Genomic DNA, 135,547 nt, shown 5'->3' with positions numbered 1-135,547 from the left:
AAAAATATGTAATCAATAAAAATCATTTTAATTCTTATATATAAAATATCTAAATTATTATGTTATTATGAAAAGTTTTATGAAATATTAAATTATTTATTTAATTCAAGAAATTCGAGATAGTATACGTTCGCGGAATATAATAAATTTCAAGTTTCAATTTTTTTATTGAATTATGCGAATAGAATGACAATTATTATTGGTCATCAATCCACCTTTCCAGCATTAATTACTTCATTACATTAATATGGATGTTAAAGATCCTTGCCTGCTCCTTGGATCTTTATTTTTATTCCAAATGATAATATTTAATATTCATACAATATATATATAATAAAGAATCCCTCACAGCAGAAAAATATTTCTATTAAATATATATGTATATAATATTAAAAATATATATTTTGCATATATATTAATATATATACAAAATTATATTAATTATAATAATTTATATTTTTACATCTGCAACATATAAAAAATTAAAAGAGATTTGCAAATTTGTATATAAATATAAACATGCAAATCTCTCTTAATTTTTATTACTATTATTTTCTAATTGTCAAAGTGTGGCGCGAAATGTCTGTATGTAAAGCCAGTGCCGTTTCCAATCGCGCTGCGCCTTCCTCAACATCCTTAACGACTCGAACTGGATGTTGAACCTGAGATCAAACGGCCGCGACGTAAAAGACGAAATTCGTCACGAGCGGAGTGTCGGCTTAGCGGCAGCGATAGACCGGAAAGGTACTTCGCAGGCAGTGTCTCGCAATGCGTGTTTGTGGTGACACGACCCACCCGCCCCCTCGCGCCTACCTGTCCGTGGCCAGTGTATATGTGTATGCGTGCGTGTGTGCATGTGTGTGTGCGCGGTAGCTTTGCCAGGAGTCAGTGACACCTCTCGCATCGTCGGCGGCGGCGGCGGCGACTGCGGTTTCTGGTAGCCATGGCAACCACCCCCCTTTTCCCCCTTTCTCGTCCTCCTCTTCCTCTTCTTCCTGCTTCTCCTCCGCCTCCTGAGGGGACTCGCTACCTCTGTTCCTCATCAAACTCCCCTCCCCCGCCCCGTTCTCCACCTGTGCGTCGGTTTCTCTCCTGCGCGATCCTCTCCCTTTCTCTTTTCTCCCTTCTTCGTCTTCTCGTCCAATTATCATACCATCTTGCTCGGTCGCACCCTTCGTGGATGTCACTGCACACTTCCTCCCCCGCCCCGTGGTCTCTGGTCCATTCTCTCAGTCGCTTTGAGTTCTTTCGTAAAGAAAGACTGGGACGAGCAAGGAAGAGAGAGAGAGAAGGAGGGAAGATGCAGAACGAGATAAAGTGATGAGGAACAGGAGAGAGAAGAAGAAGAACATCGAGAAGTGGCCACTGTTGCCAAGCCCGTCTCTCATTCTCTTTCCCTCTCTCTCTCTCTCTCTCTCTCTCTCTCTCTCTCTCTCTTTCTCCTCTCTCTCGTCACGTTGGATACGCGCAAGCTGCGCTGCCAATGCCGTTGACGTCGGTGAAGCCGACGGTGTGTATGAATAGATGCAGCAGCACCGTCAGTGTTACTGCCGCTGCAACGAGCGTTCACAGTCGTTGTGGATGCAGTCTCCGTTTCTCTCCTTCAATCCTCTTTCTCACCACGCCACACATCTCCGCGTAATATCGCTCTCCCTCTTGTTCCCGATGTCTCTCTACCTCCACACTCTCCCGCTTCTCTTCTAGCGTGTCTACCATAATGGCGTTAGAACCGTCACGGCGCCCGGTTATAGCGCGATGTACGACAGGATGTATGACTAACAGTTTCTGCTATTCTGGGAGACGAGCTCTCTCTCTCTCTCTCTCTCTCTCTTTCAATGCCAACGACGTTAAAGGAGAATGTTCATTTTCGTTGAGCGGGTAACAGCGAGTTTTGACACTTTGTCGCGCGGAAACGCCATTATTATTGCTTCCCGTTTGCAAGATCATCGCGACACCGGTCTTGGTCCCTCTGCTTCCCATACGTCCCATTTAAAATCTATTTAACGAAGTATAATAATCAATCGCATCAGTGTAATCAATTCACAGTAGAGTTTTTCTTTCCGTAAATTATTACGTTTATTTTGCAGAACGTGAATAGAGCGTGGAAGAAGTCTCCCCCGAGACAAAGGAGCCTCCATTTTGAGCGGTATCTCCATTGATAGACGGAAAGCCGAGAGTATCATCGTGGCAGCGCGCGCAACTGAACGGAGATGAGCAGAGATGCTCCCGCGGTCGAACCAATCAGAAGTGGAGGATGCTCTCTCGGCCCAATCCTGGCTCTACGCACGCACACCACTATCATGAGCGATTCGGGAGCCCGCGCAGGAAGATGGCACTGATGAGCGAGGGAAGCATCGCCACGAGTGGGAAGATCATCCAACCAATGAGAAGCCCCCCCTCTCTTTCAGGCAGAGATAACAATGGATCGAGTTGTGCGCGAGTGAGGGAGAGGAGGGAGGATGAAAAGTAACGGATGGCAGTGGGAGAAGATAGCGACTGACATCGCGCCAATGGCAGCCGCGTGATCCCTACGCGGGAAACGCAACGACCTGTCAACGAATCGTCCAATCAGCAATGATAATTCAAAACGTGTGTATGATAGTAATTATCTTTTAAACGTGACTTTTTGGCAGAAAACAATTTTTTTTTTTCTATTTAGTCACTGGGTATATGAAGAGAGGAATGTCATTAGAATGACACATATTTTTTTAATAAGTTTCCATTCCTTTCATTGTTTTTATAAAATAAAAATAGAAGGATATTCTGTATAAGAACAAAAAATTTACTTCAACTATATTTATTCCTCTCTTCTTTAATATCACCCCTTAAAACGTGATGTCACAAGTAAGGGAGATCTACTCGATCTGCGGTTTCGCTGGCAGAAACTTTTGAAAACCGTGCACCTCTCTCTCTCTCTCGGAGAGAAAGGGTGGACGCGTGAATTAAAGTTGACGGTACTCTCGCTTTAGACCCTTCTAGGAGTGCGAAAAAGAGAGAACCGGAAAAATCTAGACGCAATTTCGTCGTATTTAATTAGGCCTCTCTACAATATGAAAATTGAAAAGAAATATGAGAGAATGCGCGCATTCCAGATTTATTAAACAAACAAACCTGACTAACGCGAGTTCGATACAAAGAACTGACGAGTTACGTTTTATCGTCGCACTTTCCGGAATAGCATCAGCCAACCGGTGTATGACGGTTCTCTTTCTGTCTATCTCTCATTCCCATTCTCCCCCTTTTCTCCACCCTTTCGTTCTCCCTGTCTCTGTTTCTCGCGGTGGAGGAGAGAGATTGCTGCCGAGGAGGGGTGGAAGACGAGGTGCGCGCGGCTCCTCCTCGGAGGATCAATAGAGACAGGGAGACGAGACCTCTTTCCCACCCTCCGCGCTCCTCCTCGCTGCTCTCTTCTCCCTCATCCGTTGGTAGGAGCACCCTTCAGAGGGAACCCTACCTCCGACTCCTCTGCCGCGCTTCTACTTCTCCGCGTTCTCCGCCTCTCGCGTCGCCCCGACACTCTCGGCTGATAAAATGGAAAAATAGAAATAGCGAAATATACCAGCAATGGGAGAATATAAAATATAACTTTATCTCAAATATAATTTATTGCATCATCGATTTTAAGTTTTGATTAATATATGTTTCACCTAATGCCATTGTTTATAGACAAGAGGATAGTTAAAAAATTGTAACGCGATAAAAAAAAAAAAAAATTCAAGACGAATGCAGCGTGGAATATTGATTATTTCTCTTTAGTAAATATAAAATGCACACACACAAGTCAGACTATAAACTGCGGAGCAGTATTGAGAGCTCGATTAATTTTTGCGAGATGCCTCGTAAAATTTCGATAAGATCTCATTGTAATCGAATAATCTTCGGATCAGACTCCAGCTTACATACTTGAAATAAAACCTTACTTGTACAATAAAAATATTTCATACGTCAGGAATAATTAATATTCATCTTTGTTGGCTATTGGAATCAGATTTATGCAAAGCCGAGTATTTTATAGATTGTCGTGATCTCGTCGCGAGTTCAATATACGGACGACATTTTTCACATACGAGAAATAAAAAAAAATAAAATAAATAAAAAACAGTTGCCCCCCTTCTGTCCCCCCCTCCCCCAATGGAAACTCCATAGAATCCGAGGAAAAATACGGAGGAGTGGGCTTAATGTTGCGTGGCCGGGATGCAAGTGCTGCCGACGGAGGCCGCAGGATGGCTTGTGGGTAGGCGGAGGGCGCATAGGGGGGCAAACGGGGGGAGGGGGTCCGTATAGTGCAGAGGGATGACGGCGAGGGGGAAGAGGGGGAAGAGTGAAAGGGAAGCTGTGAGTCGCGCGGAGCCCGGTGGGTAATGTTGCGTGATGAGACGCCTCGCGGATTCATCGAGCGGAGGAGAAGAGAAAAGGACGGAAGAGGAGAGGAGGTCTCGGCAAAATAGAAAGAGAGAGAAAGAGAGAGAGAGAGAGGAGCGGAGGCTTGCTCTGCTCTAATTCTAAAGAGCACTCTCGTCGGACTCGCACCTCTCTTCTCCCCGCCGACCATCTAGCTTCTCTTTTTTGTCTCTCTCTCTCTCTCTCTCTCTCTCTCTCTCTTTTTTCTTCCATCTTTATTTTACAACCCTATGAAATGGGCGATGCAGCGGGACGAAAATCTAGCAAGCCACCGCTAGTCGTGTCATGGGGATGAAAAACGCTCTCTTTTCTCTCTTCTTGCGCTCTTCATCTGTCCCTATTTCACTCCGATTTTTTTTTCACTTGAACGTCAGCGGAGTCTGTAAGAAAAAAAAATGTTTTAGATCCCGACGCGTCGTCAACTAATTCTTAATTGTAACTGACGACATGCTAGTTCTGCGATTGTAAATTTAAAATATGAAAGTATAATTAATTCTGAATTACTCCTTTACTCTTGCAATTTTACATGAAATTTATTGTAATTTATTTGGAACCCTTTCCAAATTTTGGGCAAATATTTTGCAGAAGAAAGAGAAATTTAAGATAAAGTATATAAGTTGACAATATATAATAAGTAGGAGAATTGAAGTATTTATATTAAATTTATATATTACAAAATTAATATATTATGTTATTTATTATATTTATTATAATGATTCTTATAGAATAATAGAGCGTACAAGAGACGAGTGATTAAAGATGCTTGCTCCTATTTGCTCGGGCCCGTCGATGCTCACGAGCTCACGACGCGGAGACGTGGCGTAAAGGGGTGGTTTAGGCTACCTCGCTTGTGATTAATTTGAATCAGCAAATGCCTTCGAGGGTTTACATTGACTGAGCTGAAGGCACCACCGTACCGGTAATATGCCACGGTTCACGAGAGAAAGAGGCAGACGGCGTCGAGAAGGGGAGGGGGATGAGGAAGGAGGGGACGGATATGCTCACAAGGGAAGGAAACATCCCCCGCACGAACCGCAACGAAAAGCCGACGGCGGCCGCGAAGCAACCCCCCGCTGCCACTTTTTGGGAACGATGCACGCACCGGGATGGATGAGATAGAGGGACGCGAAGGGACGAGGATGGTAGCCTGGGGTGCGAGGGAAAGGGGGAGGGAAAGATGGGGGAGGAGCGGGAGACCGTCTTAAATCACTTCCATCCCGCTCCATCTCGCTCACGCTTTCGCGCTCGAATGTAGAACTCCGCGAATAACAACCCCCGATGCTGCGTCGAGGGGGCGCAGTTGATTTCGGTTTACAAATACTATTATAAGTCGGGATTGTGTCCTGCCCTACTGCGCTCCAGGATTCTCGTAGAAAGGATAATTGTAGGCTGCAAATTCCAGCGAATTTTTTGAACTTTTCAACGAGTTTGTGAGAGCGAAATGGCTCTTTATTACTTTTCCAATAATTGATTAAGTCGTGTAAAATTTTAACGTATGTAAAAATTATACGCTCGCATATATAATAATTTTTCCTTATTTATAAAAAAATATATAGAAATATATAAAATTATAAAATATTAATTGTCATATATTATATATACACATTATATACTATATATATATATATATATATATATATATATATATATATATCGATATAAATATTTAACTAAACAAAACATAAAGTAATACTCGAAATATTAGAAAATATTTTTTCAAATATTGCCTAAAAAATAGTGAAAAGGGATCAATGGGCGAAGACTTTTTATGACCGTCCGTCGTAGCGTAACGAAAGGTTCGTGATACTTATGATAATGACAACTGTTCGAAAGATTGAATTCTGTTTTGAAAACAGCCGCAATGTAATTCGAAACGTTCTGTTTTATTATCCTACGTGGACGCTCTTCGAAGAACAAGGGTGCTCTTTGTGTTGGATTTATTGCTCCGAATATAACTGCCGGACAGCATCACGAGAGAGAGAGAGAGAGAAACACGAGATCTGCAATTTAAAAAAATTTAATTTTTTACTCGAATATTTAATATACATATTAAATCATATCACCGTATTTAGATACGACTTGGCGCGCTGTCGCTTTTATATAATTCATCGCGTACCATCTTTAATTACTGGGGCAGAAATCTCGAAAATGGACGTATATAAAATAACTTTTTTTGCTGGTGAAAAAAATAATTAAAAACGTTAACGACGACCGCCACTTCTCGCGTTAAATTGAAACATGTTTGTGTGTGTGTGTGTGTGCGTGCGAGAAAGTTTGACATGAAACCCTTTTCTTGTTTTTCTCGAGTTTCGAACGCTTTTCCAGGGCAGCGCGCATCGTAAGGAAAAATTGCTCGCGGATATTAATTAAATAACAACAGATTTTACGATATACATCAATGTTCATATTAATTTTTTAATATACATGCATTAAAACAATCATCACATACAACATTATATTGTTGGTAAATTAATTTAATAATTTAATTTGATAAGAGAAAAGAACTCTCCTTCTCTCTGTTGATGCTTTTCACTTATTTTAATTTTTCTAATTTTATTAATTTATTATTTAATATAAAAATATCTATTAATATCGTATATATATTATGGAATATAATATTAATATATATTTATGTACAATAATAATAAAAAATAAATTTCGTTAATATATTTTATTGTAAAATAACATATAGTCATCTATTTTATTTTTTGCATGTTGTTTCACAAATAAAAAAATTAATACATGTTGTACATGTATGTGTAACACGCGATGACGTGAAAAATACAGATATTTAAACAAAACAATAAATATAAATTCGCGTGATGAAGGTGTCGGCCTAATCAGATCGAAACCTACCTTCCTTAAACCTTCCAATTACTCGCGTTTAGTTGTGTTTTTCCACTCGAATGCCCTCTCTATGATACACACTCGTGCACTCGACCCACGCTTTTAATTACTTAAACCCACTTACGCGCGAAAACACGCACACCGCATATACGTGCGTGTGTGAATTCGCATCCAGTTGCGCACGACACGCATACTGCACGCTTTCTCTCTCAAAAGCCTGTTTATTATATGTCAAAAGGTAACGATTGATTGGATACGTTTTATCAATCGAATCGTCGGTACAAATTTCACTTCCTGTCCTGTCATCGAGATACATATACAGATAGAGCAAATTTAGTTTGTCAATTTTGTCGAAATAATGTAAAAAAGAATAAATAATTAATTAATTTAATAAATTTAAATATTTATACATATATAATTATTATATTGTAGTTTGAGAAATATTTTATAATATATTCGATATTAATAATAATAAAAATTTGGATATAAATATTTAAGATTTAATATAACAGTTATTATTATTATTAGCGTCATGGTTTTGTTTTTATTTTATTTTTATTTTATATAATTATTTATATAGTATTATTATTTTTATTATTAGATAATATACAGAATTTTTGATAGATTTAAATTTTAAAGAAAAACGAAGAACTTGATGTAGAAATTTTTCCGCGAGTTATCTAGTATTTGAAGATTGATAAAAAATTTGCATAATATTTGAGACAAAGTTTAAGTATTAATATGCAATATATGTGACATATTATTTCATTATTCTGACATATCAAGCATGGTTGTAATCCAATCAGTTTTCGCTTACTTCTTTCGATCTTATTCTTTGACAGATGCTGGCTGGAATATCTGTAAAATCGATGTGACACGGTAACATATGCCATGGATGCACCATCGATCGAAGAGATTTAAAGCTTGCAATCTCTACGATAAATTAAATCCTTAACTAGAAGATACGTGTATCTCGCTCACGTTGGAATTAATATTCTGGCGATAAATACACGATGCCTTTTACCCAGTCGCGTAATAATATAATGACGAAATATATCGTCCTGGCCTGAAACACGGAAGTCACGCTATAGTTCTTTGTCCACCCTATTGAACGCGCATAATAATTTAATGCCTCGGAATGAGCGGAGGATATATTGGTCTTCTTCGGATTTAATTCAAATCGCTAATTAGTTCGAAGAATATATGAGCTATTTATTCGCGTTATTTATTAACTCGTAATTAATAGATCCAATGTCGATTTTAAGGATGCTTAATTCTTTGAGAGCGGAAGGGAAATAAATCTAGAACGGAGAGAGCGATTATCTTTGATATATCGTTCGTGTAAAAAGATAAGCTATCGAGTTTATCGCCCTTGTTTATTCAGTCTAGTTATAAATGCATGACGACTAAGGTCACATGAGAGTACCCCTTCAACCATTAACCTCATGCTTTGCTTTTAATTAATAACCACGGCATTCGGCCTCCTCACTTTATACACTCCGAGATATATCTTTATTTTAATATTTCATGTCGCCATCATTATATTTACAATATATTCCCGCTAACAGAGTTATTATTTGTCGCACGATATTTTCAAGAAGAAATTTTTGTGTAAGCATCGTGCACGTCATGAAGATACGTCCGTCACGCTCGTTCGCGGCTTGTCAGATGAGAGGTGCTCTCGTTACAAGACGACAGCGTGTACGAATGCATAACGAGACCCTTAATCGGCCTTGTAAATGCTCGATTTTATAGCAACGCTCAAGGATCCAGGATAACGAGTTCATTTAAATACGAAACATCAGAAGCTTTTAATCTTCGCGCTCAACCTACTTTCTTTTCCTTCAACGCTTGATACACGCCACCTCATTCATATACATCGCAGCGAATATCCACGATGTATATCTTCGTGCTTATTGGACAATCAGATACGAGGGAATGAACGAGATTTCGAAGAAATCGTACAAGGATCGCCATCGATTTTTTTCTCCATGTGTATTTACTGTCTGATTTTTCTTCTTCAAGCGCGCGCTTAGAGGAAGATTGATTATTTTCTGATTTATTTTTAATTGTGCTTAATGTCTTCTTTTTTTCAATAGAGTTAATAATAATATTTTTATACACTTTACATTACGTTTTTTATTATCCTAATTTTATTTTAATATTTAATATAATACAGCAATTTATTATAATTTATTATGAGGATAATCTGCGAGAAAATGCAGGGAGAATATTTTTAACACAAACTGGATTTGTCAATAATATTTATGAATTTTGCAAATATAAGCAGTTACTTCACACACACACGAGCTTGATTCTAAAAATAAAAAAAGAAAAATATCAAATAAGAATCAGAAATAATTTCCGAGAAATTCCTTAGGAATATAAGACTTGCAACGCAGAATTGCTTTTATAAAGTAACTCGCTTGCATGCCACTGTGGTGGTCGAATCTCGGTCACCGCGGTTTTATCAGGAATTAGATATAAATTAAGTATATGCATACAAAGAAAGAGAGAGAGAGAGAGAGAGAGAAATATCCAATCCCAATTTCTTTCCGCGCGTTTGGAGACAGAAACGAGACGCGAGTCGATCCGGAGACGATCGGCCAGCCACATTCTCAGCCGTATCGCGAATTAATTGATAAAGAGGCGATTCAGAAACGCGATCAGGAACATCTATGATATTTCTCTTTTCTTTACTTTTTTTTTCGCCCACGGATCTCGAAAGGCGACAAGGGTTGCGCGTACAAGGCGGCTCGCATGTCTCAACGAGGCGGTCTCTCCGCGGTCACATCAGTCTCCGAGCATGCGAGGGTCCTCGTGAGAGGAGAGAGACGCGGGAGGGAGAGGGGAGGAGTGGGGCGGGGGGAGGGGGGCTAAATCCCCGTAATATACACACGGGGGCACCGGCGAGGTACTATCGCGGCATTATACAGACATACCTATATCCCGGTGCGATGACTGCTGATATGACATGCGACCGTCTTAGATATAGGCTGGCACGACATGTTTCGCTCTCCCTCTCCTCTCCTCTCTTTCTCGCTCCTTCCCACTCCGCCGTCACAATTCTCCACCGCCCTCTCTCTATCCGCACTCTCCCTTGCACTCCCCTCTTCTTGTCTTGCCATCGTCGATGGAAAATATGCAGCTTGTGCGACTCGCTCGCATTTATATGTTCCTCATAACAGGAACGCTCGCGTCTAATAAAACCAACAACGTTGAACTTATTAGTCCACGAGATCATTAATCCTACGATATGCGGAGTATAATAAGCGCAAGTATTCTTTTTTTAATTTCAAATCGATAGATTTTTATACGATCATTATGATTTTTTATTTTATTTTATTTTAAAAGTTTCTTTATTTTTAATAATTTATTATTTATATAAATTTATTATTTATATAAATTTATATAAAATTCCAAGATGAGCGTTTAATATTTCTCGTTTAAGAATAGAATTTGAAATTATCGGTTAAAAGCGATAATCATGATTCATAAAGTAAAATTAAAATTGCATGCAAATGATATAATCTTCTTCTCATTACACACACACACACACACACACACACATCATATACGTATACGTACGATGACTATAGAATGAGATTAAACGCAAAAGTCGTTTCTCGCTTCCTGAGCGATTATTGCAGGTAAATGTGATCTAATTCATCTTCCTCTGGTTATTATCCCGACGACAATCAGCATAGCCGTACCACACGCACTCGAGTAAAAAAATGAAAAAGAAAAAAAGGAAAGAAAAAAAAGATTACTGGCTTCCACATCGGGCTCTCTTATGTTAATACACGTTAAGAGGAGAGTAAAAGCTCATTCTTCTTATTCATAGATGCTTTGCAGATAATCGCATTTACATGTATGCGCGCACTACGAACGGTATTATTCTCCCGTTAATACTGTACTAACGGCGCATTAAGCATTGTTAAGGGAGCGCAAATTTTCGGTAACGCGATTATATATGGCGGCGGCCATATACATACACCGGCTACGTTTGTCGATAAATATCTCTGTTTCGATAAATATTTGTACGTTTTCGACGATATAGTTACATTTGGCGCTTATTAGCGCGAGTGGACTTTAAAAACTTTCGGGCACGGTCAACCGCTCGGGAATTTCATGTAAAGTCGCGCGGAAAACAGGATATTTCAAAAAGCAAGATGGAGTTTTGGCTGTAAAAAGTTTTCTAAAAATTCAGACACACTTTTATCTGATTTTGTCTGAATTTATTTGATTTTATTTAAATTTTGTCTAAATTTATTCGAATTTTTTACCTGAACTCTTATCTGAATTTATCTAAATTTTATCTGAATTTTAACTAGATTTATCTGAATTTTATCTTCCAGAAATTTTTAGAATTTCAGGTGTCTGAAAAGAATTTCAGACAATCTGTTGCGTGTCTGAAAATTCAGACAGTGAGTCTGCAAAAAAGCTGTAAACACTTTGCCTGAAGTTTCAATTTTCTTTACAGTGTGATACCTCACGCGGTATCGATTAGCAAGAAAAGAACTCGTGGAGGAAAAAAATATATAATATTTAGCGAGTAAATAGAATCTACAGATTCCCAGAATGTACAGATTCAAGAGAATCAAACGTATTATTACGTGTTGCGTACAAATTATTACGTTGAAATATTGAAGCAACGTTTACATTGGTCGGAGAGATAAGTTGCGGGATGGGAGATGGATTGATGAGAGGTCTGGTAAAAAGGAGAAAATAAAAAAAAAAGAAAAAGAACAAGAAAGGAGTCCGCAAGTCTCTCAAAGAGAGTAACCGAACGCGCGGATCGATAAGGGCGGTAGGGCGGATTGGCCTTTTAGGTAAGGGTCGAGAAGGAAGGCGAGTGGTTTTTATAGCCAGCTAAAGGACAGGGAGGGTCCTGGATCCTTGGGTACCCTACTCGACCAGAGTATCCCTAATATACGTCATCCGTTAACGGCACTTTCCCTCCGTCCCACCGTCATCGGCGATCTCGCTCCTTCGCGTGGATAAGAATCTCTCGGCTCTCTCTCTCTCTCTCTCTCTCTCTCTCTCTCCTTTTCTTCTCCTTTCTCTCACGGTAATATTGGTGATTGCGAGGCGGTTGTGTACGGGATACTTGCTCCGGAAAACTGGCCCTCCCATGCGTCATTTCGGTGGTCCTTGACCAAAATCGAATCATACGCTTCTTCCGTATACGAAGGAGACGCACGTGAACGGGATACACGTCGACGATATACTTGGATTGATTTATTGAGACGGCCATATATATCGCGATGGACTCCTCACACTGAAATTTAATTGATACGTAGATGAATCATCTGTGCCCTCTCGCTACACATCGTATATTTTACCTTGCGATATCTTGATAATTAAAATGTGTTATAGCTAACTTCGTCGTAAAATATACTTTACGTAAATTAACTGAGAAATAAGATTTTGTTATCGGGGGAGCTCCAATTACATGCATGATCTACATGTGTTTTTACGATTAATGCACGCATGGCGCGGCTATCTTTTGTGCGTCAAACGTGACACGGAGCCGCGCTCGGATCGCAGTGCGCTCTTCGAGTCCTTTCTTCGGCATGAAGGTCGTAAAGTCCACGCCTGGGAGGGCTCGTCAGGAGGGAGATTAATTGAATATACTGAGTACACACAGCGCGGCAGGGCCGCATGTCGCCTTCCGAGAAATCTTCCATCTCAAGAAACTATCTTTCTCCAACAATATAAATGTTGCAAATTAAAATGTCTCGCGTGCAAAAAAAAAAAAAATTCCGATAATTAAAAATAAAGACTCAGATTTCTCAAATTTTGACGATTTTTATTCTATATTTTAATTTTAAAATGCTTTATTTCTAGATAAAAATTTACAACAATCTACTTTAGTATTGATATTTAATTCTGGTTGAAAATTTGTAATTAATAGAGCCAAGAAATCAGCTAACTATTTTGAATCTTTTATAAAATCAAAGTTTAAAAAAGATAAAAACAGATATTAATTTTTTATCTTATGATTAATAGTAGCGTTTTATGTTCAATCTCTGGCAGAAATTTAAATGCGAGAAAATCAATAAGCGGTGAACAAAAAGAAACTAATATCCTTTTATTCTTTATTTTTTTAAAAGAATTTAACAGCTGATATAAAAATTCTTATCCAACTCCATAAAAATATATCAATTTTATTCAACGTAATTTATAAAAAAAAGATGCAAATTTGAATTTTAATTCTAGATCGAAGATTCATATTTAGAATAAAACAAATGGGATTATTAATCGTAGTAAGTAATACGATATAGATACTTATTTGGGACAAATTTTGAGATTTTTCGGAAATATCTTTATCTGGAAATATCTTTAAAAATTTTTGTGCGAAATATTAGATGTCAAATGGGAAAACGCTTTTCCAAAATTCACCTTTATTATACATCCGATATCAAAAGCATTCACATATTCGACGAAATCTGCTTTTCCAAGCAATTTATTTATCTTTGACGTGTAAATTGCACGTGGAATATTTATTACATTATCGTATTATTATTAACTTATTATATTACATTTGAGAAAATTCATATCAAGTTATAAACTAAAAAAATCATTACTTCTCAGCTGTTTGACAGTTCGTATTATTTATAAATATAGAGATATTTCACTATTGCGTCGCTCTACATGTCTATCGGCGAACGAGGCTCATTCCTACGCCACTGACAGGCACTGTATTCAATTCGCGCGTAGAACGTGCGCGCTCTCTCGTCGCACGAAGATACGCACACTCGGGCGCGACGCGCGCGTGTGAGCTGACCCTCACCAACACCAACGAACGACACCTGCCTCTCGTCGTTGCGAATGCATAACGCAACCAGCACGCACACGTAATACTATATCCATTTGAATATGGATGCCTTATGAAGTCACACATATCCTCCTCCCACCTGGTCCACCCTCTCTCATTCCTCCCCCTTGTTTTTTACACTTTTTTTACAGTCCTCTCTCTCTCTCTCTCTCTCTCTCTCTTTCGGTCGTGTTTTTAATCCGCGCGCGAGCGCGGGTGGAGCACGTGCAACGGGAAACAAAGAGCGCTTCGCGGAGGAAAGAGGTGAGTCGAGAGAGACGAGGGAAAGAGAAGGTGAAGCGGGTTATGGGGTGGAGAGAAAAATGATGTTGCAAGAGGAAGAGGCGCGCAGGCTGAATGAGAGAGTATGCGAAATGGTCTCCGACGGCTGTGCGACGCGAGAGAATGGACGACGAACTGGAGCGAAAATGCACGCTGCGGATCTCATCGTCGGTGACGATGAGATCCGATCGATTCGATTTAATTTAATTATGAAATTACGAATTTTTTCCGAATTTCTTAAATAAGTATAAATGTGTCCGAGTGCTTTTTTCTTTTTTTTTGAGTACATAATTTAAGAATAAATCCTATATGGTTTCAGAGATTTAAGAGGAAATTTATGACTCGTTAAATGAATCGCAATGTAACGTCGGCGATTCGAGCGGGTGGCCTCGTTCAACCCGTCGCGAATCACCGATCAAGGATCTAAGAAGCGAGTCCGGCCACACGTAATAAATATCATTTGTCTCGCTTCTGATTCTACGCTGGATGGCATTTCTTCTCGTACGAGCCACCTCGGCTTTCGCTCTTGTCCTCGCGTAAGCTTCACTGGACCATCACACATTCCTCAATGAAAGCTCTATCGAAGTATATTTTTGCCGAGCGCAAAATTCAAACTCGCCATTTCGCTTACGATATATATATATATATATATATATATATAAATTGTTCCAGTGGAATCCCGCGGGCGCGGAAATAGAATCGCGAACGAGCCTCGCTCGATTGGATCCTTTGATCTGGTGACAACCGTAGCCCCCTGAAAGTGAAGCTGATTCACGCTCGTATTCGTCGTTTCTCCGACGACGAGGTGCCGGCCGGTGTTTTACGATTTTCCAGGATGAAAATAAACCGGCGCGGACGCGCGTCGAGATATTTCTGCGCCGAGCCGCGCGCGAAACTTTTCGCGGTGCCGACAACGACTTGGTGGCGACTTGGTCGACAATAAGTGGCCGCGGCCAGTTCTCGTTAAAATAACGAGTCCTTACGATTCGAGAGGCTCGTACGGCGGTTCATACGCGCGTGTAATTATAACGGAATACGATGGCAGCCGGCACATTTCGGTTATTCTCGGTGCCTCTCGATGAAATTCACCGCCATTCTCGTGCCGCGAATTAAAGCGTTCGTAAAGGGCGAGAGATGATAATTTACTGAATTTTATATGCCGATTTATTAATTGGATAAAGTTTCAATTATGACAAATCATCGTAGGCGCAATATTATTTGTTGAATGATTTTTCATTAATTAATTGTAGACAATATTGAATTATTTGAGAAAAAATTGTTGTACGTTGTTTCGAAACAAGAATTTTGTATATTGAAAAATATGATATGAATATGATATCGACACGTATATTTTTGCAAAATTTGTAAATTTATACAATACAAAATCTTACGTGACTCATCGCATAATAAAGGACTTTTTAATAAATTATATATAATATTAAATTATTTTAAAAAACTATCATATATAATTTTAAAAAAATGAGAATTTTGTATATTGAAAAATATGATATAAAAATGATATTGATGTATCTTACTCTTCCAATTTTAATAATATTTACAAAAATTTGATATAAAAATATATATATTTCTCTCAAAGTTAACAAAATTTATATAATACCTGCAATTGAGCTTCGTGATTATTTAAGACGAACAAAGATAATTTTCTTATAAATGATGAGACTTCTCTCTTTATGATCGAAGTTGTCTTCTCAGGTTACGCGAATTTCCAAACGCGCCGGTCGCGACGGGCTTAACCGAAAGGAAGTGGAAAAGAAAAAAATGGGATGAGGGAAGCAGCCGAGATCCTGGATCCTCGTCCGAAAGGACGAAGGAGCAGGGCGGAGCTGCGCCCGGAAGGGTGCGCGGGCGCGTTTCGCGCCGAACGAGCGGTTCGTGGGGTCGGAGGTCGTCGTTCAGGTGCGACGAAGACGGAGAGGAGGGCTCGCTTAGTCGAGCAAACGCACCCAGAAATGCAAAGTCGAAGTGCCGGTGGCGCGAAGCGAGTTGCCCGTCGAGATTCGACGTCGTCGTCGTCGCGTGACAGTTTCCTCTACGGATCTCTCGGCTCTTCGAATGTCCTCGCGCGATCGAGGACAATGTCTTCTTCAACCGATCACTCCGAAATCGTTCGCACGGCGTGATACAATCAACCCGCGCCGTTAAATTATATATACGCGAGCAGTGACGGTAGGCCCGTGGTAGAAAGCAGCGTTTTCAGGCATCGACTGGAATTATCGATCGATATCGCTGCCACGTGTTCACAGACAGCGTGGCAGCCCTCATGTGCAACCACGTGTAAATTATGTAACAATCGCGAGAATGACTCGGAACATAAATAACGACGTAAGAAAATAACGTAATAAAATATTTCACATTTTCGATTTTCGCATACTTTAATTTTTTATTTTAAATAATGATAACAACTGATTTGTACGAATTAATAATTTTATTTGACTCTCACGCCTGTAGGAAAACGAACGATGATTATTAATTAAATTATACATTGTGAAGAAAAATCTCTATATAAAAAATAAAAGTATAATATAAAAAATGTAATATAAAATAGAAAAATATATAAAATAATATAAAAAAAGAATATAATACACAAAAAAAAATTGCTAGAGAAAGCAATTCTCAGTAAAATTCATAAAAGTACAATCGCGCAAATATTTAGTGTTTTTCTTAGACAAATAATTATGATAATACGAATTACCAAATTAATCGATAAGATTCGTCGGGCGTAGCAGTTGGAGGCAGGATCGTTGGCGAGAGCTGCGCGATAGCTTTTATCGAACAAGAATGTTTATAATCTGTGCACGTGGTGAATAACTTCGGGAGCTCGTACAGACTACACGTCAGCAATAACGGCGGCGATAGCGGCCTGGACACGAAGGCTGATCGGTAATCAGCATCGTCAGCAAATGGGAGAGGCGCGCGAACACCTGTTCTCAAACAGGATGCCGTCGCACAATTCGAGAGCAGACGTAAGGAGAGATGCAACGAAACTGGACGCTACACGGACATCGTGAAATCGAACGATGATACGTGATACTGCGGACAAATCGGGTACATTCGGAAAGCGTATAATGATTACTTCAAGATATCTGTATCAATCATATGTGCAATATTCATAATCAAATGATGAGATCGCGTATCTAGCATAAAGACAAATTCCTGGATCATTGAAGGGAGAGGACCCACAGGCTGCGAAGTGTCAGACAAAGCTCGAGGCTGTCAAATTCGATTTCTTCTAATCGAGCTCCCAATTCAAACGTCAAATAACATATTTGGGTTTTCATTCAAGCCGAAATCCGTGACCGAGAAGGAAAATGGAGACAATTATCACGCGGGAAGCATGAATGGAAGCCTACTTTAGGTGTACCTACTTTAAGGTGTATTTCTCGTGATATCGACGGGCGAGAGATACGTCAAGTCGATCGCGACCAGGCAGCGTCTTCCGCCTCCGAGGAATGCATAAGCGGCTAGAGACAGAGACAGGCAGGTAGGACAGAAGCCCCAGGAGTGGCGAGAGGTCGCGCCGTGAGAGAGCTGCCGTGTGCACCGCGGAGGAGAGACAGCCGCTGATCATTGGTGGACAGCGGAGCCGGGTCGCCTACGTGGTGGGGAAGCCACCAGGTCGACTCCGCAGGTGGGGAAGGCGAGCGGTGGAGGAAGAGGCGTCGTCGTCGTCGTCGTCGTCGTTGTCGTCGTCGTCGTCGTCGTCGGCGATGCCGCGGTGGTAGTGTCGGCGGATAGTGGTAGTGGTAGCGACATGAAGAGGAGGCAGAAAGAGGGCGGAAGAGCAGGAGGTGTAACGACAGAGGTGGCGTAAGCGAGGAGAGAATAAAGGGAGGAGGAGGAGGAGGAGGAGGAGGCAGAAGCGTCGACGGGGAGTTGGATCGCCGTGAAAGAGAGGGAGAGAAGGAGTGAGGGGATGGTGGAGAAGGAGGAGGAGACGCGAAGGACAGGAGAAGCCTCCTCCGCGCCGTGTCGGAGGACAGATCCGACGCGCGTCAGGATCCCAGCCGGACGGAGACCGATCAACCTCCTCGCTCTCTTCACCGCCGTCGGATAAGAGGAAGGAGAACACGCAGACTCCTCTCCCGTGTGTCTATCCGTCGTTGGTTGGTGTCCGGGTATATACGCGTATATCCGGCATGCGTTCCATCTTCTCCGAGGGCCACCTCCGCGAGCCTGCGATCTTCCCTCGAGGCGATCGGCAGTCGAGAGTGTGAGAGGCGACAGCTCGCGCGCCCGCGACCACGATCCAGGATCGACGTTCCGGGGGCGGGAGGGGTGGACAGTGCGAGGTCCGATCGACAGGATAATAAATCGGTGCATAAACTCGCATGGCTCGGAGCATCGTCAGCGACGTTCTTACAGTTAGTGTTTTGTTTTCGAGTTCGCCAGCCGTCGTGCAGCGATGAGATCCAAGCCGGTGGCGAGGAGACTGGCACAGGGTGAGTGACAGCTCTTCGTTCGTCATTATTAACGATTAATATTAAATAAGTATTTCAAAGTTGACTCGTAAAGAAAAAACCAAATACGTAATCTCATCTTTCACCTTTTAATTTTGTTTTCGAGAAACTGTGCGTCAAAAATTATACAGATATACATTTTTATACACATTTTAAAATATTCATTTGATAATAGATTTAAAAAATTTTAGAATCTTTATTCTTTAAAACATTTATTCATGTTTTTATTAAATAAGTATTTAAAAGTAGCCTAGAAAAAAAACATTATATACATAAATATATTAGAAAGAAAGTACATAATTATGCAATCCTCTTTTTCCATTTTTAATTTTATTTTCGAAAAATTGCATCAAAAATTAAACAAATATACATTTTCATACACATTTAAAAATATTTATTTAATAAAAGAATTTAAATATTTAAGAACTTTTTATTCCCAAAACATCATATTTATTCAGTTTTCATATAAATTACTAAATTATTGATATTTTAGAATATAAAATATACATAAGATAAATCACACACACAATCTGTGATTTTTTGAAACATAAAGATGAATGGGAAAAAAATGCAAAGAAAGAGAATGGAAACAAAAGCAATGTAATTTATTATTATATTTCGTCTCGAATATAATTTATCCATATATGTTTACCGCCTTGCGCGCGTATAGAGCTACTATAATTTTAATTACACGCTGAAAAATATGAATGGACAAGAATATACGAGCGAGGGGATTGTAATTATTGTTTAAATTGCTAAGAGCGTCATAGAACGATTTCGGGAAGGCCGTCGCAATTTTTAATTTCTCACACATGATGCGACGCAATCGAAGTATGACACATTGCCTTGTTATAGATAAAAAAAAAAAAAAATGATTGTGCATTATTAATATATATTTTTTAAATAATATTTTTTTACTTTTTAAGCAATTATAATTTTAGTTTTCCAATCAATTTTCTCTTTTCAATTTCTATCAATTCCTTCTCTTTTTTTCCTTTTTAATTAAATTTTCTCCCGCTATACGAAATATGTAAAATTTTTTTATTCAACGTAAGATAGATTTTCCTTAAGTAATCAGCTTTACTCCTTCGCTTTACACATTCCAATAAGTATGTAAATTATTATCTTATTTTTTATTAACATCACATTTTATTATTAATTTGTCGATGTGGTATTGCTGAAGGAATAATTAATTAAATTGATTTATGCGTTAGTTTTATAGAAATTATTCGCGATCATCAGTTATTGAGACGAAAATCATTATAAAAGTGAAACTAACTTAAAGATTTATCAATTTTTAATCAGCGATGCGATGCGAAGCGAATCCTCGCGATCGATAAAGGGAATCAGAAATGAAACTCGATTCCATCGCTCTCCTGGAAACTGCACTAGAACGGAAGACATTACGAGTCTTTCCGCGGAACTTATTTAACGAGGCAATAAAAGCATATATACCATGGCACACGAGGGGTGAAGGGGTGTAGGAGGGAGGGGTAGGAGGGGGGGGGTACTACTATATAAAACTCATTTTCAAGACTTGCAAAATGAGCCCGTGTCCTGGCCAAGTCGAGATTCCGTTTAACAGAGATTTGATTCTTGAGACAAACGCTCTGCATATACAGGGTGTCGCAGGTTGTCAGATCAATGAGGCTTCAGGGTCTTATAGGAAATTGAATTTGGAGCGAAAAAGTTTCGATAAAAACATAGTTCCGGAAACGCTTCGTTAAAAGAAAGTTATGGCTGATGAACTTAGAAAAATCACGTTTTTTTGATGATTTAGAGAAAAGAAACTTTAAAACTCTTTATTTATTCATTTATAAAATAAGTAACGAAATAAATTTGATGAGTAACAAACTAAATATACATAAATTTTTATTTAATGAAATATTTCATTTAATGAAATATTCTGATAATACATTCCAAAGAAAATAAGTTAAAAACACTGAATGAAGCAGAAACTTGAAAAAAACCACCTTTCCATGGTCTTTGCGTAAACATTACATTCTTATCGATCACCAAAATTACACTTAATATTGATATTGAAGTAATTTTGACAATTCGATCGGAAACTGCGTAGTATCTTCAAACCGCGCGGCAGAAGCCGCGTACGAACCGAGAATATAAAATTTCGTCGATAACAGCGTCCTTGTCGCCCATCGGTCTTACATCCCCCTTCTCCCCCTCCCCGCCCCTCAATCCCCCTCCCTCTCCCGAGGGGGATGAAATAATAACGGCATCGGCGACCGCCGATTGGCCGTTGACGAGATCGACCGCGACGCGAATTTCCGATAACGTCGTCGCGAACGTGTCATTGTCCGTGATGTGTCAAAGCAGCGGGACAGAGTGACGGGGTGAGGTGGAAGAGAGGAAGAGGAAGAGGAAGAAGAAGAGGAGTAGGCGGTCCTCGCGCTGGCGCACCAGGAACCGTCGATATTTCCATTCCTTCTCTTTTTCCCCGTTGTCTTGTCTAGTCACTCCGGGATGCTCGTTCTCCTCGTCCTCCATACCGCCACCTTGTTACGGTATGGAAAGTCCCGCCCATCACCGATCTTGTTGCACCGAGATTTTCACGCAATTTCTCCCCCCTCTTCCCCCGACGATTTTCCGTAAACATTCGTGGGTAGCTTCTTCGCTGATATTTCAAGATTATTTGTCGCGACTTTTATTCCGAATTTACATTAATCATCGAATGTCTATTGGAATTTTGAAATTGATCATTTCGCCCATCGAGGAGAAATAAAATTTTGACAGGAAGTAAATATTGGATACGTCGAGTGTGTCCGACAAAAGTGCAATCTCCCTTTGTCTGCCGGTTCAACAATCGCGGCATCGCGGCCATCGGCGTACAAAAGATTCGTCTCGTTAATTTATTATTGCATCATGAATACTGCGGTGGGAGTGAATATTCGAACGAATATCTCTGTGCGGTTTATACGTGTAATTATCTCTAATATTACTACTAATGTTTTCGAAACGCGGAAGGAAACAATGACAGCAGCGCGCCGCATGGAGAGACAGAGAGAGAGAGAGAGAGAGAGAGAGAGAGAGGGAGAGAGAGACGTCGAGAGTCCGCCTTTAGTAGTACATGAAACCATTGACTCGCACATTTATTTCTGGCATGTTGCGCGGAATTTATTATTAACCTCGCGCTTCTCCCGCTGTTAGGGCTCACGGTGGATTCGACAAGTAGAAATGCAGTACATCTTTTACAAAATTCGTATAAACAGAATTATATCTCGTGCAAATGTAGTACATATTTTCTAAGAAATAATTAAATAGAGTTTTATACATTTTTATTGCATCGTTATAAATTTTGAGGGAAGAAGAAAATGTGTCCTCACATACATTTCAGTATATATGTATTAATCTTAATCACTGATATTTGAGAAATTTATTTTATTAAAAATATAATTTATTTATTATTAAGAATGTTTTACGATTAATCATTCAAAAAATCAATAAAAAGAAATTGATTTTCAAAAATTTATTTTTGACAGTTTTGACATAATAATTAATAATATTTTTAATAAAAATAAATTTTTTAAAACAATATTAGTACTAAATTAATTTTGATAAAAAATTACATTTTAATTTAAATAAAAATTAAAAATAATTTGAAAATATTTTAATTTTAATTCAAATTTATTTTTATCAAAATTAAATTTTTATTAAAAATAAGTTTAGGATTTTTTTTTTTTTATATAATTATTTTTATAGTGTTTTATTAATAATTTTGTGCGCCATTGTTGACAAAATTTTTACATAATACGTAGATACTATAACGTACGTTATTATAATAAGCTCCCTTCCCACGGCTCGATGATTCGTTTATGAAGGTACGCGCTCTTAACGGATCTCATAATCTTTGAGATCTAAAAATCCGTTAACGCTTGACTCACGAATCGCCGAAACAATAGTTCGACCCGTTATATGATTTTACGAGATGATGCTTGAGAGGAGAAAGAAAGAAATTTAGGAACGTATATACGTACATAAAGATAATTCTTTTCATTTTATTTATGCCATTTAAATTTTATTGTATATCATGTTATTTAAATAAATTGAAATTAATCTTTGGTATTATAGTATCTAAAACTGCATCTTTTCCACGCGAAAGTAAATTCAATTGCGCTAAATTCGACAATTTAGCTTCATTCATTACATTTTAGTTTCCATACAAGATAAAAAAATATATATATATATATATATTTCTTTTTAAATAATTTCCATCTCCTTTATCCAGCGAATGTTCACAAAAATCACACTGTGTATTATAAATTCGAAATTCGTCTCGTTCGAAATCCACGAACATCCCCTTTAATGCGCACGACGCATTGTGCTCGCGAGACAAGCGGGGAAATTCGTGAAACTTATAGGAAGCGGAAAGAAAGAGAGAGATACCCTCTCTCTCTCTCTCTCTCATTCACCATGGGCATCCGCAGGAATAATCGCGGAATCCACGTACCGCGGGGAGGAGGAGGGAGGGGAGGGGGCAGGGAGGGGGAGAGAGATTTGAAAGACGCATCATCCCATTGAGTGTCGCATCTAACCGCGCGGCACCGGAAGTTCGTATCCGAGAGGAGACAAAGCTAAAGAAACACAACGCATACGGATTACGTGGGAGGAGGGGGTGAGAGTTCTGTTTCATCGCCGTCTTTTGTCTCGCATCCTGAGAGAGAGCGCGGCTTGAATGAAAAGTATGAATAGATCGGATGATCCTAAGGTAGGTCAGTCCATTCTCGTCCTGCGGGAGACTCCAGCTACCGCGAATCCCACCTCTTCTTCTTCTTCTTCTTCTTCTTCTTCTTCTTACTGTCCTTCCGCTGCTCCTTACACACAATTAGACGAACTCAATTGAGGATGTCTTCTCTTCAACGCGATCGCTCGCGTTTGTCTTAGAATATATATCAAATGTTATGTTAATATATATTTGAAGGATTTCCCTATCTCCTATATTATAATGACGTATAAAATGATAAGGGAGAATGGATCTAATTATGTTGATCGATTATGAAAAGAAAGATTAGCAATTAATCGGTGATTAATTCTTCAAAAGAGAACATTGGAAAATTTTGGCTGTAATTTAATATATATGTCCTAAACGATTCACACAAATTTTTGTGTTAATTTAATATAATGTGGATATATTAAAAATGATAGCACTAATATTATGTTAATATATTAACATAAAATAAATGCAGATAGCAATTTAATTTATAGCAATTTAAAATAAATTTTGTAAATGTACATATTTTTAAATTATATTTATTTAAATATTTATTTTAAATTATATATTTTTCATTTCGTAAAATGAATATATTTTTAATGATAAAATTAATTTGGAATAATGACGGTTTGTAGGCACTCTCTTTGCATAATGAAATCAATAATTTTTTTTTGTAAATTTTAAACCCTATCACTAATAATGCATGTGTAATTATGTAAAATTAAAGATACGTGCGCATTATTTTTACACTTTTTTTCAATTATTTTAATAATTTAACATTCGAGTTTAATTAACGCAACAGCGATATATTAAATTCTCTCATAAATGTGTTAAATATTTATCTCAAAAATTTTAATCCGCATATTTTTTAACAAGAAAACAAATTTTCCAACAATTTCGCAAATTTCAAAAATTTGCAAAACATTACTGATCTCCAGCATCTTCAAGAGCATTTGACAGTTTTGAGTTTAATATAGAACCTCCCTCTCCCTCCCCCATCCCTCTATATGAATGATGTGGAGCCGCAATATTCGCAGTATGCATTGTGACACAATATCTCGACTACTTGCTCACCGCTCGCATTTTTGCGCGTGGAAAAGCGTACGCAATAGCGATCACGCGAGCGAATCTATTTCGTCTCTCTCTCTCTCTCTCTCTCTCTCTCTCTCTCGATGCATCGAACATTGCAGGCCGTGAGCGATGAAACAATTGATCGGCCGATCAATCGGTCACGGACGTGCGATAACTTCCCCTTTTCTATTAACGACGGACAAACTTTTTTACGGCTTATTATATCGACGTATGCGACGAATGCATCGAAGACGAAGCGATGACGGGGAGAGGTAGGAAAATGAATCGGATCGGAGAGGCGGCCTCGACAGAGGCGTATCTGGGAAGCTAATGGAAAAAACTGAAGCTTCGAGCATCAATTCTTCGATCATCGACTGCGTGTCTCGCGAAATAATTTTATTCGAGAATATTGTTACGGCTGAAGAAAAAAGAATAAAACAGCGCCCCGGAGCACAAAGTCCCTAGAAAGAAATCGTCATAAGGACGTCTCGTTATCCTTTAGACATCTTCAAGATATTTCCTTTGTGCTGCCTGGGATAAATGCCTTTCTCTGACAGTTTGTTGTTTTTGGCTATATTTCATTGTCTCCAATTTTTCTCAACGCCTCGTGTCTTCGAGATTCACAGAATATTCGTGTATTTCTCGCTCGCTTTCGGACAACGTTGTTATCATCGAGCGAAAGGGGCGGGGGTGGGGGTCGGGGGAGGGGGTAGCGCATAATTAAGAATTACAGTGCGAAATGTCATTCAGGCCAGATCACAGATTGTCTCCCGTTTCGTTTCGCTGTTGCGGCTTTTAATTGGCAGCCGTGTGTGTATGTATTGTAGGCTTCTAAATAGTTTATCGCGGTTCGCGTTGTGTCGTGTGTGTGACAGGCACGTCAGGCAGCTCATGTAGTCACGATTTTACGACACGACCTGGTGTTAATAATACTTAAGCGAACCACTAGCGGGAATGGCCGATCGAGAGTCGATCGCCTCGTAAAATCGATATACAATGAGATAATGATGCATTTCTTCTTTTTCCTTTTTTTTTTATTCTCAAAACAGATTTTGCCATCGCGATATCTCGCCAAGTCCGATAACTTTCTTATTTATCAAGAAAATTCAAATGAAAAGTTTCTCGTACAAATTCATAGAGAATTGGCATGATAAAGTGATGATATCGAATATAATATTTCTGAGGAGAAAACTATGTCTCAAATTCTACATTTGAATCTCTCTGAATCTATTTTATAGAAAATAGATTATGCCTATAAATTGGGATTATAAATTTATTGGCATTTTTTTGCACTTAAAAATAATTTAAATAGTACTTATTATTCCAGATTTTTATTTACATGATACGCAATTTTTTGACAGAGAGAGAAAGCAAGAGAGAGAGAGAGAGAGAGAGGGAGGGAGAACCAATAATGAATATAAAGACATTTTCAAAAAAATTCAAGAGTAAATAAATAAAAAATATTTTCCTAATTAAATAATTTATAGATATTTCTTTTACATATTAATGTGTGGATGATACGATTTAATCGGAGATTCCTGTAGATGCCGAGTAAAAATTAAATGCTGACGCAGGCGAAGCTGATGCCGAACATAAACCGTCTGTTGAGGGTTCGTCAAATCGCGCATTAGTATCGATAGCAAGCTCTAATTCAATGTGACGTCACTTCTGAAAGAGTAGCTTAAATACTCATTGGGGCGAGCCGGACGTGATCGATTCCAGCGACGCGGGCTGAAATATCAACACGACGCTTCCTCGAAAAACCGAGTGTGGTTATGCAAAATCCGATAACAGAAACTTGGAACGATCATTCCACCACGTGGGCTGACTTGAATTTTCTCTCTCTCTCTCTCTCTCTCTCTCTCTTTTTTACGCTTTTCTTTAAAAGTCTTCTCCCCCGCCTCCCTACAAAGTTTGCCGATATTCTCTGTACCTCGGTTCTTTCGCGCATTTGCCGTCATCAATTAATCGTTCGTTTTGCCTCCGCTTATCATTTGTTTTACCATTTCCGGCGGGGAATGCAATCAGTCCGGTTGGAAACAAATGTAGCCAATCGGCCATGACGGACAAATACACGAGACGGCCAGATCTGTTACATGTATCATACATGCTTTCAGCACTGACGTTCATAAACAATCGTGTGGTAGTATTTCCGAAATAATATGCCTCGCACAGTGTCTTTGTATCCGTGTGTGTAATTTCGTGAATTTATTCAGCAATGACGCGGATGTGCAAAGTGTTTCGCATTTTTAGAATAAAAAGACAATTTTAAATTTAAGTTCTTCTCTTGTTGACAAAAAACTAATTTATCTTCCAAAAATGTCCTTCTTTTTCTTCTTTGTATAAAAATAAATTTTTATCTGCTACTTATCACTTTATCAATTTTGACATTTGACATTTGACAGCATGTATATAATTATACAAAATTATATTTATTTTTATTACATCCATTATGTACAAAAATAAACAAAAATGTATGCATTTCATATAATATTATTGATGAAATATTATAATATTATAATAATAATTTAATACAATAATTCAATATAATCCTTAAAAATTGTGTAATTTTGATTGATTTTTCTCCATAGCTAGTCTCACGAGCATGCAATCTTTTTCTTCTGTATAGTTTTATATGCTAAACGATCGTGTTTGCCTCGATAGATCCGAATCGCGATATCAACGAACGGTATTAATCTAGACAACGTAACGGGCGAGTGTTGCTATTGGGGATACGCGCTGTGGCGATAAGGCGCCATTGTTGCCCGCAACTCCGCAATTAAACGATTAATCATCTAATTAGACATCCGTCCCGCCTTTCCCGCATCGGAATCTTTCCCTTCCATAAAGGTCAATTGTTTGACAAATATACGCGCGCGTTAAAGCTCGGCGTCGCGATTTGCATCGCGAATTCTGCCAATCAGCGCTCGGCAATCCCACGTATTCGCGTTCAGATACGATTGTTTAAAAAAATCTGAAAAAAAAAAATGAGACGATTACGAATGCAAAATCGAAACGTCACTTGTAAAGTCATCGCATAACTGCGTAAAATCGTGCGCTCTTGTGTGAAATAAATCGATAAATTTAAGATATTTTAATTCGTATCTTAGAAAATACAAATTTATAAAATAGAAAGTATTTAGATTTTGATAAAAAAAAATTTCTACATGAAATATGAATCACGTTTTTTTTTAACAAAACTTTTTCTGAAAGAATATTTCAATAACAATTTTTCTTTCTAGATGCAATTAATATTTCATGTACAAGATGTTTTTTCTTTTCAAAATTTAGATATTTTGTTTTATTTTATAAATTCGTATTTTTTAAAATATGAATTAAAAAAACTTAGTATCACTAAAAATGTATATCTTTGTTCAGGAATTTTGTTAAGAAACTGATACGTTTACCTTATTTAAGGTAAGCGTATCAGTTTCTTTAGACAATGTTTAGTATGTAATAATTCTACAGTAAAGTATAAAACATTTGAATAAAATTAATAAAATTAATAAAAATAGAACTATATCTTGTCGCAAATTATAGATCATCTAAAGAAACCTTAAACAATAAATTTTTTACTGAATTGTTAAATATATTAAAAATACTATTATTAATTTAATATCATTAATTAAATTTATACAAAAGTTTTAACGTCGACAAAATTTATATAATATAATTTTGAATTCAAATAAATATTTGTCGAATAATTTTATTCTACTATGCCGAATAAAATAAATACACTGGCTTTAGATAAGTACATTAAATGTACGCGGCCCCTGAATAAGGGCTGTACTCTGCTCTATTGAGTCGTGAAATTGCCAGTGCGTGACAACACAGGCAGCTCTACATCATCTCATTGTCAGTAAATCTATAAGTAAATTTTCACAAACTTATTTATCTTTCTTTACAGATAAAGATCCAACTTAAATTTCTAAAGCACTTACATCTTAAAATGAAACATTTGATAGAGTCGATAGATAAAGATAATATAATTAAAAATAGAAAAATTAATAATCGCAAAAGGAGGATCGCAATTTTTTTTTTATCTAGAGAGATTAGAGTCTGCAATTTTCTTTTACATAATTCCTTCGGAGGAGGGGAAAATAAAATGTGCAAAGGAGAGACAAAAGAGAGAGAAGACGGAGTGAGGCTGAAATTTCTTGGCCGAGCCAAGTGCGTTATTTCGTGTCGCGTCGCGACTCATAAAGAGATGTCACACTCCGGGATTCGAGTCCGTAGAGAAGATTTAGCCGCGCGTTAGCTTCTGCAGCGATAATGGCGTCGATAATGGCCGGAGAATTAGCATCGGCGACGATGGCACGCTTCGGCCACGTCGCCGTCGTCGCGCTAATGGATGCGCGTAATGCGTCGTGTCAGCGTGCATTATTGTTGACGAGGTTATTAAATCTCCAAGTCCTCCTTTATCTCGCGATTCCCGGTACGAGCCCGAGGGCCACGAAGAAACGAGTCTCGGAGGACGACAACGGGCAGGAGGAGAGAAAGAAAAGAGCCGAGGAGAGAGGACCGTGGCGGATGAGCACGCGTGTCCGCGCATGAGGTCGCAGGGATCGTTAAACGACGATCCTCGTCGTTTTGTCCTGGGCTCGAACGAGTATCTCTCGCGTCTTGGCTGTCGTCCCGGCAATATTAATAGACGGAGCGCAATTATTCGTGCAAGCGTCGATAGTTTTCACGGTACGAGCCGATCCCAGGAAAGGATCTCTCTCGAGATTGAGAGATGGCGTAAGTTTGAATGGGTGGTGGATTTTTTTTGCGATAATGAAATTTTATTGCATTGTGGTTTCTCTAAGTATTTTTAAATCGTGACGTACACAATATATTATAAATATCATGTAATGTTATCTCCTTTATATGTCAAATCTTGACATAATAGAATATTAATTAAAAATCTGCTTTATGAAAAATGATTTATAAATGCGTTATGAATTTATGATTTTTTTAGAATTTTATTTGAAGAATATTAAAAATTGATTTTTTGGCGTTTTAATTGATTTTTTGGTGTTTAAACAGGACGTCAATATTTTTTAATTATGAATATTTTAGCTTTTTTATTAAACACGAGCTACGCGTGTTCGAAAATGCATAATTTGTGACAGTGTGACATGCTGTTTTTTTATATAATTGTTTAAAATGAATAGATTCGATCTAGTTTTATTCTATAAAATATTTGTGAGATACTGAATCTAATTTCATTAGAGAAAATTGAAAAATTACAAAGTAATGTCATTTTAAAATTAGATATTTCAATTCTGCTGAAATTTATTTACTTCTTAAAGGTTAGAAGAATATTTAATTTTTATTAATTAATTATAATTAATATTATTAATCAATTTAGTTGATTCGATGATTTTTAAGTCTGTCACATCAATTTTGAAAGCAGAGTTTTGAGTTAATTTTCTGAATTTTTCTATAAAATTTGAAAGACATATTCTTTAAACATCATACTTTCAGAAAATTTAAAATAGATTTATTTTTTATTTATTTTATTTTATTTTATTTTATTTTTTTTTCACTCTGTAAAGTAGACTGGACTTCTAATTGTAAGACGTATACTAATCATTGTTAGTAATCATTTAGCAATCACTGTTAGTATAATTGTTGTAAAATATTTAATCAAAAGGTTATATTTTTATCCACATAAATTTATGCATTCGTTACCAGAAATTTTTATACGCGTTTATCAACGGATTGGTATCCGATAAAAGCGTTTGAAAAGACGGTAGGCAAGGTGTTGTAAATGCTTGAATGTCTTCAAGTTAGAAGGGAGACCCGACCCTTTGTAGCTCGCGTGTTGCTTTACTTGTCGTTGCTTTATCAGTCTCATTTCCCGCAATGTCATTTCGCCAGGAACCAACATCGACTATTTAAACCCGTCAATGTTCTCCTCGCCTGTGCTGGCGAGAGAGATCTGAGGATCTTTAAAGAACTGGGCCAAAAGTTTCTGGATCAGGTCGACGTCTGAATAAAAAAAAGAAAAAAATGTTTACGTTCCATGTCTGTCGAATCAGTTGCGCGATCGATCTTTTCGCGTCGCGATGCTTTAAGCTTAAGCGAAATCATGCTCACGCAATTTCGAGAACAGAAAAAAGCGAGCATATCGACTGACTAAGAGCGAGATCGAGCCCCGGCTCCCGTGTGTCGCGTAATTTAATAAGACTCCCGGTTTTCGTGCCTCCATCGATCGACGACGTATTACCCGAGACGCGCGCTAAGATTTCGTCGATGACAATCGGGGCCTCGTGCACTCGGGGCTCTCGTGCTCAACATAAAAGTGTCCCTACGTCCTGGTGGACGCTCGTGGTCGGACCACGAGAAGTCGATGTAGGAATGACATGAACGGTTATCTCAGCGGCCACGCGATATTGTCATCAGGGGTGAGAGGGCGTAAGGGTAGTTACCGTGAGAGAGAAAAAGAGAAGACGAGAGGGTCGGTGGCGAAAGGGGTGGACTAACAGAAGGAGGTAGAGAGAGAGAGAGAGAGTGAGGAAGGAAGGAGAGAGGGCACGATAAGATCATCTTACCACCCTCTGGCATAAGTCGACAGTGGCCTTTCCCTGCCCTGACCGACTCCCTCCGTGACTCGACGGAGACCATTTCGACGATAGCGCACACCACCTCGCTCGCGGTTGTGTTATCTCGCACGCGAATTAGCTCTACAGATTTCCTCCTTTTTTTTCCTTTCATTCTCTCCCTCTCTCTCTCTCTCTCTCTCTCTCTCTCTCTTTCTTCGCCTTCGGCGAAGCCAACCTCAGTCAACCCCCTCGCTGCCACTTCTAGTTCCGACGACGTTGCGACATCGGGTCGCGCAGGGAGGAAAAGTTCTCGCGCGCGCTTCATGCAACCACAATCCATCCCCGCGTACACCATCAACATGACGAGGGGGAGAGAGGGGTCTCACTCGGACTTCCTCCATCCTCGTCCGGCACGTCTATCGCATTAGCGAACTGCCACGTTGTCGGCTGCACCGCGTTGTGCACCTGCATTGCATGGCTTGTGATTTACGCGCCGCCTCGGGAGGATCGCGCATGTGATGCCGTTTATTGGAAAGTGGCGGATCACGGGGGCTTTTCTTTCAACCGCCCTTTCAGACCCGTTAGGCTTTTGCTAAATCACGTAACTCGCGATTAAGGCGAGAATGAACATCGGCTTGAAAAAGGGTCGCGTTCATTTTAATATTCCATTTTCAGTCCTATCAGTATTCTCTTATATCATCAAACGCTTTTTATTATTTTATTAAATTTTCTGTTGATACTTGTAATGCAATGATTAGATTGGATATTTTAATCAATTATATATAATATAGCGGAAAAGATTATTGTGCAGAGTAAGTTATACAGGGTATTTTAGGTCAGGTCAATGAAACTTCAGGCTCTTATAGGAAATTGAATTTGTAAAAAAAAAAGTTTCTATAAACATAGCTTCGTTAAAAAGTTATGGCTAATAAACTCTCCGTAAATAATTAGTTATGATAAAAATTTAATAACAATGTTTTTATGTTTGCACTACGAATGTAGTCTTAGTGTTTACACTAAGACCATCGAAAGATGGTTTCTTTCAAGCTTCTTTTATTGTTTTTTTTTTTTTAATTTATTTTCTTTTGAATTCGTTACCAGAATTAAATAAAATTTATGTAATTTAATTTGTTATTTAATTATCCATCAGATTTGTTTCGATGTTATTTTTTGTAACTGATTGAAGGATCTTGAAGTTATTTTTAAAAACCATCAAAAAAACATAATTTTTCGAAGTTTATTAGCTATAACTTTTTAACGAAGTATTTCCGGAGCTATGTTTATAAAAACTTTTTTGTTCCAAATTCAATTTCTTATAAGACCTTAAAGTTTCATTGATCTGAGCTGACACACCCTGTATTTTGATTCCCGAAAAATGTTCATTCAGGTTAGAAGAAATTCGTTATCAAATATTGCAATCACAAGGTTTTACTTTGTTGATAATACATTTTTATCAACATCTATTCTCGAATTATAATGATGTGTCTAGGAAAATGATATTCATGTTGCGATGTTGTCGCGATGGAATCTCGAGTTTCAGTCGCTTTGGAAAAAAAAAAAAGTCGTTGGCGCAGGGTCATATGTAGATTGTGTTTAGACAGATCTGAAAGATTTATCGATAGCGACACGATTTTACGATCAGTCCGGCAGCGATATAACAATTGTTTAGGTATCGTGACGTCAGAGAGGTATCGCTTTTACACTTCTGGAAACATAAATACGAAGACGAAGAAAAGAACGTTCAATTCTCTCCTGCAATTAATTTGGAAAGATATAAAAAATGATTTTATAATCGAAAAATACGTAATATAATTATAACTGTTTTTTTTTTATGATGCATTACAAACGAGAAATAATATTTTTAATATATGCTGTGTTCAAATAGTTTCTTCCAACATTTTTCCCAAGGGACGCTTCAGTAGCCTATGAAAGATACGCCGGATTCCAAGAGCACTTTTCATCTACATAATTCGAAATGTGCTTATACTATCTCGAGTACATAACTTCATTAGCTTCCGAAATCTCATGCGAGTTAAGAAGTGGATGCTGAGAAGCTACACGCGAGGTCAAAGACTTCTTTTTTCATCATTTTTTAAATTCATTAATTATTTTCCTCTCTCAAAAAAGGAACTTTAATAGATAATTTTTTTTTAATACATTTAATATTAATTTAGAAATTATCGAGTAACGATCTGGAGCCTTATCTTTTAATAACGCGAGATATATTTTCTCCTCTTCGCGTTGCTAATAATGGAGCGACAGACTTGAGCCCGAATATTTTGTCTCCGATATCCTGATGGTTCGGGCGACTTCACGCATCACGTAATATTTAAAATGGTTTAGAGTGACAAAGGAACACAAACACATAGCCGCGGAGAGAAATGTGTTGCCGTTTCGAGGCACGTACACCACTGTTGCGTCTATTTTATCCTCGCGGTGCTCTCCGAGGGTAATGCTCTTCTAAGGCGTCAAAGATACTCGAACAGCGGTGAAGTTCGATTTCGAGTGTCCTGAGTCACGAATATTTAGCGATTTTATAAAATATTAATTATACGCGTGAGAAGATAAATTTTTTGTATCAAGAAAGATGAAACTGGGGGGAATAAAAAAAGAAGACAAATTGTAGGTTTCTAGTTTCCAAGGATTCGTAAAAAAATAGTGTAAAAAAAATTTTAGACATATTTTCACACATATTTTAATTGTCAAACAAACTGTTCTGAACTTTTAGAGAAAGGATGATTCTGATGATTAAGGCATCGTCGGAAATTTTTTTCGGATACTCGGATCTAAAAATTCAGTCAAAAACGTGTGTCTTCGAAAAAAAAACATGTCTCGGAAAAACGTGTCTCGAACGTGTCTTTTAGAATATTTGATAGTGCATTTATTATGTATTCTGTATTTTTTCCGTCGATTTTTAGTCTCCTTCGAGCATAACTGCTAGTTCTGTTCGTCGCGTTCGTTTCCGTCCCGATGACAATCGGCGGGAGAGACGCGTGTGAAATTACCTTTCCGGGAGTATATTACAATAATGTAGCAGTCACTCTGGATGACTCCATCCGAAACATTTCTGCGAAACGTTTCGTGCGCCCAACTATTATTGCGACCTGTCGTCGTGTCTCTGGATGACGACTGAACGAAAATCAATACACGCAGCAAATCGGAACAAGTTTGGAACAAAGTCCAGACGTTTCCCTCCCCCTCCCCCTCTCCCACCCGGGTTTCACGCACACGTGCAAATATCACTCGCGTTTGTTCGAAAGAGAATTTGCTTAATTCTTTTCTTTTTATTTGCATCATCGAAACACAAAGAATATTTTTGTCATGTCGCGATTTGTCTTATAATAAATTGTTATAGCTGTCAAAGAGAATGGAATGGAACGATTAAAATCAAGATTGTTATTTGCAAGAATAGAAGATACCTTTTTTAATTTATTTGAAAGAAACGACAAATATGAAAAAAGACAGATTTATATCGCTGTCTGCTTTTACATACGTAAAATTTATCATCGAGAATGATTATTAATTTTTTTCGATTTAGATTCTAGTTTATGGTTGCATCGCAGATGTGCATATTGTGGGAAGGGAAAAGAATCTTTATATAATGTACATGTACGCAATCGCAAGAGCGCGTATATACAAATACAGATAGACGAACACGGTTAGAAGTCGCGACGCGAGGCCGTAAAGATACACGTTTTATCGCCCGCTCGGCCACTAAATGCCGTTCAATTGTCTCGACTCATAAAACAAATGGCTCCTCGGAGTCATGGAGTCTCAAGCCCGTATCACACTACGCGTTGAAAATTAAAGATCGAGGATTGAAGATTGGAATTTGACTAATCAGGACCAAAGGAAACTAAAATCTCTTTGTCCTGATTGATTGAATTTTAATCATATTACTTTAATTTAAAAAATATAATAAACAGAAGAAGAGAGAGAAAGAGAGTCATATTTTAAATTAAATTAAAAATACAAATTAATTTTATTATATATATAAATTGAATTAAGATTTTATTTGATTTTAATTTATCCCTTCCATTACTTAATTCGGTTCACACGCTCGAAATCTGGTCGTTGTCGAAAGGAAAAAGAATGTGTGTCAGTGATCGTTTATTTTTCTCTGTCTCTTTTTCTCTCTCTCTCTCTCTCTTTAGACAAGAAAAAAAGTATCCCGTCGCTTATCGAGTAACTAATACAAGAAAAAAGGAGGGTTTCATTATCTTTTCGGGCGGATTCCGCCGGACGCGGTTCTCGAATGTCCTTTTCTAAGCACACTCCCTCTCTCTTTCCGTCTCTCTCTCTGTCTCCTATTCTCTTCTCAATAGCGGCCACCTTATCTTCACGGAGATTCGCGCGGTTTATTCGCGCTGAATTGAATCCGCTCTGGGAATCGTGATCGTCGGTCTCTCGCAGTTTCACGGACGTATACATGTATATGTGCGTGATGTGTACATGTGCATAAATGCACATGACAGCGCTTTACGTATTAGCGATGTTTTTTTTTTTTTTTAGAATTGATTCAAGTAATAAAATTATCAAGATATATACAGGAGCACTATGATCAGTATGACAATTGAATGTATTGAATTATCGATTTTTTATTTTCAAAAAAATTTATTAAATTTTACAAAAATAATCTTTCCTGAGAGAAAGAACGATTTTTGGAGGCTTTTACAAATTTTTCAATTAATAACGAGAGGCAATAAAATTCTCTTTCTCTTCGCGTACCTTCTTTATTTCTCGCGGAATAGACACGCGCTAAAACGCGTGCACGTACGTCGTAGACGCACGCCCACGCGTAGCCCCGAATATTTATGCGCTCCTTTACACGTGTACGTCCGTGGTGTATGTATATTTGTGTGCACGCTGCGCTTTCATGCCGTTCATTCTCCGCTTGGGAACGAGCGGTCTGACATGAGACAAAAACTCGCGGTTTGAAAAAGAATGAGCGAGAAAGAGAGGAAGAGGGAACGAGAGAAAGAAGGCGGAGATGATGGAAGAAAAAGTAGGAGAAGAGGAAGAGCAAAGGATCAGCTGGTGGCACGAATCGGGTTTAGGACTGTGTCAAATGACACCGGTCACAGGACACGAGACCGCCACGATGATGGTCCCGGGAATCCTTCCATCATCGGCATCCCATCTCTCTCTCTCTCTCTCTCTCTCTCTCTCTGTATCTTACGCCGAAGTCTCGGGATGCAACTCTTAGGAGGAGACTCGCGGAGGTCGCAGGTCACGCGAGGACCAAGCGAGTACCGTGAGCCGAGAGACCAGCGCCGAATTACACGCTTGTGTCCTGTGTATATATATATATATATATATATATATATATATGTGTGTGTGTCGATTTTATTTCGGCGAAATATTCTTCAGCGAGTACCACGTTCCGCTTGAGAGAGAATAGACTCTTGTCCTGGCGGGTGATAAAGTTTGTAGAGGAATCTCGTCAAGTGAGAAATTTCGACTTCAATGAAGCTTTGCTCGAGGAGATTAAGCAAAATTTTTTAATCATAAAAATCGCTTCATTAAATAATTATAGGATTATTGAATTCTATTCTTATCTTTTTATAATTTTATTGATTTTTTTTATCAGTGAAATTGATTTTTTTTTAATTGATAAAATTAATTCTTTTATCAATAAAATTATAAAAAGAATTATGAATCAATATAAAATTACTCAATAAAATAAAAATATAATCAATAAATAAAAATATAATTATTATAATAAAAATTATAAGTCAATAATTATAATGTTAAATTTTTATACATCAGATTTAATTTGTTTTTAATGCAAACTCTCACTCGTAAAATATTTCTTAAATTTAAAAAATAAAATTTAAAGTTAAACACTCAATCTGAGAAGGAACACAAAATTATTTAATAAAGAATTTGTTCGTGAACATTAAAATTGCATCGAAATTTCAGTCTTGATTTATATTTTTTTATTAGACACACACACACACACACACACACATCTCCAATTATCGTCTGTTTAAATCGACATCCGCGCGTATCGGAAAGAGCTTGAAGAAGAAAGTAAGACATATGTGAATCTCCCCGGGACACATGCAGATCCTTACGTAATCGTAAACCTCCGAGGATGTGGGCGGGATGTTCTTGCGTGACCATACGATCATGTTTTGAAGGATCGCTTCGTCGGGTCCCAGGTCTAATCGACCGCTACATTCGAACAGATGTTAACATCTTCTGGGTATGCAACTGTCCGACCGCTCCTCCCTCCCTCCTTCTCTTTCTCTCTCACTGATTTTATTCGTGCATCGTTAGCAGTTTCCGGAGAGCACGACGTAAGCGACGTGTATATATCTGCAAGCAAGGCTAATTAAATATTTATACAATTTTTTTTTTATCGTTAATATCCATAAATGACGAATTGACAGTAGATTAGTTAATTTATCGAACGAATTTGACGCTGCGTCAATTTACGCGGAGAGCGAGAGAATGACAATGACCGTTATTCGAATGTCATCCTCCGAATCAATCTTTCGTCGCGCGGCGCGTAATAGTTTCACATTATGTCACATGACACTTTATGTGTCAAACCGTGCACGTACGTGTGAATGGCGTCGAGCGGGCGGACATGTGTGAAATTAGCTTAATCTTCGAGCTCGGATGACAATGGTGATACAAACGCGGTGCGTGTACGACACGTATCGTCCCGTGTACAGGGTGACAAATCTCACCCAGTCGACACCCCTGTCCCGCTCCTCGCTGTCTCTCCCCGTGTAAATACATTAGAGGATGATCCTCCCATTGGCGTAGATACCTTCACGGACGCGCAAAAATGTCTTAATATAGTGACAAATTATTCCTGCCTAGTTCAGAATTTAAATATTTTTTTTATATAAATTTTTTTATATATTAATATATATTTTTTATATATTAATTTAATATTGTATTCGGAAAAAACTCGATTATTTATCCATACTTGTACGCGAATGATAACGATTTCAAAACATCAAAGTTGAGTCTACCAATAAAAGAAATTATACAAGGTGTCCCATGACTCGAGATTCGTACATTAAGGGCGTGTTATTGAAGTCATTTAGAGTTGAAATTATTTAATAAACATATGTAAATAATTCTTAACAGAATAATCATAGTTATTGTGAATATTGGAAACATTTTCTGCTATTGTTTATATTTTCTGTCAGTCTGGTATTGTTTACATTTCCCGTCAATCTGATTATTGTTTACATTTTCTGTGAGTTCGCTATTGTTTGTGAAAGAAATTGCTGTCTCTCTCGCACCGATTCCGCGATAATACATATTCCGCGATCGGTTAGTGCGACGCCATTGACAGGCAGATATCGGCGGTGCAGTAATTTAACAATGAGCCAGCTGGCGCGTGCTGCAGGGAAGGTTGCGACCCCTAATGTAGTTATATAGTGTACTTTCCAACACGGGCGTGCGCGCACACCGACGCACCCGATGCACGCGCACGCACACACATAGGCATACACAGTAGAATTTCACGCGGCACGGCCGACAATGAACGGGGATGCCTCAGCCCTTTTGTCACGGCGGTTCCCGCGTCAATGCACACCGAGTCTCTCGCTTCTATTTCCCTCCGTTTCTCTCAGTCACATCACAATCTACCCCTATTTATCGGCCTAATTCAGTCATCGGTGCCTTCCGAGGATTTTCGTGGATCGCGGATTCGTTCCTTCATTTACGCGTAAGTATCTCTTTAAAATGTTTTATGAAATTTTCTTCCCTTTCTTTAAGTAGTGTAAAAAATTTTCTAGAAAATATTTTATATAGATACGATGTAGAGGGGACAGTTGATCAAATCATATCGATCCTATAAATTCTATTATCATATTTATTTCATTTATTATAATTTAAACTTTATCTAATAGATTAATTATAATCTAGAACATATTATTATGATGTCTTTCATTAATACGTTTTATCATATGATTGTAACTTTTTTTTTTTACAATAATTAAAAATAAAAGAAATAAATAAAATAAGAAAAAATGATTAAATAAGAAAATTGTCTCTTAAATTAAAAATTTTTAATTATATTTAATTTATACTTGTTTTAGAATATTTTTATACTATTGTTGAGGTATCAATGAGAAAAAATAATTCTGTAACTTATGTTAAAAATGCATACTAGAGGATAATGTAAAATGTGTGTTATAAAAACAATGGGCAGGTAAATCATGTATAGAAATTTCAAAAAATGAGTCTGTGTACGTGTGATTTATGTAAAGTGATTAAATAGAATTTTACATCATAGTTAATATATAATATTTCTAAAATTCGGATTATTTGTTATATAATAATCTATAAAAATAATTTTATTTTTCAAACTTAATACAATATTTTTTTCAATACACAATATATGTAAACGTGATATTGGCGCAAGATTTATATTTCTTTCTGTTTTTATTCCTCGAGATTAATAAAAATATCGAAAAAAGAGAAAACATCCATCTTTCATATATTCAGAAATATATTACCTCTGGTATTTCAAATATGTAATCTTTTTAAAAAATATGACAACTCTTCTCTTATAGACTCGAAAAAGACAAGAAGCGCTGAAAAAGAAATATTAATGGACGAAGGATAAAATCGTGTCCAGATTGCCTCTCGATGCAAATCTTACCTCGATCTTACGCGATCTTGCGATATAATATTACTAGCTAGATATGAATAATTGACGCGTCAAACACACACACACATATACACAGATTCCGCGTCGGCCGCGTGTCTGGCAACCCCCCTGGCTTATTTCGTCGTCTCCCTCCGCGTCCCACGAGCGAGCAGAGCTGCTTCCTACACCCGCTCCGAGCGTTATGATTAAGTAATAAAACATTTAGAGATTCCCCATCTCCCCTCCCCCCCCTCCCCCTCCTTGTTCCTCTCTCCTCCCTTCGTCGGGCTGAAAAACATCCCCCGATTCCGGCTCCCGTGTTACGTCTCCATTCGATCGGTCGTCGTGTAACTTCAAGCGGACGCGTGTGTGCACGCGGTAAAGGGCGTGACGACAGATGCAACGGAATATATCTAACCCTCCTCCCCCTCTCAATGTCGGGGGGTTTGCCGGGCGTTTCTCTCTCTCTCTCTCTCTTTCTCTATTTTTTCCCCTCCTTTTCCTTTGCTTGCGATCGCAGATAAGGTTCGGGTCCAGATCGCGATCGTAATTTGTGATCGCCGCCATTGTCTCTCTCTCTCTCTCTCTCTCTCTCTCTCTTTTTAATAAACAATGTGAGCATTGTTTATTAGAAAGCTAACTTCCGGTGCGCGCGGCTTTCGAGATGCGAGATAGACTTATTTCTAGTGGTTGGTTGTTAAATAAACGGTCGGCCAGAAATAGCAGATTATCGAATACCGCCAATCTTATGATATCGCGGAAAAGTTTTCGATGCACGTATATAAGAGAGATTGAATTTTGATTGTGCATTACAAATAATTTTACGTATCGTTTTATCGCCCTCAATTCTCAAAAGGCGAAAGAAGGGCCACGCGTGATAAGGATCTTCGAATACATTCGTGTATACTTGTATTAGTATTATGCAAGGATTTAAAGCTTATTATAGAATTTAATTTCGAGTTAAAAACAATCTATCTATAGATAATTTTTTTTTTAATATCTTTATAATTAAAGTGTGCGAAACACAAGTATATTATAAATAAAATAAATAAAATAATATTTGTAAAATTAATGATTAATAAAATTATTAATTAATAAATTAATAATTAATGAAATTATATCAATAATTTTTAATTAGGATAAAATTGTTTAATTGTACATTTAATAGATGCGTCAGGTTATGTGTAGAGGATAGCGTTTTTTTTCTAATTTAATTTTTCTTTTTTTTGCACACGCAGACAGGTAAAAATCTCACAAACGTTCTCGAAAGAAATTGCCGGCTCGTTCTCCTCCAATCGTTATTCTATCATTTCGTCGTCGGACGAGCATTATTGGCCCCTACACGAGCGGCTATATCGTTGCGTGTGTCGAGACAATGGCACGAGTTACCGGATGCTCGTGCTTCCAGCCTTGATTTATTGGTCCCTAGAAGCTCGCGGATTGCCCGTAATGCCAGTTATTTCGTTCTAATCCGAAAGTTTACTCTCCTATCCAGCCCATCTAGGCCTCCGTCCCCGTGCCTCCTAATTTTCTCATCTCGGATTACGGATTTTTCCGCTTTCGAACTCTCCTCTCCTCTTGAAAAAAATAGCAGCTTTAATATATTCTCGATAAAGGATAATAAAATAGAATAGCGGATTTTTTTTTCTGAAAGAAAGCATGAATGAAAATTATTTCATCAATAAATAATACTGTTTTCTTCAATGAGTTTGACTCATGAATCACGATATGTTTGTAGCAGCGTCTATAACAAATCTATTCGCAAAAAAATGACCGTTATTTCTGCCATTGAATTTCCTCCTCTCCCTCCCCCTTCTCACCCCTAACGTATCGTGTTCTTCCTCTTTTCTTCGTTAGGAAGACTCTCATTCTTCCCGTTATTGATCACAGCAAAGACGCTCGTAGGCGGATCCTTGCTTCTAACGTTACGCACGTCTAAGTACGTCGAAGATCGAACACACAATAGCGTATGGTTACCAACATCTGACCTCGCGTACAATGTCGTCATTAGAATATGAATGCGGCTACGGCTCGCGTGTCGTAAGGGCACGCGACATATTTCCATACAGTCAATTCAATTCCGCGTTATCTCGACGTTTGTTCTCCGTTAAATCCTACAGCGCGCGCGTACAAAGTCTCGGAATTCTAATTTTAATATTTTGATCGAATAACGTCAGTTTATCGATAAGAATGAAAAAATTATTTAATTTTTAATAATTATATAATTATTTCAAAAAATATCTCAGAATATATTATATATTTTAGTAATCTTCTATTAATATTTTTCTATAGATGATTTTACATTCTTAATTAATTATATTTTGTAAATTAATTATTTTATTTTTTTATTAATCTTTTATTTAAGTTAATTATATTTATAAGAACAATTCAATAAATTAAGTAACAAGAGACATGCTTATTAAAATATAATTATAAATAATTATATAATTAATAAGGGTCATATATATATACTAAGCTATTCAATAAATAAAATATAATAATATTTTATTTATTGAATAGCTTAGTATATATATATGACCCTTATTAATTATATAATTATTTATAATTATATTTAATTATTAATAACTATATTATAATTATATAATTATTTGGCAAATAAAATATAAGACTTTCTTGATGCAGTTTCGGAGTAGATTACATGTTGCGGAATTTCTTACGAGATACGTCATACGCGGAGATTGTCACCACGCGGAGCCACTCACACGGGTGGGAAAAACAAATACACGCTGCGAAAGCTCTCTTTTTCGGTACACGGAAAAGAACGCAATCAAGGAAACGAGAGATAGTGGCGTGATCGGTGTGGCGCCGCGCCGTTACTTCCGGCGCGGACGATAGGCTGACGCATAATTTCCGGTCCGAGGCTCGGAAGATCCATCGATCAAACACTTTGGAACTCGAAGAGACTCGTCCGAATATTTTAGGGATACTCGTTTTACTGTGCAGCGCTCCGAATTTTACCTTCCTCTTCCTCTCTATAAATTAAAGAAAATTATATTATTATTTATTAATTAAATTTTCATAATTTACATTTTTTAATTATTTTAATTTAATAAAAATATTTATAAGTATTTAATATATATTAAAATTTGATATTATTATTAATTAGATATTTAATAATTTTAAAATACATATATTATTTATTATTTATATGTAATTAAGTTTTTAAAAAAGAATTTTAAATTTATATAGACACACACATATGTATATATATTAATTACATTAATTATATTTATATATATATAAATTTATATATGTGTACGTAATCCTTTTTTTATAAATTATTAGCTGCAAATCAAAAGAACACAATATATATATGTATAATATAAAGGGAGGAAAGGAGAGAAAGAGAGAGAGAACAATTATTACCTGTATAGGTATTTATTTTTGTGAACGCTTTCCAAGTAAATGCATTTCTGATTATAATTTCCGCCAGGTACAAACTGAAAATGTAATCAGTAGCATGCCCATATATATCGCCCATGCTCGAGTACAATTGTTGAAATGCATTTGTAAAAAGAGGAAGGGGAATTGAGCTCCGAGATTGTTTCCATAGCGTATTTTTTTTTTTCTATAACAGAGAGAGAGAACCCCGATGCCTTTCTCTCCTAAAATTCAATAGCGCCGATCGTTACGTAGCGCTTCTACAAACGAGTATTTTATACGAGGACTTTATTGACTTAGGGATATGATATACGAGGCGCAAGAGCTTCGGCAAAGAAGAGCGCGCGCTTCTCTTTCTCTTTCGCTTTCCTTTCTCCCCATTTACAAAATATTTCACTAACTTATCACAACTGTCAAAGTGGCACACCTCCTTTGCCGGTGCATCTCCTCTCCGACAAGACTCTGTTTCAGGCGGTAATTATTTAGAACCCCTTTGATGAACGTCCGTGGACTCAAGCTGGCCCCTACGTTCTCAGGTTGCTCCATAAAGCACTCGGACATTCATTGGCCCCCGGTCTATTTCTGCGTCGCCGAAAAACGCGAGCTCGCCCCCTCGACATTCGAAACTTCATTTCACGCCTGCTTGACGAATAGCCGCCTCTTTAGACTCACCTCTCGCATTTTTATTTACTCGTGCATTTTTTCTGTAAATTCCTACGCTCTGAGCTGTGCATGAAGCACGAATATCTTTAATTTCAATTTATACAGATAATTAAATATGCAGAAAGTAACTCTTGCAATGAAAGAGAAAACTATACAGACTTAATCTGTAAAATATTATTTTTTAAATCAATTTTTAATATTATTTTTTTAAATCAAATTATTTATTAATTGTCTAATAAAATTAAAAGATATTAGAATTAGGATAATTACATATTATTTATTTTGAATAAAAAATATCACTAAAAAGAGAGGAGAAAAAGAGAGGAAAGAAGAGGAGAGAAGAGAGAAGTATTTTTACATATTAAAATATTCTAAATATTAATACATATAATGTTAAAATTGCAACAAAATTTATTGAAAAAAAAATTTATAATATCGAGTGAAAAGAGATTATATGAGATTGTGAAAAATGGGAAAATTATTAAATCAAATGCTTCATGAAATTATCACGAAATATTAATCGCAATAAATTGATTTATTTGCATCATTAATTTGAGCTATCGTCATAAGGGTTATCTTAATATCGATCGCGTATGGAGAAATAGCGACGTTCAAATATCGTTGATAGCGAAATACGACAGATAGCGTAAAATCGGTAATGAATAATATCGAGATAAACAATCGTTGTCTCTATCCTCCCACAATACTGGCGCCCCGAATTTTTCCTATCTACAGGAAGAAGGAAGTCTTTATCAGAGCATGTCGATATATCTTGCGAGGAGAAAAGGAGGGAAAAAAGGGAAAGGAGAAAAAAAGGAGAGAAAAATAATACGGCAAAAATATGGGACAAAAATTTCATCCGTTTCGTTACGTAATCTTGTTTCACTTTTCTTTCATTACGTCTTGTTCCACTCTTTGTATAAATAAAATAATATTATAAATAATATGCAAAAATTAGAGTGTCAGATATATTATACAATTGCAATTATTAATATTATTATTTATTAATTATTAATATTATTATATTTATTATTATTTAGTCAAAATATATAAGTCAAGATAAAATAATTATATTATATAATGTGAAAGAATTATATGATTTAATTAATAAATTTTTTCTAATTTTAAATGAGCAGAAAAATATTAAGTCTTGTTAACCCTAAAAAGTATTATAAATAAACATAAATAATTATTGGAATCAAAATATTTTTATACGTTATATTTATATTATAATCTGTTATGCATTTAATAATTTTATTGATTGATAATAAATATATGATAAAAATGTGATAATTAAAATATTAATATAATAGATGGCAATTATTAATCTTATATCAATTTTTCAAATCGATTGTAAAATAAAAGCTCCTAAGAATTTACCTTACTAAGTGATGCGTATTCGCAATATATTTCTGGAAAAATTTTCGCTTATCGCGTTATTATTTTATTACGATATTAAACGGCTCTCTGGGAAATCCGTCGTCGCTATCAATATTTTCGGATAAGAATATCGTTGAAAATATTTTTAAGCCGACACATATATGCGTGTGCTTGGATACTATATTTACGTCGCGTTTGCTCGATTTAGCTTCCTGCGCACGTTCTCGCGTCAGACGTGCATCGAGCTGCTTGCGCTGAAACAAATTTTCCGTATATACACCTGCCTTCTCAACACATACGACGACGACGATGGAGATGTCCGAATGGGATTGCGGACATTTATTAACCCGTGCACCTGCTCTCGCCATTCTTGCCATCCTCGTCTTCGGCGCCCATTTTATCGCTCTCCTTCGAAATCCATTGTTACCGTATCGCGCTCCCCCTTTGCCCTCCCCGACTCACAGTTCACAATCCTTCCTCTTGTGGCCGAAGCCTCGCGATATCGTCGGGACAATGCGGGTCATTAGCTAAATAATCGCCGTCGCACAGACGGCGGAGCCGCAAGAATCCGGATGTCATCGCGGCTTGTGTCCTCTTCCTCTTTATCTTGTGCTGTGTAAACAAGGGCCCCCGACAAGAAAGTCTCTCCGCAGGCTTCTCGGAGCGGCTCGCCTTTATCTCGCCCGGTTGTTTAGTCTGCCGAAGCCAAACGTGACACGTTTAAGCGCATCACGGTAGGGGCGATCTCACGCTGAACAGGTGGTCCGGAGATAAAAGGCGCCTGTGACACGAGGCCTCTATCTGTGCGGGATATATTTCATTGCCGTCAATGACAGCGAGTGAGAAGGTTTAACTCTCTTGGAGATTTATATACGTGATAATATTTATGATATAATTTGATAAGATAATCGAGTGAAATAATAAATGAATTGTAGGAGAGAAAATTTATGAATATTAGTGTGCTTTTTTATTTATTTATGGTACTTTAAATATTTAATTATATCCTTTATATATCTTAATTATATATATATATATATATATATATATATATATATATATATCCAAAGAAATTTTAGTATAATAATATAAAAAATTAGATGTACATATTTTATAAATATATTATATTATAAAAAATTACTTTTATATATGTAGATATATATTTTTTGCGTTTAATTAAAGAATAAATTTTTACAATGATTTCAATGACATATTTTAAAAGAAAATTGATGTAATGTCAAAGCTGCGATTGGAATAAACAAGAATTAATTGAGATGAAAAGTCACTTGATACGCGGGCCATATCTAAGAATCTGATAATCTCGATATATTTGATCGATTCTGCCTGACGTAATCCGTTATTTTTGTAGCGTACAATCAAATGCAATTCCGATCGTACAACCTCGTCTCATCCGGTTTGGCTTTAACAGATAACAGGAGGCTTGTCTGATTATAATCGCGAAAAAAATTAGACTCGCTTCGCTATCATATCACGCTCATTAACTGCCATTATCATTAGCATTTCTCTCTGCGTGTCACGGCATGTTGCGCTTAGCAGCTACGCGATACAATTTATCTTTAGAACCTAGATTCTTCCGCGAGGAGGATTTTATAGAGCGACCGTCATTCTATAATATTCGAATTCGTAATATTTATTTTCCTAACGCAGCCTTTGTTTATATACACGAGGCAAATTAATCGCGCACCAAACGTTACATTGTTTATAAAATATGTATTATAGGCGTAAATTTTTTCTTGCTATAGAGTTATATGATGTTGCTATGCTTGAAAACTTTTACTTTTTCACTTCTATAGAGTTGGAAAATTTGTATCAAATTTAACATATATCGCAAATGGTCCACATAAAAATTTTTCTCTTAATTTTAACATAATTTGTTAAATGATGACACATTAATACTACGTTAATATTATGTTAATATTTCAACACAAAATAATAAATACAAATTTTATAGTAAAATAAATTTTTGAAATAAATTTCGTGTAAAATTAACATATTTTTAATGATAAAATTAACTTGGAAAAATATTATTGACGGTAGTCTCTCACTCCTATTGTAGAATAAAATCAATATTTTTTTTCTCTGTAAATTTTAACAGATAAATCATCTCACTAATAAAACATATCTATTGTGTAAAATTAGAAATATGTGCACGTGTATTATTTTTATATATTTTTTTTCAATTGTTTTAATAATTTAATATTTGAGTTCAATTAATACAACAGCAATATGTTTAATTGACACATAAATGTGTTAAATATTTAACCAGCATTTTTTTAACAAGAAAAAGTAATTTTTTCAATTGTGTATTAAATTAGATATTATGTTATCATTGTCAATATTTAGCAAAAATACAAGGAGACACTTTTCTGACGTCATTTTGAAATTGGACAGATTTTTGTTTCGTCTTAAAAAATGCGTATGTGCGTCTTTAATATGTATGTACCGTCATAATCGCGTTTTGAATGTACACAAGAGCGAAGCTTCTCGAGGATTAAATTCGATATGTATAATGGCCGTATTACAGATTATTTTTTAACACTTTGACGATGCATGTGTCGTGCAGCGTGTAATACTTTATCGGTTATACTTATATAAGTATATACAGAAGTTTTGGAGCTTCGTGAATCAGACCCCGGAGTGATAAAGAAGAGTAGTTAAATAAATAGATAAATACAGATATCGCGCGTGAAAGAGTATTGTTGGCAGATTTGATTACCATCGGAAACAGTTTCGATCGTTTCAGTAAACATTCGGACATCATGCTATCATTATACTAGTTTCTGAGTCAGATCTTTGCGGTATCAATAAATAAATGTAATCTTAACGCTAAATAAAGATTTACAAGTGCGGCGTTTCATTTCGGGTACTGCTCCGTATTTTCGTGAGTATTATAAATTATTGAAGCAATAAGAGAACATAAAATCAGGAGTAGAATTTAATTTGTAATCAAAAGTATCGATTTATGAGATTATATTAATTTTTAAAGTAGATGTATGTATCTATATCGTTCTATGTTGAAGAGCAAGAAAGTGTAATTGGCAGATCTTATGGTAAAATTATTTATCTTGAAGCTTCTTTCCCTGATATTTGTTCAACACATCCAAATATATTTTTTTTAATTTTTTTTATACTATATATATATATATATATATATATATATAATTTAATAAGTAAATAAATAAATAATATTTTGATTGAATGCTTTTTGTCGAATAGACTTTTCCTGAATTTTTATTGTAATTTGAATAAAGTCAATTTTTTTGACAACTTTAATCATAACTTTTGATAAAATTATAATTTCTTTAAACCGAACGATCAAGTCATTTGTTCATTTACGAGCAGATTATAAAATTGGTAATAATCTGACTGAAATAAATGATAATAATCTAGATTTCCAAGAAACACCGAAAAATGATAATTTTACAAAATAGTGTTTTAATTTTTAATATTTTTATTTGACGCTATTCTTATATATTCAACACTTTTTTCTAAGACACTTGACATAATTAAAAATCACTTTATGCATCTTAAAATATTCAGAAAAGCATCCAATTTGTTTTTGCTATCGCGTTTATTTATATTTCAATCTTTAAAAATTAAATAAATAATTTCCTGTCACACTTTATTAAAAAGTATTTTTTTTTTATAAACGTAAATATATAATGTCGTTTCTCACAGCATATACTTTGATAACAAGTTATACTTAAATAGGGGTGGTTCATAAAAACAGTTTTAAGATTCACTGTGATTTGCAAACTTACGTAACGACTGAAGTCGCATCGGTACTTCCTCTTGTGGTATCAGCCTGTAGCACCGCAGAATAATACCGGGGAGCGAAATCGGCGGGGAACACGGACCGTAATTCGTGTCGTTTCTTGTTCGGCGAACTTTATACGAAGTGCCCATTTGCCTTATCGACTCTCGGGCGCTTTCCCTCCTCGTCGCCCCCATTTCTCCGACTTTTTTTTTTCTCACTCCCCTTCTATTGACGCTACGCTACGTAGGAGTCGCGCGTCCTTGTCAGAGAGAACAACTATACTGGCACGCAATCTTGAGCAACGTATACATAATTTGCGCGCTCCTGTTTTTTTTTTTTTCCTTTTTCGACGAAGAAAAGAATCCCTCGGGCAGATAATTCCTTTGCAGAAAGCGATTCAATAAACACTGATTACGACGATTTAAGACACGTTGTTTATATTTTTATATGTCAATATTTTTACGTATATCAGATTTTTTTGATGAGGGTTGAAAAATTATAGAATTACAAAAGTAAAGTTTAATTTATATAAGAATGATTTTATATAAAATAATTTTGTTATGCACGCTTTCTTTCTCTCTTTCTTACACAAACTAAAATGTTAATAATAGTTATCCGAGTCATCTGGTGTCTCCAATGACTTCATTCGTCTCAATCTCGACAAGACAGTTCTCGATCCCAATGATAGGATCACATGTCCGTCATGATTGATAAGATACGCGAAAGGAAGGTCCGAATCAGGAAGTGGACGATTCAGATCTACTAACTAAGAGGGGCGCTTCTGCGTAATTAAATATGGGCCATGAAATTCGGCGAATGAAGAGATTAAGAGTTCCCGATGCTATTTGATTTCACGAAAAATAACTGCCACTTAAATTATCATGTTTATTTATAATTACAATGTAATTGGGCATCCTATAAATGGAATTGGAAAGAGATAGTGAAGAAATAAATATACACATATAACATATAAAGTGATTAAAAACACAAAAATTTTTGTTTGAAAATATTCATTTATGTAAAAATTATATCTATTTAAAATCACATTTATTTTTTACACTTTTTAAAATTATATTTATTTTAATATCAGATATTTTAATATTCCAATTGAAACAATCTATATTTCTTTTCTTGGAATAAAATAAAGAATTTTTTTTTTATTCATAATTAATATTTACAAAAATATTGCCTCTTTCAAAATTAAGTATAACATTTTTTTCCGAGATACCATACAGAAAAAAATTCAATATATATATATATATATATATATATATATATATATATATATATATATATAATCGATATTTAAATATATTTGGCATAGATCTATTTTTTCTCTTTCTCTCTTTCTATCTATCTTTTTAATAAAAATTCTGTAATTTAAAGTTGCTATGAAAATATTTATGGATGAAATTATAATTTACGATAAAAGGGATTAATCGAGGCGAATCAAATGAGGATCGAACGATGTGCACTCTTTGCATTTTTTTCGATGTCGAAAAGAAGGAGTGAATAAACGAGTTCCTTCTCACACGCGCGCGAAGCTGCCCTTAAGGATCCCCGAGATGCTTTAGGGATTGACGTGAGGAAGCGAGGGAGGGAAGGGGAGAAAAATGAGTGAAATCCATTAGAGGGGAGATATTCCTGTGGCTCTCTGTGACCTGTGCCGATCACACACGCATTCGTATACACGCACGCGCGCGGGTGCGTCGCGCGAAATTCACGCGTGTGTCGGTGAATTCGAAGAGCGACAAAGTAGAAATCCCCGGCTTCTCGTCGCGTGGGCTGGAACAGCCTTCGCGTCACGTGCATCGTTAATGCACTTTTCAGCTTATCTTGGCCGTAGACGCGCGACGTGTTAATTAGCGAAACGTTCGTCTCTGCAAGAATGTCTAATTGGCATAATGATGCAATTCTTGTCAGGTGCAGATTTTACTGCTGCATTCGAGCCTTTCTCATTTTCCAAAGAGGAATTATTATTATCGTTTTGCAGTATTGAATTTTTTTCTCTACGGTATCTCGGAAGAAGATGCCATACTTCATTTTGAAAGAGGCAATATTTTTGTAAATATTAATTATAAATAAAAAAAGATAAATAAAAAATATCATTATATTCCAATTTGGTTATAATTAAAAAAAGTTGAATATTTTTTATTATTTTAACGGTAATATCAAAAAAAAAAAATTTTTACAAGTGTGGATAAGATCGTAATTTTTAAATTTTACAATAAAGAGTACCATTAATCTGCTCAGCTGATCGCATTTAATGCAGATGAAACGAGTCGTTTCTTTAAACGTTTCTATATTTTGAATTGATCAAAGTAAGTTGAACAAAGATGCCTTATGCCTTATGTAATAATCAACATAATTACAATCATATTAAATTGTGTAACATTAAATTTTTATACATTTTAAGATTAAAATTTCCCTAAAGTAACTTGATGTCGATATTTGAATACCGCGATAAGATGCTAGAACTGTCATCTTTACCTGATAAAAATGCAGTATCTTACCTCATAGTAAATATTAAATGTAAAAATTAAAAAAAGATACAAAACCGGACATATATATTTATAACAAATAGATTAAATAATTCACTAAAAATAATAATTTAAATAAATCCATTCACATTTACATATGAGGACATAAGTATATTATGTAGTCAGAATTTTATATTTTACAATACTATCAGATAAGATTTTAAAGGTATATTTAAAGGTATATTTAAAGGTATATTTAAAGTATATTTTTTAACTTGATTAATTAAAAAGTATAACATAAAGAAACTACTGCGCGTTTGACGTTTTGTCACCTACACTAAATGCGATTAGCTGATTAGTGATCCTTTTCATCCAAAAATTATGGAAAAGCATCATGTTCACTCTACGTATTTACTTTCCTTGCATTTTAATAAAACTCTTTGAACGCTTTTTTTGTATCCCAAATGAAGGATCAGGGGAGATGAGGAGATTGAAAAATGATATTGTTTACGGATCACTTGTAAGTGGCGGCAGATGCCCCCGTTTCGCAACAATTCACAGCGATTACACACCCGCCCCCTCAAGGGGAGCAAACTTTATACATCCGATCGTAAACCTGCGACAAGGATCGCCGACATACGCACAGTCGTACTTACGGTCGCAATGCGACTATACGAATATAATTATTATTCATGTCGCGTGCTGCGTGCCAATCGTATCATTCTCTCGATAGCGATTCTCTTTCTCTCTCTCTCTCTCTCTCTCTCTCTCCTTCTCTATGTTTGGACATGTGGTACGTGTTGCCGATACGAGACAGAGGTGCTGTGGCCGATCGTAGAACTCGCTGGACCAGATCCCCGTTCTTGTAATCCTACCTTCCCTTCCTCCGTACCTCTATATTTATAACCACTCTCTATCTCTCTCTCTCTCTCTCTCTCTCTCTTCATCTTTTTTTTTCTTTCAAAGAATTGATCGTCGAGCCGTTTTGTCTCGGTAATGCGACGATTGTTGGCGCGAGCCTTGAAACAAAAACGCGGCCATACCATCTGTCGGATCGAGAGAGAGAGAGAGAGAAAGAGAGAGAGAGAGAGAGAGAGAAAGAGAAACGGACGCGCACGTGAGAGAGATGGGGAGAGGCTGCGGGAATGAAAGAAAAGAGCATCCGTAAATGTGCGCGACCGGGGGATTGTTTTCTAGTGGCTCGTCGTTTAACCCTCCCTCTTCCCTCCCCTCTCGTCGCTGCCGATTCCACCCTTCGGCGACGAGAGCCATCTCCCTCCCCTTCCTTTCGCAGGGTCGTCGATAATGCCGTTTAAACTCTCGATTTTTGATCCTTTGTTGCCTTCTACGTGTCCATCGAGAATTTTGTTTCTCGACAGCGGATTCTTTTTTTTTTCAATTGGCGATATTTTGACAAAACAGTAGCGTGAAAAGCGCGTATCCTTATTTAAAGACGGAGAGAGTCGTAAAAGTAATTTTAATTTACTTTGTTTTATTATTATATATGTAAACGTTTCATGATTAATTAAATTTCCTCTAAAATTTATTTCGTCTTATTATTGTATATTTAAAGATTTTATTACCTTTTTAAATTACCTTTATTTACAAAGCATTGGATTTTAATAGAAATCAGAGATCGAGGGAAAGAAAACGAGGCTTTGCGTCGGATCAGAATCCACGGTGACGTGAAATTTTCGATCCTCGATCGAACGAGCCGCCAATTTCGCGATACCCAAGTAATTTAGAATCGCAGGCACGACTTGATGAAGTTCGCGGCGAGCTGCGGTTTCAGATATAGCGGGACACCCAGTAGGTGGTCGATCCGCGCCTAACACGCACCCCGCATAACACGTAAATGCGGTGTAGTAGCAGGGTCGTGGATTCTAGCAATTACACGCCCTCAAGTGCCCTCAAAGACGGAGCCCCCATTAGGACTCTCGTCCTAATGGGGGCTGTGTTTTACCACGGCCTGGGCTCGATTTTCGAATTCGCGCCGAGTATTTAAGTTCCTGCGCGCCATTTTGATTCTAATGTTTGTCAATATTCTCCGACATTGCGACATTTTCGATCGATTTCGATTTTTATTATTATTATTAGCGATAATCATTATTTCCTATTTTTTTTATTATTATTATTTTTATTATTATTTCCTATTTTATTATTATTATTATTATTGCTATTTGCAAGACAGATAAAAGAATATATTTTTTAAAAATTTTCTATTTATTTCCAATTTTAACAAATCTCCGATAATTTTCAAAAAAAAATTATTTCTTGACAGAATTGAGGAAAAGAGAAGGGGGGATAAATTAAACATTTTTTTTACATACAAAGTAGAAAAGATTCTTTAGTTTTTTTTTATATCCGATCTTTAATTATTGACATTTAATTGTAAATTTATTTTTTCGCTGACTCTTTCGGTCACGATGTGACGAGAATTCGTTGCGGAAAAACATCCATTACGAGCACGACCGGTCATGTACGGCGATAGATTGCCGTAACGGCGATACAAGCGGCACAAGAAGCTGCCATCCAGGCTTCTTTATATCGTCTTGTCTTACCTTGTTGCTAGCGAGCAAAACCGGGAAACCCTCTCTGAGTGCTTCGCTATGTAAGCCATTTCGTCGAGCGGCGGGTATCGGACATCGTTATATCCAGGTACATGTTCACCTACACACACAAGTATATACACACACACACACATATATATATATATATATATATAATATTGTGCCATGGTCATGGCTGAAAACGATTAATCCTCCACGTCGAGATGTCATTGCCATCTTCGGTCCCTTAATCGGAAGTCTCCAAATATGTGTCGATGACATGACCTGACGTCACAGTACGCGAACCTGGTTCCTACATCAAATTGAATTGATCATCTACCTTATCTCCATCGTCTAAATATTATATATATTTTGTATTAAAAAGAGAAGCATTCCTTTTTATCAATCAGAAAGAGAGAGAAGGAAAAAGTGTCTGTATAAACACTCTTCTCGTGTTTAAAAAATATTTTTTTTTTTTTTTTTATTAATCAGAAAGAGAGAGAAGGGAAAAGTGTTGCGTGCATAAACATTCTCTTCGCTCTCGCGTTATCTCCGGCCGAATTTTTGCGCGAAGCGCGTTTTCGCCAAAACGTTCGTCAGCGCTCGATGTCCGCGCCGCAGAGGAACGGAAAGTACGGTGAGACGAATTTTCGCGCATTTCCCCCTTCAAATGTTTAACGATCGCTCTCGTCGTGGCTGCAAATTCATTTCGGGCATTACAAAACGACGAGGACGGAGTAAAATGTGTCAGTTGCGAGGCGCGCGAAAACAACGAAAATAAGTACGTTCCACGAGCATTGCTCGCGTCGCGGCGGCGGCTACGTCTGTTACGTCGAGATTGATTTTGCAAAGAATGAAAATGTTTTTCAAAGAAAAACGTCCAAATATATATATAGATTAATGCGGGAGAAGATGCCATGTCGGATAAAATGCCACTATTCTTTAATTCTCAAGTTTTTCGATAAATCAGCTGATCGCTGACAGATGACAAAACGTACGTAGTCGTTTCTTTAGGCTAAATTTTTGAATTAGATGAGTTAAAAAAATATGGCTTTTAAATCTTATCTGATAATATTGTAAAATATAAAATTCTTGCTACATAATACTTATGTTCTCAAATGTGAATGGATTTATTCAAATTATTATTCTTAGTGAATTATTATGTGATTCGTTATAAACATATATGCACATGTTTTATATCTTTTTTTAATTTTTACATTAAATGTTTACTATGGGAATACCGCATTTTTATCAGGGAAAGATGACAGCTCTAGCATCTTATTTCGGCATGCAAATATCGACATCAAGTTGCTTTTTGTAAAATTTAATCGCAAAATGTATAAAAAGTTAATGTTATGCAATTTAATATGATTGTAACTATGTTGATTATTACGTAAGACATCTTTGTTTAACTTACTTTGATTAATTCAAAAATACAGCATAAAGAAACGAGTACACACTGTCATTTCGACCAGACGCGATCAGCTGAGCAGATTAGTGGTACTCTTTATCGTAAAAATTACAATGACATCTTACCCATATTTGTAAGAATTTTTTTTATGTGAAACATTCATTTGAAATAATGTTTTACTGTTGAAATAATAAAAAAATTCGACTTTCTTAATTATAATCAAATTCGCATATAATGATAATATTTTCAATTTATTTTTTTTTTATTCATAATTAATAATTACAAAAATATTGCTTTTCAAAGTTAAGTGTGAAATCTTCCTCCGAGTTTCTCTCTCTCTCCATATATATATATATACGTGTGTATGTATATATATGTATGTATGTGTATGCGCGTGTGTTTTAGACTCGGAACGCAAATTGATATCACGCCATTGTCGATGGCACGATAATCAGTTTTTTATCGGCGCTGCCATTTAACGTCGATCTCGCGCGAGTGTCGCTCGTAACGTGACAGGAGTCGCGTCGGAATGACAGAGCTCTTGATCAAAGGACCAAGCTGGGGCCGTTTGATGTCTGATGCACGCGCTCCCGTTTCAAGCGCGGCGCGGCGCGGCGGCTGAATTCGAATTCGCGATCGAACTTGAATTTCGATAGGACACCGAGTCGAATCGCACCGCAGGCTTTAACGGATATTTCGAGATCCTTTGATATTTCAATATTTTTCCCTAGATCGACGGACGTGACGCCCGGCAGTAATGAAATTTTCGAAAAACGATTGCGCGATTGAAGTAACGCGCTCGAAACGTCATCGGGAAATAAATATCCGTTTGTTCATTTTCGAGAAATGTTGCGTATTTTCTCTCTCTCTCTCTCTTTCTTTCTCTCTGTTATTTTAACGCGCGTACGTTTTTTTTTTTTTTTCTTCAATTCATAAATAACTACAGTATATCAAATTTTTCGAAGAGGAGGGTCGCGGCAACGCTCTTCGCAAGTTTCGCGATTCGAGTTTGATGATCGTTCGTTCTCGAAATTGAATCTTGCCCCGCGTCCTCTCTCATCGCTCGGTTCCCTAATTTTTTTTATCCCCCGACACTCGGATCCTCATCGGTTATTTACGACACCTCGCGTTGCTCCTCGTGTCGCGACTATCGAAAGCGAATTAGAGCCAAGGGGAAGGGAAGACTCCGATTCCGCCACCCTCTTCTTCCTTCCTCGCACCTCCCTGACAATCTCGAGTGAAATATGGGATTCTCCGGCTTATTGGCTGCGCGCCGGGAAGAGGAATCTCGGGGAATGTCGCGACGCGATTTCTCACGCCTCTCGGAATTGATTCATCTCGCTTGCGACTTTCGGGAAGCGAAAACGACGGGTTAACCGCAAACAATGTCCTCGGAAATGACTCGAGAGCGTGAGCCCTCGAGCGGAGAAGATGAGAGGAAACATGCATTCCTTTTGGAAACCGTCGAGGTTTTCTTTCACGGCTCTTCACAAACATTTTTTGCACGCATTTCTTTATTTTTGGGAGAAAAGGGTGCTTCGACTTTTCAATTCCGAGTGTTTTTTTTTTTTTTTCTTTCGAACGTGGCACGATTCTACTCTCGCTCGCAGGTAGTCGACTGCTGCTCGATTAGTCTTCAACTTGTTACTTGTGACACTTCGCGTATAAATCTTACATAACGATTTCCGACAGTGTTTATAATCCTTAAAATTTTATATACTCACTTTTATCATATATTTAAATTTATTTATTTATTTATTTATTTATTTACTTATTTATTTATTTATTTATTTATTTATTTATTTTTGCAGAATAATTTATGTACGTCCTTATTAATAAATAGAAATATATTTAACACACATGTTTTGATTGATCAGATAATTGACAAATTAATTGATTATTTTATTTACTATTTTATTATAAAATAAATAAAATAAATAATTATAAAATAAATCTATATAATATATTATTATAAAATACATTTTTTCCATATTTATTTTATCTATTTTATAATAAAATAGATATTTTAAATAAAATAATCAATTAATTTATCAACTGTTTGATCAATCAAAATATGTATTAAATATCTTTTTATTTATTAATAGGAATGTTAATTATTCTGGTTATAAATTATTCTGCAAAAAATAAATATATATAAAAATAAATATGTATAAAAATAATTATATATAAAAAAATATATATATATATATATATATATATATATAATATTTATTTTATTTATAATTTTATATAATATATATATATATTTTTTCATAATTTTATATTTATTTTTTAGATAACTCATCGAGATATAACTTACGATAACTCATTTCTCGTAAGTTTTCCACGTTATTGTCGAAAAATAATTCGACATTACGGCGAGATTGTTCTTGAGGCATGCGATTAAATCTCTTGGCAATCCGGCGGGACGATCTTTATGAAATTTCAATTACAGTACCACCGATGTCGCACCGCAGGGTGCCCCGTAACCCTCCACTCTCTTCAACATCACGCCTTTCAATCCCCCTCTCAGGCACATCGAAAATCGTAGGATGCAACTGTAGGCTACGTTGACGAGCACGATGATCCCCGGGATGAGAAACGTCTTACTCTCTCTATCGCCGCCTTTTCAATCGCGCCCTCGGAAGGTCCCAAAGGGTGACGAGTCACTTCCCCTCACACCCATCCTCGCGACTGTGTCCATCGATTACTCTTCCACAATTGCGGATATTTCGACGCAAAGGTGCCGTTAGATCGGAGATATTCCATTCCCAGATGGCTGTCGTACCTCCATCCCCCTCCTCCCCTTTCGCCTGCGTCCCCCTTTTTTTTTCGTTTCGAGACCGTAGTGTTCGCCAGTCGGATGCCAGTAGCTTCCTTCTTTTCTCCTCTCTCTCTCTCTCTCTCTCTTTCTCTTCCCTCTCTTTAGAATAGAATAGAATCACGGAGCTATTCTTCCAAGCATTGTGAACGAAGGCGGTCTATTCGCATGTGATGGAGCGACGATTGCCGGAGATATCTGGCCTCTTATCTCTGCCATTGCGAATCCGTTTGTCAGCGAGCGATGATCCCCGAGCAACGTGAGGGATTTTCGTTCGAATACGTCCGTTAATCGACGAAATAGACACGCGATTGGAAATTGGGTGATGAAAAAAAAAAGAAGAAAGAACTTTGTTCAGTAGTTTCTTTGTTTCTTCGTCACCACCGTCAAAGAATTGATTCACTATTTCTGATTACTATTATATTGATATATTATTATCAATTTTTTTTTATAAACCATCATATCTCACGTCAATTACAGAGATATTTCATTATTCGCGAAAAATTATAAATTTAAATATGCGCGTTTTTTTTTTCTCGCTTCAACAAATACTCTCTCTCTCTCTCTCTCTCTCTCTCTCTCTCATTTAATCGAAAGCTATCAAATCTCGATCAACAGATAAATAATGGTCGCGCGAGACGTTAAAGGTCGATCGATCGCAATCTCTTCACGCCGATTCGGAGAAACGGACGCACAATCGTCGAATGTGGGGGAGGGGCGAGCGGGGGAGGGAGGGAGGGGAACGAACGAGCGCGATGATCGAGTCTCTCCGCGGATTTCTCTCTCCCTCGCGCCGGCATTTCCATTCCGTGTGGGTGTTTTGCGGGGGAGGAAGGGGGGTGTAAACGGTCAGATGGTATCTACCCGGACGAGGAGTAAAGTGGCCGCCTGGCCGCCCTTTCGCCGTAACTCTCCTCGCTCGTCCCCCTCCATCCCCCTTCGCCCCCTTCTATTCCACAGGTCGCGAGTACCAAGAGAGGGAGAGAGAGAGTCCTTAGGAGAGGATTTAAACTTTTGAATTCGCTTTATCTCGAGCTGCGCGCACAGGGAGAATCGCAAAAACGATGCGGGGGATGCGAAAAGAGATTGCGGAGGGAGAGACGGTCAGCGCGAGCGCGCGATCGAGCGCGCTCTCTATTGTCGGACCCTTGTTTACGAGCCGGGCGTGAGAGATTCCTTCGCGTAGATTCGATTCTTTTCGCGACGATTTATTCGGCCAAGGACCGCCGTCGCGCGTATATACGCGGCGGCGAGGATTAACTACCGGCCCCGATATCCGGAGGCCGCGAGATTGGATTACTCGGCCGCTGCTCGAAGCGGTGATGTATTCCCGGAGTGGAAGTAAGAGAGCAAGAGAGAGAGAGAGAGAGAGAGAGAGAGAGACCTATCGCGGTGCAAACACACACACGTACACAGGAAGGACGATGAATTCCGGGACGGATAAATTTCCCGCTACTTTCGATTGTTAATTGAAGATTCGTTCGTTGCGTTATTTCTGTAATTAATGCACGATCGATTTACGACAAGAAATAATGATAATTTGGCAGGATATATCGAAATTATTTTTCTTTAGTTGCGAGTCACTCGAATGATCTAAAATTAATTCATTTAAAAAAGAATTTTTATTTTATACATTTCTTTATACACTGTGCTTGGTTTAAATGTATGTACTCAGTTATTTTTTATATAGCTTGAAAATAATAGCTTTATAAAAAATATTTTAAATAAAAGTTATTTTTTTTTGTTTGAGAAAATTTATATAAAAATTTTAATAAAATTGTACTAAAATAAATACTTTATTCCATTTATTAAAATTTATTTATTTATTTATTTATTAAATAATATTTATTTAGGAAAAATCCCTTTGGTATACAAAAGTATAATTACAAGATTAGATGCAAGGAAAAAAAAGAAAGAAGAAAACCAAGAAAAAAGAAAATGAAACTATTACAAAGCATAAAAAAAAATTTAATTTTTATTATATAAATTTTTTTAAACAAAAAAAAATTAATTTTGTTTGTCATTATATAAATCTTCTCAAACAAAATAACTTTTATTTTTAAAATATTTTGTTATAACTCTATTAAAAAAAAAAAATAAGAAATAAATAAATACACTTAAATAAACACACTGCATATTTTCCTCATATTATTTACATATACAATTCTATAATTTATATATCTTATTTCTTAATCGCGATGCATTATTATAACAATGAGGAGCTTTGTTTACCGTATCAAGCGATGGAATGTGTTTCGTTGAGGATCGATAAAAGTATGAGTGAAGGCGCGAAAAGAAGGAAGAAGAGTAAAACTGCCATTTTCCTTTAATTACGATGTTGCGGAACATAGATTATGACGTTTGCTCGCGCGCTCAAAAACATCTGTTCCCTTTCCTTCCTTCGAACGAGTTCCACCCTTGCGCGGTTTGCCCCCGCTAAGGACCGATATCCGTAGGGGTCGTCTCACCCTTCCCTCCGATTCCTGTACCTCCGCGGCGCGCGAGAAAACGTCGATCGGGTCGGAGATTTCGCGGAGAGAGCGTGCGCCTCGTTTAAACAGCCCGAAGGATCGCCTAATTAGAATTTAATCGTCCTCGCGTGTGCGCGTCGCACTTTCTCGCACAGATAAATCTTATATATATATATATATATATATTCTCGGCCACGCGCGATACCGCCGATTACGTTCTTATTTAAACGTTACGGCGGGCAGCTTTTGTTAGATAAACCGAACGAATCAATTAAATCTCAGCCGATTGGAATTTATATAATACAAGATTGAATTCTCTCTCTCTCCCCCTCGTTTAATTTATCATTTATGATAATTGAACGATGTAACTTTCTTATTCGATAATTGTGAAACACTTTCGAAGAATACACAATACTTTTTACCGCGATACTTCGGCGAAAAAAAAATCACAAAGTAACCAAGTAACGTTCTATTAATCGAGAGAAAAGTCTCTCTCTCGCTGGTGGAAGAAAAAAATCTTCACCTCCCGGCGCGACCTTAATTACGGCGAGCCACCCTCCCGAGAGGGGGGGAGGGGGAGGGTTGATTAACAAGCTTTGGCAACTTTTTCGCCAAGTTACAAGAATCTGCGTCATCCTTTCGACCTCTTTCTCTCGCTAAGAACCAGACGAACGGGAGAGCCGTCGGTGTGGGCAAACGGGATAGGGGACGAGGGGAGGGAAGAGGAGGGGGAAAGGGAGATTGAAATTTAATGACGGACACGAGATAAAATTAATTTAACGGCGAGTTGCGCCTGTGAATTACCCGGGGGCTGTGTGCCGAAGCCCGGATCACAATGGCGCAATGGCCTGGCCGGTGGGCACGGCAAACTCCGCGCATACGGACACGCACGCACACACACACACACATATACACAGTGCACACAGTCGTTAGTTTAGTCGTCGTCACCGGCGTGTATGCCAGTAGCATTACTATCCCCCGTCCGGTCGCACACTACCACCCACACCATCACCACCACCACCACCATACGCAATACACACGCCATCAACACATCGGCGGCGGGGATGTTGGAGCGGGCAAGCCACGCTCGAACCAAAACATAATTAGCCTGCATTGTTAATGCATCAATATTTGCACGCTGTCCTGCCTTCCAGCCGCGGCGCGCACGAGCTGCACGCTTTCCAATATAAGCTCGCACTTTGTTGCATCCGCGATATTACGTGGCGGTTAGGTATACATATACATATATGTACATCGTCGTTGATTACCTGTCGATTTTTCCTTCTCTTCCCTCCCATCTCTCTCTCTCTCTCTCTCTCTCTCTCTCTCTCTCTCTCTCTCTTCTACCCCTTTCGTGGTGGACGCGCTTACCTGGACACGCCGCCGCGGTGTAAACTCGATGCACACAAACCCGGTGTACCCTGAATTAATCGCGGGCGAGCTGACGAATCGCGCGGCGCGCCACTCACGATTAATTCATATTATCGAATTTTCGCTCGCCATAGAAAGATGTATGCTAAGCGGCCTCTGTGTGCGCGTAATTTCCAGGTACGTTAACTGCGGCTGTGTTTCCATTGTGATGTTAAGAATCGAACGACTACCGCGCGCGACAACCTTGTTACAGCGATATTCGAGGGACAATCAATCTTTGTTATTTAGGGGATTTGATGAAAATTTGAAATAAATATGCTTTCTCTCTCTCTCTCTCTTTTATCAGGGGAATCAAACAGGTATATGTTTGGCGACTGAATTTAGGATCGGAAAATTGAGAGACTCGAGAGGAGGGCCAGTAAAGTTTAAAACACATAAGACGTGCTGCGAAGTTAAGAGGAACGATGGAACGGGGGCGTTGCACGAGGGTGTAAGAGAGGGCCTACAACGGATTTTCCCTACTTCGCCGACTTCCGGTTGCTCGCGTGCCGCAATTCTATCGCCCGCATCTGGATCTTTCCCTTCTTGCCGATCTTGGCCGCGTAACCCAATTTCCACGAGTCTCTTCCTCCGATATTTAATTGTCAATCATCATTAAATGATCGGGGCGTCCTAATCAATATTTGATTCATTGGTCGATTTTCACCGTTCATTTTATTTTAATATTCATTTTGACAAAATATTTATTAATATTAATTAGGGTATCTACATTTCGTAGAGATGTAGAATTTTTAATAAAATATTATATAAAATTCTATTGATATAAAAGTTGTATTAAATAAAATATAAAGACAAATTATTTTTCTCCGACATTTAATTGTGTCAATCATTAAATTGATTGGAGTATTGTAATCAATATTCGATTCATTGATGAATTTATCATTTTATTTTTATACTTATTTTGATAAAAAATTCATTATTAGTTAAGGTATCTCATAGAGATGTAGAATTTTTAATCTAAAAATGTATCGATTTATTTTGACAAAATATTCTTTAATATTAATTAGAGTATCTCTTTCATGGAAAGATATAAAATTTTAAATAACATATTATATAAAATGTCTATTGATATATAAAATAAAATATAAAAATAAAATATAAAGACAAATTAATGGATATAGAATGGGATGAAAATCAATCTCGTATATTTGCGAATTTATAATAATTTATAATAAACATAATTCAAGAACGATTAAGTAAAATTTGAAAAATCATCTACAATCTCTGTTTCAAGATAGAAAAATAATTCCTAAGAAAAAAATCATCGCGCTCTATCTCGAAGCGATCTCGACTCGACTCTAAAAATCGTTAAGTCGTGCGTGATTCTCTCAAAGAGAAAGAGAGAAAGGGAGTGAGTGAGATGGATAGAGGGGGATTGCGACGACAAGCTGCGGAGTCTCTTTATCGAGACGGGGGGCGTTTCGCGAGAGCAAGAGGAGCCTCGCGTCGGCACGGGGTCTTCCGTTAGTTCATCGTCTTCCGGTGACTTCCGGTGGCCTTCTAACGAGGGACAATGCTCCTGGTGCACGCTGCGTGCACGCGGCGCACAACAATCGCGTCTCAAGTTCCTCCAGGCGGGAGGGCGGGTCTCGGCTTCTTCCTCGTCTCTCTCTTTCCCCCCTTCCCCTCCCCCCTCCCCTCACCCCCTTATTCATTCTTCCTCTCGACTACTTACTGCCGCGTAACGCCGATCCTCAATGACACATTAGAAGCCAGAGCGCTTGGAAAGACGAGGAGAAAGTCTCGTGTGCGTGCACATCAAGATGAGAGAGAGAGAGAGAGAGAGAGAGAGAGAGACACCGATATGATTCTCGACTCGACACAAATTATAGACTCCCGGGTCGACCGTTGACGCGACTCCGTACATCCATTCGCTATTTCGGCCACTCGTGGGATATACACTCATACTTATGTACTCGTGTTCTCGTTGTCGCGAGTAAATGGCATTCACGGACACGCACGTCTCTCTCTCTCTCTCTCTCTCTCTGTCTTTCTGACGGATCTCGATCCTTTTCAGCGGATCGCACGCCCGGGCCTCGGCCTCTCATTCTCTCTTCTCTCTGCTCTCTTTCTCTCTTGGTGTCTTTGTGGGGATACGTGCCAATCGCCTTCAGGGCATACATCGAGGAGTCGACCACGCGAACTTTTTACAGGAGGCCACTCGAGCGCGAGACGATTGTTTAGTCGCCTCGAGGACTGACTTCTTTCTCTCCTTCCGCTTCTTCTCAATGAGTTAGTCATTCCCCTTCACTCTCTTTCTTTTCCATTTCCCGGCTCGCTTCTTCTTCTTCCTCTTCGTCTTCCTCGCGCGACCGTTAACGGTCGACGGAGATGCCGCCGAGCAATCTGCTCTCTCTCTCGGCGTCGACGGATTTCCAATCGAACTGCGGGGGATCGCATAATGAGACATTGTACACTTTGAGTACTGTGTAAAAAAAATAAAAAAGTCCCACAAATATCGGAATATTTCTTCCAGTTTATACGTATTTAATTACCAAGAGCAATGTCTCTCTCTCTTTTCTCTCTAAGTAAAAAAAAATTATTAGGAAATAATAATTTATAAAAATTTGTGGCAAAAATCAAATAATCGTAAATGATATTGCGATATATATAGATAAGTATTTGTCAAAAATCAATCTTCGATCGACTTTGTTTTTCCGTAAATTTTTTAATTTTAATATCAGAGCATATGATTAACGATCTGACACTAATATTGATAAATTTTGCAAAAGTTCCATTAATTTAAATAGCGTAGCGATTAAAAAGAAATAGATTTTTATTTATTTATTTTTTTTTTCCTTTCATTTAAATACACAATCCATGTCGCTTGTAGATCGCGAGGGGGGAGGAGGAGATGAAAGAGGGGAGAGAAACTCTGTCTCTATCTGTCGCTCCATCTTTTGACAGTCGACACGCCCGCAAAATTGCTTCTCCGTCATGGAAGCTCGGCGCCGCGCGGGAGAGACAATTTTTTTAGGGGGAGAGGCTGCGATGAAAAATATTAATAACTCCGGTGTTGCGGAGCAGCAAAGGACGTAGGGCTCCCCGTAGTAAGGGACGATGGCATGGGCCGGGGGGGGACTCGGGAGTGAGCGGCGAGGCGGAGGAGGGGGAGGGAAGGTGATGGCAGTAGATCGGGGGTAGAGCGACGAGGAGGGGGAGGGGTGGGGTGGCAAGTGTTTCTGTCAGTTTAATAGCTTCGCGCCTACCTACCTACCTACCTCCTCATCCCATCTCCCTTCCCCCGCCTCCCCCCTCGCTCCCACAAACTCACCCTACTGCGCGTACACTTTGCCGCCGACATTACAGCATCGTCACTCCACGTGTCAGAAGTTGCGCCAGACGTAGGAGGTCTGCTTAGATCTGATAACCCTTTGATATTCCCGTTATTTATTGCCCCTCTCCCCCTCTTGGTAGATTCGTTGGTCTTCGTCGTCGTCGACGTCGTTGTTGTTGACGTCGTCATACGCGTGAGAATCGATCGGATCCTCGATCCTCGGGTAATTTCTGCGTCGTGTTTCACGAAGCCATAATGATTGCGTTAAAATTCTCAAACTGGAGGAAAAAAATTAATTAGTAAAAAATAATAGACGATAAAAATTCGAGAAATAAAAATATATAATATCTCGATGGCGTGCGAGAGAGAATAAAAAAATCGCGACGGTTTGGCACTTTTCATAGAATAATCGCGCAAAGTAAATTGAGTATTATGCTTGACGCGCAGATATACGCGTTACACATATACACAAGTAACGATAAATATCTAATTATCACTAAAGCTAGTGTGTAATAACATTTAATTTTGCGTAATAGCATATAAATGTTTTAATTATAAATATTTGAGCAAAATTCCTAAATAGCATAACATGGAAATAATGCATTACAAACAAGCGTTAACGTAAACATATTTAATTGCCAAATTTTATTATTTAATTACATTTATTCTCTATTATCTAATTATACATTGTTATCACACATAATTAAATTGTTCAACTTCAATTTTCTCACGAACTTTATTCCCTTCTCCGTGTATCATAAAAATTGTTAATGATATGAATCCTATAAATTTCATTTTATACCATAATTTATGCAGATTTTTAATTTTAATTTAATAATTTTCTCTTTGAAATTAAAAAAGTCTGTGAGACGAAATTTTAGAAATTCGCAAAAGGACGCTTTATCTCGATTTTGTCAAAGGACACGCGCGTATGGAGCCAAAGGTGATATCAACATCCCGCGATGCGGGGACATTTTTATGCCCCGTGTAAATCAAGGCCCCCTCCAAATATTGCGCGAAGGACGAAAGTCGACGGCGAATGAACAGAAGGGTACACTACCCGGGCCCATAAAGAATGATATAACTGCACGCGACACATGTCTTCCCGGTTGCGAAACACAGTCATATCCGTCGTTACTCTTGCCTTGCCTTTTTCCTCCACGCTACGCGCCCGAAATGAAGATTTGTTTCGGCGTCTTTTTCTTACGCCTACGTCATATATTCCCGCGCGACTTTATTCGCGGTCGTCCTGATTTTATGACGAGCGAGATTTAAATCATCGTGCCCCCTTCCCCCTCCCTTCCCCATCGGTCTGGCAAATAAAGCGACGGGGAAACTGTGGAAAAATAACTCTCGATTATTTTCTTATTTATTTATTTTTTTTTTAAGAGACAAAGATGAAAAAGGCAAGTGACTGGACGCACGCAGGGAAAATTATTATTAAAAATTATTATATGTATTTGTCCAATACAAGTTTTTTAATAATAATAAGTCTAATTTTGCTGTTTTATTGTTTTTGAATCACGTGTTAATCTTTGGCCGTTGATAATATTTCTAAAAATAAGAATTTATCAGAATGTATCAGATATACTCTGATTAAAAAAAAAAAAGGAAAATTTCTAACAATAAGATAATTTTGTAGGACACGTTGTGTGTGGAAAGAAAAAGTATATGCATGCATGGATGGAGCTCGTTTCGCAATCGTTCGAGATCTTAAGAGAAAATCTCGTTTTCGGTCAAGTTGAATGCTACGTGTTCATAGAAAAACATTTTCTTTTTTCCGTTGGACAATAACAATGCGCGTAATCGACGTTCTCGATACTCTACTCCTCCGATTGACTTTGAAGTCGAAGTCGATGGGCGAAAATCACGGCGAATTGTCGGAGTGCGATTGAAAAAAAGGAAAAAATCGAGAACCGACTTGGAGGTTTGTGACAGTCGCTTTTTGCACTGGAAAAAGTGGTCACCCTTGTCCGATGAGGACTCCGATGGCTGTCCTATTGACCTCATCTCCGCGTGGGGTCCCTTATTCCTTCCCTGCGTCGTCTCCTCGAAGCGCCTTTCGACGTGGACTTTTTGCGATAAAAAAAAATATTCCTCAGTCCGTTGACATTCTATCGACTGGCTACTAATGCGCTCGGAGGTTTTGCTCTGCCTCGCGACACTGTTCTTGAATTCATTTGCGAGAAAAAGTGTGAATGTAGGAAATATAATACACGTGTTATTCAGATTTCGGACGCTTTTCTCAGCTGATTGGTGTCATGCTGGTACTGCTCGAATTTAAAAAGCTCTCACGAGTATAAAAGGAATGTAAAAGGTTATTATTTATACATGAAGATTTGCTTATCATTTTTTTATCTTATATTGTAAAAATTCGATATAATTTTTTTTTTTATTTTTTAAAATTCTATTTAGATATTTATTTTTATGTAATGTTATTTGCGATGTAATGCATAAATACATTCATTGTAATGGTGAATAAATAATTATTTGTTGCATTACATTTTATTATTATATTGTTTTGTATTTATTATATTCATTTACATTATTCGTGGATAAAATTGTTGTGTCCCATTCTTTTGAAAATCGATTTAAATTCAGAGCTCTCGCGTCTTCGAGAATAGAATCCCGTGCTCGACTTTGACATTCAGCTACCGCGAAATCTCCTTCGTTATCAGCATCACGTTACGCTACCCCCTCCCCTGTCATCCCCTCCTCGTGTTCTCTCAGCAGTCGCATTACGCTCCATCGCCGAAGCGCCGGATTCCCTCTCGCTCGCACTCCCGAGGGATGCTGTAGTCGCCTTGGTGGGGACCCCCGATGCGATAGGGGTGGCTCCGCCCGTGAACCAACCAGAGGTCCCGTTGGAGGTGACCCGCCACACCCCGTGTATCGTCCCTGGGATCCCCGAGAGAACCCTCGTCGTGCCATCCTCTTCTCAACAGATTTTGGATCCTCTAGTCCGCCAAGGGCCAGCTGACACGGAGCAGCTCTCTTACCGTTGTGTCCGTCTCTTCCTACCTACCTACCTATTTCAGTTCGTTCGCTTACTGGAGAGAGGCTCAGACGCCTATCCCCCCTGGTGCGCGATCGCATCTACCCCCCCGGAGGTAGACGGGGTTACTCGGGTCCCAGTCGGAGTCGCGACCGCGTTCTCAGCCGACCCGACCAACCGATCGATCGCTCGATCATGAAGACACTCGGCCCGGATTCCCGCCGACTTTGTCTCTCGTCATTTTCGTGATGTTGTCGTGATCTCGTGAGAGGGCAATAACTTCTTGTGATGCCGATGTGTCGGGAGTGATCCTCCGAATCCTCAGAGTCGTTTGGAGGATCCAGGATTCCGGATCCGAGGCGAGTCCGAACCGATGAACTGTCCCGTTCCGTCGTGCAGGATTGCAAGATGAACTGCGGTAAGTCGAAGACTCACCGGTATTAATCATCGATTGTGATGATCGAGTTGATTTACGTTGGAACGAGTTGATAAGATGACCGTTTTGATATCCGGCATACCAAATCTTGATTGAACGAGTTCTTATCAAATTAAGATGTACGCTTGTGAAATTAATTCTGCTCTGCGTCAAGTTTTAGGTAGACAGATCGCGCATTTTAGCCTAATTTCATCGACAGTTTCTTACAATTTAAATAAATGGAACATAGTTTAAAGATTCACCATCTGCTTTCATGCTCTGCTACTTAAATAAGACGATGTTGACTTTATTAAGTTCAGCTTAAAGAAAAATTGATGCGCTCGGCTTTCAAAGCATTGTTCGTCGCTGTCATCACGCACTGGACGCTTCCACAAGTGTCGTGTTTAAACGAGGGTGTCCTCGATTCCGCGCGAACATCGACGAGGAAGCTTGACCGCAGTCTGTCCGGAAGCTGGAGATTCGATCTTCATCTCGTCCAATTTGGCCTGCCTCGGCAATTCCGTGACATGCTGATAATGTTATCGACGTTTCACGATACTGCTCCTGGACGCAGAATCCCGTCGCTTTTCTAATTAACCTCTATCGCCTCTATTATCCGCGCCTGATAGGGAGATCCGATATTGTCAGCGAGATTGCGTCTTTAATCGCGCCATCCGCAACGGAGTTTTCGGACCTTTCGCTCTGCCCGCAGACGCAGCAAATTAAGCGTGTCCTGTGTTCTCCAAAGGATCCTCGTATCGCCAGGATGTCCTGTGCGGTCAGAGCAACGCGGTAACACCGCTCGGTGCAATCGCTCCTTCTCTCTAGTCGCCAATTTGTTTAATTATCTTTTCCGGAAGCTCATGCGCGCGCGCTCGCGTCCAATAGTCCTACTTAGAGATGCAGTCTTTTAGAACTTTTTACGAGTGTAGTTAAAAAAAAGAATTAATTATGACAAAATATGCGAGCGAATAATAATTGCTCCCTTTAATATCCCTACTCGAAATTTTCAATCTCATTGTAAACAATTTTTTTAACAATTTAAACATATTTTTGTCTGAATTTTCAGATCTAGGTGTCCAGAAACTTTGACCAGACAATCTATTTTAATTATCATAGTCGTTTTTTTAAAAGTTCAGAAGAGTTTGTTTGAAAATTGAAATAGAAATTCGGAAAACATTCTGAAAATTGAGATAATGTCTGGAAAAGAATCAATTTTTTTTATTATGCTTATTCCAATGTTTATGAATGCTAAGTTATAATAATTACCTATCAAAATTTATAACTTATACATTTTCACAAATGCAATTTCTAATTAATTTGAAATTTGAGTATCTTTTTTGTATCTTCAAATAAGCAAACTATTTTCCTTGCTGGACAGCAAAATTAAATAGTTTCAAAAGAGAGTGATGAATTCGCTTAAAGTATCAAAATAAATTATATCAAAATATATTAGATTAAAAATTGAGATGAAAAGAAGAAAAAAATTCTGACTTGGATCTCGACTTATATTTCAGAAAGAGAACGATTTAAGAGAAAAATTTGTACAAGTTTTGCCATTTAGTCTTATTGAAAATTTACTTGACGACTTAATGGTAGATTAATCCATCATTTGCTCGATCGTTCGTTAAGCCCTTCGATCGCTAAACGTCAACTGTGTATACATTTGGCGCGTGCAACTCCAGCTACACTAGAGGCGATCGATGAACGAATTCACGAGATGAATCGCACATCAATCATCGATCGACACAATAGGCCCGTGCGATGCAAAAGAGTCATTTGCTTTATAATTCGCTAACTACTTCAATCACCGCATGGCTATATAAACATGTATTATTATTTCAAACAGCATGGCGCTGAATTCATAGAATATAATTTTCATCAGCTGCTAATAATACTGTAACCTTATTTTATTTTGTTATCGTAACGTTTATAAATAAACAATGGCACATAAAGATTCTACTCGTAGACTTGATAATAAAAACTCTCTTTTCTCTCTTGGTAGTGTGAGAGAAAATTATTTCTCGATCTTACAAGAGATGGGTATAAACCTAATCTAGAACAGAGATTGACATTTCTTATTGTGCCCCTTTTGGGATTAAATCTGTTGCGGATAATCGAATCGTCTGCGGGGAAATTCCTCGCGTGATCAATACATATGTAAAAAAAAAAAAAGAGACAAATTCTTCCCACGATTAATTTGCGTCGGGTAGTACACTAAGCGTTGTACTAGAGCGGCACTTTGCTCTAATCATCCATAGAGCCTCTTGAGCCTCGCTATCATCGCGGATAATGTCACGCATGGCTCAACAAGTATACTCGTACTTCTCTGTCAAGGGAGAGAAAACTACTCCCGGCACTTGTATCCCACAGGAGTCAAAGACCCCTGGGCTTTCGAGAGCTTTCCCAAATATTGTTGTTGTATCATATCGACTCGACTGGCGCGAGAGAGGATCTGGAGTGGAGTATCCGACGTACCCTCGCGCGATCAGCTCTCTTCTTTACGATCTCATCTCCGTCCGCGAGCGAATCGTGTTTGTCCAGCTCGGATTTAGATCCAAATTTGGGATAACAGTACTGTATGCAATTGCCCGCAACTATTTTTATCATTATCGCTTTGATCTCTTCCTTTCTTCAAACTTATATATAAGATACAGATCTTAAAAAAAATTTTTTTAAGTATTATATCATAAAAAATTATTAATTTTTTTTTGCAGAGAATTTTATAAAAATTTTCTGTAATAATCACGATAAATATTTAGAATTTTGTCAACATTTATTTTTATTTTTATATTACCCTTGTTTATATAATTGTGATGTAATTATTCTCACAAATTTGAAGTTATGGAATAGTTTGCATTTGAGAAATCCCAGAATGTCTATACTAGATGACTATCAGCGATTTATTTCATTCCATTATCCGTGACGTATCGATATCGTCACTCGTAGACATCCTGTCTCTTTGAGCTTCGTGTCGACTAGCACGCCTTGCAGGATCATCGTTTTCTTTTACGACTCACCCGCACCGACATAAGTCGACGGGGATCCTTAAGCCTTTGTTTATTCTCTCGATTAGAATGGAATTGAAGCCGGCATCGTAAAATTGGTATTTTTAATATTTTATTGTCATACAAGAACCTGTACATAGTCTAGCCTCAGAGAAAAAGAATATTTTTCGTCTCTTCATTTTTTTCGCTTTATTTAAATTTTTGACAGGAAGATGCGCGACGCGAATAAATTAATTTAATCAGCGATAATAAATCAAAATTAATCGTGAGAAAATTTCCATTGTAAAATTATAGCGCTTCCTTTTTTTTTCCCTCTCTCTCTCTCTCTCTCTCTCTCTCTCTCTCTCTCTCAACGATTTATCTACCTATTTGATACACCTGCCAGCTCGTCGCTAAAACGATCATTTGCTTAGTCGCCGATTCACACGGAACTCACGCTATTTGCAGAGGACTTCTCTCTCAATCTTCGCTGACTCGAGGACGCGCGTAAAGTTTACAAAGTTTGTTTTTAGATAGCCGATACGAGGCGCGGATATCTTTCGATTCGGAGATAAGGCGGGCCATTAAAAAGGACCGGCTAGAGCTAGAGTTGTACAAACAAAACCAGATTCACGCGATATTCTTTTATTGCTTCGAAGAGTAATATATGCGCGTAAAATAATTGCCACGAGATAAAGATATAGACAATGGAGGATTGAAAGGGAGAAATATAGACTTAGTATTCTCCAGTGGAAAATGTTTGGGCGCGATATTATTTTCATTTGAAACATAATAGATATGTTTAAATAATAAAATCGTCTTTTATTACATTCGCATACCCTTGTCTAGACGACGATAATCGCAAAGTTATTTCACGATACGATGGGTAACTGTTTCGCGAGAATGCCTCGCGCTGAATGACGTCACGGCGCATCACAAGAACAGCCGACAAGAGAGGACAATAAAATCCTTATCACGGTAAACATCCTCCGGCTTGGGTGTCACTGCATGCGTGCGGCAGCTGCGTCGAAGAAACGTACCTCAGATAGCGTACGTCAATTGGCACTTGTCCTTGTGTGTCTAGGATTTCGTCAAGTTGTAAAGAGAGAGAGAGAGAGAGAGAGAGGGAGAGGAGAGGACCGCGGAATAAATTTATCGCACCTCTCGTGTGAGACCATTCATAATTTTCCGACCTTCAATCGGGACGCAAAGTTTACACGAAGCCACGACCTTTCCCGCAACAAAACGCTCGTACTTGGGTTTAATATCACGAACCGCGTGATACTTTATCGCGGGAACACGACGAGCTGCCGCTTTCTCAGAAATCAAGACCAATCAATACGTCACGTTCCGGAAAATCGTCTCTCATCAACGCGTTCTATGTGCGTAGATCCTTCCGGTAGAAATAGAAGTTTCGCAAATGGCGTATAACGTGTTACTAAATGTGCAAACTAAATATTTAAAATGCCGATAATTTTTCTATTTCTAGAAAAATTTCCATTTCTTTTTTCCAGTTTTAGAGATTAAATATGAAACTAGGATAAAATAAATTTACAATATTCTTTTAAATCACAGACACACACGGTATTATTGCAAATAAATTTAACAATAAATTCCTTTGTCCTCTCGGAGAATTTATTCACGGTTCATCAATCTCGTTGGTTTCTTCTTCTCCAGGAAGCAGCGACGAAGGCGAGGCGACGTCGGGAGCGACAGGCGGGGGTGGCAGCAACGAGAACGCAGAGATGGAGGAGAACGAATCGACTCGCACGAGCAGCAACAGCAGCAGCAACAACAATCCCGTTTACAGAGACCCGAGATCCCTTCAGGCCCCTGGCGGCGCGCACGAGGTGTCCCAGGATTACAATCAGCAATCGAGGACCACCGCCTATCAGCAACGCGGTTACTCGCCGGGGATGGAATTGCGGCAGCGCAATTACGAGAAGGAGCATCCGCCCTTGACCTCTTCCAAGGAGGAGGAGAGAAAATCTTCCTGGGATTACGGCGACAGGAACGCGCGGAAGGAATACTCGAGATCGCGGGATTACAGCAACGAGTATCGTGAGTTTTCCGAGAGTGCATTTTTCAAAGTGTCCAATTTGGATTTTGAGTGTTGTTGTGAAAAAAATTTCTCAAAATTTCTCCTCCTTTAGATATTTTTGTTCCAAATTTCAGGTAAAGTATCACGTAATTTTAGATGAAATTTTTTAAAATTAGGTTTTTTTATCATCTGCATTTTTTAAATTTTATATTTGACGAAAAAAGAAAAATTTAAAGCCACTTGAGTTTGATAAATGTTAAATTTAAAGAAGTAACTGAATGGCCTTCATAAAATAAATAATTTTGCATTTTACCTAACATTTTTATTTTTTAATCATCAAGAATTATAATGAGAATTATATATTAGCATTTTGCTAAAACATTGAAAATATATAAATTAGATAATACTATATATTCATTATATATTTGAATTTAAATATATTATTCAAAAATCTCATAATAAATATTTTACTACTGAATAAAATGCAGTCGCATTCTTTCTAGCATTTAATATCAATTTATATATTAATCGTAAAGACAATTTGGACAAGGACAACATCTAATGCTGAATGCCGGCAAATCGCTTGTGAAAAACAAAATTATTGAAAAAACAATTTTTAAAAAAATCCAGAGTTTCAATAAAATTTTACCAGATTTTTCTCTGATTTTGCAGAATAAAAACCAATTCCAGATTTTTCTAGATTTTTTCAGAATACAAACTCTAGTATTTATACAACGCTTACTGTACAGCCGGTTATATATATATATATATATATATATATATATATATATATATATATAAAAATATTGAAAATTTGTTAAACTTGTGCATCCAAGTACTAATACTTTAGCCAAGTTTCTATTATTTGGAATTATAATTCTCGCAATCTTTTCGGGATTCTTCGTTTCTTAACAGAAATATATCGATAAACACCCTGACGTTCGTCTGCGTAGAGGACACGAAGCAGGAGATGAAGCAGGAGATAAAGCAGGAGTCGAAGGATCACTCGAGTCGCGAATGGGTATCGCCGATCCCGGAGGTCGAGGTCGGCGGTTCGGCACCCGGTGGCCCGTGCGTTCGCGCACGCAAGGACATCCCTCGCGGCGCGAGATTCGGTCCGTACCTCGGCAAATGGGCAGGCGAGCCTTTCAACCCCCGTTACGCGTGGGAGGTGAGTCGTGTATGCTACTTTCGCAATGGGTATGTGTGTGTGTACAATTGTATATATCTGTATGCGTTTATCGTTTCCGCACCCGCTTTCGAATTCTCGAGCGGAGGCGATCGTAAAGCGAATAGGTCGGTGCTCCATCAGTTCAAACTGACCTTTCGAAGCGAAAGATGTTTGTTGCGATCTCAATGTTGCAGTCAACGTTCTTGCCATGGAAGTTTTTATCGGAGCCAATCAAAGCGACGGGTATATTTTTTTTTTTTTGATACCTGCCGATTCTAACGAAGAGCAAAAGTTTGCTTGTATTTCATAAAAGAATATATTTTCCATATAAATATAAGGGAAATATATACGAGAATATTAAATTCAACAAAGTTCTCGTCTTTGAGTATTTGAGTGATTTTTCTCATCGGTATTACGCATTTGGGTTTTCTTTCACTTGGAGATTCGCGAAGATTCACACGCATGAATCTTATCCGATATCATCATCTGGATTCTAGATTGTCGTCAAACCGTTTGAAAGATGATCGATCTGTTTATGGTTGTGGAGCTCGACGCAGGAATGTTTCATCCCGCGTCCGAGACCGATGTCAGTGGGTCCTCCTATCCTACTGCTATAATCCCGGGTATTATCCGGCAGATGCCGGCAACGGTAAAGGAAAAGGGAAGAGAGGAAGGAGAGGGCAGATAGACAGAGTCGTCTCCTCGCTTCGACAGCCGGCCACCTGGCCGATTCGTTTCTCGCCGAAGGTGTCATCCACGTTGACAGATCTGTCAACTGGCGATCGTCTCTTCGGACAGTCTCTTTCACTTTCGCTTTCCTCCGAAAATTTTCCGATTCCTATACGGAATTTCGGTCGAAAGTGCATACGCTGGGACGCACATTCCCAAGTCAACCGTAAAATCGGTGTTCGAAGTCAGGATGAGATCCGGGCAAGTCAGCTTGCTCAAATCTTCCACGGATAAATAGTTCGTGCGTAATAAGCGCTTACAAATTATTTGCGCGTTCATTTCTCCCATATCGTCAATTTTTTAGACTCCAATTTCTCCGTACAATCGATTGATATTGCCTTCAGAGACCTGCCGCATTTGCTAACGCGCGTCAAAAGAGATTTCCAAGTCTGGACAGTAGGAAACTGATCGCGCACTGGTCCAGGGGGGGAAATGAGCGGGAGGGGCGGGGGGAGGGGGGGAGGATGTGATAGATATGATAGCGCGGCGGCGTTAGCGCATGTCGCACTGACAAAATGTAAATGGCGCCATCCATCTAACTGCCGACAAAAAGGCAGCCGGGGCCAACTGTCGGAGTGGCGCGATTACAGGATCGATTAAAGCCAAACTACCCCTTCGTTTCGTCGAGCCGATCTATCAACCCCCACGCGCGTAAACGTGCGAGAGAGAAGAAGACATCGTGAGAGAAAGAAAGAGAGAGAGAGAGTCGATCGCGATTTCTCACGTCGATCCATGCTTATTCCCAAACTGAATAAAAGTTTTCGAAATCATCCATACTTTCATTTTTTGTCAATTATTTTAAAGGGTATATTACATTAATTTAACTATAAATTATTATTATTAATTTAACACAATTATTAATATTTATTTAACACAATTATTAATTATATTTTGAATTTTAAATTATATTGCAAAATAAAATACGATTTTATTACGACACCTGTAAAGATTGTAAGTTTTATATAGTGTGTGAAATAGAAAGACGTTGCTTAAGAATTCTCAGATATAGAAATATTAAAATCATAGCGAAACGGAGGCTATACCCTGCGATATCGAATTTCCATGACAATATCGGTAACGAATCCTTAGGGCCTCGCGAGCCTTTTCCAAAATTCGGCGAAGCAAAAAAAGCTCCCTTCCGCTCGATTCGCACGTTAGGATTCCCCGATCCTAATCCTTTTCTCACATCCTTCGGGAAACGCGCTAAAGTTCTCGAGGCGCGCGAGATCGACAGGGCAGGGGGGGAAGAAGGGGGGAAAGTGGGGAGAACAAGGATCACGGAAACCGAAATTCGCCCCAAATTTCCTCGGTGTTTATCCTCACCAAAATTTCCCCGCGATAGATCGGAAAGTCTTTATGGGATTATCAAGCTTGGGGTGAAATTGCTCTGAATCAATTTTGTCTGGTCAATCTACAAGTATTAATTTTTTTTTTCTCAGTGACAAACACATCGATCTAATTTTATAAATAATTAAAATAATGAAAAAAAAATTTATGATATATTTTAAGAAATTTATTGTCATTTTTTTATTCCCTTTTGAATTTTCTATGAGATAATTTTATATTCATAATTTTCGTGAAATAAACAAAAAGCAGATCTTTATTTTTAACTTATGGGACAGAGAGAGAGAAAGAGAGAGAAAAAGGAAGGAAGAGAGAGAGAGAGAGAGAGAGAGAGAGAGAGAGAGAGAGAGAGAGAGAGAGAGAGAGAGAGAGAGAGAGAGAGAGAGAGAGAGAGAGAGAGAGAGAGAGAGAGAGAGAGAGAGTTGTCTCTGCCAGGGGTTTGGATTATTGTCAGGACTCGAATTCGCAGGAAGTTCAGACATATCACTATTACATCACCTGCCGCGAGATTCCTACCTCGTTTTCCGAATCTGTCGAAAAGGGTGAGGCAAAATACTAAGAGGAAGAAAAGAAAAACGGGAAATAGACGGGAAGGGTGGGACCAGAGGAGGGAGGGAGGGGGGGGGAAGGAACTCCTCTCCCCCCTCTCCTCCCCTCCTCCCCTTCCCATCTCTCACCACGATGTATCCTGTTCGGTGACGCGTGATCCGCAGGACGACCGACCTGCGGCGTGCTTGCGTGGCGACTAAACCAATCTACGGCTTAAGTTCACTCGGCCGAGAGAACCCCTCGCGTGTGAGGGCTCGCGCTCCAATTTGCCGAATGATTTCGAGAACCCAAGTTAAATGATCAACCGAGTTGCGTTTATTGCGTGTCGGCGGTCGGCCTGTTTCGGCAGACACGTTTGAAAAATGATTCCGCATATATATATATATATATATATATATATATATATATATATATATATTGCCCGAACGTGTAAAAATCTGCGCCTTTTCTTCCAGCATACGTTGGACAGGATACGTTGTTTAAGCTTCAACACATACACATACACTTAAGGCATTTAAATATGTGTTGAATAAATATTTTATATACAAATATATTTATGAGAATCTTGCTATTTTTAGTTTATTTTATAAATATTCTTTCATGTGTATTATTATTATTATTTTATAAATATGCTTATAATATTATTTTATAAATATTCCATGTTTTAATATATAATAAATATACATATATTAAAGAAAAAAAATATATATATATATATATATGAAATATAAATATATTAAATGTAAATTATTATTGCACGTGTTTTAAGCCATTATATAATAAATAAAATTAATAATAAAATACATTTTAAAAATATGTTTTAAAGATTATTATTTTTGGAGAATAATTTTGTGTCAATTTCATATAATATAAATTTGTAGATATTTAAATCTTTTTCTCTCTCTTTCCCGAAAGTATTAAAGATCATTTGTGTGAGAAATTTACGTTGAATTTACGCCTACGAGATTCCCGCTATTCTCCCGACTATTCGCGCGTGTATTCCCGCTCTTCAATATTTTCCCTCTCACTTTTTCTCGTTTTTCATATTGCAACCGACGGCGTTTTTTTCCACGCGGTTGCCGGTAACCCCTCTCGAGGTCTCTTGACTCGGATTGAAGACCGTTCGCCTTTCGGAGCGACCACGTGGGAGAAAAGGAGGACCGAAGTGCCGCTTGTTTTTCATATTGATGCAGCCGCACGCGCCTCACTTTTTCGCCAAATCGATCGGAAAACTTCGCTATTACCGACGTATGCAACTGACAAATTATATTAATGGTGATCCTCGATGAGAAACGTGCCATCGTCAATCGCAAGGGTTCCTTACAATATGTGACGTTGTCATATATCGATATATCGTCTCTCGAACTTATTGAGGGATCATCGTTTTATTTTTGCTTCTAATTATTTAAAATTAGAAAGATATAAAGATTATGAACGTGGTTAATCCTTTTTGCAAAAACAACAAAACTCTCAGACAAATTAAAAACTTGCATATTGCTTCCCCATAATTTCTTAATTTTATTTCCTTCATTTTATAATAAATTTTTTTTAGAAAAATTCAAAATTTTATAAAAAATGAACACTTTTAATTTTCATCAAATTTAATACCAACCAATCTTTAATGATATTCTATTCATATAAAAAAAATTTAGCTCGTTATTTTAAAATTTATGGAAGATAGAGCAATCATGTCCTTTTTCTGCACATACACACATACGAATATTTTATAAAAATATGTTTTTCCGACATATTTTAGAATATTCTGAACACATTAGCATCAAAATTTGAAAAAAAAAATTTTTTTTCACAAAAAAGCTTCCTCTATGAGGAAGCAGTTATTGAATCCATCTTATTCGCTCAGTATAATTATTACGCTGACATTCCTTGTTTCCGTTTTCTATCAGAATCCATCAATTCACTCGCAGTTTCGAAAATGTAGATTCCGTTTACGGGATTTTTTGAGAATCGCGAGCGAGGCATCGGAATCGCGTATTGTCGATATTATTAAATCGCCGGTCCATCCTGAAGTAGGTATTTTAGACAATCCGCGCGTCCGCCGTTTTAAACCTACAATAGGGCACATTGGTGCCTATTATATGCAAGACATTGTCCACGCGAACTGGTCTTTAGGGCGTTACTGGAGGTCAAGCCCCGGAAGTGATTCGACAATGAGGTACATTATACTCTCTCTCTCTCTCTCTCTCTCCCTCTTTTCCATCTCCTTTCTTTTCCTTCATCATCTCCTTCTATCCTCCTCGTTCTTATTAACTTCCTTAGCGCAACCTAAGTGCAACGTGATCATTTCTCCTGCTGCATCCATAGAGTTTGGTATTTCAAATCGATACCCGAATGGTGAGCGGGATCGTGAGTTCTCAAGGCGTAGGGTTACGATCCGCCTTGCGATTTCCCGTATTTGAATTTGAAATAGAAGAAAGAGGCATCGCGAATGTAGAGAGAGAGATGGAGAGAAAGCGCGCAGGATTCGTAGTTGAAATCGAAGAGAGAAGGAAAGAAATGGCACAAGAAACAAGTGACAATCAAGTGACGCGGGGATCACCGGTATTGTCCGAGCTGTCACACGCCTGACGTGTTAGGATATCAAAAGATCCCCGTCGCGATCATCTATGCGAATATATATATACACGCTGGTCAAGAAGATATAATAAAACAACCATGTAATTCGTCGTCGCGGCACCCTGTGAGTCACACATTTACTGGTTTATGTTTTAATTTAATTTCACGAATCAATATTATTTGCGTGTTCGCGATTGATTATCGAAACTCGAGTGTAAAATGGAAATTTTTACGTGTCTCTCGATAAGAGAAGGAAAGATCAGATTACAAAAAATTTCCGCAAAATTTTCGTATAAAATATCTTCAACATTTCGTGCGACGCAAGAAAAATTATATATATATATATATTTTTTTTTCTTGCGTTCATGAAAAATAAAGCGCACTCGTTATTTTTGACATTACGGTCCTGAGGTTGACCTACGAGTGTCGCGAGAAAACCTGCAGCGTGCGATGTGCGTGAGACGTGCATGTCGTTCGTGAGGTGGCCGAGTGACTCTCGGAATGGAATATAATGTAACAAGCGCGACGAAGAAGCTTTTCTACAAAAGCGGGACATGCGCGCCCGAGAACGGGCGCGTACGTTATTTTTCGGCAAGGGCGCGAGCCCGCGCGGGATGCAAGGGCGCGACCGAGCTAACTAGCCCTTTTCTCGACGATCGGGTTTTTTCTTTTTTTCTTTTTGATTGACGGGTTTCGCCAGGTCCCGCGCGCAGAGCACCTTCCCGCATTATGTTAATAGAGATATGATACACCTTTTGTCGCGACCCGTGCCGTTAAAGCGCGTATTTTGACATTTAAATTTACTCGCCTTCAACTTGCGAACGAATCTTCGCCGCTCGCCCTTTCTCGTTTCTTCATCAAGCGAATAAACTGCGACCGAAAAAAAAAGAAAAAAAAAAAATGCAAACGTCGCGGAACTTTTGTCACGTCGTGATTTGCATGTCACATTTAACTCTGTTTGTCCGGTTGGCTATCTTTTATAAAATAATTCTCCATCTATCAATTTATATTATAGAATCCTCATTAAGTTATGATAAGGTCTTTTTTTTTGCCTGATTTTACGTTTTATTTATATAATAATTTCTCGATATTTTTTCGCGTTAATTGATAGAGCAAAATCGTTTACGAGCGCGAACACATTAAGAGGCCATATGAGACTCCACTGAGGCTTAACTCTCTTCTATCTCTGCCAACTCAACTGTAAGTCCAATTCACCGCTTTGCACCCCGTCGCACCCTCGATCCGTTTCCTCTAGGGGTAGCAGCATAGGGTGATAAATCTCGCCTGCTCGTTACCCCGCTATCTGTCGATAATAGACATAACCGACACGTGTTGCCTGGTCGTCAGGCTGACCTGGGTATCCCGTACATAAGAGAATCATCGGCATCGAAGGCTTCCACAGCATCCTTCTTATCCCTTCGATCCATTCTTGCTGGATGATTGATTCTACCATCTTATTGTCTTAAACATTGGATCAACTCTGGATTGAAAATATTATATTTCTATCTTTAATGCAAAAGAGTAAAATACCAATTTTATCAATGAACATATTAATTCACTTCATCACTCATTCATTTTATTTGAGATTGTCAATCGTATTTGATATTAATTAATTGTATCACCAAGTGTGTAATCTATCAGAATTTTATGTAATCCAGTTGTCATCAGATATTTATTAGCCTAGAAATTTTTTAAATAATTGTCCTATAATTAATCAATAGAGAATGAAGCAACATGTCTCTTTCTTTATCTAAAGCTGTAATATTAAATTCTTTTGCATTTACGAGACGTTTCGCCTCTTTCTGAGTCTCGTAACGGTTGGGGTGAGTTCATGGGGGTTGATGGTGACGCGGGATAAGGCCTCGTCGTGTGTAGGAAGCCGTTCTTCGTCTTTCCAGGCGTGGACTTAATTGAACTTGTTCGCCGAGAAGTCGGGCAAGTGCTTTCTCTCTCTCCCGGTTATAATTTACGTGAAACAATCGTCGTCTTTGATGTGCCGACGATTGTCGCTAGGTGATGTATACATTTGCGGAAACGCGGTTACTCCGATCATGCTTGGACAAAGGACTTTTTGTGCAATCATGCGTACTCGAAGACAAACTTGAGAATTGCTAAGCAATGGCTGCTGATGGTCTTCCTGCCACGCGAACAATTGTCTTTGTACGTTGTCACGGAAAGCAAAGTCAAGTAAAAAGCACTCACTCGATAGCTTATCTAAAAGAGTCAGAGAAACAATTTTAAATTATATTTTAGTAAATTAAATAATTTTTAAAATAAAGCTTTACAATATTCTCAATTTTTACTTTCTTAATTAATAAATTTTTTCTTCCTTTAATGAAATAGAAAAATAAAAAAAAATAATTTAAAAATTGAGATAAAATCAATATTTATTACACATATTAAATATTAGCAAAATTGTATGAATTTTATAGATTCTTTTATTGTTTTTAAATATCCATTGAAAATATTATATACGGTTTATCCTTAATCAAATTTTTAAATAATGTACAAGCATTTCAAATATTTCTCTTTGGCTTCATATAAAGCATCAATCTTTTCGGACACGTCGCTCGGAGAGCAATTTCTCGCTATTCGTTCACTTCGATTGCGTTCGCGCGAACCTACGGGTGTTTAAAATGTAAACCCAATTTAACCCATGAATCGACGACCAATCGATGGTAATTGTTTCGTCGCGAGAGAGAGAGAGAGAGAAAAAAAAATTTATTCGGTAGCGACACTTTGAAATACAAGCCTGGCTGTTTGATCAGATCAATGACCCTCGCGCGAGCCAATGAAATTACGCGAGAGTGCATCGGCCACTGATTGAATTTTTTTTTACGGGCCAAAAGTTCCTATATATATATATATATCGTACACCTATCGAAATGATATTGTCGTGCGCGAACGACGATTGAATTTAAGTTTTCGCAACGCGACGAAACGAAACGCTCGTTCGATGAAACTGCTTAGAAATATGAAAGCGACGTCGCAAAAATCGACGAGTCGGATTTAACGGAGAGAGATTCACGCGATCGCGGTCATATACATCGCCTGGCGAATTTTCACACGTACGGGACCACACTTGGCTCGAGATTGACGGAGCTCCGGGGCTTTGACAGATTGTGTTCGTGCGAGCGCGTGCGAGCGCGCGCGAGCCGCGGCCACAATGACCGAGCTAATCTAGTCCGAGCGCAGGGAGAGAGAGGTAGTAGCCTAAGTTCAATATACATACAGGAATACACTGCAATCCCGGAGATTGCTGCCTTCCCGTGTGTGTGCTCTCGACTATTGCCCTGCATAAATCACGGGCCGCCCCCGGCTCGGAGCTTCGTGAATCGCGCCGCGTCGACTTAATTGTCCCACTACGCTACGCAAAGGATGAAGGATCTCGGTCCATGGGATGTATATATTTAGCAATCTCGACGCGGAAATTGATTTTCGGTTTATACACTCCCTCCCCTCCCGCTCATTACAAATAAACATAAACCGTAGACGAGATCTGTAATTCTCGACGAGACTCAAGATAGAAGTTTGTTTATAATTTTATGTTTATGTCTTATGTTTTCTAATATATGTGTGTATTTTGATTTTGAAATAGTTTTGTTTATATGATAAATTAAATTATAGAATTTTGGCAGATTATCTCAAGCAGGTTTAAACGGATTAAATTATTACAAACATAAGTTCAAAAAATCTATTGCAGTGTTCAATGAAATCTCTTAATTTAATAAATTATGTGAGGTATTGAAGAAACTAAATTAAATGCGCAAAACTTATAAATTCAATTTTTTAGAAGAATTTTATACAAATGTTATATTCTAAAAATTTATAAACTTTGCAAATATTATTTTTAGTTTAATAAAAAATAAATATAGTAATTTTTCTAGATCTATCATCTGATAATTTCTTTTGAATGGTTTGTATTTTGCTAAAATTTAAAAATCATATTTTATTAAAAAAAATTTTAAAATTATGTAAATATAATTATTTATAATTATATATAAATTTATAATTTACAATTATATATAATTTTATTAAAATAAAATTTAGTAAAATAAAATTTAATTCTATTTATTAAGATAAAATTATAAATATATAAATTATATAAATTATAGATCTTAGAATTGAGAGCGATAGATCATGATAAGCAAGAGATATATGTGAGATTTGTTGGAAGTAAAGATCATCATCATTCTTTGTTGAGAATTACAGCGTGCCGGGAACTTGTTTTGAAGCGGTCGGGGAAGGCTGTCGGATCGTCGAGTTTTGCTAAATTTTCCGGCGGGTCAGACTCTCTAATGATCGATCATATAAGAGGCTGGCAGTGACGCGGCTCGGATATAATTTATACGCCGCTAGATACGCCGAGGGTAGCTTCCCTTAGAAGTCGTACGCGCCGAGATGGCGAGAGCGTGTGTATATCGGGGGTGGCATCTGCTGCGTGTTAGACACGGGTCGGAGGGCACCGCTTGCTCTGTCATTACTTGCATTACTTTCCCGCCGCGAGTCAAGTGGGTCAAGTAGAGAAATGAGTAGAGAAAACATGCGATCGAGGAGAAAATGTCGGTGGCGAGCGGACGTTTCGAACGGAATTGTCCGAGGTTATTTGAAAGGGTAATCTTGGAATGAAGAGATTATAGAACTCCCTTAAGATAATTATTATGCAAAATCTTATCCAATTGTACGTGTGCATTTTTTTGCACTACAAATAATTTTATTTAAATAATATTAAAATTTTTTAAAATATATTTTTAAAATATATCTAATATCTATTAATTTTATTAATAAATTTTATTGATAATTTGTATTATTAACATTTATTTATTAAACACGCATGATTCAATTAATTTATTCCAAAGTTGTGTATTCATATATATTTTCTATTAAATTTTTATTGGTTTATATATTTTTTATATTTTACTTTAATATATTTACATCTATTTATTCCCTTTTTTGTTCCCTTCTTTCTAATTATTTTATATATCTGAGACTAAACTTTTTATAAATAAAAAAAAGTTAATTATTTTCTCTTAAAATTAAGCAATTTAAATTATAATATTTGTACAATTAAACGTCAATATGCTTAAAAGCACTAATAATATTTTTTATATATCATAATTTTTTTGTATACAAAATTATATGTATAATGTATATCAATTTTTTTATAGATTAATATTTTAATAACATTTTTAACATTTTATAAATTATATATATATATATATATATATATATATATATAATTTTTTTCAGATATGTATTATTAAAATCCAAGTCCACCAAATATATTTGGAAATTATAATTTAATTATGCATATACAAAAAATCATTCATCTAGAATTGCTGCTTTTCAGAAAACGCAGTTTTCTAAATAATGCGTCACTCATTTGATGTGATACGCCGGCACGTACAAATGAAGTGATGTAATTATTCGAACGTATGTCGCGAAATAGCATAATTTCACAGTCGAAACGCATGAAACGCGCACAAAGGCGATGAATGCGTACTCGTTATCGATGAATTCTAATCGAGCGAGAACGAATCATTAAAGCAATTAACACGTCATCTCGCCAGGCACAGAGAGAAAGAGCTCAGAATAATGTGATTGTCGTTAATTTCGAAAAAAAAAAAAAAAGGAATTTGCAGTTTTCATTAGGACTAGGATCAGACTTTGTTGCGCGCCAGCTCGAGGGATGCAGGAATGCGATTCCTTGGGATTAATCAAGCGTTAATTAAGACTAGCGGGTTCCTCTCTCTCTCTCTCTCTCTCTTGCTCGCGATGCCGAGTGGAAATTAAGCAAAGATGTCGCCGGGCCTAATGTCTCGCTCGGGTCGTAAGGATCGCGCCGGCGTTACGTGATGCCTAGGACTCGTAAACAGCTCCGTTATTTAGGGGATGATAATTGACCGTTTCGCTCACCCCCGTCGAGCGCCGATGAATTTCTCGAAAATGCGTCCGCGACTCTGGGAAATTCGCCGGTGCGTTCTGACGCAGTTGATGTTTACGAGAGACACTCTCTCCTTTTCGCTCTCTCTCTCTCTCTTTCTCTCTCTTATTATTCTCTCATGGAAAGGGGAGGAAAATGAAATTCGATACGCCATTGTTGTATGTCGCACGATCATAATCTCGCTTACTCGCTGTTGCCTCCCATGATGGATACGCGTTTATTGCCTGGCAAGTCGATATTAATAACCGTGATCAATTATTTCGTTCGAATGTCGCGGTGTTTTTCATAAGAAACGCCTTAAAAAAAATAAAGAGTTATCGTACAAAGGAACGTACAGATTGACTTATTCAAACTTGTTGATTTTCTTGTCGCCGAATTTTATTTATTCGATTTTCTTTTTTATATTATTTAAAATATATTTAAAATGACAATTTATTAGATATTCATATTTTATTACGATCAGAGATAACTCTAGAACTCTCATAATACCTCTCGATGTAAGTTTTATCCAGAAAATGGCGCCGACACTAATCACTGCGAATCGGTCAAGTTGCGGATGAATTTTCTCCGTACGGGAGAGGGAGGACACGCTGTGTCAGCTAAAAGCATTTTTGCGTCGGCCATCATGGAGCTATCATTTACTATCGATCCGCTTTATTCATAACTTTCGCCAGTCGTTGCTAGAGTCGAGGGCACTTTCTGTTTTATCTGTATAGAAAGCTTTCAACACACTTGCTTGTAATATATATTATCTGTCTTTTACAACTTCTGTCAAAAACACTCATATAGATTTATTCGTTCGCTCAAAACTAAGAACTTTACCCTCTATTAGTTTTATTCACATTATTTATATATATTATTTAATATTTATTATTTAATATTTATTATTTAAAATTTACTATTTATTTAATATTTAGTAATATTGATTATTTAATTATTTTAAATAATTATATATATATATATATATATATATATATATATATAATGATCGAATAAAAATAGAATTTATAAATACATGATACAATTAAAATGTTATCTAAATATTTTTATATTATATAATTTAATGAACTTATAAAATAATTTTTATATACAACATTTTTTATAAAATACAGTAAACTTAAGGAGAAACTTAAATGTAACGAGAATACGTTTTCATTCTACGAGTGTAAACAGTCGATTGTGAAAATTGGGTTTACAAATATATTTGTAGATCAAGTTTTCACGATATATGTACATATGTCGGGGGAGGAGGGAAAGCAGATAATAACATATAAACTTGCGTTAGATCTCGACGATACGTCGCAATCGATAGCGTATTATTTCCCTCGTGAATCCGCGCTCGAGGTTTCGACGACACGATGCGGCGTGTCGCCGATTATGAGGGACCATTCAAGAACGAGAATCTTGTCTGGCAGCTTCATTCTCCGTGCGGGATATTTTCGGTACGGCCTAAGCGACGTGGAAAAACCTTTCGTTTTGGGCTTCGTTTTGTTGGAGGTGTGAGGTTACAAAGAGAAAGAGGCGCGCGCGTTTTGTGAAAAAAAAAGAAAAAAAAAAAACGCGGGGGACAAGTCCCCTTTGCGTTGCCCCATGCCGAGAGGATCCTCCGATGACGATGTGTCCTGCGAGGATCATCCGAGACGGACGCAGGATGTATCCGTAGCCCCCACGTCGGTTACTCCACCCGATTTTCCGATCCTTCCTCGCCGAAAGACGCGTGAAAAATCTCCTCTCGCCGATATTTATTATTCTCGGATCTTTATTCTAGAGGAATAAACGTAAGAATTTTGATTCTTTTTTTTCTATTATTATTATTACAATTTTTATTATTGCATTCTTATTATTTAACATGAACTTTTAATAGATATAATATTTTTGTCTTCTTTGGGATGAGGAGGAGAGAGAGAGAGAGAGAGAGAGGGGTGGGGTGGGGGGGACAGAGGGGGCAACGTGCGAGATTTTGGAAATTATAAAAATTTCCATTGTAATATATCGGATACGATCTATTATAAGGTATTCTGGGCCACAATTCTCAGCGTTATAATTTTTTTCGGTTTCGCGTCAGAATGGCGCGGCCACGATATTCACGGGGAGATATTCACGGGCCAGACAAATCTGTCCTACGAATTGTTAGCACATGTCCGCGCGTATGCCGACAAAGCCGGGCAGAACTTCCCGCTGGGTCGTTAAAGCCAGTGACGAATCTCTCTTTCTGCCCTCCATAATATCCGCGTCTCAATTTTCCTTCGACAAGATGTCGAAGAACGCGGTGTTGAGAGACCTTCCGTCGCCGCGGATAATTGGAGTGCGTATCTCATAAATATGTGATTCTCTGTTAAATTTAGTAATATCCCACCTCCTTTTTTTTTTTTAATTGGAATTTACATTTAACATTATGAGACGAGCTTCTCACTCTTCGCTGGAATTGTTATCGTTACTTGTCAGCGTGGTTTAAAATTTTTTTTCAGTTTAAAAAAAAACCAAAACATTACACACAAAATACCTTCCTCAAAAATATGAAATTAAATTAAATTACACATTAAATTAAATTAAACCCTTTTTTAATTTTATTTAATGTAACAAAATGGATTACAATGTTTCCTAATATGACGCTTCAACTTTATCGCAATCGCGACGACACATTCCCCTTCATTAAACACGTGTTCCGTTGATAACAATTTTTTTTTTCTTTTTTTTTTACAAATAACCCAACGTCTCTCGCAGAGAAATGCGCTGCGACGCCAATGAAGAAGTTGGCGCATCATTGTCGTAGGTGAGACTCCGCGACAGATCCTAATCTGTCGTGTAAGCTAGCGAGTCCCATTGTGTCGAACGGCCGGTTCGTGCCCGTCTTCTAGAAACTCACCTTAATGGGTCCCCGGTAGCAAAATAGCCATTATGATCATCGAGGAATCGTGCCGCCTTGATTCCTTTTCATCATCCTTTTACCAAACTGTCCTGTTTCCTATTGGGCTATTGTAGACTATTACGAGTTTCTCGACTGCACTACCTGGATTAACACGTTGTGAGAGACATGATACTGTGGAAGTAACATATTAATTTTTGCTCACGTCACGATTTATTATTTCATTATTTTATTATTTCTTGATAGCTGTGAGTATTTTTTTTTTTTTGCAAAACCATTAATTTAATTAGTTTAATTATTTTCAAATTTACTGATTTAAGTGAGATTTATAAAGTTTTATTACAGATTTGTGCTATTAAGAATTCTGTATTCAATAATGAGACTAGAATTCTTAGCAAGGATTATAATTCTAAATAAATATATATATTTCTATTTCTCCAAGTGTATAAAAAAAATGAAGATTAACGGAATTAGATAAGAGGATAATTGTTTACTTTAGTAACTGCTGGAGTTTATTTATTAATTCGATTTAATAAAGTTTTAATTAGAAGGATAATAGATAAAATTTTATCAATTTTTACAATATTTATATCTGGATTAATAGCAAATTTTACGGATAAGCATTAAAGGAAACTGATAATAAAAAAGATAAATTTAAAATATTTCAAAATATTTTATAAAAAAGCACATGTAAAACACTAAAAGTAAATATAGAGATTCTCACGTAGTAAAGATTAAGATAAAAATGGAATGAAAGGCTTACTTACGCACAAAAGAATAGGAAGATGAAGATCGAAATATGAATCGGGGAAGAAGCATGGAAGCTTGCGAGTGAAAGGGAAGAGCCTGAAAAGTGTCGAAGCGTAATAAATTCTTGCGGTTTATCCGGTGTCTTTGGAGAAGACCGCGGGCCAGGATTATCCCTGGACCTGCGAATCCTCAAAGCGCTCTCAGGGAAGAAATATTTCCCGTCACTTAAAGCGCACTCTGACCGGGATTATTTACCTGTGGAACCAACGCGTATCCACCTGCGAGAGATTCATTGATTTTTATGGGCACGCACCTAGTTACACTCACGACCAGCAGGTGGTGTCAGCCTGCGGATCTATTGCAAATATGATTAGATATAAGCTTAATGAACTTTGAAAAAATGCGAGAGCAAATTTTAGAAATTATCTCGATTTTATCAGGCTGATAATAGCGCCTTTATTTATTTTTACACGGAGAGAAATATGTTTCTATTCATATTTTATTAAAAATCCATTCATCGAGGTTATTCGCAATTTTTATGAACGAAAAGTGTTATATTAAATAATATTATTATTAATTTAAAATTTCTTATATCAAATATTTATCAAAATAAAGAACGCTATAATTAGAAATAATATATAATAGATGAATCTATAATTACAAATCATAATTAATAACAATATAATAATAAAAAGCTTTAATAATTTATTTAATTTATATAATAATATATTAATATAGTAATATGTTTAATTATTATTATTGTATCTCTCTAATGAATAATATTTTAAGTTTGATAAAATTTATTATAGAAGATTCATAAATCTCGTTAAAACATTTAAATTTAAGAGATTTTATTTATAATTTATTATTATTTAGTAATATTATTTATAATTTATATATTATATCATATTTTCTAATATAGCGTGTATTTGTTATATTTCTTATATTTTATTATATTTCTTCAAATGTTTTTTCTACTGTTTGACATATAAATATAATTCTATCTCGAACTTTATTCAACTAAAAATCGCCTAAAGCGGGCACAAATTTAAATAACGCACATATAAAATAATAATGCCATTATAATCATTGACATAATAATTTAAAATTAAGCGATAATAATATTATGAATATCGCTTTTCGCATTCTGTTTAACGATACCTCAATCGCTCGATAACAAGAGATACAAGAGCTCGAAATTATCTCGTTTGACAGATCGTCGTTTTTGACAGACAGAATGGCTTATGGTGGAAATATTTTCTCGTAAATGGCCGGGGACAACGAGATTCGCGATAGAAGTGCAAAATGTGTTTACCGCGTGAGACGAGGGTGACGAAAAGAGAATGTCTGTGTAGCTTCCCGTTGGCAAATGGGGGTGTCCAGGACGGCGACGCCGACGCATCGGGGGTGGGACGCATGGTCGGTCAAGCGTCGCGGGGCGTCGAGGCCCGCTCGCAACACTAGACAATTGAAAAAAATCACTTGTCTCGCCCTAAAAGCAGGGACGACGTCTCTCCCGCTGATGTTGCGGTGGATGCTGGAGCGGAGAGAAGTCGCCGGGGCAGATGCGATGTGAGGGTGACAGTCCGTTAAACGCAATGTTCCGGATCCGAAACTTTGCCGGAAATGTACAGTGCTTACGCGCCGTTTTACGCACGTGCGTCCATGTTGAAGAATTATTTTGCGATTGCAGACGATTTTAAGTATCGCTCAGAATCCAGCTAGAATGGAAAAATGAAGTCACGCAATTTTTATTTCAATATAAATATGTAAAAAATAATCCAGATACGACTTTATATTATCATTAATTATCATAAAAAAATTTTTTTTTGATATCATATATGATAATTTGCGATATGATATGTCAAAAATAAGCGATAAGCGTAGAGCGAATTAACTAAATAATTAATTACTTACATAATAATTTTACATAATAATTTAATTGCATAATAATTAATTAATTATATTTATTACTTTTTTTAAATTAAATTTATTTTATGATTAAATAATTAATTTAATTTAGATGTAATGTAAGAAGTAATTTAAAAAAGACACTTGACAATCATTATACTTACAGTCATTTGAAATTCTTTATTGTATTTTATAGTATTATTTTAATTATTCATATATGATTGATACCATATGTTTCTTGCAGATTTGCATAGCGGGCAGCGGAGTGAGGGGCTGGTTGGACGCATCTCACGAGACGAACAATTGGCTGAAATACATTCGAAGTACTGCTAGTCCACACGCGGTAAACATGCGCCACGTGCTCATCGGCGGTCAGGTAATAAAAATTAAATAATAAAAAATTCCTTGCGACCGTTTTTCGTGTGCAAGTGATTATTAAAATTATATCGACTTGGCGCCGGGAATATTTTGTGTAAAAATCAAGAAATACTGAACTTGCTTATTAAAGATGGCTTATTTTACGATATATTATAAAATATAATGAAAAAATTCTCCGTTTCATCCTTTGACAATTTTCGATATCACTGTGACGTTGTCAAACGTAACGAGAGAGTCAGGAAACTGTTGTTTATGTTTAGAACAAAATGATTCTCTTTTTTAGGCATTTGGCGATTATTCTCTCTGACTCACGCATCCTCTATTTAGCGAGCATTTATACGCAACTGGCACTCGATCGACAGTTGCAGTTAATAGGAAACAATAATTACTCGGCGTCAAATAGAGTTCCAATTTATTCCGCATATGTTATCGATTGTTGAGACTTACTAATGTACCTTACAAAGCTCTTATGTTGTTTTCCGCTCATTTGATCATTCACATTTTTATGTCATACATCCTGTAAAAAAACGCGGTATTTATTGTGCGATAAAAAAGGGCATAAGATTTTTATTTGTTTTCTAATAAAATAGAAAACGATTTAAAAAAAAAAACGCTTCATAAAATATATCTCAAAAGAGATATATCACGGAATCTATTTAGCCATCGAGATTAGCCTCCGGAGTTGCGTTAGTTTTAAACAGATATTTCAGTCTCTCAAGAGGCATTACAAAACAGATTTTTGGTCAAATCACCCTCGAAGGGACTATCCTCACATATGATTGGCCGTCGAATAGACGTTATAAGCGGAAACGATGGAGGTCACGGTGTCAATTTAGGGTCGAGCTCGTGCTTCTGTCCGTTCAGCTCTCTCTCTCTCTCTCTCTCTCTCTCTCTCTCTCTCTCTCTCTCTATCTCTTTTTAACCTTCCCTTGTGTGAACCGTGGCACATGGTATCCGCGATGTTGTGGGCGCGCCGTAAGCTACATGTATACAGGGTGTTTAGTTATTAAGTCACCCCACGGGGTCGTTTCACTGACTTCCTATACGCCCTCTCGCAATCGCTGTGGGAATGGGGGAGAGACGCTCTCTTTCTCTCTCTTTCTCTCTATCAGTGCAAAATCGCTGTCGTAATGATGCTTCGGAGCCCGAACGACACTATAAAGATCGTTTCACGGCTTCCCGACGTTAAGGCGGACCTTTATAGAATTTTATGCAGATTGTGCACAGGCAGAAGGGATATTGTTTAATAAAATCAAAATGTATTGTATCTTTATCTATATTTTTATAGATTTTATTGAGGGCTTGCCTATATAACGTCCGTCTTTATTTTTAATGTTGCATTAAATATCGATCTAATGACAGAGAGATTTAATGACACAAATAATTATTTGTTATTTTACACAAGTTATTTAATATTAATTATATGTTGCAGGCATAATTAATACATTAACAGTAAAAGAATAATCTTAATAAGTCATAAGTCTTAGAGAATTAATATTCTTACGGAATGAAATACGTAATAAGAAGAAGAGCCTTTGAAATTAGCCTTGAATATATTTTTGTGCTGCAAGAATAAAGGATTAATAAATTAAAATTTTATTTATTAATAATTAATGAATTATAAATTGAAATTTTATTGAACATCAATTTCGACGATCACAGATGGTGTACGAAACCATTCGCGACATCGCAACGGGCGAGGAGCTTCTTCTGGGTCTTCGGGAGCCGCTTCAGCTGCAGGACATGCTGGGTGAGAATACAGCCGAGGACAGAAGCGATCGAGAGACTGGTGAGTGTGTCTAGGTGACTTGGCTCGAGATAGCAATACTCTCATTTTTGTGAAGATATATATAAGCGTTTTTTATTTATCTGCTCGTCTATATAATTTACCTAACAGTAGTTGACAGTAGAAAATACTTCATGTAGTTTCACACTATCACTATCACACGACACATACATAATTGTACTTCTTTCTGCATAAAAGAAGCATACAATAAATTAAGAGTCTTAATAAATCTAAAATTATATATTTATAATTATATATTATATTTATAAATTATATATTTATTTTATAGAAATAAATTGGACATTCTTAAAATGACAAAAAAAAAATAATAATAAAAAAATAAACAATATAATTTATTATTAAATAATAATGTCTGAAAGAAGGGACATAATCAAAAATAAAATAATATTTAGATTAGCCGACAAGTGTGTGATATTAGCGTTCACGATTTATTTTCGGTGCTACTTCGCCGACTTTCACTTTATTGCGATACGCATCGCGCACGTTTCGGCGGCTCGTGCGCGTACGAACGCAAATGAAGGTGCACGAGGCAGGGGGAGGAGGGGGGGGGGCAGGTGTTTTCCGAAACGACGAATCGGGGGCGGAGGGTAAATCGTGAATCGTTGTGTGCACGAGCTGCTCGTCATGCACCCTTGACTCCGGCGTGATTCACCTGGTCGACCGTTGCGTCGATTAACCCCCGGCCCGGTAATAAGCGCTGATTATCTGCAGATAGACGTGTACGAGTCACATGTCGCCGTGGCCGTCATGTCCCCACCCCCGTGTCGCTTCGACTCTTGTCCGGAGTCATCCCTTCTCGTTCGTCCACCTATACATACGTGCTACGTAATCTCGACGTAATATGTAGTTATGATTTTTTTTGTTTCTTTTTTTATATTGATTTTTGGTTTGATATTGTCATTTAAAAAATTTTTTTTTAAAAGACAATTTAAAAAGAAGAATTTAAAATTTTTCTGATTACTTTACTTTAGGCAACAAGTGCAATTTGCTAAAGCGCATTATAAGTTGTCAAAATTGCACGTACAATATTGAAGATAATGAAAAAATAATTATGAAATGAAAATGAAAATAATTAATCATATTTTATTGCTTATTGAATTATTTCTGAATATTTCACTTTTCAGCATTGAAATTGATTCTTATCGTAAGGGAAATTCTTTTTTAAATATATTAATTTTTTAAATATATTAATTTTTAAATATATTAATATTATAAAGCGTATGTTGGTGGGATTTTGTAGCAATTAAAAACACTCATTTTAATCTGTCCGCTTAATTTAGCCAATCGATCGTTGGATTTCATTATGTGGACCATTGCGCTGTTAATATATTTCGGGGCGTTTGCCGAAGAAGGGTAGCGTCTACGTGCCTGACTGCTCGACAATTATCTGGTTGTAACTTCTGCGCGATGGTCAGAATCCGGATGACGACTCGGTAGAGCTCGGAGGGTTATACGCGACACCCAGATGTCGCGGTAATTAAAACCGGGCTTATTGTCGAAGTTCTGCCGAGCTCGCAGAGTCTACGACTAATTCGCCAACAGTTTTTCGTCATAATTTCGGGACCCCGTTAAGGCCTCCTCGCGTCTCTTCAAACATACCAAATATATTAATTTTATAAATATTAATTTTTCCATTGACAAAGTCAGCTGTTAACAAAGTCAATTATTGCACAGGGTTTATTTATAGAGAGATATTATTATTTATATAGAGAGATATTCCTGATTTAGGGATTCATAAAAATCGAAAATCAATGTTCAATTGTTGGGAAACTCGATAAAACTTTTGTGATGTGAATAAAGATTGATAGTTGATAACCAAATAAAATATATAAATATACTTTGGATAATAATAATTTCTTTACTAATATTATCTTGAAAAAAATATATATATATAATTTTTACATATATTCAACAAAATAAATTATATTTTTATTATAAAAATACAATATAAAGATACTAAAGATAATAGCATTTTTTCTATTGTAATTTAAAATTATTTTGGGAAAAAATAATCATATATATTAAAATAATAATACATAAAAAAATTTTGATATTCAGAATCATTGAAAACAGGGAGGGTTCAGAAGAAGGGAGGTACAGTTTTATGGAATGGCTTCAGCAGCGAAAAGTTATTGCGGCAATTAAGTTGAGCCTACCGATAATGATAATTGCTCTGAATTAATTTCAATAGGCAGATGAGGATTATGGCACAAAAAAAAAAAAATTCCATCCCTATGTGATTCTCTCTTTCACTTTATATCGATAATATAAATCGTGAAAGCGTTGTGTTAATTTTCTGCTTATATTGTTTTCCTCGCGATTTTAATTTTTTTCGTTATTTTTCTTCATTTTCTTTTTAACTAATTTAGACTTGTATATATAAAAGGAAAAAGCGGAGAGGCATTTAAATTTGTTATATAATTAATACATTTTTTCTTGATTTACAGTTGACTTTTACTTTTTTTACCCATACTTTTGCGCATTAAGAGATTAATACTCCCTATAAACGGCACATGAGTGGTACTGGCATTACCGTTAATCCAGTAAAGCCATTTTTACGGGGGAATCTCCGACAAGCTGGTGCGTGCAGCAGGAATAATGATGTCACACAAACGATGTACGCTCTGTTCCAACCCTTGCGAGGGGCATCTGCGATCCCTCGGACAGATCATTTTTTTCTGTGAAGAAAGAGAAAGAGGGGGAGAGAGAGAGAGAGAATATATATTGCATATATTTATATTAATAAATTTATATTTGCATAAGATTTTTAAAAGGTCTCAAGAAGAGCTATAAGAATATACAATAAAAAGTAAGAGGTTTTATCTAAAAAATTTGAGATGACCTTTAAAATTTTTTGATACTTTCATCTAAATGAAAATTAAAATTATAAGAATGTAACTCTTTCAAAATAATTTAACTTTTATCTGAGATTTTTTTGTTTTATAAATACAAATTTATGATGATATCTTAGAAGACAATTTCTAGCGACTCATCCTATATGTATTTATATATTTTCCTATATATATATTTTTGATATTTAGCCATTACAATATAGATTTTTTCATTTGTTACATTATATATGCAAAAGATGCTTTAACGGTTAATTATATTTTAATAAAAATATAAAATTGATTTCTATTTCTTTCTTTCTCTTTAAGTTTCTATTTAAAAAAAAATCACGAAAGAGAAAACTTAGCAAATAATTGTTGTAACGAGCAAATGCATATATCAAAGCTTCTCTCAGCTGTCACGTTAATATTTTTTAATTATGTAAATAACTAATTAATTTATAACGATGTTTGATTCTATATGTATCTGCAATTACAATATTAAGAATTTTCTCAGAATTTTCTCATTTCTTCAAATCTACATAAATCCAGTTGTAAAAATGGTTGTTTAAAATGGCAGATGCAATTATTGCGGGCATTACGATGATATATGACTGTGATTTTTTGCGGTGCTTGTTTTTTCTATCGTCGTTTTTCCTTTTTTTTTTGCGTCTATACCGCATTCGGTGTGTTTTCCGATAGCTCTATTAGGGTAGCGGATAATTTATAGCTAACTATTGTCGATTAACACGCGCGTAACCTAGTCCCAGGGACGATTGAAAAAAAAAGGGCACGGGTTAGAATGAGAAAAAAAGGGGTATCCGCGTACAAAAGGACACGCGACACTCTTCCCTGAGGGGGTGGTGAGGCAGGGAGGTGCGTGTGACATGTTACAACCCCATCTGATTTATCGGACTAACGACATGTTTATTTGACATTCGCTTCGAAATCGCTACGGTCGCGTGCGACAAATTTTTGCAGAAAGATGCTGGCAGATATCGATTTTCGATATTATTTCATAGAAAAGTGCAATTTTTTTCTTCGTAAATTAGGTTATTCAATATTAAATACAAAAAGGGATATATATCATAAGGAAAAAATAATTCTTACTTTAAAAATAAGAAAATATTTTTATATATATATATAATTTTATTATGTTTTCAATATTTATATTTCAAATATCTTTTAAATATTACGTGTATTAAATAAATGTTTAAAATATGATTTTTTAAAAACACAATTAATACAAATTCATAAAAGACATATTAAGTAATTATTTTGATTTGTGTGTGATTTAATAAAATAAATTTTTGAATTTAATAAAAAGTTTCTTAAAAATATTAAAAACAAATACATTAAATATATTTATATTATTGTATTTATTCTTTTTCAATATTTATTTCTATATATAAAAATTATATATTATGTTCACACATCTTCATTTTAAAAATTTGTCGAGACAATTTTATGTGGATATTCCTGATATATCTTTTATTAGCATTTAATACGATAGTTTCAGAGTTATGAGAGAAAAAATATTTAATTTTTCTGAATTATTATATTAAAATAATCGTTTCTGTAAATGACTGTAGAAACTCGATTCAATTATCATCAAATATCGGAAATCATACTAAGTGAGGAATAATTCAATTAATCTTGATAAAAAAGCATAACAAACGCGATGAATGATAAATAAAAAATAAATTTATTTTGATATATTAATCAATTTATTTTAATAATTTCGTTCCCTTTGAATCGTAAACGCATCCTCGATGCGGCAAAAACATTGATTTCCGTTACTTTTTCCCATGAAACTGCCAACTGACTATTCGACCGCGGGGGGTGTTGCCAGTGGATCCCACCTGTTGACTTTCCGCAACGTGACTTCGTTCCTGCTCCTTCTACGCGAGTAGATTAACATAATGCTTTCAACCGTTTTCATTAATCTTGGAGGAACGATCGCTTGAGAATACGCGTACTTAATTCAGAAATTATGAACTTTTTCTTGGTAAAATTATACGAAAAAGTATTTATCATAAGAGAATATCAGCACAAAAAACCAAATATATTATTATCATTTTAGATATAGTATTTGTAATTAATTTTTTAATTTTTTTATTTGTAGCTAAAATTCTCTATTCACATCTTTCTGTTATTTCATCTATGTATATATTATTATCTAATAACTTTGCAAAAGATGACATTAGATCGTTGAACAAATTTATTTTAAAAATTTATTTTTAATTCATTTTTTACTTTTTAATATCCATAATTTATCTTAAAATACTTTGATCAGTTATTTTTTTTGTTTATATTTAAAGACAATTTATAATTTTTATTAATTATACCATTATTTTATATTTATTTAGGCAAAATTTAAAAAAATTTTCATTCTTTATTGGGGCTGTTTTTTTTTTTTTAATACTGCATTCGAGCGAGACCGTTTCGAGGGTGAACTCGAAGTCAGCCGCATCCTTCATTGTCTAAATTCACGGCATGCCGCTACGAATTAGTCGTGGAGAGAGGAACGATTAACGTACTAAAGGCCGGGGGAGAGATGGTAGTATGGCGTTGGGCGTAGTTGGTGGTACGGGGATTGTGCCCGGTTCCCATGAAGGTCCGTTGGGGGCCATCACTCGACCATATGGTGGAAACAAGTGTAGCGGCAGATTTAAATAACCGTTGGAGGTCGGATGTCGTTCAAACTCGAAGTTGGATCACACTCGTGTACGCATAGACTTTCAAGAATTTAAAAAAAGAATAAAGAACTTTTCAAAAGATTGTTCAACCTTTAGCTACAACTTTAGCTACTACTCATTCTTCTCAATTTGTCTGCTATGTATGTCTAAATAAATCTTTTTTTTATATTTCTTTATTAGACTTTGACGAGATATTTGCAGAGTAAATTTTGACAAGAGAGAACCGATTGATAGACGCTAGTTATGCTCTTTACTGTAGTTTGTAGTCCCAGTTGCGTGCTCAATCGTTCATAATTGCACCTTGTCTCCTTCATGGGTTTCTGATTTTACCTGCCGTTGCGCTCTGATATTCGGAGGTGAAATGCCTCGGGGGTTGCCGAGACTCACCTGCGATTGGCTGGTCCTCAACGTAGCTTGTGCCAATAGCGAGCGATACTGAACACCCTCGCTTGCGTTTGCAATTACCGGACAGTGTACGGTCAACTAGCTAGAACATCATTGTGTCCATTGTCTTCGCGATCGCTTGTGTGTCGGATCATATTTGTTATAAGGAGGCAAGGGTGACAGAGTGACAGTGAAGTAACTCGAATCTCATCGTGATCCACACACGTTTCGCCTACTTTTGAGCGTAAAATTAAATTACAAATGTGGTAGATGAGTTCCCAATATTTGCGAGAGGGATTATTACCTAGACGGTAAATATATTTTATAAAATAACGATGCAAATAATTATGTATGCATACAATAAATTAATATATGCGTGTGTGCATTTATTACATTATTGATGTATATGTAAAATTTTTATTAATAATAATTAATTATTTTATTACAATATTTATTAGAAATTTTCTAATCGTATCTTTGCACAAATTAATTTATATTTAAATTATTATGTAATTTTAATTATATAATTCATTGTTAAAATTCTTATAAATTAGTTTCGCGTATAAATAACTAATAAAAATATCTGGTTCGACAACAAATACAAATCCGAGCACGCGAGTGATTTGACAAGGGCGATATAATTAAAGCGAATGTTTAAAGCGAGATTTAATGTCGACGATATTTCATTTGACAGCGCACACGAGTTCGTCGAAAATGATTTTCGCGAAGTCAGTTAAATCATCGTCTCGAATTGCGTAGGAACGCCGAGAGGGTTCTTCGTTTTGTAGATCAGACCGATACTGCCTTTCGATTCAATAATTCAGGAACAATTCACGAGTGTGTCCACTCGTGTCACGCCACGCTTCTGTGGCTCTTCTCGCTCGCGGTTCTGGATCACGTAATTCGCCCGCATCGCGACGGGTCACGTATTATCGTTCGCAGGGGGTTGTAATTTATAGAGCTATGGCCACTCGCGTACACACATACATTTACACTTACACCAGTTAATGCGAGTACGCGAATACTTGTAACCTGCATTACATTTGTTATTTGCAGCTTCGCAGCACAGCGGAACCGTCGACGAGGACAAGGAGGACGAGGAGGAGGGAGAGACGAGATGCACCGTCTGCGACAAACCGTTCCAAGATATTGAACTGTAAGCACTTATTGCGTTTATATTAGTCTTTTTTTTATTGTATCAAAAAAATAAAGCGAAGAAATAATTTTATGTCAAATACATTTTTGGACAATTTAACATAATATGTATATATGTGTGTTAAATAATGACATTAATAATATTATGTTAATATTTCATCATAAAATGATTGCAAGCTTTCTAATAATTGAAAATAAATTTTTATGTGAAAATAACGTATTTTTAATGATGAAAATAATTTTAAAAAATATTATTGAAGGTCTGTAGTCACTTTCACTTCTGTAAAAAAAATCAAAATGTTTTTCCGTAAATTTTCACAGATAAATCCTGTCACTAATCACACAAAATTAAAAATATATACATATTGTGTTATTTTTACACTTTTTTTGTTTTAATAATTTATTCATTTGAATTTTTGAATTAACAGCAATATTAAATTAACACATGAACGTGTTAAATGTTTAACGGAAAAATTTTAACCAATATTTTTTTTTAAACAAGAAAATACAATTTTTCCAACAATGTATATTTTCTAAAAATATATAATTTCAAAAGAGATTACAAAAAAAAAAGAAAAATTTATCTTTTTTTTCGAAAAATTTCATATCCAATAATTAAGAAGCTTGATTCAAACAATAATATCAATAAATTATATTATTTATGCTAGATTGAGGATGGAGACTTTTTACCTTTGTGGGATCTGGCAAAAAATTTTTATTCGCGCTCGCGGGATATCTTTATATTTCCACGCATTTCATTATCTGACGAATCGTCGTTGACACGACGATACATTGTGTGTGCTATCTCATGAAGGATTCATGGCTTCATCATTATACGCTTTTGAAATCAGATGAGCGACGATTACGCGGCCGGCGACACGATCGAAATCGAGAGACAACGGCTTTCATAATCGACCGTCTATGGGCGTTAAAGAGCGCTCTCGTCGCGCGTCCGTCGATTTTCATCGTCAATTATTAATTAATCGATGGAATCCCAGAGGGTGTGTGTGCCACGCGTAATCGCCTTCAAATCTCTCGGGGGCTACGCGATACACGCTCGCGAAAGCTCTTTGTCACGCGAGCGAGCGGCTTTCAAGAAAGCTCTCTCTCTCTCTCTCTCTCTCTCTCTCTCTCTCTCTGGTGTTCTTCTTCAAGACTCCTTGTTCGTTGCGATTCAACAACGTGCTTACTCAGCCTTCTTTCTGTCGCCTCGCCGTGTCATTGCCTTTAATTAAGGAGTAATTAATGTAAGATTAGACTGCAAGAATAAAAAATGGAGGCGAATCAAATGCGATATCGCTCTATAAATTATTCTAAAGGAGTTTCCAAATCTCTCTTCTCTCTGTCTTTCTTTCTCTCTTTCTCCGTGATTTAGTTAAATTATTATTGTTACATTAAATGCAAATTCGATGTGGAATTATGCAAGCGATGAGAGAAAAGAGAGAGAGAGAGTGCAATTTTTATTTTCTCAAAAAAAGTTCGGTTTTTATTTACCGAACTGTCATTCAATGCAACGTCAAATATATCTAACATATGGTCTTTACAATATTCGAATATAATATTTTTCTATGAGTGAGATTTTAATTATCACTATCATTAACTACTATAATCAATTTTTTTAAGACTGTATGTTATTTGAAAATCTGTAATATCAGTCTCTCCTCTCTTGATAAACTTGTGTTACCTTCTCTCTTTAACTCTCTTTTATTAACTTTCATCTTTTTCATCAATCATATTTGACTTTATCCAGCGCAAGTATAATTACAATGCAATATCTAGTACTACTCCATTTTTTTTTTAATAAAATGATCTTATAATAATTATCAAATATTATAATCGTGGAAAAATCCAAATTTTGGATTGAAAATTGACCGACTCTTGTCATCTACGTCTTCAACAGCGACAACTGACATTAATAAGCCGCTAAAGTCTCTCGACGCGGCAGATTCACCTGTTGTGAGGGGGAGGGGAGGGCGTTAAATCCTACGCCGCGGGATCTCGCGCTCGGGCTACCCTCCGTCCCCCTCCGCCCTTATACATCATCGAAGGCGTCGCGTGCCCGTAGCTCATCTGGCACGGCACACCGTCACCCATGAAGGCACTATCTCACCGCGAATAGGTTTCACACGACGCGTGTGTCCGAGGGTGTAAAATCAATGTTGGGCCGCACACCACGGCGCCGTCCCGCGCGACGATAACCCTGTGCCTACCCCGTGACAATCGCTCTTTCCCTCTCATCCCCGTTTGCCCCCCTACCGCCACCTCCCCCTAACGATGGCTTTTCTTCGTGACGGCGTGTGTTCGTGCGCGACGGCCGCCCTCTTCTTCAGGGGCGTGCGACCGTTATTACACGAGAGTCCGAATTCCCCGCCACTCGCCGCAGAGTCACTTAGTCATCATCCGGGACTTGCGCCCGGCGCAGTCTTTGTCGGTTATCGTTTGCGCATCCCGCTTGCTCGCCGGTGTTCCCCGATTTAAATTAATAGCGGAGAGGTAGGGAGAGTAGTTACGTTTTGCAAACATCTTTGCCTGCTAAAAAAGCTACTTACTATCCCATTGATACTTCCGTATGTTTATTCGAAATATTTTTAAAGGGACAAAGAAACAGAGAGAGATGATATATATATATATATATATATATATATATATATATATATATATATATATACAGCTTTTATCAGAAATACATATATTATTTATAGACATATTTTTATAGACACGCATTTGTGAATATTTATTTTTTTAAATTTATAATTAGTTTATAATTAATTTTATTTTTTTTTACGTAGTGTTTAATGATGATTTGAATAATTTATTTTCAGATTGGACAGTCACTTGGTGACTTGTCACAGATACCCAGCGGAGCAGCACCGTTGCGACAGCTGTCCTCGTGCTTATGCCTGGCGGCCGCTTCTGGTGCGGCATCGCGCCATTGTTCATGGCGATCTAAGGAACTATCCCTGTGAGAATTGTCCGAAGGTAGGTTTCAATTTCGTGCTTGATTCATCGAAGCCAGACAATCCTTCCTTTAATAGTATCTTCAAAATATTGCTAAAAGTCGAACATCCGGCAGGTCTTCACGGACCCGTCCAATCTACAGCGCCATATCAGAACGCATCACGTGGGTGCCAGGAGCCACGCTTGCACGGAGTGCGGCAAGACCTTTGCGACCAGTTCCGGACTGAAGCAGCACACTCACATCCACAGCAGCGTAAAGCCCTTCCAGTGCGAGGTCTGCTTCAAGTCGTACACGCAGTTCTCGAATCTATGTCGGCACAAGCGCATGCACGCCGACTGCCGCATGCAGATCAAATGCGTTAAATGCGGACAGTCCTTCAGTACGGTAACGTCGTTATCGAAGCACAAACGATTTTGCGACTCCACGACTCCGACCGGTCCGCCCGGAGCTATGCCGCAGTTACCGACACCAACGACTAATCCCTTCCTGGTGTATCCACGACCTCCCGTGAGCCTGCCAGGCGGTCTACCCTTCTATCCACCTAGTCTGATGGCTCCTTATCCGGGAATCTTTCCAAACGCTCCAAATTTCCTGAATACGCCTCTCCTCTTCCCACCAAAAATCGAGGAAGCTGAGAAAAGGAGCGAGAGTCCTTTTCCCAAGAAGGAACGATTTACTCCCCCGAGGGTACTGTCACAACACAATAAGGTGTCTCCTTCTACGGCGGAGGAAGCCACTTCTACCTTCAGGCCGTCTCCGGCTAGACCTCCGGTTCAACCGACTCCAGAGAGCGACGACGATCTGTCCAAGAGGAGAGAAGCCGCCAGAAACAACGAGCGAAAAACAAAAGCCGAGAGCGCGTCGAACGTCTCAAAGGAAGAGACGACGGAACAGCCTTTGGATTTAAGGGTGCAGACCAGGAAGCAAGACGCCAGTTCGAGAGCTTCGAGCAGAAAGAGTTGCACACCATCACCGGCATCGATGCCGAGGGAGGAGACACCCGTGTCGCCTGATCCCCCGAAGCCGGAAGAGGACACCGCTGCTCCGACGCCCATGGAAATCGACTCCAAGGAAGTCCCCAATAGTCCCCAACAATTAAGGACCAGTCTGCCGACCGAACAACCGCCGACTAATACGCCCCCACACATGGCTTATCCCAGACCGATACATCCGATGTTCCTCGAGACAATGTATCGCGGTCCGACAGGGACCTTTCCGGGGTTTCCCGGTGCGCCCCCACCCCCCGGCGCGGGGGCCCCGGAGTCCAGACTGATTCCCCCGCTGCCACCTTTCGGTCCACCGCGCGGGCTTCCTTTTTTAGGCTCGCTTATGAACGGGCTCAGCGGCGCTAGGCCAGGAAGTGGCTTCGATTTGCTCGCCCGGCCGCCGCTGAGCGCGTTCCCCGGAGTGAAACCATTTCAGGAGGCCGTGATAGCGCCCCATCACCACCATCATCATCATCATCATCATCACGTGCATGGCAAGATGAAGGATCGTTACTCCTGTAAATTCTGCGGTAAGGTGTTTCCCCGCTCGGCCAATCTCACGAGGCATCTGAGGACGCACACTGGCGAGCAGCCGTACAAGTGCAAGTATTGCGAGCGATCCTTCAGCATCTCGAGCAATCTGCAGCGACACGTTCGGAACATTCACGACAAGCAACGGCCGTTCAAGTGTCCGCTCTGCGAGCGGTGCTTCGGCCAGCAGACCAATCTGGACCGGCATCTTAAGAAGCACGAGGCCGACGATGGCAGCGGCGTGGTCTCGGTCGCCGACTCGCCCGGCAGTAGCAACGAGAACGAGCGGGAGGACACGTACTTCGACGAGATTAGATCCTTCATGGGCAAGGTCACCTACGGCGGCGAGGGTGGCTACGGGTTGCCCCATCATCCGGCTTATATTCCCAGTCGGTTACGAGAGATGAACGAGAATAAGATGGTCGAGTACGACGAGGATGAGGATAGCGAGGAGGGCGCGTCTCCATTGGAGGAGACAGACGGAATGTCGCCGATCGAGGCTAAGGAGTCGCCGTCACCCTCGCTTCACGACCTGAAGCTTAGGGAGAAGCAGGAGCTGCTCAATAACAACACCGCGGAGCCGGTGATCGAGATCTCGACATAGCCCAGAGGTCGAATCGGGTGATTTGAGCCTCGAAGGACGGGGGAAGCTTGTTTTCCCTTAATGTACAGAACCGTTTGCGAGTAACCGTACCGCCTCAGGACTGCCGATCTTGACGGCGTTACTTCGAGATATAACGCCCCGCTATAGCGCTGAATTATCCCACCTTAGAACGGTCCGCCGTACTTTGCACTTTCACGAGACAAACGTATTTTCAAGTTACATAATCGGGTTATTCACCGCTATGACACCGTAAATCTCCATGAAAGACAGCCGACAGTGATAATTATAATTACGCGTTAGTACACTCATTCCGGAGAAGTTTCCAAAGAATATAATCACGAAGAATTAAAACCTTCCACAGTTATACTTATAAAACACGTGCATTAAAAAAAAAAATGTAAAGAACTCGGTGAACAAAATCGAAGACCTTGTTACACAATCCTTTTTTACGCTCCACATTTATTTACACTAGGCATCCTAAAGACAACAAATGGACCAGTTAGTCCCCCTCCTCTCGCACACACACATACACACGCGTATCAGAAGCTCTTCTATCACCTAGTTCTACAGTTTCTATAAACTTGTTATATGAATGTAATACGCGCACATAATTAAATATTATTCCTTTCCCTTTCCCATCCCTCTTCGTCCTTGGCAACGATTGGAGGAAGCGCGCGGTACGACACATTATTTATTTCTATTATTAACAAAGTTAATTTATCGTTATTATATTACATATTATCTTCGCTCGGCAAAGGGGATCATACGTCATCATAAGCATCGAAAAGCGTCCCTGCAAAAGTCTTGCAGATTGTTTCACTCGCTTGTAATGTATCCACCATGGATCGATAATCCAATCACTGACGTTTGTAGATTCTAGATATATCTACGTGTGCGCTATCAGCTGGTTTTGTTTTTAACAGTGTATCATAGTTGCGTCACGTTCGGGATGCGCGAGGGGTCGCGCAACTTGGGTTTGTTGTAAAGATACTAATGTAAGACGATCGCGCTTGTAATCGCTTCGATCGAATCTCGAGGATTTTCCGAGAATTTTATTGGAACCTAGCCGAAACAACATGATCGTATCAGCAACGAGTGACGAGAAGTTCCATTTTGGCGCAAGACACGTCAGATCAAGGAAGATCCAGGACCTGCGAAATGAGAGAGAAGACCTTCGCATCGTGTTCGTGTACTGAAATTGATGTACGTTACAAAGCGACGAGATGAGGAAGGAAAAATTGACGCGAGGAGAATGTGTGTGTATAATGAAATAATTAGAAGGCAACAAACAAGGAAGAGTCTCTTATCGCGATAAGAACTGTACAAATTTCTATTAGGTGATATATAACATTTGTAAAGAGACGAAAGATTCTTCCGCGATTTTTATTAATATATATATATATATATATATATATATATATATATATATATATATATATATATAAATACGATTATCTAGAGAGGTTTCTTTTTTTTCTCGTATAGTAAACGGGACGAAGGAGAAGAAGGCATGTTAGAGCCAACCATACCGTTCCTCGCGTTTCTTCACTCATTCCCAGTAGGAATATATTTAAGGAACGCGTCGATTAATTGCGATTAACGCGTGCCATCCGAGGAAGTTGATAACGTCGAGAGATTAAGCACACAGCGTGTACCAAGTACGCTTGCGGTTAATGAACAAAAAAAAAAAGATAATGATACAAAGAATATATCGTTCGTTTGTAATCACCGAGTTGGAGCTTCACTTGTTTTTTCACGTAAAAATTTTACGAATACACATTCTACATATCTCTGTCTGTCTCTCTCTCTCTCCTTTCCCTCTCTATTTCTATCTCTCTTTCATTATAGAGAATAATAATAAACTTATAAAATGATTAGAGCATAAATATATTGAAACGAATACTTAAGGAAAACTATATTATACGACGCTGTCTATCTATACATATTGTATAAAAAAGCATCCTGTAACTCTTCATTATGATTACTATTAAAATATTACACTTCAAGTTGTGGATTACCCAAGCGACAATTTCACCTGCCAATTCTCTCCTTTATATTATATTCCTATCCAATGACATTTCATGAACGATTACAATTTTGATATTTCGTATACTTAGTTTTAACAGAGGCAAAAATAAATACAGATAACAAGGCAATATTATTTTTTCAACAATTTTCCAAAAGAAAATTAAAATTTTAGTAAAGAGTTAATTAAATGATTAAGAATTAAAAGCAAAATCAAATTAAATTAAAAACTTTATTTTTTAGAAAAAAACATATATTGCTTTTGTGCGTAAAACTCGAGCTACTCTTCAATAATTAAAAAAGAAAGAAAACAATTAAAAAAGATATTTTTATACATTTTTTAATTTTATTTAAAATAATGCAATATGTGTGCATGTGTGTGTCCTTCATAATTATAGAAATCAAATCTGATAAATTAGTTCTTCAGTACTCGTTTTTACTGGCTTGTGCTGCGCTCTGCTGTTGCTTATATTTGAGATATATAAACAATTTTTGTATCAAATAAATTATACAGCTCATGCAAAAATTATTAAAAAAAAATGGTGCAACAATACAATTTATTAAATGATTTTTATTTAAATATTTTGAGAATTATAAAGTGCAGAGACTTCCTTTATCGACCATAAATATAATACCTGCTGTAAAGGCAAGACATCTTCAATTTTCGATTCATTCTTAAGACACTAGATAACGCTATTATTCTACAATTTGCACATCGCAATCAATAACAATATATTTATAATAAAAAAATACAACTTTTCACACCATAAGAAAATAATAAGAGTATAATATAATTATATAAATAACTTTCTTCTCTTACAATCATACATAACAATAAACTTCTATTTTAATACAATAATTACTATTCTAAATCTTTATTATTAATTTACATTATTATTAATTTTAATGATTTTATATTATATATAATTTAATTTGACATTACCAATAATTAACTTGAAAGCTCACAAACAAATGTCGCTATGAAATGAAGAAAATCTCTAAGAAGGATGTGACTAGACGAATTAATTAATGGACGATCCATCGTTGATTTAATGAAGGTTGAACTTTGCCTGTATATATTATATGTACATGCGATACACGTTCGCTTGAATCGATCCTCGACGCCCACTTGATCCGATGTATTGTGTTATTATCATACTCCATTCGATCCCATTCAAGTCTATCTGACTGAACAACGATTCACACGTGCGCCACTTATCTAATCGCCAAAGGAAACTAGTAAATCCGCCGATTAATCCGACGCTATAATAATTATCCTTTTAATAGCATCAATAGTTCATCACTTTAGTATCGTTCATCGGGTTATTTTAAAATAAAAATACGCGGATTATATCTGAATCATGATGCACGGTAAATTAATAATAATTACTTGTTAAGGATGTTTTGGATGTGCAATTGGAGTAGTAAAAAATTGTCAAAATTAAAAAGAGAACATGTTTCTTACGTTTATGCTGTTTAAAAAATTAAAAAAATAAAACTTGGGTTGTGAAAAAAATTTAAGTATCACAAAATAATATGGATTTTGACGTCTTCGTAAAAGAAGATAGTTGTAATTAATATTTTTCCTAATTTATGGCAAAAACTCTGAAATTAACTGTAAGAAACAATGAAAAACTAAGTAATTTGCAGAAAGAGAAAAAGAGACAGATAATATTTTTCTACAATTTTTGGTAAATAACTTTTAAACGAATTAGTGGATCTAAATCAAGTTTTGCACAAATATTTATTAGAATTTTGTTAATATATGTGGAAAATTTTATTTTATTGGTAATACTTTTTCTTTGTCAAATTTGTCAATAAGTGCTACAATAGGCGATTTTCCACAAGAATCAATAGTAACTTTAAATTTAAATAACTTCCATTAAAAGAATTGTGCTTAGTTTTTGCACAAAATATTCAGAAGAAATAGTAGAACAATCTATGAAATTGCTTTTGTTAGTATTTCGATATATGTCACATACATCCTTAAGCACGTATCATATCATAATTTAGTATCATTTTTTCGCATTTTTTTTTTTTTTATACCATGTTTACAGATGTCTGTTGAACAGAAACATGCAAAATAATCATACTGTTATGAAAAAATATCGCGGATAAAACTCGAATAACACACTCGTTTACGCTTTAATGGAACAAAAAAGCAAATTAATTCTACCGATATAGCTAATGACACTCTTTAAGTTACGAATAAATTTGAATTCGTCAGATATTAATTACCTGTGAATTCTAATCTAAATTAAATATTATTAAGTATAATATATGGTATCTCATTACATTTTTTTTTTTTTAATAAGTATGACGTCACGATAGGTGCAAAAAAATCTTCTGCTTGAGAAGAAAAAGTGAATGCAGTTGCATGGAAAATAAACCGACCTTTATCTAATGGATGATTTAACGAAATTTCACTGTGATTTCTTACAAACACCTTTTAGGTTTTGCGCCTCGTTAATTTACGTCAATAAACAAGAAATGCATCTTTTCTCACGTCTATCGAACTTGCAGCTTGATTCGATCGCAAGAAGAGTGTGTCTTAATCAACAAAGCTGGCAAAAAGCTGACGTTTGCGTCATATAATCCGAGACCGAGACTTCTTCGTCGCGTTAATAAAGGGTATGCGAATGGGGTAATGAAAAGAGAGACGAGAAAGTAGCAATCAGCATTTTATCAGCGCGCAAAAGCACCAAAAAATATATATAATTTGTTTATGCAATTTATATTTATATTAATTGACGTAAAATATGTACGCAATAAAAATATAAGTTAATGGATAAGAAATATAATCGGATCCACCACGTTCTTTTCTCCGTTACTTAGACGAAAGGTTGAATCAGGACGTTAGATTTCTAAGGAAAAAATTTACCGAAACGTATTGGCGGCGACTTTTGAAAGCCTGATAGTTCTCGGTTGCGCGCAAATTAACATGCGAATAAAAAATGAAACATGACTAGAAGCGGGAGGAGGGAGGATTTTTTTTCGACTCTCCTAGGTAGGAATATCGGCGATCGCTTCGAAGTATCGCGGAAGAGCGATAGATCCGAGAGGCAAGCAAGAGGCAACCTACGAACGGCACCGATGAGGCAATAATTGTACGCGCGAACGAACATTATTGCCAGCGTGACGTTGACAAAAACCACCGAGCTAATCACGAAATTCCGCGCGCTCTCGTAGCACGTTTAGAAAGTGGAAAAAAATCGTGCCTGCTGGTCGATCGATCTAGCGATTAGCGGCACAAATCGACGGTACGCCCGCGAATCGCTAATGGCGTGTGCGCTATCTATTATCTATCATCGCATCTTGACGAGGATTTTAATTAACCCCGCGGAATTTCTTAGCGCGATTTTTTTCAAATTATATAAAGACACAAAGGAGATGATTCTCGAAGGCGAAATGTCGCACCTCTACACTGGTAATGGAGCGTTTTGATTTATTGTTTAATCAATTATTGTTCCCGAAACCGTAAATCGCTCAAGTCGCATTTAAAGAGTTTCGATAAAGTAAAGATAAAAAGAGAGAAAAAGAAATAATTGATGATCGGTCCTTTTTCTCTCTGAAAAAAAAAGATATACTAAACCCAATAAATTTTTTTTTTATTAAAAAGAATTATTTATTTAAATTCTTGCAAAGAAATTAATTATTCTAATCAAGCAGTGAATGTATTTAGTAAAATATAATATATATATATAAACAAAATAGGCTTTTATTTGCAAATAAAAAAAATTTTTTTATCTTTATTATCTAAAAATCAGTTCCTTTAAAAAATATATTTTAATTCTTGACTGCTGGTTGCAAAAACACAGGTTTTCTTTATTTTCAAAAATAATTTTTTATTTTTGAATAATTATTTGAATAAATTTTTATATTAAAATTTTTATATTAAAATATAATTATATTAAAAAATATTATATTATTATATTATTATATTAAATTTATATTAAAATATTAATTTTTATATTAAAATAATATATTTAAAAAATTTTAATTTTTATCACAAACAACTAATAATTTATTTGATATAACAAAACATTTTTGATACTAAAGCATATATTTATTTAAGTAAAAAGAAACCAAAATTAATAAAATTTTGCAAAAAATTTTAATTTTAGTGCAGCGTGCGGAAAAATTCTGAGAATAATAATCACGCCGTGAATCTACGGTCGCACGAATGAGTTCCCGCGCGAACAAACGGCTCGCGGCGCGGATTCTTCTTTTAGGACAACCAAAGCGAGCTGTCGAGCGGCTGTCGAGCCTCGATAGTTTTTCTCATTTCTCACATATCTCGACACGTCGCGCGTCTCCTTTCATTTTAACGCATGATCGCGCACCCGATCGGATCGGCGCAAAACACACCCATCGATCTCTAATCTGTGTACGCAGTAACGGCTGATCGAACTCATAGATCGTGAAATGGAAAACGAATAGTCTGATTGAGAAGATGGACGATAAAAAAAAAAACTGGCTTCAGAGTATATGTAGCTTTTTTTGCAGACACTATTCGAATTGTCAGACACTTTTCTGAATTTTTAAAACAACAATCCTGATGATTAAGACACAAAATTTGTCTATAATTTCTTTTAGACCAAATCTGAAAATTCAGACAAAAATGTGTCTGAATTTTTAAAAAATTTTTTACTGTGTATCCCGGCTTCGATATATAAATTATATTAATTAAATTAATTTTATTATTTATAATTTATTTTATAATATTATTATTTATTATTATTATTATTATTTATATATTTATTATTATTATTATTATTAATATTATTATTTATTATTATTATATATATTAATATTATTATTTTATAATTTATTTAATTTATTTTATATTATATATAAAATAAATTAAATATATAATTATATATGCACTCGGGGACGCAAAATAATTTTCATAAGTAATAGCACGATTTTTTTAGAATCAATCTGTCCCTAAAGAGTTGTCAGTAGTGTCAATATGACTATAACGAACTCACAATCCCGACTCAAATAAATGCGTCATTGCTTTTCTCTTTTTCTTGTTTGTTTTTGTTCTTCTGTTTATCTCTTTTGACACCACTTACGTATTTTACACTTTGTATACCAAAGGGATTTCTTCCCGTTAAATGAACAAATAAATAAAAACTAAATATTTGTACGCAGCTTCACGAGCTTCTCGAGAATTCTAGCACGTCCGACGTGACAGAAAGCCGCCGATATCCTTGATATTATTTGCGCGATATTTTATTAATCTATCTAGGTGATGATGCTCATGCAATTATCGTTTTATATTGTTAGAAAAAGTCGTCGCAATTAACATCTTCTTTTACATAATCATATAATTAACTTGACCGCCGCCTACAGGTGTCCTCGAGATGCAAAGCGAGGTTTTTCCGCAGGTCTTCTCGAGGAATTATAAATTCCATAATAATTCGTAAAAGAAGGAGGATCGGTTTCTTTTTTTATTTAACGTCTTGCGAAGAATAATAATTAATCGCCGTCTGGTACGCGTACATATCTAGACATATTTATGCAGGAAGGACGTGCATATTCAGAGACAAACTTGAAAGATTCTTTTTCTCTTTCTCTCTCAACTAAGACACCTAAGCAAATCAGTTTACATTACTTTCACTGTTCGGTGAAGTTCGAGCTCGAACTCATTGAGACAGCCTTTCGTTCTTGCCATGTTTTCCCTTCTATCGCCAGATTTTTTCGTGCAATGAAAGAGAAAGAGAGAAGAATTTCTCGATTAATCGGCAAGGGGCATACAACGCTTTTGCTTTACGATGATTTTTTTACGATATCGATAAAAAGAATCAAAGACGCGTGATTAAAAGGTAATTTTGAAAAAAAGAGATGCTCGAGTTTGAGCATCGAGCCAATTTGCTAAACGCAACGATGATTGACTGTAATCCGGTTTTAGAATTAACGGCGATTATTTATTTCGCGATTAATAACAGGATGACATTTTTATCTCGCCGATACGTTGCCTCGAATTGAAATCGAGTAATTAATCGCGCGCAGCGTAGATATAATCGCGCTTCCATGCTTAATTGCAATCGATACGAAGAAATATCATTGCTGAAAAATTTGTGTTTTCTTAAAAAATATGCCGATTAAAATTTTTCTGTTAAATATTTAATACATTCATGTGTTAATTCAATATATCGCTGTTGTGTTAATTGAATTGGAATGTTAAATTATTGAAATGATTGAAAAAAAAAGTATAAAAATTATAAAACACAGAGAGCACGTATTTTTTAATTTTGCACAATTTATGTATTTCGTATTATTTGACAAGATTTATCTGTTAAAATTTATAGGCAAAAATGTTTATTTTACAACGAAAATAAAAGTGACTACAAACCGTCATATATAACATTTTTCCAAGTTATTTTTATCATTGAAAATATATTGATTTAATTTAATAATAATATGATATTTAATTTATTTATTATATCATTATTTACTTTAATTTATTTAAAATCACTATGAAGTTTGCATTCACCTTGAAATATTAATATAATATTAATGTCACGATTTAACATATCTATATTATGTTATATTAACACAAAAATGTATATAAACTGTTTGGGATATATATTAAATTTAAGTCACATTTCCAACAGTGCTGGATTTTTTGTCGAGAAAACTTAGTCTAATTATTTTCGAAGTTCATCGTTACTCAAACACGCCACCTATTTTCCCACACAACATTAGCCGAGTAAAATTTCCTCATCTATTTAAAGAGAACCTCTATTCAGAAAATGATCATATGCATAGAAGAAGAAGTGATTTATGTAAGTGATCTTTTTCCGGCTGAGCCACCTTGACGATGAGCCAATCATCGATGCATCAGGAAAATTTTCCATCGATAATTACGCCTTATCGTTCTGCATCTAATCAATACAAATAATAATTGTTATTGGCATCCGCGCGCCAACAGCCATTATGTGCTCTTGGGAATCCTCTGACCTGGCCTGTAATACGAATGATCGCGTTGTCCTCCACGGAGCTGACGATAACCATCTACCGCGTAGGCGGATTCGACATTAATTGCGATCTAGGAATCACGATGTACACACATTCCCGTCTATCCGATGAAGCGTAAATCGCGCCGGCTGATATATTTCGAGCTCACCATTGAAAGAGGAGGAGACTCAATCTAGGTTGCGTAAGAGCGAGAATAAAAGTCCTAACTTTTAACGAGCAGAATGAACAGATGGCAGTGTGGGAGTCAGGTCGTCATTGTACGTACGTGTGTGTGTGTTGGGTGGAGGCCCGGCGCATAGCCACGTGCACGTGACGTATATATATTTCGCACACAATCGCGCCGAGTGCAAATGTCAAGGGATTCCTCCGATCGGACTGGAGCAAGAAACATTGAGCGCACGTAGAGCTTAAAGAAGCGATTTGGATCGCGATGCAATTAATCATCCTTCATATCTTGCTTAAATTTGCTTGCTTCTACTCACGCAAAGATTTGACATTAGACATAAACTTAATCCAACGCGATATTTTAGTTAAAGTAAACAGTGATTTCATTTCTTCAAATTTTATTTTATTTGCTTCTTAAAAAAAAAAAAAATTATTTGTCATAAAAATGTTTGAATAATATATGAGTTTGATACTAAATATAATCTAGATTGAAATAGATGACAGTTTAATGATTCTGTGTATTTTAATATAAATCAAAACAGGAAAAATTATCGCTAAATATATGTTGAAGAGTGCTTCAGATAGCAGGAAGATGATTAAGCGATTAGTTATTCACATTCTAATGAGATTCCAATTCACAATGAGATATCCAGGTACTTCGATACTTGTTACAATTCAACGCAGAAAGACTGAAACACAGATATATTTAAAAGCAATCAATACATTTTCGATTTTTCCAATTAATAATTTTTTCCTCAGTGGAAAGACGTTATTTTACATAAATACATATATTTTACTTATACATATATGTATATAAAATTTATATTTCCCTTTTTTAAAGCAAATATTCTGCGAAGTCTTTCATATCTAATTTTACCAATTTTCCTAGCAGTTTCTTTTCGCTCACAGAGTATATTAAATCTGCTTCGGCCAGAAGGATTTATTAACATCGTCGCTCATTTCTCGATCATTATCCGCAAATAAGTTTAATTCCTCCGTCGGGCGTACTCTCTCGGTCATATCCTCTCACGGCGAGCGGCGCGGGAGGGATGGGGGAGGGGTGTGTGTGTGGGGGTGGAGGGGGTGATAGAAGAGGGATCAGAGAATCGAGGTCCCGCGTGTATAGATACAGCATCTCGGCGCGAGTGTGTCTCTCAGATCGTCGACCCTCCCTCACGTGGGCACACCGATTCGATATACAGGCGAAATGTCAGGGGATCCCATGAATCACACACCGCGAAAGAGAGAAATGTGAGAACGAAAGAGAGATAGATAGATAGAGAGAGAGAGAGAGAGAGAGGACGAAAGAACCCCGGAGAGAGCATCCCATTCACACACGAGAGGAAATATCGAATCTCATCGGCGACATCTCGCGCGCCGGCGAAATGTCAGGGGAGACTCTCTCTCCCTCCGGATAGAGGCGCGTTTCGCGCCGTCCGCGGGATGGGAGGCGGAGGAGGGAGGGAGGAGGGTGGGGAGGGGGCGGGAGAAGGAGAGGAAGAGGGAGAGAGAACTGCCGGGATAGATCTCTAGCGAGAGTCTAATGGATAAATCGTGGACCCGCGCGCGCGAAACGGGTGACGAAAAAACGCCGGTGCCTTACATAAACGTACCACGCCCTGCTGTCCGGAGCACGCTCGCCGTCTCCTAGCATAGGCAGATCGGATGATGCCTCGTCGCGCGCGCCTCTATGTGTGTGTATGTATGTGTAGGCGGTCGTGTGTAATTCTCTGCCGCGCGCTCCTGGTATCTGTCTCTGTCTCTGAAGAGCGTGTGTCGATGTGCTCTCTCTCTCTCTCTCTCTCTCTCTCTCTCTATCTCTCTTTCTCTCTTTGTCGTGTATAACGCAGCCGGCACCACGGACTCGCGGTCTCTCCTCTCTTAGTCTCTTATTTTCCGATACGACACCGCGGCGTTTGTTGCCTTACGTGGGTGTCTGGTGGAGCAGAGTCGAGACGAAAGTCCAGCCGGCGGCTTTCCTTCGCTAAATCCTCGAAATGCTTATCGAGATTCCATCTCTCCGACAATCTGACAGTCTGAGGCGGCGATCCGGTATTTTCAATGCGCGCGAACATCTCTGTCGATTATATATGTATAGATATAGAGTGTCTCATATAGATAGAGATCGGTATTATCGTGTTCCTTATCGGAAGGAGAGCGTCTTTTGTCTTTAACAAAATTTTACGCATCATTTTTGAGATATGTTATTTTTTAATATATAAGTCGCTGATTTTTTATTTTTCGAAAAAACTTGATAATTTAATCGTAAATTAATTTAAAAGATTATATATATGAGAGTTATTATATGTGTGAAAAATTTGTACCTTATTGTCTCTAGAATTAAAATGTTGCTAATTGATAATTTTTTTTTTTACCCTCGTGGTAGCTTATTAAATTTGAAAAAAATCGGCGAAATCGTCGATCAAGATTCCTCCTCGCACGATTTCATCGGACGAGTAAAATTTCGTCGCGCAAAATTAATTCGCTCTACTTTTTAGCCGCTCGCTATCAAAGAAGATTTATGTCGTCGCGACACGACGACCTCGAGGAATTCGACGATGTATTAATCCGGCCGCTATCGCGAAAGCGAAATCGGACGCGTCGGGAAGGTCGCTTCGCCGAGGCAGAGCGGCTGCCTCCGCAAGGTTTCCTCCTCGGACAAAAGCGATGAACCGTACGAATGGCGGAAGATTGCCGTGCGACGGAGCGTGAAAAGTGGAGCATTCCGAGAAATTTGTTTCCAATCGCTCTCGTTCCAACCGTCCATCGCGCCAATCGTGTTTTACGCTCGAGAACGAGAGACACGACAGCCTGTCGATAGATAAAGCTATATTTTCTCGGATTAACATTTTTATTTCGTAAATGCCGATTCTCTCTCTCTCTCTCTCTCTCTCCTTCTTGACAAGAGAAAGGGGCGTAATCGGTATTATATTTTACTTTCCCTTATAATACCGATCGTTTTCCCATAGCTTTTGCTTCCGCGACCAAGTATCTTTATGAATTTCTATGAATCATGGAAGGCAGCCTCGTTATTATCGACAACATCCGCCAATTATCTTATCACTTTTCCCGTATTTTCCTCGCCGGAGATGCGTGTTTCTCCAAAAAAAGAAAAGAGACCAGAGTATTACTCTATCTAATTATTACATTATTGGGTCAAAGCTCAAGTAAACGTTATCTCATAATTTATTTTCGTCTCCCCCATTATTACAAATGCTTGCACTTCATCAAAAAGACTCTCTTTTTCTACTTAAAAAAAAACTCGCAAAAATTAATATTTATTATTTAATTGAAGCTTTTATGTCATTCCAACAACTGCGTATTGCGCTTATTGCACTTGACAGCTTGTCCTATCGCGAGTTAAAAAGTGATTTCAATGCCTGATCGTCTGTTACACGTGAGCATATCTCGCTGCTATCATTTATCACGGTTACAGTCAGGCCTCTCTTAACTCCTGAATCTTTCGGATTCGGTCCCGTGAAAATTATTACCGTCTCATCCCTCCCGATAACTGTATCAGGCTGGCGTCTGAAATATTTCCTCGCTCGCTACGCACCGTTATACGTTTCCGATAAATAATCCCGAACGCGGATGACTCGCGCCCTATTTCTATCGCGTATCTATACGCATCCGGCATTCCCGGCGTTTACGGTTCTCTTACGAGGAACACGAGAATCCTGTCCGTTACAAGGAGCATGGGGCGGCGATAAATATCGATTATTTTTTCGTCTCTCTCTTTCATGTTATGGACGCCGAGAGAAGGCCGCTTGAAATCAACAAGGATGCGAATGATAAAAATGAAAGGAATAATTTTTAAGAATTCTTATAAATTATTTGACTAGTGAATTTATCGATATCGATGTCGATAAGTTTCAGAAAAATTCTCGTTGCATCCAATAAAGACATTAAAATACAACAAAATTTCTGTATCCTGAATCAAGAATTAAAATCTTTTTTTTTTATTACAATTAAAATATTTATTATATTAAAATATTTATTTTCTACAATTAAAGCGTTTCAAAGTTGAAGTAAAAATATATATTAATAAGAAATCTAGAATTTTCTGTGTGAAATCATAATAATTATTTAAGATTTATAAAAAATTAGAAGAAAGGATATAATTGAGTGGGATGTAAAAAAAATTTATCTCCCAATAGGATACTTGATAGAAATATTATTACAAAAAACGATGTTTTTATTGATTATACGGATAGATTCCTATCAATTTTCTTCCTCCTATATTTAAGATATCAAAATAATAATTTATGACAGAACTAGCAAGTAATTTGCATGCTCATATCTTGTTTCAATCATGAGTAAGATGTCCCTAACAACCGTTGCAGAATGTAAAATGCTGCTTTCTAATTATAGCAGAAATATGTAATTACGCAAGTGACTATAAAAGAAGAAATACTGTAATGCGTTCATTTAATATAAATCAGATATATACAAATATATGTATATATGAGGAGATAGATATAATGGCGAGTATTTCTTACTCATCCGGTATATAATAATATGCGCGACTTTAAAAGCAGGCACGATAAATCGAGCATCGATTAATTAATTAATAATTAAATTTTTGCATCGTACAAGTCGCCTACTAAAAAGATTATGTATAAAATATTGAGATAAACTTAATTTTTTTAATCGAGGAGAAAAATATTTCTTAGTGTATATTTCAGCATTTTAATAAATAAATAATTTTATACTTTATCTGTACATTTTCATTCGCCTAAAATAATTTAAAAAAGAATGCAAAAATTTATTCACACACACACAAGCGAGCGCAATTTACTGTAATTAAAAAGTAATAAAAATATTTCATTTGTGACGCAAGATCGTCCATTTCGCGGTTGGTTAATAACGGCGATAATTCGCATCTATTCCTTCTCGCATTAATCCACGCTTGCTCGTAAACTATCAAGGTGGAAGGGGATATAACATGAGAGGATGGGGGAAATAAGTGAGACGCGCGTTACGCTAAACGCGCATCGCCCAATGGGAAACCCGTCCTCTGATCTCTAACGGAGTGCAAGAGCCGACGATAAATACGTTGAATAAAAATAAGAAATCTTTTTCTACGTTCACGTGCACTTAATATTCCGGTTGAATGCGTCCACTCCGCGATCATGTCGTACGTTACGCGAGAATGGTCCAATACATCTTTGCTTGCATCGCGGATTCATTCTCGCTCCAAGCCGTGACGACGATCGTATATAACAAACGCACAACCTTAGAAGATAATGCAATGATAATATATTGAAGAGACGGAGCAAAGTGTGATGAAAATTAATTGGATTCCGTTTATTTAAATCTGTAATGAAAAGACACAAGAGAGATATAGAGAATAATTAATTCTCAGTTTTTGACGCTAAATTGTTTTATCGCATCATGGTTTTAGGTAATTAATATAAATTTGCGATAAGGTGTCTTGCAAAGAAGGGCTCGCTTAAGGATGTATGTGTTAAAAATATTAATAAAAGCATGAAAATTTTGTAAACTGTTCTATTATCTTTTTTCTTTGTTTTTTGAAGTTGACTTCAGGAGGTATTCACGATCAAATGTTTTTGTCATAAATTAGGAAAAATATTATTTACAACTATTTTCTTTTACTGAAATATTAAAAATCATATTATTTTGTAATATTTTAATTTTTTTTTTATAATTCAGATTTATTTATTTGATTTTTCAAACAATATAAATGTACGAAATATTAAAAACATCTTTAATACCAATATTAAAGATGTTTTGTTGTTTAGACTTTTAATTTTTTTAAAGAATTTGTATTTATTATGGTTAACAAAGTATTAATTAATAATAAAAATAATATTAAATAATAAATAAAAATTTTTAATCGAGGTTTTTTATTAATAAAAATTTTTTAGCGCTTAATATGTATCAGAATTGACAAATTTAAGATAGCAAAATCAAAATAACAATGTTAAAGTTAAGAAACTAATGGATCTTTTATCGATTTTGCCATTTTTAATTTTATCAATTTTATCAATCTTAATTTAATTTTTATTTTACTATTTTAGCAATTTAAAGATCATACATTCGTATTTAGATATGGATTGTCTTCAAGTTTGTGTAAACATATTAATAAATATTTGATACATTCTCAAGAAATTAATTCACAATTTCCTGTTCCCATATTATCATAAGTATTTAACAAATTCCTTTGTGCGTCTGATGGAATAAAAATAGCTATCATTTTTGTCTTTGTGTTACTTTCTCATAATTGTGTTATAATAGAACAATTTGAAGAATCATATCTATCATCAAAAAAATGTATGGTAATTAATCATCTTTTTTCGCGTTAAAAAAAAAGGAATTATTTTTTGTCGATCTGTATTTTTAAACAGATAAATTGAAAAAGTGCTGTTAATATTTTGTAGGGGAAAAAAAATCAGAATGCATCGCTCAATAATAATAGCACTGGTATCGTATTCTTATCGGCAAAATTCTTATCATTTCATCTTTTTAATAATTTACAGCTTTCCTTCTCTCTCTCTCTCTCTCTCTCTCTCTCTCTCTCTCTGTCTTTCAAAATCAAGAAGACTGTACATTCTCTTCCTGAGCGACGAAAGTTATGCAATCTCGGCACAGACAGGAATTTTTCGCCCTTAATCGCCTCGAATCCACCCTCGCTCGCGTCGAAGGCGGCGCCGACGATGGCGCGAGGAGAGGAAAGAAGGACGGACACGCGAGATACGCTAAACACATATCACTTAGATGGTCACGGAGCGAATAAGAGAGACAAAGAGAGAGAGAGAGAGAGAGAGAGAGAGAGAGAGAGAGGGAGAGAAAAGGGGGACCAGTTTCTCTCTAGATCTCTCGATCCGGGGCACGCAGACCACGGACGATTCCTCTCGCCGGCATGCAACACCGAGGAGGGCACACCGACACTCTCCTCCGACGATCTCGGTTCCGTAATGCGTCTCCCCTCCCTTTCCACCCTCCGCGCCCCGGTCGGGAGATCTCGACGAGAGCGTGAATGTGTTGGTCGGGCGTGGTCGCGCGGTGGCCATGGAATGCGCTCACTTTCACCGGCACCGACGAGAGACGGAGAGGACGGGGATAGACACTGCGGATAGGGAGAGGGAGAGAGATGGAAAGATGCAGCTCGAGAGAGAGAAAGAGAGAGAAGGAAAGAGGGAGATGCAGCATCCAAGGTGCACGCACACGCCATTGCAGCGTCGAATGCAATACACCGTGTGCGAAACAAACGTCAATAAATCCCTCTCTAAAGCTGGTCCATCTGAATATTTCTCGAAAAATTTCCGAGAAGACTTTTTTTTACACAAAATTTTCTCTCTCTCTCTCTCGATACACGTGGTGGATGCTACGTAGCTTTTCAAACTCGAGGAAAAATCGGCGACGAAGTCGCTGTGAAGGATAGACTGGCTGAGGATGAAACGTTTGATAATTTGTCTCCATTACAAAGTCGCGGCAACGACGAGTATAGATAAGATCTATTACGCGTGTACGTCAATACGACGTATTAATCCGTCACGCAGGTGACGCGTCTCCTTACGTGGGAACGACGGGCGTCCTCTAATTATCCTATGAATTATGACTACCTCAGTCAGGATATAATTGATATAGGCGCATCTTACACACTCTTCTGTTGTACATATAAGAGATTGCATTTGCCGGAGCTTCTTTCTCATTTAGGTGCCGACTGTGTGTCAGGTGCAGCCGCAGCTGATCCCGCGTCGCTGAAACCGCAGAGCGGTTGAAACCTGCAACTGAAGAGATAAATACGAATCATCTGGCGAAAATTTATATGATTCGCTCATAAAGGCTCGTGATCTTCGATAAATCGCGCTAAATCAAATTATGATTAATTTCCGGAGGATGTGTCATCAAATTCCTTTCCGCGACAACCGCGAAGAAATGACTTCTTACCTTCCCTAAAGTCGAATGATAATTTCGCGAGTGTTCATTTTGTCGATACTTTTGGAAAAGTCTTTTCAAGAAAAAATATTATATTATTAAGAACAAATTATTAGAACAAATACTTTTGTGATAAAAAGGCGAATTATATGTATAAAGAATATTGACTTGTAAAAACAAATAAATATTTATACGTTTGTTGCAAATTAAAACGCCATTTTGTTACATTAAATACAAAATTTTGTTGCAACAACGATCTAAGAAAAAGATTCATATTTTTAACTAAAAATTAATGAGCAAGTGCTTTAGATTTTATTGTGCTCGAGATTTCTGTAAAATAAATCATTAAGAATTTACTAAATAATTTTTAATTATGTTTATTTGAATTTATAAATTTTTTAAAATTGTTAAATAATTCAAAATTGTAGAATTGATGTAATAAAATTAAGAAAAAAAATCTTCGATTTTTTGTAAAAATTTATTTATGTGTTTTGAATTTAAATTTATATATAATTAATATATTAAACTTTTTTATATTTAAAGAAAAATAAATAATTTTTCGTTAAACCACGTGTTCGCAATCGAGAAAACAGATATCGATAAAATACTACATTGCATTCATTCTTTTTTTTTATTGCGATAATAGAACATATCGGCGGGCGTGTAATAGATATTGTTCCATTTTATGTCGTACAATCAGGCTTGCGGATCTTACAATTATCCAGATTGTTGATTAGATTTAATTAAATACATTTCCTTTCTTCTTCTTATTCACAGACATCTAACAATAAATGTATTATACTGTTAACTCCCTTATTGTCTCTCCTGTTGCTTAAAAGTAATGTTCAAAGTAAATGCGAGAAAAAGGCTGGAGAAAAAAGCTGTAATTAAATATAAATATTTATTATTATATATAAAATGTTTTTGTTTTTCTTTAAAATGATCTACAATTAAGAAACAAAAATTAATAACAAGAATAATAATTAAAATAATAATAAGATTAAAAAAATAATTTTCGCCACGTTTTTAAAAAGTTTAAATTTAAAGGAAGGAGAAGAGAGTTAAAATCGTTTATAAATTTATTCATATGTATTAGTAGAGATTTTTCACTACACACATATCCCCCGCGTAAGAAGTTGCGACGCGTCAGATATACGGTACGTGCGCTCGCCGGGACTTTGTTTCGCCGATAGCCGATAGATCAGCGCCGCGATATCTGATGCACGACTAACCAATTGGCATTTTCCTGAAATAATTGCATATTATATGGGGAGTAATTTTCACTCGCGGCCGTTCAACCGTGAATGCGAAGTGGTCGCGCGCGCTCTCAAAGTGCGGTCGGCAAGGAGGATGAGGGGTGGGGCGGGGAGGGGGGGGGAGGAGGAGAAAAAGGGGAGACAAGTTTGCAACGATATATACGTTGCGTCACGTCGACTGATAATTATATCGGACGGCTTCGACGCGGGCAGCCAGGCCACGTGAATATCAATCTCTCTCGGACGAGGACGCCGCTTTTACGTCACTCCGTCCGCGATAATCGACTTTTTCCGTGCCCCCCGACGGGTTATACAACAAACGTCTCTCGCTTCTCGTTTTTTTTTTTTTCTCCTCTCTTTTTCACTTGCGGCGCGTTAGCGAGCGGGCGAGCTTTCCTGGTCGCCTCCTCGTCGAAATTGATTGAGTCGTTAGCGATAAAGTGCGGGCGATAATGAGGCTGGCCTGAGTCGCCGAAATTCCACCCGTTACAATATGACGGGTCTAAAGTTTGCCTCTAGCATAATAGCAAAGGGACGGGATGACCTTAATTCGAGAACTTAAATCGCGAAACTCGGAGAATCTCGGAACCGATGATTTATCGTGCATGCTTAATCGCAATGGAATATCAATTCGAGAGAGCGAGATAGCATTTGGATAAAGCGTAATAATGGAACGAAGCACGAAACGAAGCAATGAAGTGATTAGAGTGGAAGAAGGAGAATTAGGTGGTTGATTTACAAATTGCCTGATCGATTTTTGTCGCGAAAAGGCTATTGCAGCTCCATGAGCCATGGCCTTCTCCTGATTTAAACTTTCGATAATTTTCTAATATATTGTTTGATAAATAACATGACAATAATTTTTCTAACAAAAATGAGAAAGGAAAGAAAATATAGTATTCTCGTATAATATAAATAATACCAACAATTATTATTATTTTCTGATTAATTATTATTTTATGATTAATAATTATTTTCTTACATTTTATTATTTTTATTTTCAGCCCATTATATGTACATAAATATAGAAAGATAAAGGAGTCAAGTTTATCTGTATAAAATATAAGTTATGGACTAAAAGAGTATATCATTTTCGAAAAAAAAAAAGGGTGAAAAAAAACTACAATTTTCCCAAAGATAGGATACAATTTTTCTCGTTAATAATATGATGAGAACTAAAAAGGAGGAATAAATAAAAATCCATGGCGAATTTTGCGCCGCGCTGCAAAGGAGTCTTGTATCCTTTGCGGAGCGTGGCGACTGCAGCTGCAAAGCCCAGCCTTCCGTGGCCTTCCTCAACTTCATCGGCCGCGGGATACTTGCACTTTCCTGCGGTGCCCCAGTCGGAAAGGCTAATTAAAGCAAGCAACAAAGAGGAAAGGAGAGCTATAGTGGAGTGAGCACGGCGACCAGCCGGGATTATTTATACGAGACTTGCTCCCGCAAAACCAGTTTCGCATAATTCGGTTCGTCGTCGAACGGCACACCGAGCCAGAAGGATATCGGGAGGAGCGACATCGCACACCCGTTTAATGACACAGAGAATGTACACGCAGACCTCCAGATTCATTCGTTTCTCTTTTGTTTTTCTATTTTATTTTTATTTCTATACTTTATCACTATTCTACTTTTATTTGTATTTTGTCTTTATTTTTATTTCTTACACTTTATTTTATTTTTATTTACATATTTTATTTCCATTTTATTTTTATCTCTATATTTTTTTATTAAAAAATATATTTTTTCAAAGAATGTATTTATATTAATTTTATTAAAAATATATTTTTTATTAAATATATTTTTTTTATAAAAAAATTAATAAACAAATTTCTTCTCTATTCTTCTCAATTCTTTCTCTATTATATTTTAATATGCAAAGGTTATTAAGAAATATTTATAGAAAATATTATATATAATAATAAAAATAATCTGAAAAAAATTTACTATATAAAATTTAAAATTTCTTCAAATGAATTGTATATATAAATATATAATACTATGGCAGAAAGAGAAGAAAATCTTTAAGGGTGACTCTGTGGTAAGAGATTTGATTGCAGCCGAGAGTATTTTGTATAATTTTCGCAGCGAAATAATTCATTCACCGCTCAATAATAATCTTATTTATTCGTCGATTACTCGCGGAGCGAAATAATTCCCGACGATATTCTCTCGAGACGCGCGAAGGCCGTCTCGGATGCAAAATTCCCGATGAGATTTGCGTTTAAAAAATCGTCGACGCGCCTCAAAAAAAAAAAAAAAAAAAAAAGAAACAAATCTGCGCATGTATATGCATCCGATCGACGTCTTTCTTAAATTACACGCCCATTACGGCGGCATTATTGAATTACCAGATGGACGCCCGCACATATACACGCACACACACACGCGCGCATACATACACGTGTCGCGCTTCAATTTCGAAAGGCTCGCTCGTACTCGCGATGGTAACACGCCCGTTGCCGCAACGAAAAAAGCTGGCCCCGCCGATCGACGGGGGATCCTCGACCGCGATGGCCCCTCTCCACCCCCTTGGGGAGCGTTTCGCAAAGCGCCGCGATAAGTCTTCTCTTAATTTTCGCGCGATCCTGCCGGAGAGGCCACCGACGCGATGGGCGTGAAACGCCAGTAATTGCGATCGGGTTTTGCATTAACGGGCGTCTCATTATGATTCGCGACGCGCCCGATTACCGGCGTTAACGATTATTAAACTCGCGCGCGCGAGATAAGAGAGAGAGAGAGAGAGAGAGAGAGAAGGAGGGAAAAGATCGCGGGCGATTAATTACGACGCGAGCGAATCTACGCAAGCGATGGTGGTGGGATAATTAAGGGCAAGAATTGAGATACATTCCTCAGCGCGCGTGCTTGATTTATTTTCAATCGGCATTAAGATGAGCACATTATATATGTATGTCAGAGATCATTTGCAATGTATGTGTGTATTACATGTTTTTTTTTTCCTAACATTGTTATGTGTGTGTTTTCTAAGTTAAATTTTTTGTTAATTAAGTTAGAAAAATTTTTTAATTAATGGCCCAAAAATTAACTAAGTTTATAATTGCTTAAACAAAAATTAATTCTAAAAGCTAAAGTTAAATTAAAAAAGTTAAGTTAAAGTTGAGTTAAACTTGAGTCAAAGTTTAATTAAAGTTGAATTAAAGTTAAGTTGAAGTTAAAGTTTAATATAGATAGTAATATATACTTAAATATGTGTGTGTGTGTGTGTGTGTGTGTGTGTGTGTGTGTGTGTGTGTGTGTGTGTGTGTGATATATATATATATATATATTTATTTATTTTTATTTATTTATTTATAAAATATATGCATACATACTTCATTGTTTTCACAAATTTTCAATAATGTACCATTTATTAACACTATATTTATAGAGCATTAATGCATCAATCTCGTTACCTTACCAGCCCAGATCTTCTTAATCAAGATTAGACAGAGAAAGAGGGAGAGAGAGAGAGAGCGAGAGAGAATACGAAAGCATCCCATTAAGGCGTACACATTGTATATAATATATCCCACAGTTGTTACAACCGATTCACTCGAGATATTCGAGAGTGAACATTACATTATCGCTCGTGCTAAGCCGCCGCTCCTGCCGCTCAGCCCGTAGTTTAGCCCGAGGAGTGGATGAGGTACCGTTATGATTGCGCAAGGAGCCGCGCAATGCGCTCTCCGCCGCGGCAACTACTGTCTCCGCTGTTGTAATAATCCGCAGATTGCGAGAGAGAGATACCCTTCGCGCGTGTATCTCCGCGCATATAGCGGAATATCGCGCGCGGCCCTTGCCCTCGCCCTTCTCCCCCCCCCCGCCGCCCCCCCTTCTCCCCACCGCGGAGACAAAAGGACTATGAACCGTATCCTCATACCTGCCGTGCGCACCTTCGCGCTCTTCGAGGATTTAGCGAGGAGTCCGACAGCAAGTCGAACGCGATGCCGGAAACGAAGATGTAATTCTTGCCGTTTGTGTCGCAAAGAAATTTATGTTTAGAGTTTATTAAAATAATTAAAGTGTGAATATATGTTGTTTTTGTATCTTAAATTGTGTTTCTTAAAAGCGTTTCTTTTTTTTTTATACGATTATCAAAAAAAATGAATGATTTTACAATATCTCATTTTTCATCGAAATAAATTTAAAATAGGATAATCTTTATCTTAGCTTTCTATATACAGAGTAATTTTTTTTTTTTTAATTGAGATATCTAAATGTCTCGACAACGCATTTTTGAAAAGAAAGTTTGAAACGAAATTTGTTTGGTTCTGGTGCTCAAACATAACAGTATTATTTATTTTTGATTAGGTGAACGTTTTCCGGGTTATTTCAAGGTCAAAACTATTTTTTTTCTTTTTAATAGAAACCTTTATCTTTTATTACATATTCTAGTCCTTCTCAAGACTTTTTCAACACTATAATAAAGTATTTTTCGAGTTATTTCATATTTCATTCTGACATATTTTAATATAAAATATAAAATATCTCATAAAATATGCAATGTTCAATAACCTTACTAATACTTTTATGTAGAGAATAATAAAATCAATTGGTACAAAGAAAATAATTGTTAATTTTTAAGAAAATGTACATAATTATTTTTTTTTCTATTTTTTATCAATATTCTCCTATCCTGTATATTTTATTTTATTCTACCATTTTATTCATCATTCAATCTTAGTTTTATCTTTTACTTTATTTTATATTATCTTTTACTTTATTTAATATTGATGAAAAATAGAAAAAAAATAATTACGTACATTTTCTTAAAAACAATTATTTTCTTTGTACCAATTGATTTTATTATTCTCTACATAAAAGTATTAGTAAGGTTATTGAACATTGCATATTTTATGAGATATTTTATATTTTATATTAAAATATGTCAGAACGAAATATGAAATAACTCGAAAAATACTTAATAAAAAATTACTTACGTTACTTTATTTTATCCTTATTCACATATGATTTCGTGATTATCGAAGCGAAACTGGCTACTGAATTTAAGCATCTGCTACAACGACGCCAATTACTTTTCCGTACACACACTTTTGCTTCTCCTTCTTATAATTGCCAGGTAGAGCCTTCGCCCCGGGCAATCGTGCCATCTCGATAATTATCACGTGAGAGACAACGAGTCGAATGTTTGCTGCTCGAATAAACGCAATTGCACAATTTTGACATCGCGCGAGAAATCGCACGCGAAAGATTACTATTTTTCCGATACGAGCTTCTATTTAACTAAGCGGGTATTAATTATTTACCAAACGTCATGAAAGAGTGTTCGACGAACCAAAAAATATCGAGAGGGATATATTTTGTTTTTCTTATTCTATGCAAGATCAATATTATGTAAATTAAAAAAAAAAAAAAAGATAACGAATATTTGTAAACAAATAATTTTTAACATATACAACAGTTTGAATCGCAAAATTCAAGTTACTTCATTAAAATTCATTTGTGGACGTTATCACGGTTGGTCTCTCAAGTATTTTCTTTCGGGGCTAAGCTCCTTATTTCGAAGTGACATTTTTCGCGGTTAATGAAACGAGGCAGACATGCTCCTTTAATGAACCTGTTTACCGATAAAAAACAAGCTGACAGACGCGTCGAACGGACGTAAACAGCGATTAATTAGTGTGCGCGTCGTTCCGCAAAGTATAACTATAGTCACTAAGCAGAGTGCGCTCTCAAAGGAATTTATTCTATGCTAATTACTATATACATAATTGCTATAAATCATGATATATCTCTTTTAGAAATAAATTAGGATTATTATTACTAAATTGATTATAAAATGATTATTATTATAAAATATTATTATAAAAAATTATCATTATTATATTATTATTTAATTATTATATGTAAGATTATTGTTTTAAGAGATAATTTAGCGTTCTTATTTCTATAAAAAGGATGTAAATGAAATAAAATGTACATCACTCTTAATAAATTATTATTAATTAATATAAATCGGAAAATATCTTGTAAGCTGTAAACAATAAAGATAGTTTTACTTTCTATTTGTTTTTTATTTGCATATATCATTTGTAATTAAAAAAAAAAAAACATTGTTTTAATACGGATGTGTAAAGTAAAAGTCAAGAATCTCAGCTACTTTAATCAACGCTACTTACTCAGGAAATGTGTTCGCCAATTACTCTCGTTCTTTCGTATGTAAGAACGATACTTAAAAGTGCATATACACCTAGACCGGTCATCGGGCATCTGATATGAAAGTGTGCCTTGTATTGAAGATACACGAATGGATCAGCATTTTCTGCGGATCGAATCACTTCCTTCGAACGTCGAACGTTCTGTTTACAACAGAAGCAATACAGCTGAGATTAATGACTTGCATTAATGCAGCTCTATTCCATACAATTACTAGAATAAACTAGATTTATTAGAAAACTATGTATTGTACGTGTTTGTACGTATTTATCCTTTTGATAAGCTCCCTGAAATCGAATCGGAATTTCTCTACATTTAAATGGGAAAATAAATTGTATCATTCAATTATATAGCATTATATTAAATGTAATAATAAAAATATTTATTTAAAAGATCAAATAAGCTGTATATTAAATCTATATAATTTTAATTAAATATACATATAATATAATATTATGTAATATTATATAATATTAAATAAAAATTATTATACATATAATAATTAATTAATTAACTAATTAATTAATATAATTTAATATAAAAATAATAATAAAAATAATAAAAAATAATAAATAATTATGTAATAATTAATATTAATACATATTATATGCATTATATGTACATTAAATTTAAAAAAAAAAGATAAAAAATACACGCGCGAGCTTTTTTTTCTGCAATATTTTCTGCAAGAAACTTTCCATTACCCTTACACTGAATGCTAAACTTATCTTAGGGAAGCATTACTTATGTCATGTGGATTTTTCTTGACCGTTTTCTTGCCGACGATCGATATATTGCGCATAATTGATTTGATCAATGATATAAACGTGAGATAAGGTGCCAGGAATGCAAATGAGGATGTATTTTATGACGGCTTGATTTTAGTGCGCGGCACCGACGAATTACCGGTCCTGAAAATATATTATCGCCCCCTTCACCCTCCGCCCCTCCCCCACCCCGGTCCCTTCCCCAGCGTAATATCTTCCGCTTCTTTTCATTCTTGGTTGTTTATGACGCGTCTTCAAATTGTCGCCTGAAGAAGATTCGTTTCGTCTCTTTTCAATTATGCTTCGAAAGATCGAGCTCGAGCCACGAGCGATAAAAAAACGACGCGTAAATCAAGGTATATGGCATCCTTCACCATCAATTTACCTGTTTTTCGACTACTTTTATAATTTTTTTTTTTATGCATGAAAAATATATCTCGCGTGAAAAAATTAAATATATAAAATTTACGATCGTAATATTGTAACGATAGATGTATGTGTAATTAATGTTCAATTGTAAAGAGAGAATGAGAATATTTGGTCTTTTCTCAGAATTGAAAAAATGGTGACTTATAATCAACATTTTCTTTTATCTCTTAGTAAATTCTAGAATTTTGTTCTTATGCGCGCGCAATTAAGAATATGATGCAAGAATTAAAAGCGATAAAGTTAATATTAATTTTTTTTATAATTATAAAAAGAATAAAATATTTATTCCAAATTAAAATCTACGCAAAAAGTCACTAAAATGGTTAAAAATCTTATAATTATTTATATAATAACTTTATAATTGCTTATAATTGCTAATAGTTAATCTTATAATTATCTTATAATATATTTGTTTATAGTAATAAAAAAAAATTATTACTTATATCAATTAATTTAAAAAAATGTATAAATAATTAAATAAATAGTTAATTATTACAAGTAATTAATAAATAATAATAAATTAATAATAATTAAAAATTGGAATAATATTTACTTACAATAATTGAAAATTACAATAATAACACTTTTATAATTAATAATATAATTAAATATACTTATAAAAAAATTAAATTTATTTTCTAGCTATTTTTTAATTATCTTTTTATATTATCAGGAGGTATGTTTACTTGACATAATGACGTATCAAGTAAAAATGCTTATTCAAAATTGAGATCATACGATAGGAGAACTACTAAAGGGATTAAAAACCTCTTTAAGATCCACACCTTTCACTATCGTTTTCCAATCTCGCGGCGGCTTCTTTCATCGACGATTCGCTCCCGCAATTTCTCCAGAAGCGCTTTTATGGACCCATCGGTTCGCAAGTTGCAACGCCATCCTATCATGGGACAAGGAAGAGGCCGCACGCCCAGCCTGCGCTCCTCTTTCGAGCGAGATTCCTTTTTCCTCTAGCGTGAGTGCGAGAGAGAAAGACGCGACGACGCGATCAGCTGATCGGAGGTCTTAGAACGCAAGACCTCCGAGTATCAGAGGGAGCTTCTGGCAATGTGTCCTCTGCCGATCCCGGGCCACGCTATCTTCCAGAAAGAATCGCGAGGTTTTCTAGAAAGTCACCCGTCCAATAGTACCCATGCTTGCCTCGCCGGCAATTTCTCGACATCAAGAAATGAAGAGAGATCGCGTCGAAAGAAAAAAAAAATATATATAAAAAAATAACAAAACTATTGATAAATCAAGCGAATGTAGGCGTGGAGGCCGATGCAAATCGATCTCCAACGATTATCCACGCGAATAGATTTCGCATGCCTGCCGGAAACGAGACACCGGTAGTTCCGGAAGCCGACAGTAGTTTCAATCTCGCGTCGTGAAAAGAAAAAAAAAAAAATAATAAAAAGAGAGAAAAAAGGGCGATATCGGATAACATCACTGGAGAACCGTCGAAAGCCCGATACATATTAAAGCGCCTCAACTTCCGCGCGTATCGCGCTCCGGAATCGCGGACCACGAGGTGGGCCCCGGAAGCGAGCTCGACTCACCACCACGTTAGGTTTGCTTAGCGGGAGGTAAGAGCCCGGCCGTTCGTCGGTGCGTGAGCCTTCTTCCTGGCGGCGAACGCGTTAATAATTCAGCTTCGGCTATCTCGAGCGCCGGCGAAAAACGAGATAAAAACATATGACGAGAGAAAGACGACAAGGAAGAGAGAGAGAGAGAGAGGGACCGAAGAAATGCGTGACGATGAAAAGGACGGAAGGAGAGAAAGTTCCCTAGCGCGATATATGTGCCTAACTATATATTTGATGATTATCCTAGTCCTGCTTGTTAGACGTTTTGGTTGTAATAAAAGAAAATTAAAGCGGGAGTGGGGTATATTTTTTTCAATATTAACACAGTATAATTGCGTTTTCTTGCGCTTTATTCTTTAATGAGGTAGAGAATAATATTCTAATTATGATAAATAGAAAATAATAACAAATAAATAATAAATAATATATAATAAAAGTAAATAATAAAATTCAAATTGCCTTTAATCATAAAAAGACGATATAAATTTTCGCCAGTACATCCAAATAATAACGAAGTTATAGAGAATAATTATTTCCTGTAGGATTTTTAAATTTTGCATTAAAAAAAAATAAAATAAAATAAAGTAAATTTTCTAAAATTAAGTTAAATTAAGATTGATTAAGTAAAATTCGATTAAAAAATTAAATTAAAATTAATTAAGTAAAATTAGAATAAAATCTTGCATTAAAAAGAGTGCTGACATTTCTTTGCCGATACCAGATGACAAATGGAACAGCTGTTGAACGAATACGATAAACATAAATATTGTTTGCGGCGACGTGAAACGCGAAGCGGCTAACGCGTTCAAATTTCCTCCAGGACAAGAATGTTGTGAATGTTGTTGGACCAAAGAGGGGAAGGGAGAGGAGGTGAACGTCGAGAAACCGAGAGGCGTAATCCGAAGCGTGGATGCATCGATACGTCGGAATCGGCGCTAGCTGCAACATCCTGCAACACGGATCGATCGTCGATCACCGGTCCACGTGCGTGTACATGCGTGTACACATACGTATGCGTACACACACGACTGTCCACACTAGTGCGATGTTCCACCATCTCCACCCACCGCTCCTGTAAGCGCGCGAACGTGTATGTCCACTCTCTCGTCGTCGTCCCTCCCCCCCTTCCCCTCCTCCCCCCTCCCCCCTACTTCCTCTTGCGTGTGCACGCGTTATCTAGCTCTCCTAGGAGGAGAGAATGCGAGCGGGCGGTGGTCTTGGTCGTCCGGACGGTGGCCGGCGTCTTCAAAAATGTAGGGAGCGGACTCGACATCGTTTACGACGTGCCCCGCCGATTCCAGAGGATCGCAATTTAACGGTTTATCTCAGCAAGGAGTCTGAAAAAAAAAAACTGATCCCGAAAGGATGAACGTATATAAAAGGACGTTGAATTAAATTCTTTTTTCGTATCAAAATAAATTTGCCTCGTTAAATGACAGTTCGATGAAGAAAGAAGCACACAAAAGAATGATCATTTCAAATAGTCCTTTTGATATTGCGAATATGATTTCTGATTCCAAAAGTATGTCAATCTTCTTAGAAATATATTGAATTTAAATATATTATTACAATTGCAGTTAAATATATTATTAGGAGTTTCAGAGATTTTAATCTTGATCACTTCGAAAAGTGAAATAACGCATGTAAATTACACATATATATATATATATATATATATATATATATATATATATATCCATAAGTTATGTTACTTATTATTACACCTTGTGTGAAAAAAAAAATGTTAAAATAATTTAAAGCCTTCTTGTTAATACAAGATGTGAAAATATTTGCAGTTGTCAGAGACGTCTCTACTTAAGAAGTCTCTATTTAATAGACATCAATATATTTCGGATAAAATTTTCGGGAAAAAAAATTTGGGCGTGCGGCGAAAAGGCGGGGTCGCGATGAGAACCGCTGCTCGGGAAGCGGACTCTCGCAGCGCTTTATCTCCGGACGGAGTCCGGGATGTGGGTCGCGACTTGCCGCCCGCCACGCGAGCCATTACTATCTTAAGGCCGGTACCACACCTGGCTTGTACTTCGCGATCCTCGCTTCCTTCGAGCACAACACACGTTCCACGTAGTGTTTGCGATCACTCGAACCACGCGAGCGACTATCACCTCTGTCAAGAGCGGTAGCAATTATTATTATCAATGCCATCGAGATGTATTTGTGTATCGAATATTTTAATCAATGTAAGATTAAAAATTTCAG

The 135,547-nt window shown here is 36.8% G+C and overlaps 1 protein-coding gene across 4 annotated transcripts; it reads left to right on the top strand.

Annotated features, from left to right (window-relative positions):
* Positions 1-18,034: 18,034 nt before the first annotated feature.
* On the top strand, positions 18,035-106,447 carry LOC126855563 (histone-lysine N-methyltransferase MECOM-like). 4 transcript variants are annotated; one of them, XM_050603346.1, is made up of 8 exons: positions 18,035-18,810; positions 73,510-73,893; positions 74,827-75,044; positions 91,956-92,087; positions 93,752-93,878; positions 100,864-100,963; positions 103,785-103,941; positions 104,036-106,447. In XM_050603346.1, exons 1-8 carry the CDS (start codon positions 18,774-18,776, stop codon positions 106,040-106,042), a joined length of 3,162 nt encoding a protein of 1,053 aa, XP_050459303.1. In that variant the 5' UTR covers positions 18,035-18,773; the 3' UTR covers positions 106,043-106,447. The 4 variants fall into 4 exon arrangements, with proteins under 4 accessions (XP_050459303.1, XP_050459302.1, XP_050459305.1 ...); XM_050603345.1 differs by having other exon boundaries at positions 104,021-106,447; XM_050603348.1 differs by lacking the exon at positions 18,035-18,810 and adding an exon at positions 48,057-48,119 and having other exon boundaries at positions 104,021-106,447.
* Positions 106,448-135,547: the final 29,100 nt, after the last annotated feature.

This window comes from Cataglyphis hispanica, chromosome 16, assembly GCF_021464435.1.
Source record: "Cataglyphis hispanica isolate Lineage 1 chromosome 16, ULB_Chis1_1.0, whole genome shotgun sequence".
NCBI lineage: Eukaryota > Metazoa > Arthropoda > Insecta > Hymenoptera > Formicidae > Cataglyphis > Cataglyphis hispanica.
Note: the sequence above shows the minus strand (reverse complement) of the source record. Positions and strands in the feature narration are given on the sequence as shown.

Coding starts and splice junctions, on each gene's coding strand:
- LOC126855563 (XM_050603345.1), top strand. CDS start 18,774: ATGAGATCCAAGCCGGTGGCGAGGAGACTGGCACAGG. Junction 73,894..74,826: donor GGATTACAGCAACGAGTATC/GTGAGTTTTCCG, acceptor TCGTCTGCGTAG/AGGACACGAAGCAGGAGATG. Junction 75,045..91,955: donor ACCCCCGTTACGCGTGGGAG/GTGAGTCGTGTA, acceptor TGTTTCTTGCAG/ATTTGCATAGCGGGCAGCGG.